The sequence below is a fragment of the Cnephaeus nilssonii genome (assembly GCF_951640355.1).
Source record: "Cnephaeus nilssonii genome assembly, chromosome: 2".
Classification (NCBI taxonomy): Eukaryota; Metazoa; Chordata; class Mammalia; order Chiroptera; family Vespertilionidae; genus Cnephaeus; species Cnephaeus nilssonii.
In genome coordinates, this window is record NC_137073.1 from 32,315,295 (window position 1) to 32,459,473 (window position 144,179).

Below are 144,179 nucleotides of genomic sequence, written 5' to 3' on the forward strand. Positions count from 1 at the left end.
ACAGCGAAACAACCAGAACAACTGTTCAACCAGTCATTATGAGGCACACTGACCACCTCTCGGTCCCTCCCCATAGCCAGCAGGCTCCGATTGCCCGATGATGAACAGAGAACCAGGGGTTGGTGGTGGGGGACTCGGGCGGTGCCAGGCCAAGGCCCCCCCCCTGCTGGTCACCCCACACACAGAGGGCAACCCACGGCGGGGGTGGGGTCAGCGAGTGGGTGGGAACAGCTGACCTCTCGGTCCCTCCACCCCCAGCCTGCAGGCTCCAATGGCCCGATGGCGAACAGGGAACTGGGAGTGGGTGGCGGTGGGGGGCGGAGCCAGCTGCCAGCAACCGGGGAAGATGACCCTGATCGAAGGCCAGGCCTAGGGATTGTACCTGTGCATGAATTTTGTGCACCGGGCCTCTAGTTCATCTATAAAAATGGAAGGAAATTTCGACACATACTACAATGTGGATGAATCTTGAAGACATTATGCTAAATGCAAAAAGTCAGATACAAAAGGAAAAATGTTGCATAATTCCTCTTGTATGAAATATCTAGAAAAGGCAGATTCATAGACACAGAACGTAGATAAGAGGCTACCAGGGGCTGGGGAGGAAGAATGGAGAGTGAGTGTTTAATGGTACAGTTTCTGTGTGGGATGATAAAACATTCCGCAACTAGAGAGTGGTGATGGCTGTACCACATTGTGAATGTAACTAATGCCACTGGATTATACAATTAAAAATGGTTAATATGGAAAATTTTGTTATGTATATTTTGCCACAATAAAATAAAAATTCCGAAAAAACAAAATGAATCAGGGATTGATGGATGGATAACATTGACAATTGAAGAGTCTGACTATTTAAAAAAAAAAAATAGACCAGAGTGGAGAAGAGTTCATTCATTCCAGAGCATAAGAGAGGGCTTCTAGGAGGAGGTGATAACAGAATGTGCTGTCAAAGGCATTGGTGAAGGTCATTTCTGGAGCAGGAATAGCTCATGAAAGGTTGGCCTCTTACAGTTCCTGGTTGTGAGATATATATATGACCTGTTGAACCCTAGGCAGCACCTGTTACCCTCACAAAGGCTCTCAGGGTCCCATGCACATCCCCCGGGGAGTCCACTCTCCACTCTCACCACCCACTGCGAATCTGCAAGAACCCGCTCAGCTCCTCCTCCATGAAGCCTCCCCACTTGCCCAGCCAGCACTGACTCTCCCTGCTCTGAATTCTGTTGTACTCCCAAGCTGTTCCACACATCCTAAGAACTTAATTACACACTACTTTGTATTATTTCCTAATTCAGGGTCCCTAAAGTCATTGGTGGTTTACTAATTCCCTGAAATGCCCTGTGAACAAGCGTTTCCATCACCAGATGACTTGGAGAAATGTGGCAATCATTCCCTCTTGAATAGCCCAGTGTACAGGAGCTTAGTAAAGACTCTGAGAAGCAAAGCAATGTTTAGCTTTGCCCAGTGTGATTTGCAAAATTATTTGCCCACATGACTTTCTTTTATTAACACTGATTAATATCTTGCTGGACTCTTGCTCCTTGGGACCTAAGCAAGGAATTCTGCCTTGAGAGATTCACACACCAAAACCTTGTCTTCCGGAGAAGAATGTAGGCTCGTGGAGGGTAGCATCTGCATTTGCAATTCCTCCTCTCCCATCCCCTCCCAGTGCCAAGCACAGCACCTCACGGTGCATCCTTGAAGGATCCTGTTGCCTTGACAACCAACACTGAGTTGCTATTTTCAGGTCTTTCTCTCCATCTTTGGAGCCCCAGGAAAGCAGCAAATGCCATAAGGCATTAGTCTGAGTGTGCAGCCCTTTCGGCAAAGTGGCGTTAATAATGTTCAGCGTATCTCATCAGCCGGGGCTCCCCAAGACAGGCAGGACCTGAGGCTGCCGGATGTCACCGTAGCCTCAAGAGCCCGCTGCTAAGAGTAACGCCCCATTCTCTTTTATTTTTCCAGCTAATTTGGAAGGTGGGAAGTGGTGCTGCATTGTTTACAGCCTCATTCTTGGAGGTAATATGAGCCCTCCAGTGAGTAACTCCGATCTCTGTCACACCATCTGTTTTGTCATCGTCAACAGCTCCACTGTGCTTGAGGAGCGCTTTATGGGGACACAGAGGCCCAAGAGTGTTCTTTGTGCCTCTAATTATAAGGAGAACACCATCTCCACCTGGTCCCAGGGCAGGAGGCACAGACAGGCTTCCTCCCTCTTCGACTAAGTGCCAGTGGCAGCTCCCCACCTGGGCCCGCAGCTGCCTGTCCTCAGTGCTGTGTGAGCCCAGGGACTCTGCGTGGGATGGAGAAAAGCCTAAAGCTCTTCCTAATAGCACCAATCTGCCCACAGAGCTCAAAGACACAGGCCTAGTGTGAGTGACGGATGCATCTATGGCCAGTTGACTGGAAATGGTCAAATAGCCGCAGATAAGCCATGCTTGTGATGAACTTTTATCCATGGCCTCCCCGGTGTCCAGCACACTGTTCGTGTCATGGTATGTGTTTGCTCCAGTTATCTCGGGCTTCCTAACAAATTGTCCCAAGACTCAGTGGCTCCAACAGCAATCACTAACTTTGCCCACAAATCTTCAGTTTGGGCAGGCCTGGGAGGGGCGGCTCATCTCTGCCCCATGGGTGTAAGCGGGGGGCTCACCAGGGCTGGAGGGCCCAGTTCCACAATGACCCACTCGCTTGGCTGGCACATTGGAGCTTGCTGGGGCTTCCATCTGAAGGCCTTGCCTCCTTTCCACATGGTCTTGCTTTCCTTTCCGTGGGGCTGCTTGGGCTTCCGTACAGCATGGTGGCTTGGGGTGACTCCAGTGTTCCAAGAACAAGGAATGAAAGCTGCCCATCTCTTAAGAGCTGGGCCCAGAAACTGGCACAGCATCACTCCATTATCCTATTGTTCAAGCAGTCGTTGAGCCCTCCCAGATGTAAGGGGAGGTGCCACAGGCTCTATCTCTCAGTGGGAAGAGTTTCAAAGACTACTTAATCTATTACAGTGCTGGACACTCTACGGTGATTTATGGGGAAAACCCCACTTTAAGCCATGTGAGCTGGTCCAAAGAAGAGCCGTGCTGTTTGTCCTCAGCACCAGTCCCCATCTGGAGTGTTTAGCTAAACTGTTCCATGGTATTGCTGCCTCAGCATCCGTTTCATTTAGCCAAGCAGCCTGCAGGGGCCCAAACAGACATTGCCCCTCAGAGAGAAGCCCACAGAGTTACCAGCAAGTTACTAATATGACTCCCCTGTGATAAACAGTGCCTCCATCTTCCAGGGCCTGCCCCTACTGTGCCCCATACATAAGACCCTCATGGAGCTTATCACAACCCCACTCTTTTTGGTCTGAACTGACCAATCTAGACTTAGCCTGGGAACCCCAGGAACTCCACCCACAGACCCTAATAAAGGCATGTGCAGCCCCTACTTCTCTCTGCACCCTGCCTTACCTCCCCGCGTGGCCTTCAAGGAATGCTACGTACCTCTTCCAGGACCTGTGAGAAAGCTGCTCTGTTTTGATTCCCTCCGGTCTTTTATTGAAAATGGGCTCACTGTCACACACCCGGGGCTCTACTTCACAAGTGTTAATGTAACAAAGTCATAACTCCATCTCAGAAGAAAGGAGGATGGTCCTTTATGAAGAACCCACACTGGGCCGTTCACCAGGAATGAGTCTTTCAGAATATCATGTCCCTTGTTTCTCATAATGACTCTGGCAGGAGAGACTTGCTCCCTCATTTTACAGGTGAGAAGAATGAGCTCAGAAAAAAAAATCAGAAGTATCCTAGGTTACACATAGTGGAGTCAGGATTTGAACCCAGGTTTGCTGGGCTCCCAGGGCTCTGTTTGTCCTGTCTTGGCCGGGAGGGCATAAGTCTCTCATGACCTAGAGCATCTTTTGGTTCATCTTGGAGCTGTCTACCCAGGATCCCTAAGGGCCCTAGTGAGAGATGGTTTGGTCCACAGTGCTGGTGATGTCAGGGCTACTCTTTGGCCTTTCTTCTACCTTCATCTGGCCATTCATTTTTTTTTCGAGATGCCTGCTGCCGATTTGCAGGTGAAGGTAGGGATGCATTCCACTGCTGGCCTCCTGGCTCCCAGCAGGAATTTTATGCCCTTGTACTCCACTTCCTCCCCCATGGCCTTCAGGGTCCTCACTTAGCCCTTCAGCCCTAGTTCTTGGACTAGAGCCCTGTTGAACTCCAGCCTTCCTGGCTAGAACCCTAAGATGTTGCCCAGCTCCTCCAGTGTCCTTCTAGGTGGGATCATTGATGCACACTGTTCATATTCTCAGAACCCAGCTGGGGACCTTACACAAGTGAACTAAGTGCTGGTAAACCCCACAGTGATGCCTGGAGGCCTGGCATGCCCCCTGATGCTTGAAGGCTTCCACCTTTAAGAGTCACTGCCAGTTTGCAACTGTCCCTGCGATCTCCACATCTGCCCCAACCACACCTGACTTCCCTCTACCACACCTCTGCCACTGCGGCTGTGTGCAAGATCCTGCATCTCTTCTGTAAAGTCTGGCTAATGTTCCCAGTCCCCAACCACTGAATCTGACTACCCAGCCTAGAGTTGTCATGCCTCAGGGATGGAAAATGGTGGGAAGGGTGTGAGGAGTAGCACGTCAGAATTGTCGGAGCATTTCTAAGCTGCAAACCTCAACCTCCAGTGCCCACCCCACTGGATGACCTACCACAGAGTCCCAGTAGCCATCGCATACCACCCATCATTTTTTCCTCTCTTGGGTTTTCACCCTTTCTCTCTTTATGGCTTATTCTTGATGTATAGAAATGCTTAGTCTCTCCCATCCTACAGCCCCTCCCTCAATTGCATATTCTCCTATACATTTTTCCTTCTGGGACAAAACTTTTGGAAGCATTGAACTTGCAGACACTTAGTAAGGGTGGTGGAGCAGCTGGTAGACAACTACGCTAAAAAACTATATTGTATTATCCTATCTAATAAAAGAGAAAGATGCATATTGACAGTACCTCCACTATACCCACAAGCCATGCCCACCAGCCAATCAGGAGTGGGTATGCAAATTAACACAACCAAGGTGGTGGCGGCCACGGAGCTGGAGCAAGCAGGAGGCTTGGGTTGCCCCCAGTGATGGAGGAAGCCAAGCTTCCCCCACCCTGGCCTGCCCTGGCCTCCTCTCAAGGCTACAAAGTTTCAATTATAGAAGATAAATAAATCCCAGATACCTGCTTCCAGCCTATGCTTGGGTCTCCGGGGGGCATTGCCAGCCTGCAAACCACCACAGACCCCTTGCCCAGGCCGCCCCATGCCCCAAAGGAACCCCCACCCTGATCTGGGACACACTTCAGGGCAAACCAGCCAGCCCCCACCAGTGCACCAGGCCTCTATCCTATCTAATAAAAGAGTAATATGCAAATTGTCTGTCACTCCAACACACAAGGTGGCTGCCCCATGTGGACACAAGATGGCTGCCACAAGATGGCCAGAAGGGGAGGGCAGTTGGGAGGGACTAGGCCTGCAAGGGAGGGCAGTTGTGGGCGATCAGGCTGGCAGAAGAGAACAGTTAGGGGTGACCAGGTCATCAGGGGAGGGCAGTTAGGGGCAATAGGGCTGGCAGGGGAGTGGTTAGGGGGTGATCAGGCTGGCGGGCAGAAGCGGTTAGGGGCAATCAGGAAGGCAGGCAGACGAGCAGTTGGGAGCCAGCAATCCTGGATTGTGAGAGGAATGTCCTACTGCCCGTTTAGGCCCGATCCTACTGATCCTACCGGGATCGGGCCTAAACAGGCAGTCAGACATCCCTCGAGGGGTCCCAGATTGCAGAGGGTGCAGGCTGGGCTGAGGGACACCACCACCCCCCGTGCACGAATTTTGTGCACCAGGCCTCTAGTAAAGTATACTTTACAGAAGTCCTATATTCCAGTTGCATTGAACTTCTCTCCATTCCCTCACTTGTCCAGAGAGGTGGTTTTAGTTAAGACAAATGAACAAAACTCAATACATTTCTTTATTCTCACAATATTCTTTTTATGATGGTGTCAAAAACTATAAAATAGTTATAAATACACTTAGAAAGAAAGGTACATGACACACATGAAGAAAACAATAAATGTTTATTAAAATACATTAAACAAATTCTTAAATTGGAAAAATATGACATGTTCAGTGTTCCCAAAAGTTAATATATTACTGTAATACAGTTCTGCATAGAATCCTGACAAGAGGTTATGTGGTGTGTGTGTGTGTGTGTGTGTGTGTGTGTGTGTGTGTGTGTGTGTGTGTGTTAGATTCTGGAATTGTATAAGTGTCTTAAAGAATAATCAATCAATTTAATTTTGACCAAGGGATGGATAAATCAGTGGAATATAGCAGAGAATCCAGAATTAGATGCCTTTGTATATGAAAAGTTAATTTATGACAAGAACGGCAGTTTAATTCAAAGAGAAATGAATGGGTTATTTATAAAATGTACTAGCAAATTTGTTATCAATCTGAAAAAAAAAGTGGAAACAGATACCCCATATTATCTCCTATTAAAAAAAGAACTTCCAGACATAGTAAAAACATAACATAAAAAATAAAACCTAAAGCTTTGCAAGAAAATCTAGGTGACTACATGTAAAATCAGAGAGTCAAAGTAAATCTCCTAATACTAGAAACCCACAACTACAAGATAAAGGCATATGTATTTAAGTATTAAAAATTTAAACTTCAGTGTACAAAAGAACCATAAACAAAGTCAAGAGACAAATAATCAATCTGGAAAAGGTATTTTATTGCAGATGCTAGACAAAGGTTAATATCCATGATATAGAAAGAACTCTTGGGAACTTAAAAGAAAAGATAAACACCACCACTATATAAAAATGGAGCCAACCAGATATTCATAGACAATTCACAGAAGAGCAAGCCTACATGGCTGATAAATGCATGAGAACATGTTTGATTCACTGCTATTCAGAGAAATGCACATTAAAGTCGTAATGAGATATCGCTTTACACTTGTCAGAGTGGGAAATACTGGGAACACAGCTATAGCATCTATTGGGAGCAGGGAAAGACTCTCGTCAAATGTGAGACATTTTTGCCTTTGGGAAAGCAATCTGGTAACATTTACCACAAAATTAAAAACCAGATATCCTATGACAAGATTCCCACTCTTTACCACCATAAATAAAAGCAACAGGTCTCCCTCGCCTGCCCTCCCACTGCAGCCTTCTTTGTATGGCAAAGATCTAGAATCAGAATGAATGGTCATAAATGGAAGAAGATCTGAACAAATGGTGGTCCATCACACCCTGGACTAGAGTGCAGCCTTTAAAAGAGAAGGTCATACCAGATGGTTTAGAGCAGTGTTTATCAAGCAATTTTTCAGGATCACCTGCCCCATGAGTTTTAATACTGCAGATTACTGTACATCTGTTTATGTGGTCAAACAGAATTGAGCTTTATAGGGCCATGGACCATTTTAATACCTAAGATTTTGTTAATCTCCTAAGAATCAATTTTTGTTCCTTGGGGTTGATATCACACCTGTTAAAATGCATGATTTAGAGGGATACCCACAAGGTCCTGTAGAGTAATGCAGAAGAGCATTTATTTTAAAAAAACATACACACACCATTATTTGTAAAATAAACAGTGACCTGAAAACTATATGTTTGTGTGTAAACGTCTATACAGCATTAGATAAATAGAAACAGGGAAGAATGCATTAGTAACATGGGCATGTGGGAGGGGTACAGTGGTGGGGGTGGCAGTGAGGTGGGGAAGAGCTGATATGATTGGATGGAGGAAGAAAAGGGTGATATATGCAAGAAAGGGGAAGCAGGAAAAGAGTGTAGAGATTTTTTAAGCATATGAATGATTGAAACTATGTATTATGCAAAATTATGTATATACTAGAGGCCCATTGCAGGAAGATTCCTGCAATAGGACTTCCTGCGGTGGTCTGCTTCCCTCCCTTCTCCCCCGCCCCGCTTGCTTGCTTCTCCGCAGCTTCGCTCCCTTCTGCAGTGCTTGGCTTCCTTCTATGCTGTCTTCAGTCTTCACTGTGTGCCTAGATAAGCAAATTAACCGCCATCTTGGTTGGGTTAATTTGCATACTCACTCCTGATTGGCTGGTGGGCGTGGCTGGTGGGCATAGCGGAGGTACAGTCAATTTGCATGTTTCTCTTTTATTAGATAGGATGTGACTATACAAATAAAGACTGTAAATAAAAAAGTAATTATTTTTAAAATTGTGAGGACTCATTTAACAGCCTTGAACATTCCTTTAGAGAAATCCCACTGGTGGCTAGCCTAACGTCACCGCCAATCCAGCTACATCCATGTCTCTCTGTCTTCCAAATAGGCTGATCCTTTCAGAAGTCTGTGCCTATGTACACCCTGTTTCCTCTGCCTCACATGCTACTTTGGGTTGAATAGTGGCCCTGAGAAATTCATGTTGAAGTCCTAACTCCCAGTACCTCAGAATGTGACTTTATTTGGAAACTAGTGGCCCAATGCACGAAATTCATGCAAGAATAGGCCTTCCTTCCCCTGGCTGCTGGCACTGGCTTCCCTCTGGCATCCGGAACCCAGGCTTCTCTCACAGCCCCAGCTTCATCTGGAAGGTCATTCAGAATGACATCCAGTCTAATTAGCATATTATTATTATAGATAGGATATTTACAGAGATGATCAAGTCAAAATAAAGTCTTAGAGTGAGTCCCAATCCAATATGATTGGTGTGCTTATGAAAGGGGAAAGTTGGGTGCAGAGACAGACATGAATTGAGGGAAGCTGATGTGGAGATACACAGAGAATGCCATGTGAAGATTAGAGTTACACTTAACCACAAACCAAGGAACCACTGAACGCTAGGAGTGAGGCCTAGAGCAGATCCTTCCAAATAGCCTTCATAGAAAGCACGACCTTGAGTACACACTTGATCTCCGATTTCTAGCCTCCAGAACTGTGAAAAAATTAGTTTCTGCTCTTTAAGCCTCTCAGTTCGTGGTATTTTGTTAAGAGAGTCCTAGGAAACTGATACCCTTTCCTCTTATCTGGATGGTGAATGCCTATGTATCCTACAAGATCTATGTAAAATTTCATCCCTCTGCAAAGACTCCTTTTCTGTGTCCCAGTACTATTTTGTGCATGCCATCCTATAATACTGTGCACCTACTTTTGCATACTCTATAGCCTAGCACAGTGCTTCTGAGCACAAAGCAGTGGTTCACCAATATTTACTAAATAAACAGACAATATCCAAAATTAAGCTTTCGGCTCTGTCACCTCAAAGCAGGAAATGAGAGCGCTCTCCTCAGACAGTAATTCTTCTGTCTTGGCAGCGCTCCTCAGTTCTAACAAGTTGACTTAATAATGAAAATGTCTTTAATGGGGGCAATATAGCAAAAAGTAATTGGCTCCCTCATAGAAATCTAGAACTTTAAAAGTAATTAATGGAAAGGCCAAATTGTCCTTCAGAGCAAGAGTGTGGGAGCAACTAACCTGTGGGAAAGGACTCCAGGAGGTGTCACCTGAGCAAACCACATCATGGTCAGTGTTCCCCTTAATCTACACAGAGATGCCATCAATCTGGGCTGGCAGATGCCACTTTGCTCTGGAAAAGGGAGCTCTTTTTTTAATGAGCAAAAATTTCTATCACCACTTTGGGCTCATATTTGGCACTTGAAGGAAGAGGAGGAGCTCCTCTTTCTGAGTCAGTGAACATCACACAAGTGCCTGACTATTCAAGACTCTCAGGATCTTGGGATTCTGGCATCCTTCTGTCACTTTGGAGGTCCTGGCGTCCCACACAACTGCAGGATGGTTTCTGGCCTCTCACTGGCTCGGATCCACACAGAGGGCCAGTCCCCTCTGGGTTTAATGCAACCCTTCCCCCTGCTTATAAAAAAGCCACTGTTAATTGGGGATCAGTTATCACATGCTGCAGAGCAGCAGATGGCATCTATATTTAGAGGCCCTTCAGAGGAAGGATTAATGCCATTAATGAGAAAATGAAAGTGGAGTGTTCTAAATGAATTCTTAAAAAAAAAAAAATCAGTTTGTCCCCTGTTATGGACTGAGTTGTGTCCTTCTCCAAAATTCATTATGTTTAAATCTTGACTCCCAGGACCTCAGAACGTGACTGTCGTCGAAGATAGGGGTTTAAAGAGGTAATTAAGTTAAAACAAGGTCATTAGGGTGCACCTTAATCCAATAGCACAGGTGTCCTTATAAAAAGAGATTAGGACACAGACACACGAAGGGACGACCATATGAAGACCCAGGGAGAAGACAGCCATCTGCAAGCCAAGGGGGGAGACCTCAGAAGGAACCAACCCTGCCAACACCCTGATCTCAGACTTCCAGCCTCCAGAACAATGAGAAGATAAACTTCTGTTGTTCAAGCTGCCCAGGCTGTGGTACTTTGTTACGGCAGCCCTGGCAATCTAACACCTCCTCACTACTCATAGGACACAGCACCATCTCCTTAGCTTGGCATATATTGCCCTTGCTACTCAGGCGCCACCTACCCTATCGGGCCCCTTCCCAGGCTCTGCTTGCTCCAGGCATGTGACCCTTCTCTCCATTACCCCAAACATGCCATGACCTTTTATGCCATGGGCCTTAGCACATGAACCTCTCTTGGTGGAGATCACTCTCCTCACCATCATCACTCTCCTCTTCAAAAGTCCTGTTCACCTTCCAAACTCAACTCAACAAAGACCTCCTCAGAAAGACCACCCCAACTACTCCTCCTTCCTCCTCCCCCACACACACACCAAAGTCAAAGCTCCCTGAAGGGCCAGACTGTGTCTTCCTCAACTTTGAATTCCCACACATAAGCATCACTCAGTCAGTGTCTGTGGAGTTGGGGAACTCAGTCATTAAGGCCATGTCCTATGAAGAGGCCATGTCCTTCAGAAAGGAGTCTGCAAGTGACCAGCCTATCTTTGCTGCCTGAAATGGCCACATGGATGTGACAGACACAGATAACTAGGACAACTGATGTAATGACAGAAGCCACATAGAAGCAAAGAAAAAGTGTGGGGCTCAGAATTAAGAATTCTGAGTTCTAGTCCAATTCCTGGCACTAACTTGCCACATGGCATTAACCGTGACCTACCCTCACTCTCAGTCTGAAGTTGGATCAACTCATCTCTAGCTCTGAAAAAAATCCTAGGAGATTGTGATTGTACAGCCATGGACAAAACAAAATAAAAGGCCTTTTACCTTTCCACTTCCTCACTTACTCAGGAATTGATTTATTGTGCATTTATTGAGCACCTGTAACTTACCAGGACAGTTAGAAGTTTCCAGGGAACAACATGATTGAGCAGGAGCTTGCAGGAGACTTAGAAATGAGAAAATAACATTTCCTAAGAAATTGACTTTCCCAACTTCAAAGAATCTTTCCAACTCTGAAAATATTATGTTTTGCAATTTCAGACAGTACTTCTCTTAAGCATGAAGAATGAGAGAAGGAATAAGGCCCAGTGGTGGGAACACAGCAGACAAAGGTCAGAGGGGAAGAGCAAAGAGCCCATTGTGGAGCATGAAAGCCACGTTCTAGAAGAGTGAGATACCCGTGGGAGTGGGGAAGAGGACACACTTCAGTTTTGGATGCACTTTGAAGGGGGTTAAATATTAACCTGAGGAGTCTTTACCGGATTCAGTGGGCAACCCGTGAGTGTTTCTGAGCAGAGGAGTGAGCCAAGCAGTTGTGTGTGTTAGAGAAGAACCTATTGAAAGATGCTTGGAAGTGAGGTGGAGAAGGAAGTGGGGCAGGAAGCAGTTTGGAGACCAAGGAAATGACTCAGAAGACAATGATGAGGTCCAGGGCCCGGAGGGAGGGAGGGGAATAGGTGCACTCAGGATTGCTCAGGTCTCAGAGCCCACGGCTTCCTCCTGTCGCTGTCCACGTCTGAATGGCGGGCCGGGCCCAGCAGGACTGCAGATCATTTCACAGATCCCAAATCCCCAGGAGCTTTAAATTCAATCATCAGTTGAAATGCCTCTCTTCTCATCCCCCAATCTATTGCCACCATCGTGCGCACGCAGACACACACACACACACACACACACACACACAGAGAGAGAGAGAGAGTTTTTGTCTTTTCACAGGAAGGCAGAGAGTTGTGTAGCCTATTATTTAGTTTAGAGAAGATCTATGGGGTTTAAATTGGAGGCTTCAGACAAATTGCTTTTGAAATTGAAAGGGGGTGAAGTAGCCAGATGTATCATCAATTTAGGAAGATAACTAGAGTTTTCAGTGGCTACCCTGGCCTGTTTATCCCACTGTTACTTAAAATAAAAGGCCACAAGCTGAGTGACTCTAAATTTCTCAATCTGGGCCTTTGACAGGACACTGAAGGATCCATCTGCAGAATTCTTTATTTTTCATTAAGACCCAGGCCTTTTGTTTCCCAATGAATGAAAAAGATGTGTCTGAATAGCAAACTGAGCCTCATTCTCTTCCTCCCTCTCAGCAGAGTCCATTTGGAAAACAGGCCAGTTAATTCAGAGGGAAGGGAAGTACAGGGCCAGGGTTTCTGAGAACTGGGAGGAGACACGAGTTTCAGGATACAGCCCTGCCCTGCCTGAACATGGAGAAGAGAGCATCTGTGAGCCTGTGAACGCCCTGGGCTCAGGGGACCTTGAGCAAAGAACAGCCTGTTAATGTCTTCTATCTGCAAGAGCATCTTGGGAACTGCGACAGGTTACAAATGTGCTACTGCTGTTATGCATATAATCATGACACCGTTTATCAAGAATAGAACTCCCCTGGGTGATAGGACCCTAATTTTACCCAGAAACTGAAATGAGAGTATTTCCCTCTCTGAAACACCGCCTTAAAGACCTGCTTCTATACAACATGAATTTAGGATCTCCCAATATGTTAGATGTCAGAGTCTGAGCTGTTGACTCAGACAGCACTGGGCTGGAATCCTGGCTCAGACACTTCGAGACTCCGTGATGTTGTTCCAGGGAAATAACCTTTCTGAGATTTGGGTTCCTCATTTGTAACTTGGAGTAATGATGGCACTTATATCCTCCCACAGTTGCTTTTGGAACTAAATGAGACGATGCATGTTAAAAAAAAAAATGGTAAATTGTTGAATATAGCCCCCAGCATGGAGCAAGTGCTCAATAAATCATAGCTATTACAATCATCACTGTTTTCTTTTATTAAATTTAGGAAAAGCCAACTCGGAATCTCATCCTAGTCTCTAAAAAACTACGGCTACTCCTGCTCTCAGGTCTGTTTAAATATATTCCACGTGAAAGGCAGCCTGGCTATGGGGGAGGGAGGCCTGAGGTATGGGGAAGGGGAGACTTCACAGATGGCCCATCAGGAACTTCACAGAGTGTCACATCCAGAGGTACCTGCCAGCTCAGCCAGGGATGAATCTTCGATGAGGACCAGATGCTACTAATTGGCGAGGTATCCTGTGGCTGCCACCCAAAGAAGAGAACAAATTCTTTGTCACCACATGGTTGTTTTTTCCTTCCAAATGGAATGCGTTCACTCTTTCAAATAGTCACACCAGCTTCAGTCTCCAAAAGCCCAGGTCAACATTTAAGAAATTCTTCAGGATGATGCTGGAGCATTTATTTTATCACTTCTGATTCTCTGCTGGACAAGCAACCCTCCATCCATCTGATCTTTGGGAGGACCATTGGTGATACCCTCTGGATGAGACTTCAACTTAGTGTCTCAATGTAGAACTGAGAAGCTCCCTGCTTCTTCTCTCTGCTCACTCCTCCTGTCCAATCAATCCTCACCACATCTCTCTCCCTTCCAAACTGTCGACTCTTTCAAAGACAGGGACTGGCCTTGTTGCCCTCTACTGGGAGCTCCCAGAGCCTAGCAAGGGCCTGCCACATGGTAGAACTTTGCTCAACAAGTACATAAATATGATCTGGACCCCAATTACATTTTCAGCATTTCCTGCCTCCTCAACACCCATACCTCAAATTCACACCATCTGCTCCTGTCTCATCAAATTATTATCCATCTCTTGAATACATCATGCACTCCCACACATCCATGCCTTCCTACACACTTGTCTTTCTGTCGTCAGCCCTCTGCATGGAATGGGCCAAACCCCATAAAAGGAGAATATTATAGAGCAGGGGTCATCAAAAATATGGCCTGTGACTCTAGCCCACTACCTGTTTTTGTCAATAACAATTAATTAGAATACATCCATGCCTGTTTGCTTTCATGTTGTCTGTGATACTCTGTGCTACAGCGCCAGAGTGAAGTAGTTACTCAAGATGATGTGTGACCTGTCAAGTCCTAAATATCCACTTCTTGGCCCTTTTGCAGAAAAAGTTGCTAACCCTCATTTTAGAGGCAAAAGCGTGGTCTGCAGAGTGAGACAGACTTCCATCTGAATCCCTGTTCTGCCAGGATTCATTAAATAATGGTGGGAAATTTTCTGAACCCCTTGGAATTATGGTTATTTCTCTATAAAAAGAAGATAATAAAATGTATTTTATGGAGTGCTTATAAAGACAGAATAAAATAATATGTGAAAAAAGGTATATATGCCCAACAAATATTTCCCCCTCTCCCTTTTTCTCTTTCCTCTATGTATAAGTCAGCTCAAGCTGCATAACAAAGTGCCACCAACTGAGAAGCTTAAACATGTGGATTTATTTCTCTCAGTCTGGAGGCTGGAAGTCCAAAATCAAGTCACCAGCATGGTCAGGTGAGGACACTTTTCCTGGTTCATAGACAGCTGACTTCTCAATGTGTCCTCACAGGGTGGAGTGAGAAATCTCTGGGAAAGGCATTAATCCCATCCATAGGGCTCCACCCTTCTGACCTAATCACCCCCCACCAAAGGCCCCACATCCTAATACCATCAGCTCAGGCATTAGGCATTCTATAGTGTGGGAGAAACCTAGATCCCAAAGGAGGCAGAGAGATGCCCTGGAGAACAGTGAGACCCATATCAGACTATATCAGGAGCAGAAATGTACTTATTCAGCTTGAGCCATTGAGATTTTTCAGGGTTCATTTGTTACTGCAGCAAAGTTTAACCTCTCCTATCTCAGTGCATCCTTATCACAGCCAAAACAGACCCAAAAACTTAGCTAAATTCCACTTTCTAAGTACTCTATTCTTTGAACATACGTATTGGCAAATCATAGTGGGCACATGGGTCATACCAAAAGTTGGCAATCCAACAAAATGAGAAAGATAGCAAATATCTATACAGACAGCAAAATGGCATACCTGTCACAAGGGAGTGACAAAAGTACCGTTAGCAGCCTTCTGGCAGTGGTGTGAACTAGATAGATCAAAAAATCAACCATTGCAAAATAACTAAAAATGCTGGATTTTTTCAAATGTCTTCCTACATACACTGCCTGGTAGTCTGAAAAGTAAGAAAATGCTTGAAATTCAAAAACTGAAATGGGAGCAGAAATCCAGGGGTATAGCAGAATGCTGAGTCCAGCAGCTATCAAGTCTGTGGTCACGTTCAATCCCCCTGAAATTGCACTTAGTGGCCACACAGGGGAAAGAAGACAATCAGGATCTGCACCAGGTTGGGAAGGTACACTCCTGTACAATGCCAGGCTCCATGGGGGCTAGACTTTCAATGAGATAAGAACTCTCCCCTTGCAGAAGATGAAGAGGTAAGCTTCCTTGCTTAGAAGGAAGGTTGTGAGGGTGGGAGGTATTCTTTCTCAACCTCCATTGAAAACTCCCAGTCCCAATTGTATACTCACAGAGGTTTGAGAACTGAATTTATTCTATTTGGTTTTTATAAGCCCAATTTGAGAATTTAGTTTAAAGTGGTCCTGAATTGGTAGTGCCTCCAAGTAAAAGGCCAATGTCCCCAAGGAAACTGATGCAAATGTTCATTCTCTGAACATACCCTCAAAGAGCTATCATACCTATGTATTTCAATAAATAAGTTTACAACAAAAGTCACAAAACTTATGAACAAATATGAGACTCAACAGCAAAAATTATAGGATCAGAGCCACAGTGAGAGCTTTGCTATACATACAGAATGTCCTATAAGAATGTCACACCCTGTACATGGTCCCAGGGGACAGTGAGGAGGCCCAGTCCAAGAACTGAGTGTGAGGGTTGAAAAGGAAGTGCTCACAAATTGCCCAGAGGTCTGGAGTGATGTCCCTAGTAGTAGTATGGGGTGGAAAAAAAGAAAGGGATTGGAGGGTCACAGCAGTGTCTGGAGGAATGACCCCATAGCAAAGGAGGCAGAGTTCAAACACAGGATCACAGAACACACAAAGCTGGTCAGGGAGGCCAACATCTGCCCTCAACCCTTGTCATGGGTCTGGTCCCCAGCTGTGTGAGCTTCTCCAACTGGCACTGGTCTGGCCCATCCTCCTCTGTGTCAACAAAATAGGGGGATATGGAAATGCAGCCCATGAGCAACATGATGAAAATTAATGAACACTGACAAGCTCAGTGTCTTGGTCATCTCAGGCTGCCATAGCAAAATAACTAAGACTAGATGGCTTATAAACAATAAAAATTTCTTTCTCACAGCTCTGGAGGCTGGAAGTTCAAGATCAAGACCAGGTTCTGGTAAGATCTCTTTTCCAGATTGCGGACAGCTGACTTCTTATTCCTCACATGGTGGCATGAGGACAAGAGAGATTTTTGGGGTCCCTTTCATGAGGGTACTAGTCCATTTCCTGACAGCTCCACCCTCAGGATCTTATTACCTCCCAAAGTCCCCACTTCCAAATATCATCGCATTGAGGCTTATGATGTCAACATACGAATTTGGGGGAGATGCAAAAATTCAGTCCAGAACACTACTTTATTTGACTTTGAGTAAAATGTAAACTCAGAACTGTGACAGAAATAAAGTTAGTGAAGGATGAAAAAGAATTAGCCAAACTCTGTCAAGATAAAAAGGCAGAGGGAAGAGACAAAGATATCTGAGTTCAGAAGACGCTAAGATCGAGAGTAAATAGCCAGCTTCACAAAATTACCCCTTTCAGTTTCAATCTTTTATACTTTAATCTTCTCCAGCCATGGACACGGCTCTTACCATGAAGCCAAGGGCTCAGACAGCACAAGGATAATGAAGGTGAAATATTATTATATTTAATACTATAATGTCATTAATGCAACTGCAGCCAGAGATCAAGGAGTTTTCAAATTAATTATTTTTGTTCCAACACACACCATGAAATGGGCTTTCTAAATCAGAATGACACCTCCCAACCTTTCCTTTATTAAGATAATTCTATTTTATTTCTTGGCTCTTTGCAGCCTAGGCAAGTTTTATAAATATTTAAGAGAAAAATTAGGCGGGAAAATGCTGGATAATGCATGAATAGCAACCAGTTGACTGAGATAGAGGTGCCCTGAAAACTCACTTTAGAATCTCCCTGCCTTTAGTACACAAATTCTGCAAATCTATACTGTCCTTCCCCTTTGGGGAAAGATTAGCAGTCCCTGTAAGTACACTGAGAGCTTGGATAGTCTTCTTGATTTGCATTTTCCATTTTAATGCAAGTGTAAGGAGGGAAAGTCACTGCTTGAAATATGCTCATTAATTCCCCCCTGAATTGAGTCTTTATGGTCAGCAGTAAAAATTAGGTAAAATATTGATAACTTGCCTAGTAATGGTCTCTCCAGGGTGGGCCTCTAATTGCTCGAATGACTGATCAATGACTGAAACCACTTTCACCCCTTGTTTTGGTCTCCAAAGAAATTTAAGTGTGCACAAAGACCATGCGCCTTGGAAATATTGGAGGATCTTGTCACTCGTCCACACAGAGCAGGCAGGGGGATGCGTCCACTATGAAGGTGACAGCCCCCTTTGTGGCTGGCAGAGCAGTTTGCAGGATCATCAGCATTACCCCCTCCCCTCCACCTCTCACCCCTGCACTGAGGCACTTCTGCTCTCCCGTGCAGGCAGGCAGCTTCTTCAAAGGAAACGCTTTCTGTGAAATGCCTCCAGTTGGTGTGTCACCATTGACTAATTGCCAGGATAATCGCTTCTAACCATTTACCTTCTGAAAGCATCACTCTTGACTTGATCACTTAATTCTCAAAATGCCTTCAACTGACGGGAAAGTGTGCTATTTTACTTGCAAAGCTGATTGCAAATTATTTTCTGATTGCAGGTTTATTTTGTTTGTGACAAAATGTTTCCTGCTAATTGCTAACATAATCTTGTAGGAACTGGCAGTTGAACACCTAATTTATTAACCCACTGTAGTTTCTCCCTAATCCCTGCTTTCGTCCTTTTATTTATTTTAAACACCTATTTACAGGATCATTAATCCTCATCAATATTGTCTGGAGTCCTTGAACTACCAGAGCTGTTTCTGCAAAGAAAACCATACCGTCAATGAAAGTCAACACCCAACAATCCGCCTTGCTCACCGAGCTTTCCTTCTGGGGGCTGACCTTGAAAAGAAAAGTCCCCTCAGTTTGATGGGTGACGGATGATGGAAAGCAATAGAAGTGAATCTTGTTGATCAATAAAGAACTGTTTGTTCTTCTTTTGCCTCCAGCCAGCCAGAAAATTTATGGTTGCCAGAGTCTTTTTTTTTTTTTTATGGCGACAGGTAGACAGAGCAGTAAGACTCTTGCAACAATATCCATAGCTAGATAGCATGCTTTAAAGATATTTTGACCTCATATTAAGCAGACGTAAAATTAGTACAGACTCATCAGACCAAGAAACACTGGTCACAGAAGTGACCTGGTACAACACACTTATTTTACATGTGAGGAAATTGAGGCCCAGGGCAGTTTGAGCTATTTGATGGGAAATCCTGTGTTAATTAGGACTGAGTTGAAATTGACGAAGGGAAGCCCACTGCAGCTCAGTCAAGTTTAGCTTCCATCCTCACAATTTCCTCTGGGCTATTTTGCATTTGAGATGGAAGGAACATGCTGCACAGAAATGTTCATTTTCCTAGAGTCATTTGCACAATTTCCTGAACACTCACCATGGAGATTGTTTTATTTCTTTAAATGCTGCTGAAGGTTAAAGGACATCACATCTGAACCCAAAGACCTATCTTGGAGACTGCCTTTTATGGAAATATCTTGACAAATGTCAATCTATGCCAAGCACCAGAGAACCTTCTCAACACTGTCTGCCCCAGCCCCCACCAGCCAGGCAGAGAGAAAGAGCTCAGATGTTTGGTTGAATAAACGAGCCTACAATTTCTCTGGGTTTTGTTAGGAAGCAGTAATTCTCAAGAAAGGACTTTTATCTGACTCTAATTTTCCCAGCTTTGCTTGGCCAAAGTTCATGTCAAATTGACCTTAATTCGTTCACCTTCTTGGATATGCTTCAAGCTCAGGTGTATTAACTCTCCCTTTCTGGTGGGTTCCCATGTTCATTTCAAACCTGTTTTCTGGGTCTGGCAGGGAAATGCCTATAATTACCCTTAATGTACTCCTGGAGTAAAGATATGCACGTTGAGAGCCAAAATAGAAGGTTAACTACAAATTGTGCGGTAATGCAATTACCTCCCAATTATCCCTTTCAACACCAAGGGAATGAATAGGAGACATAAGCCCGATTCTGCAGTAGAGCCTCTGGATATTGGAGATGGGATGGAGGTAGGGAGGGGCAGAAGGAGAGAGAGAAATAAGTAAAGCTGCTGTGGGTAGTGAATGCCAGGGAATTGTGGTGACACCTAACTGGAGTTTCTCCTATTGGTATTAGATTTCTTTCAAATTCTTCTGTTTGGTGTACCCTGCAGAGGTGGTTTGGGTTGGCTGACTATCCCATATCTATGTGATTAAGCCTCTCTACTCAGCAATAGTCTAGGGCAAAAGTCTCTGTATAGGAGGGTGCATTCCCCCAGAAATATATATTGGGGGGTTAGCTAAGACTTCTTAAACGAACAGTTCATCAGACATTGGCCAGTCATTAATTCTTGGCTGGGATGAATAGGGTACATATCCTGTCCAGGTTGGGCTAAACCATGAAACAGGGGAGACCTGTAAGGGGTGTTCAGTCAAAGCAACCTCATTTTAAAGCCAAGAGGAAGGATCCCAGTACAGAGAGAGATGGGGGAAAGCAGTTCAGAACTCAGCCCATCCAGAGAACACTAACATTCCTCTTTTGCTGAACATGATACAGCATCTGCATCCCATTGATGTCACCTGTGAGATCAATTAGTCTTTTTATTAACAAGGACTTTCATATGGGCAGCTGCAGCAAGCAAACCAATATTCAACACATATCTTTAACTTCTTAAATTTCCTCTTGTTTTTTCAATCCAGTTCAGAGAGATCATTTTCATTCTAATTATATCTTCTGTGATCATATTGGCTGCTATGGTTCCCTACTGCTTTCTAATAAGCCATCCCAAAACTTAGTGGCTTCAACAGCAACTTATCGTTGTTCCTCATGGTTCTGCAGATGAACCAGGATCAAGTGAGTGAGTCTCTCTCAGAGCGTCCCATGTGGAGGCAACTGAGAGTGCAGTCATCTGAAAGCTCACCTAAATGCAAAGTCTAAGGTGGTTTGGTCATGCACCTGGCAGTTAATGCTGACTGCCACATAGGAGCATAGTGGGGGCTGTTGACCTAGGCACCTATGTGTGGCCACTCCATTTAGCTTGGGCTTATTGCAGCCTGGCAACATGTTTTGAGAGAGAATGTCCCAGGGACAAACATTCCCAAAGACCCAGGCAAAAACCACAAGGTTCCTGATGACCTATCCTCAGAAATTCTATAACATTGTTTCACCACATGCTATTTTTCAAATGAGTCACCAAGGCCAGCCCAGATTTAAGAGGAGGAGAAGTGGGCTCTAGCTCTTAATGCAAGAATCACCACTTACTTATAGAGAGCAAAAGAATCGATGGTGGCCATCTTCAGAGACTGCCTATCACATCAGCAAGAACTCAAGTTTATGTCATCTGAAAATCTCTATATATAAAACCTTAATATGCAAATAGACCAAATGGCAGAACAACTGAACAACTGGTCGCTATGATGTGCGCTGACCATCAGGAGGCACGCACGGAACATGGTGGGTGTTGGCAGCAGGTGGCAGAGCACGGAACATGGTGGGTATCGGCCACAGTGGGATGGTGGAGCAGGTGAGCATGAGTGCCAGACCAAGGCAGGGCACCTGTCGCTGTCATCAGGTAGAGCCTCTGGTGGTTACTGAAAAGTCTTTGCTCCCGTGCACCCTGGTCCCACCAAGTGCTTGCACCTGCTGCTAGTGCCAGCCCCACCCACACCTGCTGCTGGTGCCAGAGTCTCTGCTCACACCCACTGCCAGTCCCAATTGCTTGGCACCATCAATGGGTGCAAGCAGGGCTGGTGCTATTAGTGTGTGGGAGCAGTGGTGGTGGGAGCAGGGATGCTGGGAGACAGGGGACTGCAGCAGGAAGGGCCGGGCAGGGGCACAGAGGATGGGCCAAGAACCACCCCTGTGCCCACCACAGCCTTGCAGTCTACAGTTCCTTTCAAGGTGCACGAATTTGTGCACTGGGCCCCTAGTCTGATATAAACCTCTTTTTCATTCAGTGCTGTCACTGAGAAAAAAAAATCGTGAACAAGGGAATCCTCCTTGTAGGCCAAGGTTTCTCAAGTTAATTTTAATCTTGTATTAATGGAATTAGGTTCACCTTTGAGTCACAGAGTAACCCTGGCTTTAACACAATAGCAATTGATTACTTGCGTAAAATCTTTCCAATGGGGAAATGCCCTGGGCAGGTTTTTATAGGCTCTGTCTGTCCCACAGAGTCCTCAAGGACCCTGGACCCTCTACTTCAACATTTGGCCATCCCTGGGTCATGACCCTCATTTTCTAGGTCCAAGCAGCAGAATAGAAGTAGGGATGAAGAAAAGAGGGAGCCAAGGACTAAGCTTCTCTTAAACTAAGCTCCTAGAATCTGCTATATGACACTTCTGCTCACATCCCATTGGCCAGAACCTACTCACATGGTCAGACCCAGCTACCAAGGAGAGCCAGGAAACCAAACCTTTATTCTGGGCCATTATTTCTCCTGTTAAAAATCCAAGTAGAATCCAGGAGTTTAGATGCTAAAGGAAGTATGATTGGCTATAAGAGATTCCACTATAGCCTCTCTCATTACCCTTTGGGTAAAATCATCCCCTTTTGCGCAATCATGGAATTCACACACTTGCTCTTCCCTCCAAGATGCTGAGACAGCCCCTGAAGGGAGCCACTCCCTCTTCCTTAAGAATCTCTGCTCTTCCTGTGTCTTGAGCCAAGATGTTTTGGTGGAACTTTACTATCTATAGTTTTTATTAAGGAAGTAATAAGCATTTTGTGTTTTCAGTCATAAAAATGATATTATAATATTTAATGTACTTGTTCAAATATTCCTCCTCTCTCAGATATTCTCAATAATTTGACTGCTGTTCCAAATACACACAATTTTCTGATTGAGAATCATTCTTTCAGGCCAAATCGAGCAATAGACTTCATGCTGGGTGCCAACTCAGATTGGAAGTGGTTCCCTGGAGAACTGCTAGGCTGAAAGTCATACCTTGGATTCATGTGTAATATCCAGTTTGTCTCACTGGAAGGGTCTCCCTATTGAACCCCAATTAAAAGGTCTCGGATATAACATTTACCTCCCACTGTCAACTTCTCCCCTGTCTCCTATCAACCCATGTTTATCAAGTCCCATTGCCATTATGCATCAGACTTTTGACCACTTTTTTAGGAGGTCAGCCCCACAACCCAGTCAATTTCCCAGTTTCTACCCTACCTGATCTCCAAGCTTCCTCCTCTTCATCTGCTCCTGAGAAGCTGAGGTCCCAGCATGCCTCTCATCTCAATGCATCTCAATAGCCAAGAGTGATGGCATCTAAGGCTAGGTAGATAATAATAATTAAAACAGAAATCTTGAAAAGCAAGTTATTTGTGGTTAAGACTTCTCAACTCCCATCGGAGAGAGAGCTGACAATGGATGGAAGCAGGATGATTTCTCAAGATCAGCAATTGACAAATGGGAAATGAATGCAAACTGGAGCCAAATAAGAGTCTTGGAAAATTACATCCATTGTCAGGGGCCAGACAGGAGACAAAGCTGCCACTGAGGAGCCAGATGAGTGCCAGACAGAATAGGAGGTAGGAGTGAAGGTGGAAACAAAGAAGAGAGTCCAGGACGACCGAAATGAGCAGGACTGGGTGTCCAAAATGTCACCATAACCTGGCACAGAACACCTGACAAGGGGGACAATCAGCCTGGCAGGGTTAAGAGAAGCACTGCAATCAGAAGAGAAACTACTCGGCTGGGGGTCTAAAGGTGAAAGAGAGGAGAAGGGCTTACTCCAAGCAGGCCTTGACTAACTTTGAAGAGACTAGAGAGCCGCAGCCACTTCACATGGAAAGCTGCCCAGGCTCCATCGAGCGCTTCCCAAGTACAGCCCTGGGAAGTGACGGCTGTGGCTGTAACAAAGCCAGCTGTGCCCCAGATAAGCCTTTTGTAAGGCCAGTTGCTCCATTTTGTTTCACATAATTTATTGCTCAGTACCTATCGATAATATGATTGTCGGCCCAGCAGACATTTTCCATTTTAATAGTTCGCATGAGATACCACATTATTGATCCTACACCACTAAATAAAAAACTCATTTGTTAGGGAGCACAGAATGGCTTTTAATGGACACAGCCGAAAACCTGCTACTAGTTAGGGAAGAAAAATAACCATCCTGCCGTACGGATATCTGGATGTGGCATCAAAATGCTCCATTTTAGGGATTAGTGGGGCTCTCAGAAAACAGGGGTGCCTTCTCCAAATGTCCAAAGGCTGACATTCTCATTGATCATAAGAAAAGCTGCCATTGACTATGTATCTACTATGCGCCAAGCCTTTTGATTATCTGTACCTTATGTAGTCCTCACAGCAATCCTGCGAATGCATGAACTGCTACACTAACAGGATGCTCTGGGAAGCTAGGCACACAATATACCAGCAAATGGGGCAAGTCATCACGGGGGTCTGTTCCTCACTTAGCAGAAGTCTGATGGTAGCTGCTCCCAGGCTGGCACCGCTGCTCACTGATTTTAAGTCTTGAGCGTCCTCTCGACTTTTCCCACAGGGTCACAAGAGAGCTGCCAAACAAGCAACCAGCAATGCCTGTCACTTTCGGATGAGGACATCGGAGGGACCATGAGTGACTTAACTGACTCAATCCATATTCCATGACTAAAAAGGAACAGAGAAGACAGAATCTTTATCTGCATGGTTTCAAGATGAGTTTTCTTGCCATGCACAGCACCATTGCTTTAGCAAATACACCATATTATGGGCTGAATTGTGTCCCGACCACCAAAATTCACATGTTGAGGTCCTAACTCTCAGTACCTCAGATGAAACTGTAATTGGAGATAACTCTTCAAAGAGGTAATTAAGTTAAAATGAGGTCGTTAGGATGGGCTCTTAGCCCATCTGACTGATATCCTTATAAGAAAAGAAGATCAGTACACAGGCACACACAGAGGGAAGACCAGGCGTGAACACGAGGAAAAGATGGCTGTCTACAAGCCAAGGAGAGAGACCTTAGAAAGAACCATCCCTGTTGACTCCTTGACCTTGGACTTCAAGCCTCCAGAATTGTGAGAAACAAATTTTCTGCTTATCTGCTTAATCACTTCTCTCTTCAGGAATTTCCCTCTCCCAATGAATTTGTGAGTTTTTTCTTCAGTCACTAATTAATATTTAACAGTGTTAATTGAGGTATAATCTATATATATAAAAGGCTAAGCAACCAGCCGACCGGCCAGTAGCTATGATACTCACTGACCACCAGGGGGCAGATGCTCAATGCAGGAGCTGCCGAGGGACAGCAACTTTGCAGAGTGCCCTCTCACACTCCGGGACCCCTCCGGAGATGTCAGACTGCCAGTTTTGGCCTGATCTCCGCAGGCCAGACTAAGGGATCCCCACCTACTGGAGGGACCCCACTCACTCTGCAGACACCCTTTGAGCCAAGGCACCGCCCCAGGTGCGGCCAGCCAGGGAGGGACCTCGGGAGCTTGGCTCCAGGGTGTGTCCAGCCCATCTCACCAAGTCCCGGCCTCACCAGCCACCTTCTCATTAATTTCCTTTCAATGTGAATCTGTGCACCAGTCCTCTAGTCCTATATAATAAAAGTGTAATATGCAAATCAACCCAATGACGAAACAGTGGATGACCATCTGGACGACTATCCGGATGACCATCCAGGACCACGCTATGACACCCACTGGTGCCAGGCGGGTGTGATGCAATTGGTCAGGGGCCCGGCCATCGCCCCATGATCGCCTGCAGAGGGAGGCCCAGGCCACCGACCAGCGGGCTGCAGCGGGTGGGCAGGGCCCCCCTTTGCAAGGGAAACCTGGGTCCCAGGTGCCGGAGGGAAGCCGGTGCTGGCAGCTGGGGGAAGGAAGGCCTACTCTTGCACGAATTTTGTGCATCGGGCCTCTAGTTTATATATAATGAGGTGCACCTATTAAAATTGTACAATTTGATCAGTTTTGACATGGATACACTTGTGAAACCGTCACCGCCTTCAACAAAATGAACATATCATCAACCCCAAAAGTTTCTTTGTGCCCTTTTGTTATCCTTCCTTCCTGCCCGCCTCCCCACCCTAAGATAGACAACCATTGACCATAGAGTTTACTAGCCGAATCATCCAATAAAGTGTTTTGTTTTGTTTTTGTCTGACTTCTTTCACTTGACATACTTATTTTGAAATTCATCCATGTTGTTGCCTGTGTCAATAGTTCACTCCTTTTTATTGTTGGTTAGCATTTCATTGTATGGATATAGCACAGTTTGTTTGCCCATTCACCTGTGGGTGAACACTCAGGTTGTTTCTAGTTTTTGCCTATTATAAGTGAAACTACATGAACATTCATGTACAAGTCGTTACATGAAAAAATGTTTTTTCTTCTCTTCAATAAATATCTGGAAATGAACTATCTAGATTATATTGTAGGTATGTGTCTAACTTTTGAAGAAACTATCAAACTATTTTCCAAACTGACTGTATCATTTTACATTCTCACCAGCCAGGTATGACAATGAGTTCTCTGATTCTTCCTCAATGCTTTGTCAGTCTTTAATTCTTTTAGCCATTCGAATAGGTGTGTCTCATTGTTACTTTAATTTGCATTTCCTTAATGATGAATGACATTGAGCATTTTTCATGTGCTTGTTTCCCATCCATACATCTTCTTTGGTCAAGTGTCTAATCTGGACACAAGTCCATTATCAAATATATTTTCTCCAGTCTGTGGCTTATCTTTTCATTCTCTTAACAGTGTTTTTGAAAGACCAGAAGTTTTTGACGTTGATGAACTTCAATTTAGGAATATTTTTTCTTTTACAAATTATACTTATAATTTGGTATCTAAAAACTCTTTGCATAATCCAAGGTCAAATATGACCCAAGTAAGTCCTCCCTCCCTTCATTGCCCTTCACTACCTGACAAGCCTGAGAGCATCTTCCCAAAATCCAGGCATGAGACAGCCTTTTGAGTTTAGATGGGAACACGGTGTTGGTGTCCCACTCCTTACTCTTCAATGATGTTTTTTCTCACCCAAGGACACAGGCAGCATTAGGAGTAGACAACCAATACAGGTGAGTCAAGAAAGGCTTTCTGAGAAAATGTCTGTTTTTCTCCCCTATTACTGTCTAGGGCAATGGTCGGCAAACTCATTAGTCAACAGAGCCAAATATCAACAGTACAACAATTGAAATCTCTTTTGAGAGCCCAATTTTTTAAACTTAAACTTCTTCTAATGCCACTTCTTCAAAATAGACTCGCCCAGGCCGTGGTATTTTGTGGAAGAGCCACACTCAAGGGGCCAAAGAGCCTCATGTGGCTCGCGAGCCGCAGTTTGCCGACCATGGGTCTAGGGTCCAGCCGCATAGGCTCTATCTCACCCTGCACACACCCTTGAGTTGCTCTCACTCTGAACTTTGCTTCTCTTCCTCTGGGTTCTTATTTAGGGAAAAGCAGTATGAGTTTATGAAAACTAGAGTGATAGGGAAGATATATGTGTGCCTGTTTAGGCATTTGTATATATTATTATTAATAATCATAAAAATAATAGTAATAATATAGATAATACAATTGTAATAAGATAATCTAAGGAATACTGCAGAGTATTAGGTCATTTACATACTTCATCTCACATGATTTTTTTCTAATACTTTTATGCTTTCATATTTTACTAATAGGCCTTTGATCCAGTTGGAATGTAACTCGTTGTAGATATACTTTTTTTTTCTTTTTTCCAGATGGCCCAACCCAGTTTATGGGTTGATCGGTGATTAGTTCCCACTGATTTGAAATCCCTCCTTCACCATTTACTAAATCCTTTCATGTATTTGGATCTACTTCAGAAATTTTTATCCTGTTCTATTGATCTGCCTAACTATCCATATGTAAGCATCTTACTGTTTTTTATTACCAAGGCTTTATAAAGTTTTAATATCTGCCTACTCTCCCCAACACTCTTCATTTTCAAAAGTTTTCAGTATAGTCATTATTATTTAAACTTCCATTTGAACTTTAATATCATCTCACCTATTTCCCAAATGGGAATCATTTAAAAAATACTATATATTTCCATACTCTATGCCACACCTACTAAAAAGGAATCTGTGTTTTTAACAAATGACCCAGGCACCAGTCAGCCGACCAGCATATGGGAACCAAAGCTCGGGAGAGTTGATGCTCAAAACAGCCAAGTGGCATTGCAACTAACCAGGGCACAGCCTGAGAGGTACATGTGCAGTCTGATCGCTACAGAAACAAGGGGTCTCTGGCCACCGGTGACTCAATGCATTTACACTTGATAAATTAATAGACAAAAGAATGAACACAGAGAACTTGCACTTCTAACGGAAAGGGCCTTTAGAAAGATGTGTGGGAGGCTCCTGCCAATTCAGACCCCACTACAAGAGAGCCCCGCCAAGCAGAGAGGAATGGGAGAAGAGGTGCCTTCCCCGAAGGGACCAGCAGTCAAGAGAAGGAACCCCAAGAGGTGGACAGTGACACACAAATGACACACAAGCCTAGAGATAACACCACTGGTCTTGCATGTGCCCAAGTCACTGAGGCAGATGCCACAGCTTCAGATTCGGGTGGAAGTGAAGGAAGAGTTAAAGGAGCAGTGAAGAGTGAAAAGTCCCTGCAAGGCCTAACCAATGACAGCCAGGACTGGTCTCCAGGAGAAGGAAGTCAGGGGCAGAGGTGTCAGTCCTTCTAGGACAAGTGGCTCCTGCTGCTGGGAAGGAAGCATTCACCCAGCAGTGCACTCAGGGCTGCTCCACGCAGCTGGTTTGGGGAAGGCTACTCAGCATAAGGGAGATCTCTCTCTCTCTCTCTTTCTCTCTCTCTCTCTCTCTCTCTCTCTCTCTCTCTCTCTGTCTTCATGTTTCTGCCTCTGCTTATAAAGATAATAAAATTCCTGCCCAACTTCTTATCTGCACTAAACAATGCAATATTCAAGGGAGCACACCTGCTCCTCTCCTGTTATTAGCTCCTCCCCACTGAAAGGTCTAATCATCTAAAAGCAGACTTTCTGGAGGAAGGTGTCAGCACGGACATCTAGGCAGGAGAGGCCCAGAGCCCCAAGACTCTTCAGGCAGCAGGAAAGGATTAGAATGGACCACCTGAGGCATGCTATGTCCGAGAATGTGTTTGCATTGCTTTGTATCCATTTTTGTACCAGCCGAGCAGGCAGGCACTTGGCCAGAGTCACCAAAGTGTGTGTAGGTGGAAGGTGGCCAAAACAGTACAGAAACCGCTCTGAGCCTCTCTGGCAAAGGCAAGACAAGCTTCTTGCACCTCATAAAATCTTCACGCCACAAAAATGGAATCAGCAGCAGCTGCACATCTGCACGGGGGCTGTGGGCATAGGAAGCTCAAGCCACCCGCCGGGAGCTCCTGCTTTAGATAACTATCTCTATAAGTTCACATGGCCTTGACCATTACAGAAATAGCACTCCCTCTAACTGTGTCTGTTGGCATCTTTCCATCCATCGTGTCACTGCCCCACTGTGACAAGGATATAGTGACAGAGGGCCCACTATCTCACCTTGTTCCCTCTCACATGTAGCTCATTCACAGACATAGAGGGCAGGTCCTGGATTCCTCCCCGCTGGAGGCATGAGTCATTTGTACTAGCCAGGCCTTGGTTCATCTGGGCAATAAGCTTTCAAGAGTAGCGACCGTTCCATGGAACCCTCTAATGGGCTGAAGGCTATTGCAGTCTTGAACAGTTGTTCTCAAAGTATGATACCCACAGCATCAGCATCTATATCACCTGGGAACCCGAAAAATGCAGATTCTCAAATCCCACCCAGAACAACTAAATCAGAAACTGTGGGGGTGGGGTTTGCCAATTAGTAGTTTTAACAAGTCCTCCAGGTGATGCTGATGCTCATTCAAGTTTGAGAACCACTGGTCTGCATATCAGGGGAGAAACCTACCCCTAAGTTCCCCTCAAGGCTTCAGAAAAAAATCCTTTTCCCCAGGGGCTGAGTTTAATGAAGACACAGGACAGATCCGCCCTTTGCAGGCTAGGAAGGTCCCCAGTGGCAAGGGCCACTCTGCCTTGTGCACAGCCTTCCCACCACAGCCTAACGTAGGACTCAGAGCCAGGGGACCCTGCCCGTGGTTGGAGAATCATTATTATTCAAATCAGAGAGTGAGGAGCAGAGTCCTGGGCTCCCACCAGCCTATGAGAACCTCTCTCAGCACTTCCTGGAATTGACCCGCAGACACACATCACTTATTCTGGCACTAAGGTCAGAGGAGCAAAGTCAGAAGTCACAATGGGCCACCAACACTCATCCCTTCCTGCAGTCTGGACCTCCAACTTCCTGACCATCAGGAGAGCTAAGCGGTCTCCAGGGAGCGGGAGTATCACCCACCAGCCTTCAGTCTATACTTCTGCATCTGGAGAAAATTAAATGAAAAGGACCAGAGGCTGCTTAGAAAGAGGAGAGATATACAGAATTTCATAGTTTATCCAGACACTGTCAGAGAAAGCCTTTACTGACTGCTCACTAGGTGTGAGCACTGAGCCTCCCACATTCTCTCCTAGTGTCCCCACAACAGCTTCACAACCCTGTGGGCATCAGTACCATTATCCTCATTGTACAGATAAAGGAACTGAGGCATTGAAAGATTAAAGGCTTTGTCCAAAGTCACACAATTAGGAAATGTTGAAACCAAGATTGAAATTGCAGTGTGTCTGACAGCAAGGCCTGCAACCCTCATGGCCCCCTAGAATAAAAGGAGTTAAGTATATGTTTATATATTTGAGTGAGTGTGTGTATATGTGGGGAGCAGGTTCTAGATCCCAGTTCTTCACAAATAACCTTTATGGGCCACCAAAGGTTATGGTTGCCTCTTTGTAATCTTGAGGTAAACACTTCCCAGGGAGTAATCAGTGAGACATTACTACCCCTGATCAGCCATGCAAATGGGGCCGATTCAGACTAAGGAGACCAGGTGACCAGCCCCAGGGTGAGAGACCAGCAGGGTCTGGGCCTATCTGGGTGGGACAGGCAAGCAGCCCTGACATGCAGAACATACACAGCACAGGGACAAGCCCTGGCAAAGGAGGTGGGAGGACACCCACCTCCTTTATTAAGTCTTTTTTTTTTAATATATTTTATTGATTTTTTTACAGAGAGGAAGGGAGAGAGATAGAGAGTTAGAAACATCGATGAGAGAGAAACATCGATCAGCTGCCTCCTGCACACCCCCTACTGGGGATGTGCCCGCAACCAAGGTACATGCCCTTGACCGGAATCGAACCTGGGACCTTTCAGTCCGCAGGCCGACGCTCTATCCACTGAGCCAAACCGGTTTCGGCTTTATTAAGTCTTTTAAAGTACAATTACATTTAGCATGTAACTAGAGACGAAAGTGCTGCCCCTCCATGAGATTCTGGGCTCTTGTCGGTGATAAAATGTTCCACTTGTGAGGAATTATCTAAATATTCAGCACTGTGCATGCATGACTGACTCAGCACTGTAATCAGAATCACGGGAACACGAAATTTTGGCATGGAATGAACCTTAGAGGCCATATTGTTCCATACCTTGATTTTTACAGATGAGGAAGCAGAGGTCTAGAGAGATCCTGTTATTTTTCCCAAGGTCTCTGGGCAAGGAGCCCAATCCCCTGATTCCTGGTCTTCTATCATTTTAGAGAACAGGGCAGGGGGAGCGGCGACCTGGCTGGATCATAGTTTTATCCGTGCAATCATCTTACAATGGAATGCAAACCCTGGTTGCCAAGTTGATGTCCAGCTATGATTCCATTCTCAGGATTTATCAAACACTGCAAAGGACGGAATCATATAACCATGGAACCATGTAATGCTTAATTTTTACAAAACATGTATTGGTGAAACCAATAATGCTTAAATTATTCAAAATCTTAGCTAACACTGGAGTATGTAGTAATATATAAACAGTTTATATGCCTTCTCATTTCACAATAACCTACTAGTATGTCTTCATAGTTTAATAAATTGTTCCTTCCTATTTCTCTGTATTTCTATTCTTGCAACTTACAGTTCATATGTATTACATAGAATGCTAGTTGACATTCAGGAGACATACCCATGACCAAAAAAAGAATAGGAAAAAGAAAACTGGTCATTTCTCAATGTTTCTTAACTCATATATGCACAAAATTTTCATTGGAGGGGTTCTACATATGCTTAAAAATAGAAATGTCAACTTAAGTTCATCAAGACAGGAATGTTGATTTATTTCAATATATGTGCAACAATTCTGCCTTAAAAGGTACCAGCCCAGGGTGAGAGACCAGCAGGGTCTGGGCCTATCTGGGTGAGACACTGTATTCTTAAAATAAGAATACACTGTGTCTTAATACCTTAATATCTCTGTTTGCTCATCTGTAACATGGGTTAGTAATATGGTACCTACTTCATAGGGTTATTGTGAGGATTAAAAGACTTAGAGCAGTGCCTGGAACTGGTAAAACTTCAGAATTGTGGCCATTTCTCTCTGCCCATCTAAACAAATTGGTAGGATTCCCTCCTGCACTCCAGATTCCTTAGGGTAGTTGTTTTCAAATTTTATTGGCCAGTACCCTCAATAAAAACACACACTTTTCATCACAACTCAGTACACTCCAAGATTTGTACATTTGTATGGCACAAATAAATGTTTCACAAACAAAACTTAACCCCACTATGTGTCATGAATTCTGACATGTTCCTTTTGGGTCCATTTCATTTTTCACACAATGAAATAAGCTGGTGAAGGCCCTGGCATCCAAATGCAACATCTCTTCTATTTCCCACCTGGTGCAACCAACAACCAGCAGAAGCTGTGCAAGGCTGTTCCTTCGGGTGGGCTGGATAAACTGAAAAGAGAGAACTGGAAAATGGGGGCCATTACCTGCCATCACAGACTTCTGCCTTCGTGTGTCAGCATTCAGAAGCGTATGATCATCGAGGCCTTTAAGGACGCTGACAAGCTTTAATTTGTCAACCTTCGTGTATTAACGCCGGGGAGCACCTAATTGCCCTGTCCTCCTATTCGTGACGCATAACTGTGGCGAGTTGGCGCTGGCTCATCACGCCAATGAGGTTTCATTGACAGCTTCTCTTGTCCACACAGAATCAAATCCGCAGAAGCTGTCATTCGATTTGACAAACTGACAAGACAGCGCTGTCAATCTCCCCGATGGGCGAGGAACCGCCGTGACTGGCAAAATCTAAGGGTCACTACGAATGCGATCGCTCCTGTCTGTGTTCCGCGGCTGACAGCTAATGAAGCATTCCTCCCGTGCTTCAGAGCCTACGCATCTTTCCCCTCGGCTGGCCTGAGCAACGCATAAAGGGGACTGACACGCGTATGTGTTTCACTTGGGATATGTCAGGCCCTGACTAGGCTTTTGAAGACGTGGCCAGCGTGGTCACCCCTCATCCTTGCCTCTGGCTCCCAGGCCACTCGATGAGATTGTGAGCTCCCCTGATTCACAGACACCTGGGATGTTAGACCTGAGGGGTCTTAGGCCTCCAACCAAGCTCCACAAAGGGGAGGCAACACCCACGGACACTCATGAGTAGAGAGACCTGAGGGGGGCCAGATGTACTAATTAATAATCATGGGCGTGAGTCTCACAGTTACACTGCCGTCAGTCATTCTCAACCCTGGCTGCACACTAGAATCCTCTAGGAGTTTTAAAAAATATATATCCATGCCTGGGTCCAACCCCAGAGATCCTGATTCTATTGGTCTGGGGCAGAGGCTGGCATTTAATATTTTTGTAATAGTTCCCAGGGGATTGAGTTGCACAGCCAGGGTTTAGAGGCCCCTGGAGCCTGGCTGCTTGGGTTCAAATCCAGTGTGGAACCCACAAAGAAAGAGTCATGTGATGTGAACCCCGAGAAGGAATTCATCTGCTGAGGTGGACTCCCCATGGTCAACCGAGGGCCCAAATTTTATGAATCAGAAGAGCTTAGTGGCCATTTGCTGACAGAGGCCCCTCACGTTCTCTGCATACTGGGAAGAACCTCAGAGTGAATCCTCGGCTTCCTGAACTGTGCCCTGCTCATTTACACCATCTGAGTCCACCACTGCAGGGAAACCCTGCTTTTGATTGGTAGATCTGCCCCATCCAATCAGAGCTACACAAATTGTATCCTCCTTTGCACATATTCCAACCAATCAGAACAGCACAACTTGGATACCTCATTTAATAGGGTGAACCTAATTGAGAATCTGGGCAACAACTTTCAGTATAAAAGTGGCCTCCCCTTCATCTAAGTCAGTGGTCGGCAAACTCATTAGTCAACAGAGCCAAATATCAACAGTACAACAATTGAAATTTCTTTCGAGAGCCAAATTTTTTAAACTTAAACTTCTTCTAATGCCACTTCTTCAAAATAGACTCGCCCAGGCCGTGGTATTTTGTGCAAGAGCCACACTCAAGGAGCCAAAGAGCCGCATGTGGCTCTCGAGCCACAGTTTGCCGACCACGGATCTAGGTGGAACACAATTTAGTTTACTACCTGAATCTGTGTCTCCGGGGCTGCAGCACCTTTTTGATTTAAAAAAATGCTTTATATTATTTATCACAGTCTAAAATTAATTTTGGTTTATATCAGGGACCACCATTTACTAGCTATTGGACAAGTTACTTAATTTTTCTGAGCCTCAGTTTCCTCATCTGTAAAAATGGAGTGATGTTAATAATATTTACCTCAGCCGAAACCGGTTTGGCTCAGTGGATGGAGCGTCGGCCTGCGGACTGAGGGGTCCCAGGTTCGATTCCGGTTGGGGGCATGTGCCTTGGTTGCGGGCACATCTGTGCAGGAGGCAGCTGATCGATGTTTCTCTCACGTCGATGTTTCTGACTCTCTATCTCTCTCCCTTCCTCTCTGTAAAAAACAAATAAAATATATTTAAAAATAATAATAATAATATTTACCTCATAGGATTATTTCAAGGCTTAAATGAGTTAGTAGATATAAGGCCCTTAGTGCATTGCCTGATAGTGTGCATGATCCATAGATGTTAGATATTCCTATTATTTAAGATGTTAAAAAATGAAATTCAACTGAGTAAATTTGAAGATTAATTCGCTTTATTAAACAATTCATGAATCTACAGCACCCCATCTAACAACTAGAAGGCCACTCTGAGGAGTTGTTCAAAATTGAAGAATTTTGTACAAAGAAGGGAGCTATTAGTGAAAGAACGTAAAGGAATATTTCGGGACCAGGGCATCTTTTCTTTGAGGGAAGAGGAAGAGGAGGGCTTTTATTATATAGATTCCCCCTCTTTTTATGAGGAATAAAGAGGGTCCCGGTGACAGATTACCTTACTGGTGCTTGACCAGAAAATTCCATACTGGTTGATAAAGATTATGTTTTTGGGAGAGGTTGAAATTGCAATTAGATCAGGTATTAAATCTAGGTTTGGTATCATGGGCTTTTAACATGAGATGCCATTTTGGGCCTGTGTTTTTGTTTGTTTGGTTGTTTGTTTGTTTGTTTGTTTGTTTTTAAAAAAATACTTCCTATTTAAAAAAAAAAGGCTCAAAGAGGAGACTTGACTAAATCGTGCAACACTGAGCTTCTTTTCAGGGTCTTTTTACTAATGTGGGATGTAAGAGAGAAAAAGTAAAGGGTAACTCTAATGGTTTTGGCCTAGATAACTGGAAGAATGTTTTCTTCTGCTTCATTTGTCTTGTTCAATCCTTGCAATATTCCCATTGTACAGATAAAAACACTGAGGCTCTGAGAGGTTAAATAACTCACACAAGATCAGATCTTAGGGAGCAGCCAACCCAACGACCTAACTCCAATATGTCTGTCTTCAAAGTCCGTGCTTTCTTCCTACTCTCTCATACTGCGTTCCCACATGGATCTGAGTCCGGTCTTAAAGAAGGTGATGAATATGGATAAGAGGTGATGAAAGAAAGGGCACTCTGGCTGGATGGGAGTCATGGACATAAAACTGGTCTAGGTCCTTTGTGCCTTAAGGGTCCGTGATTTTGTGGAAGAGATAATGCTATTCAAGGGTGACAAGCAGGCTGGCCTCGCTAGAGTAAAGGAGCCGCAAGCAGAGAGGAGCGTGAGCCCAGCTGGAGAACACATTGATGAAAGGGCCCGATGCCACAGACCGCAGCGTCTGGCTGTTGTGTTCTAGGGAAATGAATGTGTATTTCTGTGGAAGATTCTTATTAAATTCTTTTTAAATGTGTTATGCTAAATCATGCAAACTGCCAAAAAAAAAATGCTGTATGAGAAATTTTATAGTACGAATGATCCATTTTCTTTAACAAAAGTTATAAGAAAAACAAAAAGAAGGTAGGAGAAACTGCAAATTAAAATACAAATGTATTGGGTGTTCTTTGATTGGACCCTGATTCAAACAAACTAAAGTGAGTGCATGCAAATACACACACATTTGAAAAATAATCTTGGCAATGCGGTTGTGGGTTCAATCTCCGGTCGGGCGTGTACCAGAGGCTTCTTATAATTAGCAGTGGCTTTCAGACTGCCTGACTGAATCCAAGGGGCTTCTTTGGAGTCCTGCCCAGGGCCACATTGGTGGCAGAGATACAACTGAATGGTGGGACTGCTTTAACCAGAATGAATAACTCAGCTCTTTTGACTCTCCTGGGCAGATGTGAGCCCAGGGAAAATGTTTCACTGGAAAGAACCTTGAAAATCCCTGGTTTATGGGTTTCCTGGTCAGAAAGCTGCCCCTGCTCTTTCACAGGATCATGTTTGCCATTACGGACTTTGCTGAAAGTAGCAGAAAGCCTGCTTTTCCATGAGCTGAACACAGACACCCGCCAACTACAATTCAGCTGAAATCCCTGATTTAAGTCACACAGAGCACGTGAGAGTAGCACTGTCTGGTGGCCTTACTAAAAAGGACACTGGAGCAGATCGACTTTATTGCAATAGGTCTCATCACTAACAAATGGCAGTCTTATATCTGCATGGTGAATCTGATGATTACAAATTGTTTCAACTGTTTATTGGGCCAGTGAGAAAGGCATAATTTATAGCTAAGAGCTGCGACCATATTTGTGGGTCCTTATAGGGAAAAGAGGTCCTGAAAGCATCTCTCGACACGGAAAGACGAGACCTGCTAAGGGAATTGAAAATGGGAGAACGTGAATAGGTCCTTCCAGGTTTGGCCTCTCACTTAAGGGACCAGACGATGGGGTGAGGAAATTCTGTTGGTTGTGAAGAGCTGCCCTAGATAAATGCTTGTCACTCACCAGCGATGTGGCTAAGGGCTGTCGACCTGAGATCTAGAAAGGGAATTCTGGCAGAATGCAGGCAGGAGATGAAGGAAATGAAAGAATATATAGAACCTATCAGCTAGCAAGCATGATCTGGGGAAAAAAAATCTCCTTGCTCAAGGATATATATATATGTGTGTGTAATATATATATATGAAATTTAAAATTGGGTCTATAAAAAGACTGTATAATATGCACATGAAAACTTCGCCCTAGGTGTGCAGAGGAAGAATTTACCTGGGAAATCAACTGACTACAGGAAACAGAAGAAATGTTTAGAATGCATCTGTTTTGTGTCCTTAGGTGTGTGTTTTTTAATTTAGAAAGAAACTTCTTAAAGCAACTTTTGAATGACAAAACAAAAACTCAGAAATGGATACTCAGATAAAAAAAAAGAAACTGGCAGAGATAAGAAGAGTGTAAGGAAGCTAAAAACAATAACAATTAAAATCCACCATGTAGCCCTGGCTGATTTGGCTCAGTGGATTGAGCATGGGCCTGTGGACTGAAGGGTCCCGGCTTCGATTCCAGTCAAGGGCACAGGCCTAGGTTGCGGGCTCCATCCCCAGTGTGGGGCATGCAAGAGGCAGCCAATCAATGATTCTCTCTCATCGTTGATGTTTCAATCTCTCTCTCCCTCTCCCTTCCTCTCTGAAATTAATTTTTTTAAATGTTTTTTAATCCACTGTGTAGGCATTAACAAGCAAAAACAAAAAAGTTGAAAATAGACTGGTGGTAGAGATGATTAAACTAGGTAAACTCAGTAGATTGAAGGGGGTGAGAAGAAGTACAAAGACATAAATATAATAAGAGAAAAGATAATACACATGTAGGCTAGAAATCCAACATCTAATCTCTAGATTAGCAGTATTCTTAAAGAAGAAACCAGAATACCGGGCAGGGGGAAGCCAAAAATCAATGCGTTAGTGGAAGACAACTTTCCTGCTCTTGAAAAAAACATCTGAGCATGCAAATCAAAAGGGCCCACTTTTACCCTAACCGGTTTGGCTCAGTGGATAGAGCGTCGGTCTGAGGACTGAAGGGTCCCAGGTTCTATTCCTGCCAAGGGCACATACCCGGGTTGTGGGCTCGATCCCCAGTGTGGGGCGGGCAGGAGGCAGCTGATCAATGATTCTCTCTCATCATTGATGTTTCTATCTCTCTCTCCCTCTCCCTTCCTCTCTGAAATTAAAAAAAAAAAGGACCCACTTTTAAGTAAAGTTATGAAAAAAGACAAATTACATATATTTTAGTGACATTTTTTAATATCAAGGTTAGAGGGAAAATGCCACAAAACTAAGTAAAAAATAAAATATAATGTCAGGTCACTTAATAAAAGAACCAAAATTCAGCTGACCACCTCCCCCACTAATTTACACAAAAGTAAATATAGAAAAAAAATAATGTCTGTAGAGTGTCGAGAGGGAATTCTGTGACCCAAGAATTCTTTGGCTAGCCCAGGTGCTGTTCATGTGCCAACACAAAGAAAGGTAGTCTGAGATAGGTAACACCACAGAAAATTCTGTTACTGATGCACTCCTCCTGAAAACCTTAACTAAACTTATGATTCCTAAACCTAGAAGATGAATCAAAGTAAGGATTCAAGCCCTTGTTGGGTGTCTCAGGTGGTTAGAGTGTCATCCAGTACATCACAAAAGGTTGTGGGTTCGGTCCCTGGTCCGGGTGTGTACCAGAGGCAGCCAATCGGTGTTTTTCTCTCACATGTATGTTTCTCTCTCTCTCTTTCTCTCCCTTCCTCTCTCTCTAAAATCAATAAACATATCATCAGATGAGAATTTTTAAAAAGTAAGGACTCAAGCTCTGAAAAGTCATAAAATGAGGCATTGCCACCATTAGCCAGAGATTGCCTAAATAATTGACATAAAATGGTAATTAAATGAATGTCCAGTTCTACGGGGACTCCTGAAACACAGATTATGGGTTGTAAAAATGAATAAACACACGTGTCCTCAGTGTACTCCAGATGACATCCACATAGCCTAGGAAGTTGAGCCGGGAGAACTAAAACAGATCATTAATTCCTCATTTCAATAAGGAGAGGCAAAAGTTCCCGTATCATTCTTGCATTTATTTAGTGGAGGAAATGTATAAGCAAAGATGTTTTTGAAAAGTGTAAAGTTAACCACTTATTAAAATTGAATATTGGCTGCATACAATCAACTATCACAAGAGAAAATGAAAGCAAAGAAACATGGTCCATAACACAAAGTCATGAAATGTGAATGAGTCTAGGCATGAAGTGATGTGATAAAAGTGAATCCAAGCATGTTAGTTATGATAACAAGCAAAAATGGGTTCAGTTTTCCAATGAAGAAAGTGCAACTCCAGATTAACTGGCATTATACTGAAGGCCCCAAGTGCTTAAAAAAATACACATCGACAACCTTCCAATATACCACCTTTTCTTTTTTTGTTGTTTTTTATTTAGTTTGTGTTTTAATTACAATTGACATACATGACTATATTAGTTTCAGGTACACACCCCAATGATTAGACATTATAATACTTACTAAGTGACCACCCCAATAAATCTCACCCCATCTGACACCATACATAGTTAATAGAATAGTATTGACTATATTCCCCCTGCTGTACTTTACATCCCCATGACTATTCTGCAACAACCAATTTGTACTTCTTAATCCCTTCACCTTTTCCACCCAGCCCCACAACTTCCCTCCCATCTGGCAACCATCAGAGTGTTTTCTTTATCCATGAGCCTGTTTCTGCTCTGCTTGTTTTGTTTTTTAGATTCAATCTTGATAGATATGTACTTACTAGAGGCACGGTGCACAAAATTCGTGCATGGTGGGAGGGGGTGTCCCTCAGCCCAGCCTGAACCCTCTCCAATCTGAGACCCCTAGAGGGATGTCTGACTGCCCGTTTAGGCCCGATCATAAAAAATTAAACAGGAGCCACTTGTATGCAATGCACACAAATAAAATGTATTTTAAATACCCTGTAATTTTCTGGTCAATTGGTCTTTATGGCTACTGAGCTTTTTGCTGCTCTCCAACCCTCCAGCTCCTTTTCCAGTGCCCAACAGCATGAAGGTAGGTGAGTTCACATTCCAGAATTTTCAACAAACCTAGCACACAGCTCTTAAACTATACTCATTTTCAGGTTATGAGGATCCATAGGGCTCTTCCTCCTGAAGTCTGGAAATTGGAAGAAATATTCTAATTTCTTGATTTTACTTATTCATGCCTTGGGGTAAAATAATCGAGCAACTAAGAGGCAGTAGAGAGACACAGCATGATCTCTCTTTCTCCAAATTTATCTTGAGCTAATAGAACCACTGAGTTGCCCCTTGTCGGTCTGCTGGTCTCCCAGTGTGCAAACCTAGCACACAGCTCTTAAAACTATACCTCACTCAGGCTTAACTTCCTAAGAAAAAATTCTAAATATTTCAGTTCAGAAGTTGAAAAAAAAAAATGAAAGCATTAAGAGGATAAATGGTTGCTGTCCTTGGAATACTATGTCATCGGTGGGACTCCTGGCATCAAAAAGTGAGAAAATGCAGACAAAACACCAGGTGGTGTGCAAACACACTTGTCAAATTCACAGCCAGAAAAAGCTATTTCTGCAGCTTATCTGTCCCAAGTGGATTGCATGCTAGCAGAGACATGGAGAGTTTACAATTTTCATTGTTACATTTGAAAAGAGGAGGAACATGAGGAAAATAAAATGAAGAGAGGGAAGTGGAATGTCAGGGCTGGAAAAGTTGCTGAGAGATTTAGTTCGACTCCTCCTTTCACAGATGAGGAGGCTGAAACCCGAATAAATAACTTGACTCACCTCAAGTCCTTTAAAAAAAAAAAAAAAGGAACTCAGCCCTGGCTGGGTACTCATTGGTTAGAGCATCGTCCCAATACACCAAGGTTCCAGGTTCAATCCTGGGTCAGGGTACATACAAGAATCAACCAATGAATGCATAAATAAGTAGAATAACAAATCTCTCTCTCTCTCACTTTATCTCTCTCTCTCTCCCCCCCTCCTCTCTCTTTAAAATCAATAAAAATAAGTTTTAAAAACGCACATGGATACGATTAATAACAGACTCAGGGAGGGAAAGGGAAATGGGGAAATTGACCGAAGCCCAATCTCAGGGGTGGTCTCTCACCAGCTACAGTGTGGACCACAGTGGTCAGGGGTGAAGCAAACAGAGGGGCCAAGGTTTATTCCAGAACCCATCTCTCCCATAATCTGCCAATAACGTAGTCTCTTACCTGTTTTGATTTTTCTTCCAGTTACTGTTGCTACATGACAACCACTCCAAAATGTGGAGGCTTAAAACAACAACAATTATTTATTTTGCTGGTGGACCTGCAATTTGGGCAGGACTCAGTGGGGACTTTACATGGCAAAGAGAACTTGCCAATATTACTTAAGGGCAAGGATCTGAAAATGGAGTGATTACCCTGGATTATCTGGTGGGCCGGATCTAATCGCATGAATCCTTAAAAGTAGAGAACCTTTCTCAGGTAAGGCCAGAGAAAGATACATAGCTGTGGAAGAATGGTCGGAGAGAGGCAGCAGTGCTGGCTTTGGAGGGAGGGGGCCATGAACCGAGGAATGTGGGTGGCCTCTAAAAAATGAAAAAGGCAGAAAACAGATTCTCCCCTGAAGCCTTCCAGGAAGAAACTCAGCACTTCCCACACCTTGATTTTAGCCCAGTGAGACCCAAGTCAGATTTCTAATCTACAGAACTATAAAATAATAACCTTTATTGTTTTTAGCCACTAAATGCATAGTAATCTGTTACAACAACAGTAGAAAATTAAAACAGACCTCAAGAAGGTTTTCTGTATCTATTGATATTTACCATATTAGAACTTATACTCTGAATATTTAAAATTTTTATTTAAAATCCTATATAATAAAGAGGTAATATGCAAATTGACCATCACTCCAACACACAAGATGGCCGCCCCCATGTGGTCAAAGATGGCTGCCCCCATGTGGACACAAGATGGCCACCACAAGATGGCCGGCAGGGGAGGGCAGTTGTGGGTGATCAGGCCAGCAGAGGAGGGCAGTTGTGAGGGACCAGGCCTAAAAGGGAGGGCATTTGGGGGTGATCAGGCCTACAGGGGAGGGCAGTTGGGGGCAACCAGGCCTGCAGGGGAGGATAGTTAGGGGTGACCAGGCCGGCAGGGGAGGGCAGTTTGGCGCAATCGGGCCAGCAGGGGAGCAGCTAGGAGTCCATCAGGCTGGCAGGGGAGTGGTTAGGTGGTGATCAGGCTGGCAGGCAGAAGCGGTTAGGGGCAATCAGGCAGGCAGGTAGGTGAGCGGTTAGGAGCCAGCAGTCCTGGATTGTGAAAGGGATGTCTGACTGCCCGTTTAGGCCCAATCCCACCAGGATCCCTTGAGGGGTACCAGATTGGAGAGGATGCAGGCTGGGCTGAGGGACAACCCCACCCCACCCCACCCCCCCCACCCCACCCCCACCCCCCGTACATGAATTTCATGCACCGGGCCTCTAGTAAGAATAATAAAACAATTATGTATTAACATTAAAAACCTATTCTCATGAAAAACACTTTTATTTTCCAAAAAAAAATGTAGTGAGAACAGTGGCATTGTTTTACATTTTTATAAATCTCTGTATTGCCTGGCTTCCTGGAAGAAAGCTGGATTCTCATACCTGCTTCTGCATTCAGCCTGGAGATGTGTTTTTGGTTGACCCAGGTAAAGAAAATCTAGCTTCACACAAGCATGAGGTTGGAAAAGGGAGGGCATTTCAATAGCCTTTGCACATAATTGTGCATATTCTTGAATGCTACACCAAAATGTAGCAAGAGGTGATTTTTAAAAGGTTACATACAATGTGGGATCTGAAACATGTGAATGACGTTCTCAGATGCTGTTACTTTAAAACCCACTGACTTATCTTGCACTTTGAATGGATCCTTTATTGGAACAGAGTTTGTAACTTGGTCATTTGGAAGATACATGGTAGCTCACTGAGTTAGGCAGGTCTTCCAAACGTTGGCACACCTTATAAAACTAGACGGTATCAAAAAATCATATCCGTTCATGTCCCCTCCAATCTCATCAGCCAAGTCCAACCTGCAGTATTGGGAAGCTGGCAAGCTCAGAGCTTCTCAAAATTCGAACAGCCAATTAAAACCTTGAATTGTATCATTAGTAACAAATCCTGTGAGTTGTTTTCCTTGAAGAGACACCCTCACTTTGATCATTTTTTTAGGAAGCCTGTGCCATGGCTTCTCTGCCGATCGTTCTTTCACGCAGAAACGCTCCTCCATGAAAAAGAGGCGCCCGTTCAGCTTACGGCCCGAACACTCGCACAGGCGCTGTTTTCTCCGGCGACCCTGCGCTTCAGTGTGCTTACCGCCCGTTTGCTCACTCTGAACAGTATAAGGAAGTGTAATCCATGGTCGAGAGTTAAGAAAATCAACAATTTTTACTGCTTCATCAAGCACATTTTTAAGTGACACTGGCTTTTTCTTTTTTTTAACCGTGAGTGCATGGGTAAAAAAAGAAATGTGATGAGACCAGTGGTTTGATCCCACTGCCCAGGCACCATTGCTTTTACACCATCAGTGCAAATGGCAACTCGGTGACAAGGGCAAATGATTAGTAGCAATATGGTGAAAATTGTTTTGCCCTCGTGGATGTCCTAAAAACATCTCAGGCACCCTCTGGGTCCTGTGGGCCACACTTTTGAGAACCTCTAATCTAGCACACAATTTGCATTCTAAGGATGAAGCAACTGGGGCCCAGGGACGGAATGCCCGACTCCAGGCTTCAGCATTTTCTCGCCGCCTGTCGCAGGTTTGGTTTTGCAGGAAGCAGACCCTGAGATGGAGCTTAGCGTACAGGATATATTTAAGTAGGGCTCCCCTCCACCGCTGTGAAGGGCAAGGAAGGAAGCATCAGGGTCTGGGGAGAAGCTTGGCTGTAATCAGGCCCATCCAGCTGACCATCTGAAGCTGGAATGACCTTTTAGAATTGCCTTGGGTAGGACAGAGGTGGTTTGACCCTTATGTTCCCATATTGATGGGTCACGGGAGTGGGGGAGGGGGGGTCTCCTGGAGGGTGTGGCTGGCCCCAGGGGCTCTGCACAGCAGGGCAGTCCATGAACAGGCCGGCAGCTCCCTATGCAGCTGAGCAACAAGGTCTTCATCGAAAGGGATTGCCACAATGTGACCACAAGCAAGTAAATTCCCTTCTCCGAGCCTTGATTTCCTCCTCAATAAGTTCTTTCCCAGGGAAGCTTAAGGTTAAATAAGCTGTCACCGGAAAGTCTTACATGGGACTCATTATCTGCGGATTCCGGCTTCCCCGCATTCCTCACGGTCACACCGTGGGACTGTGACCGAGCAGGTCCTCAGAACCAGGTCCCCTGCCTGCCAGTCACTTTCCCTCTCTATTTTGCCTTTGCCCTGAGCACAATGCCCTAGCTAATCAGACTGGGGGAAAGCGCTGTGTGCGCCAGAGAGGCTTACTGTTCAGGGCTTCTCGCTGAAAGTTTCTTTGCACTGAAAATACTCTGCCCTGGAAATCGACAGGCTCCGACTTGTGAACAGATCCACAGACACAGAGGCTTAAGGATTTCATTTGACTCCACTTCAAAGCCATCTCCTACTTCCAAGGTGTCCCCCGGTTCCCTGGGACTTGGATAAATATTCTATTTGCTTGCACAAAAGCCTCTGAGAATGACTTATTACTCGACACAATAGGTGACTTAATCTGTAGGTCATGGTTAAGTGGCTGCACCACTTGGCAACACAAGACAGACTGCATAATCTCCCAGGAGGCTCGAATCAGACAAGAGGCTGAGGGTGGCGGTGCCCAGCGCCAGGTTGCACTCTCGGCCTCCTGGTGTCAAGTGAACATGGCCGTTTCCAGTCCTCAGTGCCCGGCTCACACCATCAATTCATCTGGCGCAGCCACCGGGTCAGCCTTCTAAGAGACTCCCAGGAGGTCGTTCCACCTCTGAAGCTTTCTGCGTCGCTCTCCAGCCCGCTGCCTGGAGCTCCAACTCCTGCCCCTTTCTCGAGCCCCCCCCCCCCCCCCCATTGCCCTCTAACCTCTAACATACACTCTGCTCCAAAGAAGCTAGCTCGGGACTCCTTCTGTTCAAATGCTATGCACCATATCACTTGAGACTTAATTATGCACCATCTTAGATGTTCGCCTTTGCTTCATGTTATGATCAATTCAGAGCAATTCACTGGAGTGGTACAGTGTTCCAAGGTCTGATCTGAACAGGTGACCCAAAGATGAACCCCTCTGACCTAAAGGGGCTGAGGTTGGAGCCCCACACACAGCAGCCATGCTCCAAAACAGGCTATCACTCTCTTCCTGGCCCCAAGAGGCCCCAAGAGGCAGTGAATGATCCCAGCTCTGGAGCCCAGCCAATCCAGGTTACCTCTGGGCCCTTTCCCCTGACAGCCTCAAACTACTCACTTTCAGCTGGCCTTACACATGGCTGAACTCCTCCCAGTTCAGCACAAAAAGCAGCACCTCCTCTACTTGTGAAAACTTGTAGCTGAACACAGAGGTAAATAATAAATACTGTGTGCCAAGCTCTATGCTGAGTGCATTGAATTGATTAACACACATAATCTTTTTAATTCTCTAAAGTAGGTACACCTATTATCCCCATTTTATAGATGAAGAAACTGAGCTGGGGGGAAGTAATGACTAGCCCAAGATCACACAATCCGTATATAGAAGAGCCCAGAGTTGAACTCAGGTGGGTCTTGCTAGTATTCCAGAAACCGAGCTCTCAATGTTAATTATTATTATACTTAGAATAGCAGCTAATGTTTGTAAGCATAACGTATATGAGCACTGTGCCAAGTGTATTACCTGGATTGTCTAATTAATCCCATAAAACCCTATGAGATTCCCATTTTACAGATGAGAAGGTGAGTTTTAGAGATGAACTTGTATAGGACCTCAAGGCTAAGTGGGCCAGAGGCAAAGTTTCATTCATATGCTATCAGACTGTCACCTCAGCTATCCAGAAATCAGATGCTTACTTACATAGCTGCTCCTCTAGTAGACTCACCCATGACTCAGGGGAAGACCATGACCAGTGGCAGGGTCTGAACTGGCTCCCAGTCTTGTCCACTCACCTCTGTGTTCATAGGAAACGACTGCCTTGCTCTGATGAGGGTCTGTCCCTGTAACTGGTGAGCCATCTGGCCACAAAGGCCCAGACAAAGCCCAAGGACAGCGTCCACAAAGACCTGTGCTATAGGCTGAATGTGTGTGGGCCCCAAAAAGGAAGATGCTAAGATCCGAATGCCCGATGTAAAGGGGTTAGGAGGTGGGGCCTTTGGGAAGGTCTTGGGTCATGAGGGTGGAGCCTTCACGAATGGGATCGGAGCTCTTATGAAAGAGGCCGGCAGAGCTCCCTAGTCCCTTCTGCGTGTGAGGATGCAATGAGAAGTCTGGGACCTGGAAGATCGCTCTCACCAGACCATGCAGGCACCCTGACCTTGGACGTCCAGCTCCAGAGCTGTGAGATACAGATTTCTGTTACTAGCCACACAGCCTGTGGTGTTTTGTTATAGCAGTTGGATTCAGACACCCTGGCTGGGAATTTGCAGCCTCCACCTCCCAGGCCCCTCAGGGCAAGAAGCTAGGGCACCGGACTCCCGTCATGAAAAAATAGGCTTGAAGTTCCTCCCCAAAGAAGTTCTGTTTTCAGAGGCTGAGAGACCTTGGGCAAACCCCTTCCCTCTTTGGCCTCCTTTTCCTCTGTCCCTGAAATGACGATTAAACAAGAATGTACACACAGGGCTTGTCCTTTCTAGAAGTTTGGCAAATGGTAGTCATAATTATTCACAATCGTTATTGACTCTGTGCCAGACTGCCTGGACGATTCCTTCCGTTTCCTCTGGGAACCAGGGACTGATATTGGGGAGGACCTAGCTGGATCCAGTCCCTTCCATCAAGACACCTCCTCCACCCTAACCGGTTTGGCTCAAGGGTCCCAGGTTCGACTTCGGTCAAGGGCATGTACCTTGGTTGCAGGCACATACCCAGTAGGGAGTGTGCAGGAGGCAGCTGATCGATGTTTCTAACTCTCTATCCCTCTCCCTTCCTCTCAGTAAAAAAAAAAATCAATAAAATATATTTTTTAAAAAGAAAAAGACACCTCCTCCATACCGCCCTCTTCATCACGGCACCTTCAGACGGGATTTCCATTTAGAAAGAGCACCCGGGGCCTCCTCCTTCCCCACCCTCGTCCCCGGGGCAGGCTTTGAGGCTCTCCTCGGGACGTCATCAATGTGCTGAGGCAGGCAGAGACAAACGTTCTGTTACAGTTTCCCTGCGTACCTCATTCATCCCAATGCAGAGCTAATACGATATTTTAAAAGTTAATATGGTAACATGTATCTCAATTAGCTTGCCGCAGCCCCTCTCAAGCAGAGGCTGCGCGGACTGGGTGAAAGCAGGCTGGGGCTCCATGCTGAGGGATGGACTACGCAAACAGTGTGGGGGCAGATAGTCTAGGAGGCAGGCAGGGGCAAGAAGGAAGCCCAGGTCTGGCAGGAAGTGCTGATGAGAGCTGCTCGAAAACTTCCCCACGTGGAAGACCCCTGGGCTTCCTTACATTAACAATGTGGCCTCAAGGTCCCTCCCTCCTTAGGAGAAATGCACTTGTCAGCAAGTTACTCTATGGCCAGTATTTCTCAAGATGGCATGCGAATACCAGAAACCTTCCAACAGGGCAGAGAACGCAGCAATGCGCACTCAGGGTCCATGGTGGCTTTGGGGTGGGTTTCTGGTGTTGCACCAGGAAGGTAAAAAGGGGGCAGATTGCTTTGAGAGGAGGGGGCATGAAGGGTATTTCTCCTCTTGAAATGCACACACATATTACTGCCTTTTTTTCTCCATAATCACGTACTCCAAGCAAAGCCTCATTACTTTAAAAAAAGCTGGAGCATCCTAACAATAGTCCATAATTACCTCACAAATGGTTCTGTAGAGTAATTATGTCATTAGTCCAAGTGCCTCTACTTCAAAGATTTCTCTCTCTCGATGCCATCCATCTGGGTTAGGGAATGCGAGGGAGCTCCCAGGGACCTGAGTGACAGGGACTCAGGCTGTACGCATGGGATTTAGAGAGGCCCTTCTTAGTGTGCCCGTTGTCAAACCAACCATTCCTGCAGGTGACACCTCCCGCAGGAAGGCAGGACACTCAGGCAGTTTCCGAGGAAAAGAGATTAACCATCAGCATTAGGGGAAATATGGGCTCGGGCAGCTGCCTCTAAGATTTCTGGTCACACTAGATAGACACAGCGCCCTCTGAGCCTTCTTTCGCTTTACTCATCAGTTTGGAGTGACGGGCTGTGGCCCGGTGAAGGTCACCCCACCCACAGTTAATATAACCCAGTGGGAAAACCTGTGGCTCCCCTAAATCCTGATGACAAGCCAGGAAAGGCACAGACCCCTGTTTGGAGCCCCTACTCCATGTCAGCTCATGTGTTTGGCACTTCACCCATATTATCCGCGCTGTGTTTGTTAACCCCGTTTTACAGATGAGAAACTGAGGCTCAAAGAAATGAAGTCGCTGTCCAACATCACACATTGGTGAACTGCAGCGCCAAGAAGAACACACAGATCTGTTGGGCCCCAAAAAGGGCGTTCCTCCCTTTGCAATTCTGCATGTCACATGGCCTCAAGAGCACCGTTGGTCCTGGGTTTGAGGTGTCATTTACTGTCAGCTGGAGGTTGGCCGAGTGGCAGCTTCACTTCCCTGAGCTTCAGTTTTCTCGTCTGATGATACTGTGGGAGTCAAGGAACAGGTCAGTGTTGATATAAGGAAGAGTGGGATGAAGCAAAATGCGAAAGTGAAGGAAACATCGATTGTTATCATTTCCGTGTGTGTACCTGAAGTGGAACCTCAGGCTCTAAGCTGGGAAAAGCAGCACCCAGGCTCTGGCCAGTTCCAAATGGACATGTAAACCTTCTCATAACCACGATCATAACAACATTCATGACAGGTACCATTTGGCAAATGCTTACAAGGGCGTAGGCACTGGGTAAAGTGTTTGCATCCATTTATAGTTTTTTTCTGGCTAATATGCCAGTAATAGAGACCACTTCTGGTGGTGGCTGGGGAAGGCCCGGCTTATGATGGATGTAGCAAACCCATAGGACTTGGGGGACTCCACTCTGGGAGGAGCTTTCAATCCCCCATCCTTAGGTGCCTGACCCCAAGTACCCGACCATAGACATGCAGTAAACATTCATTGAAAGTAAAATAAACTCTTCAAAGGTTTTACTAAAATTAATATAATCCTCCCAGGCGCCCCCACCACCACCACCAATTACTGGTCCTTTTATTATAGACTAGAGGCCCGGTGCATGAAAATTCATGCAACGGAGGAGGGGATCCCTCAGCCCACCTGCCCCATCTCACAGTCCGGAAGCCCTCAGGGGAGGGAGGCGATCCAGCGATCAGGGGAAGGCGACACCCCCATCTCCCCTCTGCTGCTGCCACTGCTGGCAACGCAAGCCTTGGCTGGCCCTGGTTACCTGTGCCTCGGGCGGCCTTGGGCGGCTGGGCAGCCGCCATCCGAGGCTTGCCTGTGCCTCGGGCCAGCCCTGGGTGGCTGGGGGCTGAGAGGACTGGGGGGACTCTGGAGGCAGGTGCGCCTGGGGGCGGGCCTGGCCTTGCCGAGCGCCTGCCGCCCCGAAGGGGCTGAGGGGACTGGGCGCCGCCATCTTGTGGCTGTGGGCGTTGCCATCTTTGAGGGCGGGGCAGTAATTAGCATATTCCCTCCTTATTAGCTGTGGGTGTCATCATTTTGTGACAGCATGAAGGTCAATTAGCATATTCCCTCTTTATTAGATAGGATGAAGAAACTAAAGGTAGATAACTTGTAGACAGCACAGTAAATGAATGGCAAAACTGGAATTTGAACCCAAGACCACCAGAGGTCAGATGTATCAGCTATTTAGTGCCGCATAACAAATTGTCCAAAGTTTATTAGCTTAAAACAATATTTGTCATTTCAGTTTCTGTAGGTTAAGAATCCAGGCTAATTCCTCTGGCTGAAGGTCTCTCAGAAGATGGTGGCTAAGCTGTTGGTTGGGGGAGAATTTGCTTCCAAGCTCACCCCATGGTTGTTGGCAGGAATCAGTTCCTCAAAAGCTGTTGGGAGAAGACCTGGCTCTTAGCTCAGAGGCCACCTGCAGTTCCTTGCCACAGGGGCCTCTCCATGGCATAGCTTACAATGTGACAGCTGGCTTCATCAGAGAGAATGGGAGAGAGAGGCAGAAATCAGTCTTTTTGTAACTATATTCATCTGCTAGGGCTACCATAACAAATGCCACAGGCTGGGGGCTTACCCAGCAGAAATGTATTGCCTCACAGCTCCGGAGGCTGGAAGGCCACGATCAAGGTGGCGGCAGGTTGGTTCCTCCTGAGGACTATGAAGGACAGTCGGTTCCCTGCCTCTCCCCTAGCTTCTGGTGGTGTGCCAGCAATCTTTGGCTTTCCTCAACTCAATGCATCACCCCTATCTGCCTTCACCTTGGCATTCTCCCTGTGTGTGTCTCTGTGTTTGTATTTCCCATTTTTATAAGGACACTACTCATGTTGGAGTAGAGCCCAATCTAATGACCTCATCTTGACTTGATTACATGTGCAAAGACCCTATTTTCAAATACAGTCCCATTCTGCAGTACCAGGGGTTAAGACTTTAACGTATCTTTTGGAGGGAGGACACAATTCAACCCATAACAGTAACCTAATCTCAGAGGTGACATTCCATCATTTTTTCATAACCAATTTTCTAGAAGTGAGTCAACAGGTCCAGACCATATCTAGGAGGCAGGGATGGCACATGGGCATGGGTGTCAGGAAGTAGCAAGCATTGGAGCCATTGTAGAAGTTGTCTCTCCCACACGTCTTTGCAAACACTGCTTGAAAGAGTAGTCTACTATCTATCCTACTTCTATAATTGTTTGTACATTGATTTCTCTCCCCGCCCCCAGGCTGTGGGCTTCTTGGTAGCAGGGACTGTGTCAGATTCCTCAGTAGAACAATCCTAGCACCTAACACTGGAGCTGCCAAATGACGTGATAGGGGCTCAGTCAGTATTTGTTGAATAAGTGAATAAATAAGTGAATGAGTGAGAAACAGATAATATTTCTCTCTGTCAAAAGTAGCAATTAGTTCTAAACTCTGTGTCAGGAGAGCACCACAATAGGCCATTGCCATTGTGTCTGGGATTAAACAGATTCCCCTCCAGCAAGCCCAATCTTAATTATTGATCAGAAAACCAAACACTTTTTATTTAAGGGGGAAAAGGCAGCATCTTCTGCCTACAAAGAATTCATGGGGCTAGTTAGCTGTCTGATGAGTAATTTTCCCTGCCGTGTAATAAGACCCACAAGTTACATCTGTTTCAATCACTTTGATCAGAACTTAGAAACAACTTCAAACATGCTGCCTAATGCAGCATCTACCTGACAGGTGCCTGGGGAGCAATTATATTATCTTGTTCCATCCTCAGGAGCAATTAATGAGAGACAACATGACTGGCAGCCTTAGCTGTGACTTTGAAAGTGTGTGGGGGCAGGGGCAGATCAGAGCAAACAGGCTCCACAGAGAAGCGGTGGGATGGCGTGCACAGGGCCCATGTGGAGCTCTTGACTAGGAGGAGAAATGAGAGCCAAGGCCAGAGCTTTGGGACCTCATCCAACAGCAGGCCAGGTTCTCAGAACTAGAATCAGGCAATCGGGTCTTCTCTTACCATTCACGGGAAAGCCAGCGGATTGATGCTAGAGAGCCAATTTGTCAAAATAAAATAATTGTCGACAGAGCATAGGTGGGAAAGGGTGTCTGCATTTTCCTGGGTGTGGACTGGGACTCTGGAGGCCTGTGTTTGCATCCTGTCCCTGTCCCTTGCTAGCTCTATGATCTAGAGAGATCTGCTTGAGCCTCAGTCTGTCCAACTGTAAAATGGGGATAACAGTCCTCAGAGTAAAGTGTCATGGACATTTGTTTATTATATAGTCTGTGAAAGAGCCCAGCACAGCACCCAGTTCATCAGTGGCTCTCAGAACACATTTGGTCAGTCAGCTTCCTGTTGCACTTGTCAAGCTGAACCTCAAGAAGTTTGACAATGATTGCTAAAAAAGAAAATTTTTTGGCTGAGTGACTAGGGAGAAATCAGTGTGTCTGTTCTGTACAGCTGTGTCATTAACTCTTACTTTGGTGACTTTTCGAGCTATGTCCTTTTGTCACATGTGTATGTGCATGTGTGTGTGTGTCCCTGAGAGTGTGGGTGTATATATGCAAATGTGTGCATATGTGTGTGTGCATGCACACTCACGCCTGCACATATGCCTTCAGCAATTATTTGTGCTGGCCAAAACTTTGATAAAGTCCTAATAGCAGGGCAATTGATAGTCAATTTCTAAGGGTTCCATTCCGCCCACCACATGGAAATCGTGGACTAAGAGCTCATGTGGTCTAGTTTCAACCACCACTCATGGGGGAATATAGTACAATGTTGATGGGCCCAGACTCTGTTTCTGAAGTGCCTGAGTTCAAATCCCTGCTCTGCACGCTCCCTGTGTGACCTACCCTCTGTGCCTTAGCTTCCACGCCTGCAAATGAGAGAGAGTAAAAGCCCACCTCGTAGGGTTGTCGTGAAGATTAAATGAATTAGATTTAGTCACAGCCCACAGGGGCATCTCCTGGTCCTAAGGTGGCCGAGTTCTGTTTTGCTTGGATGGCTCTGGGAGGTAGAGCACCCTATCCTTACAGTGCACATTCGGGAACAGCAATTTCATCCAACACCCAGCGCACAGGTAATGCAGGCTTGGCAGGTGAAAACAAATTAATGAGTGAATGCAAAGAATTGCACCTGCTGTAATGGAGCCCATTGAGAAAGAGAACAACCGTCTATAGTATAGACTGTATACTGTATGTTAAACCTTTTAATAGACGGATGCTGTCCAAGTATTGGTAAGGAGGAAACTACTGGCAACCGATCCCTCTATGAATTGTTTGCATGTTCTCGTGCTGAGCAGAGCTGGACAGTTTAAAGAGCGAGGAAAAGGGCTGTCCTAGGCAGCCCACTGGAAGCCTGACCACAAACTGGCTTTCCCATCACTGCCGAGACATGTCTACATACAACAGGGCACCCGCATGACCCAAAGCCCTGGGGCAGCCATTCCCTTCCGGCCAGCCCCAGTGCAAAACTCTGAAAGGTCTCCTTCCTCATCTTGTCAAAATCCCCCTCCTGCATGACTGGAAGCTGTCAGTGTGATCTATAACCCCCAGGCAGGCCTGGAATATGAGCTAAATTGCCTGAGTCACTAGCGATGATAGAGTCATTCTGCAGGAAATTGGAAATCAATTCTTGTCATCACTGTACAGAAAACCTTTATCAAGAGTTCCAGCTCACCATGTAATGCAACCGAGAAGGACTTAAAGGCCAATACGGCAACAATGAGAGACAGGGCCGTGTGTGTGTGTGTGTGTGTGTGTGTGTGTGTGTGTGTCCACAAACATATCAACATCCAAAGACAGTGCCAGAGCCCTTCAGGCGGCAGAAGACCTTGCTTCCAGCGGATGGAGATGTTGCATCCTAGGAAGGCTGAGGACTAAGCTGTGCATCCACTGCACAGTCAACTTGACAATGAGACGCTTTCCCGGGAGCCTGCTGCACGCCTCTCTCTACAGAACACCTCTGTCTGCGCCGGGTTAGTGCAAAACAGAGAATAGCACAGTCTTGTGCCACTTAATGGCAGGGATACGTCTGAGAAATGCATTGTTATGCACTTTTGTTCTGTGAACATCACAAAGTGCACCTACACACACCTAAATGGTACAGCCTACTACACATGTACGCTGTACGGTATAGCCTATGGCTCCTAGGCTACAAGCCTGTAGACTACATGTTACTATACTGAATAGTATAGGCAACTGTAACACAATGGTAAGTATTTGTGAATCTACACATAGGAACGGTGCAGTAAAAATACAGTATAAAAGATAAAAATGGTACTTGTATTGGGCACTTATCAAGAATGGAGCTTGCAGGACCGGAAGCTGCTCTGGGTGAGTGAGTGGTGAGTGAATGTGAAGGCCTAGGACATTGCTGTACACTGCTGTAGACTTTACAAACACCGTCCACTTAGGCTACACTAAACTTATAAAACAACATCATAAATCATGCGCTTGCAAGAGAAAATGATGTAATCTAGAGATACGGTAAACACGAGATATATGAGGCTGCTGCTGCTGGTGTAACATAGCGTACTGTGTTTTACAGCAATTTTTTTTATAAGTAGAAAGCATACACTCTTAAATAATGATAGAAATGGTATAGTAAATACATAAACCAGTAACATAGTGGCTTATTATCATTATCAACTATTGTGCACTGTACATAATTACAGGTGCTATACTTTTATACAGCTGGCAGTGCAGTAGGTTTGTTTATACCAGCATCTCCACAAAAACATGAGTTATATGTTGCACTATAACATTACAATGGCTATGAGGTCACTAAGCGATAGGAATTTTTCAGCTCTATTATCTTACGGGACCATACTATATAAGGTGCAACATTCGCTGAAAGCTCATTTGGAGCACATGACTGTAACAATGATGCTCTCCCTTCACAGGACACTGGGACACCCTCAAGGCATCCTCAGGTATATCCCAAGAGGCAGCACAAAGGATTTACATTTGTTTTTGATCTTTGATGGGTTTGGCTTCCATTGTTTGATTGTTTTGTATTTTGAGAGACCACAAGGCCATAAAAGTTACCCAAAAGATCTGAGTTCCGGTTCTGAACCATATATATATATATATATATATATATATATATATATATATATATTCACATATATAACAAGTGCTGAATTTCTCCGAATCTCATTTTGCTAAAATACAGAAAGTAGCACACACAGAATTGTGATGAGCAAAGTAAATGTGTGTGCATGAAGAAATGCCCTGCAAATGCACAATGATATATAACGATTGGTTACTAATTTTGGTGGAGCCACTTACCCATTAGGCAAACGGGTAAACTGAGCCCTACAGAAGGGAAATGACTTGCCTAAAACTAGTTCATGTGAAAATAAGGGGAATAACCAACATTCATTTCAGATTATAAGACACTTATCCATAACGGGTTTTGCAATAAGTTTCTAAAAAGTCACTCTCCTCCTTTTAAGGAAGCAGTTTGAAGAGCATTAGGGAAGAGCTCACAATGGGGGTTAGGGGGCTTTGGTTGTCTTCTCCACTGGCTCTCACTCCTGGTTTGCAGAGACCTCTAGGTACCCCAAACCTCATGCTTCCTATTGGTTCTAATAAGCTCCCCCGTGAGAATCATTCTACGGAATTCTGAGTCTTATGGACCCACACTATCAAGTCCCTCTCAATGATCACTAACAGGCACACACATGTTGAAAAGGGGCATTGGGTGGCTGCTCCTATGTCATGCTTATCAGTCTTCCCCTCCCACAGCTTGGCTCAAGTGCCCACCTCCTCCAGGAAGCCTCCCTGGCTGCACCTCAATGATCTCTCAAAATCACTGCCTTGCCTGTAACATTTTTATTTGGCACCTATTTCCAGCTCCCTCACCCCCATTTTTTTTTTTAAATATGAAAATCTTGACTGCAAGTCTCTTAAGGGAGGAGACCACATGTGTATCCTTGAGTGCCCAGGCACTGTGCTATGGATTTGGGGGCCACCAAGAGATGCCCAAGAAATCTTGGATGAGGAGAGGATGATGGGAATGACGTGTTTCCATTCCTCACTGGACTCAGACAGTTGTAGGTGGAGTGGAGAGGCCAGAGCTAAAAAGTCACATATTTGGAAGATTTCATGATATGACTTCAGGACATCACCCCAAAAGCTGGGACCCCATGGCACAATGCTGGGGTCTCAGCAACATAGCTGCCAGAAAAAGAGAACCAAAGCCACCAGCCATATGCTGACCAGCGCTGGGAGGGTTAGCCAGGACCCAGCAGAGAGACCCAGGGTTGTGGTGAGCTGAACTGTGGCTCAGGAGTGCGCAGAGAACCACGGAGCCCGTCCAGAGAGCAGGACCCAGCAGAGGAAGGCCCAGCAGCAAGTAGCGCTCAAATCAGGAGGTCACCCCTTCCCTATCGCTAGCATCAGGCCGCAGCCCATGGTTCAGGGAAGCCCAAGGGAGAGAGAGGGCTGGTGTAAAAAAAGGTCAGACTCTATTTTCGATGTTTAACTGCTGACAGCTTCCAAGTCCCACCACTCCTCCTTCCCCTTCTACCCACCCCCCCAATCTGAGCAACATGGTAAGAAAGCCCAGGCCCTCCCTGCTTTGGTGTAGGTGCAAAGATCAAACCACATGTGCTTGGGAATTGGCACTTTCCCCACCCACCCACTGACCACCTGCTGTGGACTAAATTGTGTCCCCCCTAAAATTCATTTGTTAAAGCCCTAACCCCAGCCTGAGGTATTAGGAGGTGGGACCTTGGCGAGGTGATTAGGTCATGAGGGCAGAACTCTCATGAAGGGGATTAGTGCCCTACAGAAGAGCCTCCAGGGGGATCCCCAGCCCCTTCTGCCAGGTGAGGTTATGGCAAGAAGACCACCCTCGATAAACCAGGGAGCAGGCCCTCAGCAGACACTGAATCTTCCATCGCCTCAGTCTTGGACTTCCCAGCCTCCAGAACTAGGAGAACAAATTTCTGTTGTTCAAGCCACCTGGTTTATGCTATTCTGTTTTGGCTGCCTGAGCTGACGAAGACATCCCCATAAGACCCACGCCAATCACCTCTCCCTCTTCTCCCTTCCCTTCTCACAGCAGTTCAGAATCTCCCCCGCTCTCTCCAGGAAATATTATGTGAGCAATAAAACCCTTTTATGCTCTTAGTGCACCAGCAGGCTCAATATCAGAGCAAAATTTGGGGAGGGGGGTCCATCCCACCGTTGTGGGGTGAGCACAATCGCTAGCAAGCCTCAGGGAGGACGTTCTGCTCTCCGCAAGCTGGGGCTTGGGGCAGGGAAACTGGAAGTCAAGTCAGAGTTCTAGCTGAGCTGACATGGAAAATGTGAAAAACTGTGGGAAACTCTGGGTTCCCACAAAACCAGCGTCAGACCCCACCGTCTGGTCCTCTGGGGCTGACTCTGGCAACTGCAGAGCTGAGCCCACAGGAGAGGCACGTGAGCTGCCACCAGGATGGACCGAGGACAGCAGGTGCCGATTCGGTACAACAGGCTTATGTAAAGAAACTCTCTCTCTATGGAAACCCTTGGCTCTGCCCCCGCCGTGCCCTCCAGTAACCTTTGGGGCCAAGCATTCAAGATGTAAGCTGAGCAGAAACTGTAGGCTGGCTATTCCCAGCCCTGAGTTTCAGACTGTCGTCTTTTTTTAGAGATTAAAAAAAAAGGCGGGGGGGCTAAAATATTCCATCTTTATTCTCCTTTCTAGCTAGGGGTGACATTGTAACATAGTTTTGGACAAGGAAATATAAACAGAAATTTTCTAAGGAAATGAGATCCTCCAGGTAAAAAAAAATAAAGCCCAGCGAAGAGAAATCCCTTTGTCTCCTCCTTCTTCTTTCTGCCTGGAATACGGGTGCAAAGCAATGAAGTGCAGCAGCCACATTGTGCCCAGGAGAACGGAGGGGACATGCTAAGGATGATGGATCCGAACAACAGAAGGACCTGAACCAGCCCTGGATCGCTCTCCTATGAACTTCTGGTTACGTGGGGGAAATAAACTCTTGCTTGGTTAAGCCACTACAGTTGATTTTCTCTTACTCACAGGTAAACTGCGAGTAAAAAATAAAATATTAAATATTAAAAACACTGGCACATCAGCAAAGCTAGAAGAGAAACCCATTGATGGCTGACCGAGAATAGTCTTTAGCCTCCGGCAGACCTGAATCTGTGCCTCCTCCCTGGCTTCCTACAAGCTGGGTGGACTTGGACAAGTTATTTATCTCTCTAGCACTTCGTTTCTCCTTCTGAAAACTGAATATGATAACAGCACCCACTTCAAAGAGAGGACGCCAGACTTACATGCAAAGCCTTAGCCCAGGGCCTGGCCCAGAGTAAGTCCACAAAAAATATGGATTATTTTTGCTAAACTGCTTGTTTCAACAGGTCAATGCTCCATTTTCCTCAAAGTAACAATTACAGTAGTTCCCCACCTCACCAACCACCCCCGCCCACTCTCCTTATCCATGGTTTCACTTTTCACAGTTTCAGTTTCCGAGGTCAACCGAAGTCCAAAAACATTAAATGGAAAATTCCAGAAATAAACAATTCATACGTTTTCAATTGCATGCCACTCTGAGTAGCCTGATAAAATCTGGCACCATCCTTCCCTGTCCTGCCCAGGATGGAAATCATCACTCTGTCCCGCCCCTCCATGCTGTAGAGGCTCCCGCCCGTGAGTCACTGAGTAGCCTCTCCATTACCAGACCCACTGCCTCAGTATCACAGTGCTGGGTTCCCCCGGATTTTCCTTAAGAATGGTCCCAACGCACAAGAGTAGGATGGCAGCAATTCAGAGATGCCAAGGAGAAGCCGTAAAGTGCTTCCTTTAAGGGAGAAGGTGAAAGTTCTTGACACAATAAGGAAAGAAAATAAATCCTATGCTGAGGTTACTGAGATCTATGGTAGGAACAGATCTTCGTTCCGTGAAATTGTGAAGAAGGAAAAAGGAATCCGTGCTAGTTTTGCTGTTGCACCTCAAACTGCAAAAGTTAAGGCCACCATGCATGGCAAGTGCTTCGTTAAGATGGAAAAGGCATTAAGTTTGTGGGTGGAAGACACGAACAGAAGATGTGTTCTGGTTGGCGGCACTGTGTTACGCCAGAAAGCACTGAGCCTGTACAAAGACTTGAGCAAGGGATCCTCTGAAAGGAGTGACCCCAAGCCATTTACTGCAAGTAAGGGGTGGTTACACAGATTCAGGAGTAGGTTTGGACTGAGAAATGTAGGAACTACGGCAGAGGCTGTGCCTGCTGTTGAAGAAGCTGCTGCCACATTTCCCGCAGAGGTGAAGTGGGTTAAGGAGGAAGGTATGTATGTACAGGAAAAACCTGGTATATGCAGGGTTTGATACTATCTGCAGTTTCAGGCATCCACTGGGGGAAGTAGGGGGTGGGGGGCGGCGGGTCCTGGAAACCGTATCCTCCACAGATAAGGGGGGACTATTGTATGGATAAACTCACAATACCTTTATCTTTTTTCTTACTTTTCAACTCTTTAGGGCCTTTTGTGCTGCTGCGATGTTCATATTCGAAGGCCAGTGGGTCACATAAATGAGTCTCTAAAGACTCACCTAGAGGGAGACTGGGATTGTCCGCTGTTACGTCTTCCTTAAAAATCAAGAGCAGAGACAGGCCTTTAAAAAGGCTTTAAACGTGTCCAAAGAGGAGTGTCAAGGTCAAGGCCCTGTGTTCTGAGGGCAGTGGACTGGACACGTGTTTCATTAAGGAATCAGAGAGAGAAATCTAGGGGGGCAAACATCAGAGACGTTGGAGAGTCCTTCCCCTGACCTTTCTCAATGAAATCTTTCTAACAGATGATTGACGCTTGCTTCCGTAATGAGCATTGACCGTCAAATACAAACCCACTGGGGACAGAGGATACATGAATCTCAGTTCTCGTTAAAGTGTAGATGACCGACACCAGGGTCTCTCTAGAAGCAGTGGAGGAAGAGAGAAAACGCAAGTGCAGAAAGAGGCGGCCAACTGTCCAGTGACACACTTGGCAATGTTCACAGCTTCCCCAGGAGTTGGTGTTCAATGTTGGTCCAGTCATAATCCCTGATAATATACATCCTGTTCCTGTAGGGTTTTCAAGGTCTTAGCCTCACATCTTCCTCCCCACCCAGAGAGCACCAGCCAATTGGGAGCCAAAATAGCCAGAACTCCTGCAGGGCAAGTGCCTAGTCACCTCAAAACACAGGGCACCATGGAGCCTCCCGCCTCCTCCCTGGAGACTGGGATCATCCCAATAAGGATCCCCATGGATGTGCTGTGGGCTGCAGACCCCGCATGGAAGGCTGCCCACCGCTGGCTGCATGATGAAGTCCACTGGGGCCTCTGGCTCCCTCAGGCAGCTGGGGCTGGAGCAGAGAGCACTCTGCCAAGCTCTCCTGGACTCGCTGGTAACCCTCAGCCCATGGCATCCAAGCACTGAGCCATCAGACAGGCTTCTCCTCTCCGGTGGGAAGGAGTAAAAACAGATCCTCTCTCTGAGGCAGGATTGCGGGTGTGTGCCCACGCACACACAATTGAAATATGACCTCATTTGATCTTCTCACGGTCTGGGCAAATATTATCATCCCAATTCACGGGTGATCAGACTGAGGCTCCGCCCATTTAAATAACTTGGCCAGCCTCCATCCAACTGGTAAACGCAGCCCCAGGCGCTCCGCACGTCCCTTCTCGGCCTCTCTGGGTAATTGCCCGAAATAACTCCCATGTGCTCCCCGCAGAGGATCGGGAGGCCACCTTGCCCCTCAAGGGCAGCAGGGAGGTTTTACATTTTAATTTTTTTTAAGTGCGGAGATGTTTTCAATAGTTCCTGCCTCTGTGAGCGTCCTCTGGATGAAAAAGAATCTGGCTGGCGAGCCTGCCCCGCAGATGGCCGCAGCTAAATGCCTAACAGCTTGGGGCCTGCATCTGATTGCCAGGCATGAGGAAAAACAAAGGGATCCTTGCGCTGTGAAGAGGCCTGCCGGCTGCAGCACATTCTTTTATGCGGGGATTCAAGATGTGCGCGGGGCCCACTTTCAATAATTTTTAGTGTGTTGTTCCCTAGGATCTTTGAAGTTGCTCTTATGGAGAAAACATTTTCTTAGGTTATTGGCTTTTTAAAGAAGCAAAATATGGGAGCCTTATGATCTTAACGCTCACAGCTCATAAATACTCGTGCAGAAGCGGTAGCCAGGCCCCCGGAGGACTATTCCCTGTTCTCCAGGAGGAATAAAAGCACCTCACAGCGTGACCCAGCTTCACCGCCCCTTTGTCGGGGAGGTGGGGGGAGGTGTACACTGCATTCCAGCCCGGCCTCCAGGTCTCTGCTGGAGACAAGGAGGAAGCCGCTTTGCCTGGGCAGTAAGGTCTGGATGCATCTGAGAATGGAGGCAGCCCACTGACTTTCCTCTTAACATGTCTCCCCAACCAGCCTCTCCTTTTTTTGAAATACCTCCTTGTACCCAATTGCACAATTTTTTTAAAATACCATGTCTGACCCAGCATTCGCTTTTTAGGAACCTCTCCCTGGCCCATTGTATCAACCCAAAACTCTGACCCCAAGCCTGCACACCCTATTTGCCCACCCACTGTGGCAGCTTGGTGAGGGTCCCACCTCACCTGGTCTATGGCCCTTTGCCTAAGATGCCTCCTTCGCCTGTCATGCCCTCCTGCCCCAGGCCTTCGAGGGCCTCTTCCACTGTTGTGTTTATGAAAAGGGTGCCTTTGGCTTGGCAGTCAGGCAGACCTGAGTCCTGCCATTTAAGAATGGCTCACACCGAAGTGAGTAGGAGAATTAAAACCAATCGGATGACACATTGGCACAGAGGAGGTGTTCGTCCACAGCTGGGTGAAGACACCCAAGTGCTTCCAACCACTTGTGTGGAGAGACGCAAAGGGTTAAACTATGTGTGCATTTTGGGGCTCTATCTTTTAGTAAAGATACTCAAATGCGCATACTACAAGTATTTAAGATTCTTAAACAACCCTTTCCCCCAAGCAACCTGACCTGACTCACCTGACATCTCTCCGACACTCCCCTTCCTTTCTTCCTAGTTGTATATCCTCCATGGATGCCCTAAACCAGACCAGTTTGGCAGCAGGGTGCACAGGACTGAGGCCATGCTGATCAGAGGAGCAAGCGATGTAAGGGTGTGGGAGGGAGTCAGAGCAGACCCCAGGCTCAGGAGCACCTTCATAGAGGCTGGTCCCAGTGGTGGAGCAGCCCAGGAGTGAGGATCCAAAAGATCATCAGGCCCTAGCTCGTTTGGCTTAGTGGATAGAACGTTGCCCCACGGACTAAAGGGTTCTGGGTTCAATTCCAGTCAAAGGCACATGCCCAGCTTGTGGGCTCAATCCCCATAGGGGGCGTGCAGGAGGCAGATGATCAATGATTCTCTCACATCATTGATGTTTCTATCTCTCTCTCCCTCTTCCTTTCTCTCTGAAATCAATAAAAATATATGTTTTAAAAAAATCATCAGAAAGTCTGGCAGATTCCCATCTGGCAGGATGGTAGAGCCCAGGATGATCCCTGCTTTGGAAAATAAATAAATGAATGAATGAACAAAGAAACAGTGCCAGATTTAGGATCCTGCAGATCAGAGTAGCTGCTTCCTGCATCTGAACAACACTGAGATATGTTCAACCTACCCACTAGCACCCTGGTACATTGAAATGTGAAGGCCAAGTTCCTCAGTGACCTTCTCCACATAATGCATGCTGGAGATGGTCTCACATAGGTCTGTGGGGTCTTGGGAGGGCTGCAGGGTGAGAGGGAAAGCCATGAAGGTCATCCTGAAGAGAAGCTAGGAAGCCAGGAGGTTGACAGTCCATGTAACCAGCTCTGTGGGGTAGGGTGCACTCAGACTCCATGGGGTGAGGCAGGGGTCAGCATCCAGAGGATGTATAATGCAGGTTTAGCAGGGAGCTGATGTTCAAAAAAAATCCAAATTGGCATAGCATGTAGAGAAACCTAACTCCAACCACCCCATTAGCAGAGAAGGTGCCTTCAATTTATTGTGTAAATCAGTTTAGCAGATGGTAGTAGCAATAAGATTTGTTTTTTGTTTGTTTGGTTGCTTGGTTTTGGGAGAGGGGTGTTTAATGTTTCCTCTGGCAACAGAATATATCCTACTTTCAAAGACACATCCAGATGGGACAAATCTCATCCCCATCTTCCGGAGCAGTCATGACACTAGGGTCTGTATTCCATTGCCTTGTATAGTGATTGGTTGGTAAAGGGTCATGTGACCTGAGCTGAACCAATGGGAGTCATCCTTGAGACTTTAACTAGAGCTGTAGTTTGGAAGAGGGAGGGATTGCTTTCTTTTCACTGGGACTCCCAGCTTCAAGAAGTATGTATAGATCTACAGCTGTTGGAAGCCATTCTTACCAGCACATGGGGAGAGCCTGCCTGGGAATGAAACTCCCCAGAGGAAAATAACCAGGAAAAGAAAAGGGAGAGAGACTTCTGATGATTGCTAGACCCAACCATAACTGAAGACCATATTGCTTCCCTTGTACTTCCCTGGGACATGACAGTAACTATCTTTTTTCTTTTAATTTGGGTTTCTGATACTTAAAACTAAAATCATTCTGACTTACACACCTGGCTCATTGGCCCAGGGCCAGGCTGAGCTTCATTCTCCAGGTATCTTGTCTTCATTCCAGGATGCTAAGCAGGACTGGGGCAAGCAGGAGGACAGCACTACACAGACGCACCAGCTCCACAAAAGCAGGGCACCAGCCAGGTTACACCCTGTAGACACCATGAAGAAGAACCAGAATTTGGCATCAGGTCCACTGTATTCAGGTCTCCATCCATCCGTTTACCAACCGTGTGACCTGGTTGGTTACTTAATCACTCTAGACCTTCATTTTCCCATCTAAAAAAATGGTATCAATAACATCTACCTTGTAGGCTTTTCTGTGATGTTTTAATGACATCAGGAATGTAAAGGACTTGATCTTGTGTCTGACTCACAGCGGGAGTTTGATAAATGGCAGCAATTCGATGTCACTGTGGTATATCTGTCCTTGCATGTTCAGCACTGGGAAGAGGAACAGCATAATTTACTGAAATGTGTACGTCAGACCCTCAAAATAGCATTGCCACCAATGGTTTCAATTTCCTATGTCTCTCTCTCTTTTTTTTTTTTTTTTAACAAGAGCTGCTAAACACCAACCGAATTGCCCAAAGGGATAGCAACAGAAGAGAAAAATCACAGTGCTGTAGCCCCTGGGTGATGACAACTAGACCAGGGGTGGCATCCAGAGCTGCCTCCTCTTTGGGGGTAGAGAAGTGAGCATGAGGGGCCTGCGTCTTCCCTGAAGAGCCCTTGCTCTCTGCAAGTGGCACCTGTGAAGTCTGCGTCTCAGCCCCTTTCCCTCCTGACTTAGACCCAGAGACAGACACCCAAGTGGAGTAGAGGCGCCCGCAGGGAGCTGGGAATCTGGAAACCGAGTTCTAGTCTGGGTGCTACGATGCTCCATCCATTTGTCTTGGCCATTAACATCCCTTTCAGGAAACCCCCCTTCGACTGGATGGGTAAACTGAGGGCTGGCCAAGTGTAGTCGACTGTGACAGGGATGCCCTGGACCAGAAACCCTAAGTTCAAACTCCACTCTCATTCGCTAGACCCCAGACAGATCCCAAAGCCTGCAATCTGCTTTGCTAATGTATGAACAAAACCAAAGGCCAGCCGGGACGCCATGGCTCAGTGGTCACAGTTTGATTCCCAGTCAGGGCACATGCCCGTGTTGTGGCCTCTATCCTCCCAGTGTGGGACATGCAGGAAGCAGCCAATCAATTATTCTCTCTTATCATTGATGTTTCTATCTCTCTCTTTCCCTCTCCCTTCCTCTCTGAAATCAATAAAAATATATATTATAAAAATGAATTTAAAAAATAAAGGCTAGCCCCAGGCTCCAGGGACCCAGAATAAATCCATGTCTTTTCTTCAGCTCCAGCCTGGCTGTGAAGCCGACATCAGCAAAGGCGCTCTGGAAGGCACCGGGGGCTGAGTCCAGAGATCAGGGTCCAAGCATCAGCTCAACTGCTTGTTAGGCCTCAGTTGTCTTGTAAAAAAGGAGGGCGGAAGAAAGAGTTCCATTACTGTGCTTGTATAACCAATCACCCTAAAACTCAGTGGTGTGAACACCCATTTGTTACGGTCACAGATTCTGTGGGTCAGGAATTAGGACGGAGCATAAAGCAAGACGCCTATCTCTGCCCTGTGGTGACCTAGGCCTCAGCTGGAAGGTTCCAGTGGCTGGGGCTCCTCCAGCAGTTTTCTGTCTCTCTGCACAGAGGAGAGAGAGAGAGAGAGAGAGAGAGAGAGAGAGAGAGAGAGAGAGAGAGAGAGATCTCACCAGGGGAAGCTTTCCTGCCTTGGATGAGCTGGCCTCAGAAGTCACACTGCATCGCTTTTGCCATTCTGTCGACTGGGCAATTACGAAGTCTGTCAGCTCCAAGGCGAGGGCACATAGGCCCTACCCGTCGATGGAGGACTGTCGATGTCACATCACAAGACCGTGAGGATGGGATGCACATTAATGTGACCATCCTGGAAAAAGCAATCTGAGCCATAACATCTTCCTTAAAGAGGTGACCCCAGATGAAAGGCCACGATGGCTGTGAAAGCTCGTGGAGAGTGCTGCACGTGTGTTCTTGCTCTCCGCAAACACTGCCGAGCGCCTGCTGGGTCCTCACCACCACGGATGCCCTCCAATCCCTCCTGCTGGGAGCCGGTTCTCATTCAAGGGGGAAGGTGCGAGACAGGTGGGCAGACAGGGATAACATGAGTGAAAGCTCTTTGCAAACCATCAAGGGCTAATATTTTGGTGGCAGCAGTAATGACGGCAAAAATCCTGGAGACATGAGAAGACACTTGAAAATGCTTCTTTTTTCTTTTCTCTCTTGAAGAGCTGCCCTGTCTTCTTTCTCCAAATTCAAGATTCAATCCTTCAATCAGTCAATCATTTATTTTCCTGACAACCATGTATGAGTGTCTATTGCGTGCCAGGTATTATGGCAAACTGAACAATGAACAAGACCTGGTCTGAAATTCACACTTTAGGTAACTGACACAAAATGGGCACAGGAGGAGGAAAGCGGGAGACCCCCCCCCCCCACACTGCCACAGCACCCCCGTCTCCCTCTGCCAGTTTCCACAGTGGACTTGGCTCTGAAAAACCAACGCTGACTGCCTGGGGCTGCTGAGAAAGCCCTAGAACACCCTGGAAAGCCCTGGTAAGCAGAGCGCTCAGCCTCCCCCGGGAAGGATGCCAGCACCCAGCAGCTTGGCGGTCACTCCTTTTTGGCCCTGCTCCTGGCCCTGCCTTCCTCCAGGCTTGGCCTCCGTGGTGAAGAGCCCACATCTGCCTCCAGTTCCTGTCTCCCCACCATTTGAGGGTTAACTGTCTGATGTTCCCTGCAGGGTTTAAGTGCAGCTGCTGTTGCCATTGGGAAATTGCTTTTTCCATTTGCTGGGCTGGCTCTTGGAAACGACCACAGTGCCATCCTCTGGTGGAAGTCTGGATTCCACGCACTACAATCTTCCTCTGTGGCTGGAGGAGGCTTTTAAATGACTCCTGGGGCTCCTTCTGAAGGACACCCTGCTCAGTGTGGGACCTCACTACCCTCATGTAGCAACATCCTGGAAGGAGAACTCAACAGTTTGCACTGAAGCTTTCTACCCAGAAAAAAGAAGAAGAAGAAATTAACAGGTAGTTACCCGTGTGTAGAATACATATTTGTGTCTGCTATTTTCTCAATATTTAATTTCATTATTGTGTTAAAATATGAGAGATATGAGTTTCTAGATTCATTTATTCATTTTCTAGATTCATTTATTCATTTTCTAGATTCATTCATTTGTTCACTCAACACATATTTTATAGTGTCAGGAACTGATCTAGGTGCTAAGAATACAAAATACACAAAATTCCTGAGTTCATGGAGCTTGCTTTCTGATAGAGGAGACAGACAATAAATAAAATATTTAAGTAAATACATAGTATATTAGAAACTGTTAAAAAAACAATAACAACTAGAGCAACAAAAGATGATAAGGAGTGCTGGTGGTGAAGTCATTACAAATGGGGGTGCTGAGAAGGCCTGAAGGTGAAGATGGTGAGGAAATAAGCCACTGGCTAAGGCCTTGAGGTGAGAGTGTGCCTGCCAAGTCTGAGGACATTGAGCAACCAATATGGCAGGAAGAGAGCAAGTGAAGAAGAGACTAGACCGAGAAGCAGAAAGAGAAGAAATTGAAGGCCAGGTGCGGGCTTTAGCTTTTCCTCTGATGAAAAAGGGGCCCTTGCAGGGTTTGAGGACATGGTCTGACTTATATGTGAACCTCTGAGCACACTCTGGCTGCTTTACTGAGGACAGAAGGAAGGGGGACAATAGTAGAAACAGGTGGAGTAGTTAGGGGGCTACTGCAATAATCTGAGCAAAGGAAGAACGTGGATTAGACCAGGGTGGGAGCAGTGCGAGCATGAGGAGTAGCTGGGGTATATCATGACAGTTGAGTTAAGTGTTGAAATTGCTAGGAGAATTGGCATGGTGTGAAAGGAGAAAGAGAGTAGCTAAGCAGGATGCCAAGGTGTTTAGACAGCAGCTGCAGGGCGTTAGCCAGGGACTGATCAAGTTCTCCCTTCCAAGAATTCGAAATAAGAAATAGAACCTTTTGACAGTCAGTGGCAGGTGCTGGAATAGGAAGGTGGTCAAATAGAGAGAAAAGAGGATGGGACGCCATGTTGGGCCACAGGCAAGGGAAGTACACAGAAGATGGATGAGAAAGAGGAATGGGCCAGATGTGCAAAAATGAGCCGAAATGAGAGGGTTCCCCTCAAACTCAGGGCCGCTGTGTCACACAGCTTTAGGGATTAGCATGCACATCACAGGACATAGTGCCTCTGGAGTTGTGCCGTGCACAGCTTGTGCAACTGAGCATGGGAGCCCCATCCCCGGCTGGATGTCATCCCTTTGGCCAGTTGTCCATGGAATTGCCTATTGCATCTTCACCGAGCTAGCACAGCGGGCGTTTGTTCCTTTCCAGCAAAAAAGTTTTAACTAAAAACAGACTCAGGAGGCAAAGACCATTATGTAGGCCCCCACGCCCTTGACTAACTGACTGGCTCTGAGACCATCAGTTTCTCTGTGTTGCACAACTCCAAGGAGCATTATTCCCCTAGGGACACAGGACCTCGCTGTTTGAGGACCTGAAAAGCAAGTGCACATTGTGTGTGCTGTTGCGAAGACTGGCCATTACCTTCTTTCATGGACACCAGGGTCCCGGCCCCTTCTGCATGTTGTAGTATGTTGGCACTATAGACCTATAAGGATGAGACTGTGAAAGACAGTGTCCTGCCCTAGCTGGTTTGGCTCAGTGGTTGGAGTGTCGGCCCTGCGGACCAAGGGGTTGCAGGTTCAATTCCCAGTCAAGGGCACATACCTGTTTGCAATATCCCTGCCATGGTCAGGCATGTGTGGGAGGCAAACAATCGATGTGTCTCCCTCACATCGATGTTTCTCCCTTCTCTCTCTCTCTCTCTCTCTCTCTCTCTCTCTCTCTCTCTCTCTCTCTCCCTCTCCCCTCCCCTCCCCTCCCCTCCCTCCCTCCCTTCCACTCTCTCTATGAGTGGAAGAAAATATCTCAATGGAGAAAATATCCTCAGGTGAGGATTAACAACAACACCAAAAAAGACAGTGTTCTAAGGGTCTCATCAGACAGCGGGGAAGCTGGTTGGGTAAGGGGCCGAGTCCCCCCACCCCAGGTCAGGGACTTGGAGTCAGTGCTGAGTGGCTAGTGGGTCCCATACCTGGGATTACCTAAACGCTGTGTGCACTATCCATCCCTGTTAAGCAAACTCACCTGTATACATCTCACCATCATTCCTCTGCCCCCCCCCCCCCACCGCAGTCTTCGCCAGGGAGAGGCAGTGTGACACAGAAGAAAAGCCATTGCCAGACTGTCATCCACAACGAGCACTTAAGCAGAGAGAGGCCGCTGGTCGAGGATATTTGAAAATCATTTCCCTCCTCTCATCTTCTTTCTTCTCCAGCTGCCTAGAGTCTGAGGTCCCTCGCATTTAAATCTTCAATTTATCTATGTTGCAGCTCATGAAAAGGAATTTTTTAACAGCATCTTAATATTTATTCACATTCCACGTACCATCTACATTTTGGATAAAGTACATTTCCCCAGAGATCCCCCCATTTATTCTAAACGCATCGGAAAGCCCACTGCTTGCATGCTCGATGGTTTTCTGAATATCAGAGCGTCCTCCTCTCCAGGCTGCCACTGATACATCCCATAACTTAATGCTGTTTTTCATAAATGGAAAGATCAGACCGTGATTCAAACGCTGTGGCATGTGGCATTTGTTTGATGGAGGTAACATTTTCCACAACAAGATACATTTCTGTTTCCTAGGGTTATTATTAAAAACAGAAATTGAGCTGTGTGGTGATGGAATCAAACCACAGCCCATACACTGTGTGGATTCTAAAAACAAAAGAAGCGATGGATACTCTCAAAGACAGCGCGAGTGTCGCCTGGCACTCTGGTACATGAGTCTCCAGCAGCGGTTCTGAGGGGTCCCCGACCAGCCGCAGCAGCATCGCCTGGGGCTGGTGGCAAAGAAACGTTCTCGAGCCCACTCCACACCTACTGAGTCAGAAACCCTGAGATCTGTGCTTTCACCAGCCCTCCGAGTGATCCGATGAATGCTCAAGATTGAGGACCAAAGAGTCCTAAACATTAGAACTCTTTAAAAAGTAGCAGCAAATGATTAAGGAAGACGTATCTAATTGGGAGTTTAAAAACACAGAGTCACCATCTCTGAAGAGAGGTGATACCCCTAAGCAGGGGTACCAGGCAGCAGGAAATCCTAACCGTGTTGTGTTTCAGGAGGAGCTTTCATTACAACATCAGTGAAGGTTCCAGTGTCCCGGAAGTGGGGTTGGGGGCGAATAAGCAGTACTCCCTGCCTACAAGGGCACCCAGTTTTGTGGGAGAGGGACCGAGAACCCTGAGGGTAATTAGATGTCATAGTGTTGACTCAGAAATGTGGATCAACTGTGGAGCAAACACAGAGGGAAGCCTCACTCTGGCTGGGGCAATAAAAGAAGTATCCACGGGGAGGAAACCTTGAACTCGGCCTTGGCAGAGCAGGAGTTGTCAAGGAAGCTGTGAGAGTTACCTGCGGGGCAAGAAGAACTGCACGTGTAGAAAGGACCCCTGACAGCCCGGGGAGCACTGAGAAATATGTAGGTTTGGTTGCTTTAAAATTATGCTCTAGGCCCAGCAAAAGGTGCCATTTTTTGTGGAGAGGTGTGTCAGGGGGTCCAGAATCCTGTCCCAGCTGTAACCCTGTTGCTTTTTACCCAGGAAGGATTTTAAAGAGTCACCTCCTCATCAGATGCTTGACTTTTCTTTTATAATATTCCTGCTGGTCATACGCCAACACCAGGATAGCCACTAGCACTTCTTCACTCAGAAGGCCAGATCCAGGCTGAGCAGGGCCCCTCACAGAGGAAACAGCAGCACAAGCATGAGGGAAAGAATGCAAATCAGGGGCCATAGGGTCAACATGCTATACTGTCAGAAAGTCTTCCTTGCACACCCACCATCCACTGGCTGATCAGCTTTGAGTCAGTTATGTAACGTCTCTCTGCCTCAGTTTCTTCATCTGTAAAATGTGCATAGTAATAATCCTTAATTTATATGGTCATTATGCATAAAGTACATAGAAGAGTGCCTGCAAATAGCAAACACTACACATGTGTTAGCTATTATCACCATCACCATTATCATAACCAATATCTTCATTATTAATATCATCATCAATATCACCACTAACCTCACCATCATCACCACTACTCCCCTCACCATCATTATCGCCACCATTATCATCATCACCAAAATTGTGTCACCTTTGCTTAATCCCAGAGCCTGATGATTGAAGTTGGGAACACCAGGCTAATGGCATGATAATAGCTGATCACAGTGAACTGATAAATATAACTAAATATATTTTCTTTACCTCAATCCAATTTCATTTCTTATTGGAAGCTGGACTGCCCTCTACAACATCTCTACAAAGCAGTTGCCAGCCCATGTTTTAATTCCTCCCATGGTAGGGAGCTGACTTCATTCCCAAGAAGCTCATCTAACTGCCAGATCCAGCAATTTGACTCTAGGGCTTTAATATTTCTGCAAATCCAAGAATAGCAATGCTATCCCACTGTGGAATTACTTCTGTTGGTTAGAATAAAATTAGAAAATAGGCCATTATTTGTGCTACCTCCTTCTTTTCTTATGCCCAGGGCAAATTTTTTGCTGCTCCTCTCATTGAGAAGTGGAGTTTAATTCCCTGCCCCTTGGATCTGGGCTGGCCGTAGTGACTTGCTGGATCTGTAAAATATAACACAAGTGGCTTCCACCCAGTGCATCCACCCAGCCGATGCCACCTGAAGCAGACCTAGCCATCTCCATCGCGTCCTATTCAAATTTCAAATCCATGAACAAAATAAATAATTATCATTGTGTTAAGCTTTTAAATTTGGAGGTGATCTGTTAAATTGCAACAAATAACTGGAACGTCCTGAAATAGCTGAAACATCTTATCTCTTATCTTCGAATTACCCTTAAACTTCTTCTGTACAAAACATGTAAGGGAGCCATCACAGCTCATCTGAGTTCGCACTACAAATTAAATATAATCCTAGTGCTGGTTAGAGGGTTTTTCCTTACGATGAGGCACAAGCTAGCTCTCCTTAACTTCATTCATCCATTCAACAAACACTTAAAAGCACCCACAATCAGGTGCTATGCTGGAGATTGTGGAAGACAAAGATGCACCAGCCACTCACTGTCTCAAGGACTTCGGAACCTTCCTGAATGAGGCAATGCATCACAGAAGAGGAGCAGTACACAGCTGTAAGGAAACTTGGAGAAACATGTTCTGTCTGGTGGGGAAGACAGTGAACTGACTGCAGAGGGATGGAAAGGATTCCCCAGCTGGAGAAGAGGAGGAGGGTGATGGGGTAGAGGGACTGGGGGTCCATGAAAGGATATGGCACTTTCAGGGATCAGTTAGGAGGCTGAAGTGGTGGGGAGCAAAGGGCATGAAGCAAAGAACAGAGAGACAAGGCTAGGAAACTAGGTTGGGGTCAGATCGAGAAGGACTTCGTAAACTGAGAGTTTGGATTTTACCTCAAGCACAAGAGAGAGCTACAGAGGGGTTTTAAGCCAGGGCACAGCAGAAGCAGATTTGCATTCCTGAAAGAGGAGTCTGGCTGTAGGATAGGATCAAATTAAAAGAGGCCAACCTAGGACTCCTTCCTATAGCTGGTCAGGAGATGAGGGGTACCGACATAGGGCAGTGGAGACTTCAGAAAGTTTACAAGACCCAGTTGGAGATCAATTGGATAGAGCAGAGAAATCAGTCAAGGATGATCCCAGATTTCTGGTTCGGGAGGTGCCATTCCACCAACTACCAATGACAGCAGGAGCAGGCGCGAGGATAGGGCAGACAAAAGTCCCCTTTGATTCTTGGGACATCCCACACCCTGATTCTAGTTCACATGTTCAAGGACAGGCATAACGTCCCAAGCTTGTTGCTTGGGCATTTGCTTGAGTCTCTTTGTTCCCGTGATCCTCTTGTTTTTTCATTTCCAATAGGATTAGAGCACACATCTGACTATAGGGAGAGCCTGTTCTAAAGTCCACGCCAAGAAAAAACGGGTACTGTTAAGGTTTTTAATATCTTTTTAGTTGCTGCCTTTTTCAAGGATTATAACATCAGCACATGGTGTTGAAAATACATAAAAGTACACCCATAGCCCAGTTTCTCAGAGACAGTATTAACATTGGGGGATATTCCCTTTCAATGTTTTTCTGTTCATACAGATTTGCTTTATCTGGTTAACACTGCTGTGTGAGCATTTTTCTAGGCCTCTCACACTAACCTAGAAAATATGCTTTTTAAATGGCTGAACAGAGTCCAACATGGGTGTACCTAAATGAAGTGAACTTCCACAATTGGACATTTCAGCTGTTTTCCTACATGTGTGTGTCTGTGCTTTGCTTTGTTTTTTGTTTTGCTCATATGAAAACCTTATGTCAAGCATGTGTGTGTCTAAATCTTAGCTATTCTTTTCTAATTATTTCTTTCAGAAAAATTATTGGAATGGGCCAAGAATTGACAGATTTGAGCATGTTGACGGGTTTTGGGTACTTATAACAAAGTTTCTCTCAAAATATAAAAGCATGGTTTTGTCGGGTTCTTTTTTTACCCTTCCCCATTCGGCTGTGGAGGAAAACACGTAGCCGCACTTTTTGGAGCCTGAAGTTTCTGGAAGACATTTACTGACTCTTTCTCGGTGGAAATTTGAACCGCTGTCCTCCTCCCAGGATGGCCCTGCCCTGTGATTTACAACCGGCCCGAGCCGGCTCGGTTGCCACAGCGCTGTCATCGCAGGCTGTCGGTCAACCAAATGGAATAAAAGCTCCAGGGTTATTTGGCCTCTGAGCAAACACAGGGGAACAGTGGCTGGTCTCTTCTGCTTCCAAAGGAACATGCTGCTTTAATAACACTCAAGAATGCTTTTCAGGAGTCCTGCTCCCCAGAACTTTCCTGTCAGGCCCGGGGCCTCTTTCCTGAAATGTAACGGCCAGCCAGCCAAGTCCCTGGCCACCTCCACTGCCAGGCCCCCAAGCCCCGTGCAAGGACGGTGGGGCATGCTAATTGGCTGGTATCCAAGGAGCATGAACAGTGAGCGTGCCTTGGACCAGACCGGGGAGGTCCACAGTCCAAGGGCTGGACAAACTCCAGCTGGCTGTGTGCAAACCAGGCCCCTCCGGTCCTTTCTACAATATGCATGGAGTGTCCTCCTCGAAACCAGACTCGCTGCTTACCGGGGACCAGGGAGGAAAGATGTAGGATGATTTTAATCCCAAGCAAGTGCAAATCACTGCAGAAAAGTTGAGTCCAGACCCAGAGAGGAGGGCTCTGTCCCATGGGCTCAGCCAGCAGGGGAAGGAGCTGAATGAGGAGGGATCGCATTCTGCTTCCTTCCCTGTGTGCATGGACAAGACTTGCAGAAAGCAAGACTTTGAGTCTGTAGGATGTTAGGAAGATGTGATAATTGTCAAGGAGAGAGATGTTGAAGGCCCAACCACAGATATCAAGGGGGCAGAACTGATGAAACTTGATGACTGTGGGGTATTCAAGTGGGGAAAGTTTACTAGTATAGACTCCAATTTCCTCAACTAACAATGACAATAATAGTTCCTGCTGCAAAGAGACTTTGTGGGTCAAATTAAATGACACATGAAAACTGCTTATGCCCAGCCGGCTTGCCTCAGTAGTTGAGCGTCGACCTATGAACCAGGGGGTCACGGTTCGATTCCCAGTCAGAGCACATGCCAGGGTTGGGAGCTCCATCCCCAGTAGGGGGTGTGCAAGAGACAGCTGATAGATGGTTCTCTCTCATCATTCACATTTCTATCTCTCTTCCTCTCCCTTCCTCTCTGAAATCAGTAAAAATAATTTTTTAAATGCTTACTACAGTGTCCTGCTTAGTCAAACTCATTAAAGATTAAGTACTAAAATAAGTAAGACATAACAATGTCATTATTTTATAAGCCTGCAGGTCATGGCCAAACATACAGAGTCAGGAATCAGCATGTAGATGGCTGGACAAGCCATAGGAATGGACAGGACCCCCAAGGCGGACCTGCAGTGAGGAGACAGAGGAACAGGATGCAAATGTGGGGAGCACTGATGCAAAAGACCTGCTCGGGGGGGATTTGTGGAAAAGGAGAGTGAGAAAGAGCAGCTCAAGCCAAGCAGGAAAAGCATTTGGAGACGGAGAAGGTGCCCAGTGTGGCTCTAATAAGACCAAGATGGACTGGGATTCATTGGCTTTGGCCACAAAGAAGTCACCAGGCAACATGTTTTCAGTGGTGATGGTGAGATTGCAGTGAATGGAGAGAATAAGAGTGTGAAGGGAGATGTTCAACACCTCATTACACATCACAGAGAAAAGGGGCATAATCTAAGTGCCCAACAATGGGGGACCAGGTTTGTCATGGTACAACTATTCTGTACTTTTCTTCATAGCATTACACGACCATCATTATAAAACAATTGTTTTGTAGCAGAAAAGGGAGGAGGATTAACAGTGAACAAAGGAAGCAAAAGACACAGGTGTGGAAGTAACACAGAATACATTTCTTAAAAGCTTACAATGATATAAAAAAAAAAACACAGGCAAATAGAAAATGACTACGTTATATCTTTTCTTAAGAGATTTGTTAACACTAGAGAGTTCAAAAAGAACAACAGAGCTGACTCAGGGTTTGGCAAATAGGATGGAAAACAAGTAAGAGGAGAATGTGATCCAAAACATTAAATGGTGTAGAATGCAGCTTCGTGACTGTATCAAGGCCAATGGACAAACCTAGGAAATGCAAATGCTCATGAGGACGCTATACTATAAGCGTATGCACTTCCCGACTAGCCGGGAAACTCCATGAGGACGGGGCCTCACTGTCCTGTTTTCTTGGGGAAATGTGGTATCTAAACTAGAACTGTAAGCATTAAAAAATGTGCACAGAGAGGAAAGGGCATAAAAATGTTGAGAATGTATTAGGGTCTGGGATTGTGAATGTGGAGGGTTTTTTTAATTTCCCTAATTTTCTATACTGGGTTTATACTACTTTTATAATGCAAAACAGGAAGGAAGGAAGGAAGGAAGGAAGGAAGGAAGGAAGGAAGGAAGGAAGGAAGGAAGGAAGGAAGGAAGGGAGGGAGGGAGGGAGGGAGGGAGGGAGGGAGGGAGGGAGGGAGGGAGGGAGGGGAAGGGGAAAGAGAAAGGAAGGGAAGAGAAGAGAAGGAAGGGAGGGAGAAACAAGGTAGAGAAGGAGAGGAGAGAGGAGAGGATGGGGAGGGGAGGGGAGGGGAAAGAGGATAAAACTAGCAAGTGGACCTCGGAGCCAGATGACTTGGCTTAGACCTCAACCATGCTACCCACTAGCTGTGTGACCTTGAGTGAGCTCCTTAACCACTCTGAGCCTCAGTTTTGTCTATAAAATGGAGATAAAATGGATCCACAAAGAAACCCAGCAAAATTGTGTTTGTTCATTCTTTCCCAACTGTGGGCTCCTGGCCCCCAGTCCATGCCATTAACACATTGATGTGGGATTTGAGTGGTGCTGAACTCATCCTCAAGTTCGTAAAACAGATTAGAGACCTTCTTTTTTGTGAAAATATCAGGGGGGGGGGGGGCGGGGGCATTTCCAAAGCTCCTAGAGCCTTGCTTAGCTTCCTCAGCTGTGACCCAAAGGACCTGCCTTATTTACATAGGACTGCCCTGTGGAACAATAAAAGCTGGGACAATATGGGTCCCTAAGAGCAGAAATTTACTAGCGGAGGCGTGTAATCCTCCTCCCACCCAGCTCATGTCCAGCTGTGACCTCCGGATTCTGTACACATTGGCAAACAAGGAGCAGGTTCTCCCTCCCAACATTCCACAGCATCGTTTTCACTGCTAGAAAGCTTAAGAAATCCTGGCAGAGCCGTCTCAGTTTTTTCTGGCCACCACATGAAGAAAAACAGAAATGGGTCATTTGTCAAGGTCCAAAACAGCCCAGGAGGAAATCTCATGGGGTGATTCCCCTGTGACACTCATAATATCAGAAGTCACCTCTATGACCTTAGGAAGTAGTGGATATACAAGCCCCACAACCCACATGTTCTTAAGACCCTTAAAAAGGAGTGGACCCAGGCAGGTCTCCATCCCTGGACTCAATCCTGAATGCCTCTCCTCCACTCTCACACTTGACCCCACCATCTCCAGCTACCTCCCCTTTCCTCCTTCTTGTCTTCCTGCTATGACACATGGGTTACACTCCCCAAACCCTTGGCTTCTCTCAGTAAGGTCTTTGCTCTTGGGAGCCTGGGAACAGGCAAAGCCGATCCCATTAAGGCTCCTTGTCCTTGCAGGGCATGGAAATCCCACCACCACCACCACCAGCAATCCCTTTGGCCGGGTCTCTCCTGAGCTCTCCCCTGAGCACCCACTCAGTACCCCTCTGACATTTTCTCCAGGTCTTCCTTGAGACTCCACTCCTATTGTACAGTGACCCACCATCACGGCCAGCAACCTTGTTTCTGACACTGAATTTACAGTGGGACTGTCCATCATATCCTCCCACCTCAGCATCCTGAGCCACTCAGGTGTCCAAGATATGGACTCTGTCCATGGACTCTCTCTCTCAGATGCCTTGGTCCAGGCCTCAGCTGGGAGTTAGCAGTTGGTAATCTCCCTTATGTCCCATTTGGCTTTATTTTTAAAACTAGCTTCTCATCTGACCTTGTTCCCCTTGAAGGTGTTTATAAAAATAATCCAGAAAACAAGGTGCAGAAAACTTCATATATGAGACCACGCCATGCCCTCTGGTCTTTAAATTAATGTTTTCAAAACACTTTGACATCCATGTGGTCACTAAATCTTCAAAATCTCCCTATGAGGTGAGCATCATCCCTGTTTTGGGGGTGGGGAACCAGAAAGTCATGGAGGTGAAGGGCATTGCCCAAAGGCACAGAGCTAGTATACGGCAAAGTTGGCATCAAGAGCTAAGTTTTCAGGTCCAAAGCCAGTGTTTCTCTTGCATAGCACACTCTCCTTCTGCAGAGACAGGGACTGAGCCCCGGGCTGACTCCAAGACTAAGGTCCCGACTCAGTGTCATTAGTCATGACCTCATGGCAGTGACAGTTCAGGGCCTCAGAACCTGAGAGGACACAGTGTGGGCAAACACTGTCAGTACAAGGAGGTTGAGAGAGGCTAAATGGAGAAGGGGGTAGATGGTCAACTTCAGAACAGGGCAGGGTCCCATATGGTGCCCATCTCCCACTCTGTCCCCGCTGTACACTCACAGATGGCCTCACTCTGCACCAGCCACCCCTCTTTATTGCCTCCATAGGGCACTGACTGCCTGCCCTCCTGGACATTCCTCCCCATCCTGACTTCTTGCCTTGATGAAGTGACTCAGGTTGAGGCCCGACTGTAAGAAAATGGTTCCAAGACCCTCCTCCTCCTTCTGCTTGTGCTGTGCATGGGGACTCCAAAAGATACCATCTTAGCCTGGATCCCCTCAAAAGAAGAGCCTGAGACAAGGCGTTTAGTGCAGGGAGTTTATTTGGGAGGTAATCCAGGGATCAAGAAAAAAGACAGTAGGAAAAGCACGATCAGAAGGCAGAGAAACCTGATAAAATTAAGTAGCAAGGTCACCACTGTACAAAGTATAGCAGTTACTATGTGATCCGCTGTCTCTTAGAGAGCTCAGAGATGAAACTCATCACACCACGCTTTTCAGCACAGCCAAGAACAGTCTGTGCTCATAGACAGGTTCTATCCCACTCAACCTCGGAGAAACATTCAGAACTCCCTCCGATTTATACTTCAGAAGGACAAGGGACTGCAGCATTTATCACAACTCCCCACCCCTATTTGCCGTATAAAATAACTTAATCAAGAGAATGACATCCCATTATTTTGCCACTTGCTGTTGGTTAGAAGCAAGTTGTAGGTTTCACCTGCACTCCAGAGAGGGTATTATATAAGGGTGTAACACACTAGCGGTCACCCCAGGGTGTGTCTGCCACACTAGATCAATGGTTCTGACCCTGGCTGCAGATTAGAGTCACTGGGAAGTGTTTTCCAAAAATTAGTGCCTGGGCCATCCTGCAGAGATCTTGATTTAATTGTCCTAGCAAGGGGCTGGGCATCAGCATTTTTTAAAAGTCCCTGGGTGATTCTAGTGTGCAGCTGGGGTTGATAACTACTGGTCTGGGATGTGGGAGAAGAAATGAGAGTTCAAAAAAAAAAAAAAAAAAGTTGTCTCAGCCCAACCTACAAGTCTCAGCCCTGACCTTCTCAGGTCAAAAGCAATTTCCATTTTTCATCCCCAGCAAAATTAGCCACCACAACTTCTCGTTGCACAGTCTTTGTCTTTGCCTAGGAGCTGGCTAGGCTCCTGATCCTCACCTATGTCCCTCCCGTCTTTTTCCTCTTGCCCACACCTTTACTTAGTTGTACACCATTCTGGCTCCATACTCTTCTTATACCATTATACTCATCCCTCTCATTTTCTTCCCCTTTCACCTCCTGTATCCATCAGGGTTCTATTGGAGAATCAGAACTACCAAGAGATGTGTAGAATAAAGAAGTTGTTACAGGAAGTTGATTTGACCTTGTTTCCGTATCTGGGGCCAGGAGCCTTGCAGTCCACAGGGCAGGTGGTCGGGAAAGGAAGATGGATCTGAAGTAAGGAAGAACAAAGACAACTTGCAACCTGTGCGTTTGGACTGGAACTCACACTGGTCTCTCGTTGCCGCTGAGTCTCCACCTTCGATGATGGGGCTGATCTGCCGGAGAAACTAGTGCCCTTTCTTCCAGCGCCAAATAAACACAGAGCCCAGGAATCAGAGGAGCCAAAACCAATTAGTAAAGCCAGTGGCCAGCACACATGAGCTGTAAATGGGCCCAGGGCCTGCTCCATCCCACCTGCCAAATAAATAAAGAATGTGGCTGCTGTTCCATGTCCACCTTCCAAATATAATGTATGATGTCCCTTGTGGCCTGGGCTAACCCAGAACTAAGCAGGGAAGGGGATTTAAGAAACGTACTAGTAGTTCCAGCTTAGCTAAGCTGACATGGCACAGACCCAAAATACTTCCCCTCTTTCTCTCCTTCTTACTTCTTTTCTTTTCTCATTGTCTTCTACAGATTCTAACGGCATTTTCAGTCATGATAATTTACTCCTATGTAAATCTAAATATTGAATTTGAACCTATGGGTTTTCAACTTTGTGCTCTTACCATTGGGGGTGGGGAGCTATCTGGTAAAGGTAGTGGAGGAATGCCCAGAGCGGAAGCCAAATCTTTACCTTTGCACCCAGGCCAACAGTGTTACAGGGGCCCACACTGACCTAGCCCTGTTAGCTGCCTCCCTGGGCCTTCTAGGGTCATGGCCAGAATACTCTCTGTCTCTCACTAAGGGTTTCTAGGCCCATGCAGAAAGAGTTTTCATTGGGTCCTGCAAGACTGAGATGGTCTCTGTCCAGGGGCTTGCTGATATCTGCCACTGCGGTATTTCTTTATGCTGACACCTTTTGCTAGGGAAGTCCAGGCTGGCACCCACTGCTCTCGACAACACCCATCTCTGAAAAAGCTGTAAACGATATTCACAATGAGCATCAGACCTTGAAAACATACCTGGCACTTAAGTTACAAAAGAGGAAACTGAGGCTCTGGAAAGTCAAATCATTTGTCCCTGATCACTCAGCCAGGAAGCAATAGATTCATGTTTCCAATTCAAGTGTCCTAACTCCCAGCCAGGGACAAGCTATTCTGTGAAATAAAGACTCAGAAAATAACGGGGTTTGGTCCCCAAGGGGCGGGCCAAGCCAGGCAGCCTCCTTCAGATCTAGGGCTGGCGTTTCTTTGAAGTGGGGGTAACACCTCGGGGAATAAAAGTCTGTCTGCTCAGAAGGGATCATGTGGAATTTGGGGCCCTGTTGTAGACTAGACTGGCCTCTTCGCTCAAGCAGTTAACATGTGTTCTGGTCTCCCTTAGAGGTCTCTGAGATGAAACGCCGGCCGCCACACTTCCCAGCGCAGCGGAAAACAGTCTGCAGGGGCCTATCTGGAGCAAATCAGTCTCACTGGAGTGAAAAATAGCAGATGTCAGAGTTCGCCAGCAGCCCCGGGAAACCCGAGCCCTGCTGCCCTCGGCTCTGCCCTCACAAATCATCCTCTGAGCAAATCTCTCACTCACACGAGGCAGCTTCTTGGCTCCTGGCTTCCCTTCCGCTCTGGAGGCCCAGCTGTGGCTGCCAAACAGGTTCACAAGCTGAAAAGGAAACCTAGAATCTCCTGAGGGGGGCATCATCCAGGAGGTTTCCTGGCTCCAAGTCAAAGACTCATAGACCAGTAGGACATTCAAGCTCAAATGGGCCATAGGGGGCCTCTGGTCCAACTCCACCCAAATATCTTCTGTAACAGCCAGCAATGACTGGATAGAAAGGAAGGAAGGATGGATGAATGGATGGATGGATAGATGGATGGATGGATGGATGGATGGATGGATGGATGGATGGATAAACAAAGGGAAAGAGGTAGGGTGAGAATGAGACAGAGGTAAACAGAGATAAGCAGAAGGCAGGAAAAGAGGAACAGAAAAAGGAAGGGATGGAGGAACAATCAGGGCACTCACCTTTTTGTCTTTGACCCACCAGGAGTTGTAGCAATTCCTAAGTGACCTCCACTGCAGCTCTTCTTACCTCGTCTCCAAGGCCAACGGTGTTACATGGGCCTGCCTTGACCTATCCCCACAAGTCACCTGCCTGAGCCACCAGTGTCAGGGCCCAGGACCCTTCACTACTGCTCGCTATATTTAGGGATTGCTTTGGCAAAGCAATGCCCAGAAGGGTGCTCCTTGTGTGTTTACTTTGTCTTTGGAACTTGCCAGAGTTTGCTTTCCAAATATACCTGCTCTTCCTCACTTCCCCAGACAAATGATGCCAACTTGACCATGTCCATCGAGGCCAGGCCCCTCTGAGGTTTTCCTCCCAGTCACCACCACCATCCCAGAGCATGGCTTACCAGAAGGTGCTTACTCCTGGTGCAGGACAGAGTAGCAGCCCAGCATTGGGGATAGATCCATGGGATCCCACCCTGATTCTCTTACTCAGCAGCAGGCTGATTTAGCGGAATCGTGTGACCAGACCTGTAAATGGGAGTCATTATGCCCAGTGGTGTTGGGAGGATGAAATGAGAGTAAACATTTAGTACAAAATGGCATGATAAATGGAGACACTTTTAGGAAAGCACCCAGCATGAGGGCCCAGCAGAGCAGATTCATGGCAGCCATGAGCATTATGGGCTATACTGCCAAAGCGTGTGGCCTCCATGACCACAACCACATCTGGGATACAGCAAACCCTTCCTGATGGATTGGCTGTTGGCTGATTCACTGTTTTCTCCAGCATGCCCCAGCAAAGGAAAGGAAGAACTGGTTTTGATTTCTTTGCTGCAAAAAAGACCAAATTTGCAAAGCCCATGGACTATAGATTTCTCCAAAAGAACACAGTTTGGGTCTCATGTCCAGATTCCGGCAGATCATTATGTACACGCCCGCCCTCCACTTCCTGTAACTATTAAGCACAACTCTGAAAGCGGGATGTGGGGCATTAGCATTTGTGCATGCGATGTGGATGGCCATGCCAGCTGTGCTGGCGTGGGGGACGGGGCAGGGGGACTCCATCAAAATTGTATCCGGGGATGGGGAGGTGGGGGGGAGTAGTTTGTGCCCATCAGGATTTAGGTATTCCATCTTTAATCTGGAACTTTAAGGAAGAGGGGGAAAGACTTAATTGAGAAGAACTAAGAGAATATCAAGTGTGAATGGTAGGCAATTCCTTTCAACCAACATCCGTTGAGCACCTACCGTGTACCAGTCTCCATGGCATCCTAAAGTAATCCACAGTCTAGGAGCACACACAGATTATGTCTCTCTCTGGTCAGTTCTGAAAAGGGGGGCTAGAAAATGAAAAGAAGGGAGGGACACTCAGCACAGCCTAGGATGCAGGTTCCTAAAGAAGTCACCTGGGCTGATATGAAACCACCAGGTAACCCACAAGACACACAGGTGCAATTAAGTACCAAGCACTTCCCCATCAGGAACAGCCAAGTCTCCCAGCCAAAGTCTCTGTGTGGATTCTGGTCCCCACATCTTCTTTCCAGCATCTTCCCCTTGGGCTCCATGGACCACCAGGACCAGCACTTTCTTCAGGCAATCACCTTTCCGGAAGCTGGGTGGGCTCCCGAGAATCCCTCATTCCCTTGGGCCCACTGTCTAACATGTAAGGGTTTCCGTGCGACCTGCTGCGGCTGCCCCTCAGGAACACGTCTGTTTCTGCCTCCGCATGTTCACATCCGTGCTTGCTTCGCGCTGCTGAATGGGAAGTTGTCCCTGGTCAGGAAGCCCAGCATTCCTCTTCCACTTCTGCACTTGGTTTGAGGACCCCACGTTATCTGTGCTGATGAGCTCCATGTCCCTAGGTTCCAAGAACTTGGCAACCTTAGATTCTACTTCTCAACGCTACACTCTTTCTCTGGCCACCTGCCTTAAAGCGTAAATCTCAGAAAGACTCCACCCAGACCTCAATAGGGGCCTGCCTCATGGCACCTGCTTATAGACCCCTCCCGTTACACAACTAGTTGCTACCTAGGCTGTTTTGGCCCATAGTCGGTCCTGGGCTCATCCTGGCCATCACGTCTCTCTGATTCCCTCACCTCTGAGGTCTTCAGCAGGTTGGCCCTGGAGAAATTTTATCTCAATTGCCTTTCCTTGCTCATTTCCTGCAGAAACACTCTTACTAGTCCCTCTGCTGCCTCAGGCATATGAAGACTCTCACTCCTCCATTCCCCTTGTCTTGCAACAAGAGCTGAACTCTCTGATATGCCACTGGGGACAGCACCATAGACGCGAACACCCCAGATGTTCTGCAACCTTTCCAGCTTGCTCCCGACCTGTTCATGGCTACCACTGGTCAGTTCCGGGCAGGTCAAGCTGCAGTGAGATGCATGGGCCAATGGGGGTGGCAGTGGCTCCGTCATGAGGAGTGGAAGGAGGCAGGGGATTAACTTATTCAACAGCCATTTATTGAGAGCCTTCTCTGCACCAGGGGCCTAGATGCTGGATTCCCAGTAAACAGGACAGACGGACTGCCATTGGAAATGTTTTATCTGAACAGAGGGAAACAAACAAGTCAATAAATAAATATATCATTTCAAATCACAGCAAGGGCTATGAAGAATAAATGAATAGCAGACTCGAAAGTGATGGGGCAGGGGTAGCGGTGTTGAAGCCTGAGCGGTGAGAAGGAGGAAACTGAGCAAAGATCTGAGGGCAGACGTTTCCTGGGGGAGGAAACGGCACGTGCAAAGGCCCTGGGTAGGGTGTGGGCGGGGAGACAAAGTTAGTGTGTAGCGGAAACAGAAATAAGGCCAGAAAACAGCAGCTAGAGAAGAATGGCAGGGAGCAGTGGAGAAGGGGCTGGGCAGGAAGATAAGGCGGCTGGAGCGAGGTTTGTGGGAGGACTCCTGTTCGCTCCTGAGGAGGGGCTGGAATTGTGTCCGCAATGTTTGAGCCTGGGGCTGCTTCAGCTTCTGAGACTGATCCCTCCCGGCAGGCGTGATCCCTGCAGTGGGACGGCCTGCATGGCTTCTCGAGGCCTCGAGGGCTCAGGAGCAGTCTGTCCTGCAGTTGCAGGTCTGTCTGCTCAGCCACCCGGGGGCCAGCCTAGCCAGATAAGACTGATGACTCCCTGAATTGCCTCTCCCAGGAGCCAGATGATTCTCAGCACTGGCCCCACACAAAAACCAACAGCTTCCGGGGCTGGGCATGGTGTCACAGGCTCTGGGAGTGGAGTTCGCTCCACATGTCCCAGGCAAGATGGAAGGAGAGGGGCTCAGGGAGACCTTCCCCAAACACCTGCGCCTCAGCCGGCCTGCTTCTGACTCCGGAGGAACACTCCCCCGTTCCCATCCTCAGGAGAATTCTCACCTTATTTTCCCTTATTAATTGTCTTGTTTCCAATTACACATCTAATATTCATCCACCGGAGAGCATTTGAAACATTCAGAGAATATAGCAAAGAAGACAGCAGCTAGGCGCAAACCGAATACCAAAAGAAGCCACTAACCTTCGGCACAGGGGTCTCAGAGTGTGGGCCCCAGCCCGGCAGCCTCAGCATGGCCTGTGGCTTGTGGGAAATGCAGACTCTTGGGCCCACGTCTGTCCTAGCAACGCAGGGACCCTGGGGTGATGCCCAATCCTCGGGGGGATTCTGAGGCACACTCAGTTTGAGAACCACTGCTTCAGAATACTTCCTGTCTTTCATCTGGGCTTGTACCTAGTCAAGTTCACTCTGTGGCTATGCTGCATGTGTTGATTATTTTCCCCAGCATACATCAAGAGATTCTCCCAGGTCATTATAAACTATTCGAAAACTTTCCATGAGTGTCCTTCCTGACGTCTGTGTAACAACATGCCTCATGGTTCTGCCATCACTGACTTAACCAGAACTCTTTTCTAAGCACCTCTGGGGAGTTTTAGAAGTCCTATCTATCCAACTGGATCCTCAAAGTTAGGCTGATATAGAACAAAAGTGGGAAGGCGCAGCTGCGGCCCCTGCTGAGACACATCTGGATTTGGTACAGAGGAATCCTGACTGCTACCAACACAGGTCCAGGTGGGTCAGGAGAGAGTGTGCTGACCAGGAGCTAGTAGATGTGAGCTCCAGGCCAGACTCTGTGGCCTTGAACAAGCTCCATGCCCTTTTGGACACAGTTGACCACTGAAAGGCTTGACCTCCACATCACTGAGGTCTCCTGAAGATCTCTTGCTATGGGTTCTGGACACTTCCAGTTGGCTATCCCCCCAAGGTGGTCCCGCAGCTCTCAGCATCCTGGGAAGCACAGCTGTCGCCAGCGACAAGGCTGTCTGGTTCTTCTCTCATGGTTCTCTTCAATCTACCCCTGCTCTCCTGCCCACCTGCCACTTGCTCTGATCACCTGTCAACAAAAAGAGGGGTCTAGTTCTGGCCAGTTCCACCCTCTGGCCCCCTCCTGCTGTCCAGCTGGGACCCCACCTGTCATCTCACCTGCCCTGCCAACCACCTCCTAATGCAGTGGTTCTCAACCTTTCTAAGACCATCAGAAAACACAGATATTTACATTACGATTCATAACAGTAGCAAAATTACAGTTATGAAGTAGCAACGAAAATAATTTTATGGTTGGGGGTCACCACAACATGAGGAACTGTATTAAAGGGTCACGGCATTAGAAAGGCTGAGAACCACTGTCCTAACGCATGTCACAGCCTCTGCTTCTTTACTGCTTACTCATTCCCGGGCCCTGCAGCCAGCCTTGTTGTGTTGGGTGGCATTCTGGGAGGTGTGGGAGTGGTCCAGGTGAGAAAGGCAGGGATGGTGGGAACTGAGGAAAGGGTAAGGGACGTTCTATCAGAAACCACTGAGTACCACTGAGACGGGGCTCATGAGAGAGAGGAGCCCAGCGTGACTGCCAGGTTTGTTTTCTTCACTATCAGTGCCATTTTTCAAGAGTACACAGGAGGGTTACTGGGCTCTAGGGAGGCAGAAAGAACATTAATTTGACCTTGCTGCAAGCATCTGCCTCTTCTCTGACCCGTCCCTCGGGCCTTCTCTGTTTCCCCAACCGCCAATTCCAGGCCTCCTCGCCCCCACTCCCAGCCCCATTTCCAGGGGTGGCCTAGCTGACAGCCCGCACTCTGTGAGGGTCTGGCTGCCAATGGTTTCACGTGCTCCTGCTCCATTTCCAGAGCTTCACAGAGGCCAAAAAGGCCTCAAGCGCCCCAGTTTTCGGGGGTGGGGACAGCTGGAGGCAGGGAAGGGGCCAAGACTTAATGTAGCAGAGATGTCTGACCCAGGCAGCTCAGCCGCAGCAGCCACCCCAGGTTCCTCCACTGGAATCTCATCACACAGAGGTGGGCTTCGGGGTCTCCTGGATGTGCAGAGGAAGGTGTGAGGGTGGTCCCCTCACTGTGAGGTTCATCAGAATCACCTGGAGGGCTGTGTCACACGGATCACTGGGCACCCCCACCCAAGTCTTTCTGACTCAGTAGGTCTGGAGTGCAGCCTGAGAATTTGCATCTCTAAGGAATTCAGCTGCTGCTGCTGCTCCCAGCACTTGAGAATTGTGAGAGGAGTGGGGGGGAAGGTAAAGGCCTGAGGGGGGAGATCTCAACAATTTCAGGGAGAATGAATTCCACCTGGTTCATTGCTCGCTCCCCAGGGCCAGACACATAGTAAGTGTCCAATGAAGATTTCTTGCGTGGACAACCCTAAGTCAGAAAATAAAGGCCCAAGAGCCCAACCCAAACCTCCCTTTGGGGTGGGAGAAGGCAGCTCTGAAGCAGAGGGCTGCTTCCTCTGTCGTTTTCACTCCTGAGCTCCAGGCAATGGGGTTCAGCTCATACAATCTCAGCAGGGCACCCACCCCTCCCTCCCCCCCTCCCCTGGGCTGTGAGCTGCCTCATTGACATGCAGCCCGCACAGTTGCAGAGCTCACTTCTGGATCACTGAGAAATGGGTCCGATTTGAAAATGTCAAGATCTCGTTAGCAATTCCAATGGCCACAGCGGTAATTACGCCTTTTCATGTTCCAGTGTGTTACACCGCATCAAAACTGACACAAACGCCTGGTTTTATAATATCACAGCCTGGAAATAAATGTCCAAAATGATATGAAAATGTACTAGGAAGAGATTAATAACCGTTCTTCCAGGAGGAAAGATAGCCCTTTTCAACCAGTATATTACATATTTTTCCTCTTAAGAAAGCCTCTCTGATAGCATCTCTCCTTGAGGGGAACTGAATTATATTATCACTCCCAGGCAGTAATCAGTTCTGTCAGCTGCAGGGCTGAGCTGCTGCAGGCAGGAGGGCGGTGGGGAAGGGTGTCAGGGGGAGGCAGTTCCAAGGGGTGGACCCTGGAAGGGACACTCCCCACCCCAACCCACCACCAGCCCAGTTTTTCTTCCTCGAATAGATAGAACCTGGATCCGCTGATCTATGAGCATCTCATTGCAAAGCAGGAAGGCTGCAGAGGGGCAAAGTGGCATCTGTTTACCTAGAAAACCCTGTCTGGCCACCTGGGAGAGCATCCCTCTCCAGTCCCAGCAAGGAGCTGGGAGATGCTGGCCCAAGGATGGGTCTATAGCCACCATTTCCTGAGCCCCCTGCCTTGAAGGTCCATCCAGGTAAGGCAGAAGGGAGGTCTGCCACATGCCAAGGATGAGCTGGGCGCTTCATATGCATTTCCTCATTTAATTCTCTCAACACCCCTAGGAGGTTGGCATCATTGCCCCCATTTTGTTGATAAGAAAACTGAGGCACAGTGAGACAGGCACTTTCCTCAGCCCACACGGGTCCAAGAGTTGCAGCGTCTGGAATATAAGCAGATCCCTCTGACTTGGAAGGCCTCTCTCTTCCAGGACTCTGTGTCACTTTCAAGGCAGCAAATGCTAACAGCCACACAGGGACCCAGACAGGGAGCGGATGTCTGAATGAGGGGCGGTAAACTGCAAGGAGGCATCACAGCCGGTTACCTTAGCCCCTGAACTTCACAGGTGCCCCACTGCCCCCATGACCAAAGGCTATGTAAAGAGGAGGATAAGCTTGACAACGTTTGGTCAAGTTCTTAGAGCCCAGGTGACAGGGAGATACCAGACAGCTTGGAATCCCAGTTGCAAAATGTATGTGGAGAGGATACCCAAGATTAAGTGTTTAAGTGGTTATCTTGGTGGGGACCTTCACTCTCTCCCGAGGCCCGGGGAGCCAAGATGAGCCAGGCAGACCTGGGTGACATCCTATGCCCTGTCTTCATGCTCTGTGACCTCAGACAAAGGTCTCCCAGCCTCTCCCAGGGAGAGACACCTTCCCCACCCCAGACTCAGAGGAGGTGAGAGGCACTAGGGGTGCTGACAAGCTCCAGGCGCTCGGCCACATGCTCTCTGCAGACCTGGGACACGGGGAGATGCGGGAACCAGCACTGAACAGAGCGTCATGTCTAAAGCAAACCAGCCTTTTTCAAAAGATGGGAATCGACAAAATTAATGAGGCCGATTACTGCCAGCTGCTTAGAGGAACTTGAAGGCTTTTGATGTCAGTACATTTATGATGACAGAGTAATTAGAGCCAATTAAGAAAAAAACGAAGCTGAGAACCGTGTAGTCGGCTCATACTGGCTGAGTCTCAAGGGGCCTCAGACCCTCTCTGGAGTCCCCAGAAGTGCTCTCTGGGGAGCACCTGCAGCCAGGGCGCCCTCTGGCCTCTAGGAACACAGGATCAACTGACCAAGGACAGAAGGCAAGGAGGAGAAGGAGGTCCAGTTTAATTCAAAATCAAGACTGTCTTGTCTAGGTAAGAACCAGTAACCATTCTAAAGAATTTCTCTTGCAACCCGGTGTGCAGGGTCATACCCACTTAAACAGAGGCAGCGTGAGTGTAGCCCCATGACAAGCAGCTTTTCTAATGGGCGGGTGGACAAAACCATCACCATTCCTTCACTCAGCTTCCATCGCTCATGGGAGGCACAGATTTGCAAGGAGGCCAGCTGGGACTGGGCAGAGTTGATGGTCTGGAACAGAACGAGGATGGCTCTTCTTACTCCAAAATTTAAGACGGAGGAAAGCAGATGGATTTACAGCTCAGGGTGGCTCATGACTCTCGGTTCATCTGCCACCCTCTTCCCTGATCTTCCCAGGTTGTTGGAGAAAGGCATCCCTTGGCCTTATTCACAGGCTAACACAGGAAACACTGACCTCCGATTAGGAGAGCCCTGCAGGGTTCCCAGACGCCCCTCCCACCATCAGCTTCCCGATCCCTGAACCTTGATACCAGGAATCGAACCCTTTACCCCAACCGGAGAAATCCAGCCTAAAATGCAAACTCCCCCAGGCATGGGGCATGAGAACCAGAATTCTTACTCAAAGGTGAATGGCTGCTCTCTCTCATTCAAAGGTAAGTGGCTGCTACCTTTCATTCAGCCAAGATGCTGTATACTAGCCCCGTGTCCTGCCATGGTTCTCATCTCCCTGGCCCTACTCCCCACGGCAGGCCCAGGTGAGCCAGGGGCAGGGCAGAGTTCTTACAGGGCTGAAAATGGGGCAGAGTTTCATCAAAGTTGAAATAAAAACCAAGAAGAAACTCTGAAGCCCATTTTTGAAAGACCCACCCCACCAGATGGAAGTAATATGGGCCTCACAACCATTTAGTTACGGTCGCCTTTGTGCTCAGAGATCTTTAACGCAAGAGCAGAGTGGAAAATAAACACAAGCTCGTAAACGGAGAAGTCAGATTCTCCTCCAACAGGCTGAGGAAATCAAAGCACATGTGCTAATCCCACTGCTTGCCCTGACCAGCTGCTTCCACGGCGGGTCTCTCTGCCTCTCTGGGCCAATTCACGCATCTGTAAAGTAACAGAGCGGTACCATGTGATTCCTCAGGTCCATCCACCTCTGCGAGTCTAAGGTACTGCACTGAGCTCTGATTCTTAAGTATTTTTGCTAAAGTGCAATCACGGGGGCGGGGGGGGGGGGAGGAAAAACCCTACGAGAACCAATGGATATGTTTCTTGGCTAAAAAGAACCATTTTTTCTGGAAAATGAACTACATCCCTGATGTGAGCATTAAATCAAGCCGCATCCTGAAAGCACATGTTCAGGGCCGCAAGAGACATGCGAGTCCAATTAAAATATTTAAGCTGGTTTTCTTTCTTCAGAGAATCGCAAAGTCTAACTACATACACATGTCTGGCATTTTCCGGGGATTGTGATGAGATTTTTGCATGAGTTGTTTGGCGTTTGAATTTTATTGGATCAATACCAGGTGTGGGTCATATAACGAAAAAAACTTGGGGGGGGTGGGAATCTGATGTGTTAGTCTCTCATTACGGTTTCTATGCCTTGCTTTTATTTCTTAGACTCTAAGCACACGGGGCTTGTTCTATAGTTTCCTTCAGTCTAATGCTCTGTTATCTCAAGTGCCCTTGTTCTCATGATCAGAGTTAGAGATCATTATTGGATATCGAGGTTGATGCTTTATCTCCATGATGCCACGGCAGGCAACCAGGAATGCCATTGGGTGAGGAGCTGCTGGGCTCTCCAGAAGAACTCATGAAGAGGACCAGTATGAGGTTGAGACTTCATTCATGTTGATGATGGAGAGTATTCTTCTATTTCTGAGGCGTGTCCTGAGTAGGAAGACCAAATTAGTGTATAAGAGAGTTAAAGACGCCTAGATAGTATGCCAGGAAACTAGTTCATCGGTAGCAGGAGTATATCTGTTAAGGGACAGTCTGAGCTGCTATAACAAAGAGACCCAAAACACAATGGCCTCACCAGATTGGAATCACATTTATTTCTCACTTAATCCAAAGAAGCCATCCCAGGGCTAGGAGGGCAGCTCGACCATCCTTGACATGCAGCTTCCCTCTCTGGGTCCAAAGTGGCTACTTCAGCCCCTGCCATTGCATCTGCCTCTTAGCCAGTGGGGAGGAGGAAGGAGAATGGCCAGTGCATGCCCATTTCTCTTAAGATTATATAATGAAGCCTGCTAACTATCCACCAAGATCTATGGTCCCTTCTTTGGGGACACTACATGTGCCATCCTGTTTGTAATTGGGTATGGCCATAGGATAAAATTCTCTCAGATGGAGTGTAAACAGAAGTGAAGGATTAGAAAAGAGGATCTTATGGGCCACGTACAGAAATGGCACACATTAATTCTGCCTCATTTCATTGGCTGGAGCTCAGTCACATGCTCTGCAAGGGAGGTTGGAAATAAGGTTCAGAGAGCTTAAGGAATTTTCCCAAAGCAGAACCATGATACAGACAAAGGCTCCTCTCCACGGCCCTTGCACTTTCCTCCACGCCAGGATGTCCCTGGATTCTTTCTAAGCAAAGCACCCTCCCTGCCCCATTGAAGGTGCTGGTTTACCCCTTCATGTTGACTCACACTCTGTAACTGCTCAGTGGGGACTGAGGCCAATGTCGATAACATAAAGATATCCTTAGAAGATATTTGCTCTCCCGATGAAGGCAGGAGAGTGGTCCAGGAAGGGGTCCAGGGCTTTCTGATTCACTGCCTGAAGGGAATGCAGGTCAAGAATCCTACAGGAGACTATGAACTGGGCTCATCATGACAAAAACCTGGAAGGAAAGAGGTCAGAGGTGAGGTGTGTGTGCAACAGCAGGGGTGAGGATGTGGGGTTATACAACCTCTCTCATCCACAGATACCCAAAATAACTTCTTCTTGTCTCAACCCCAGTCCACACATACTAAGACGTGCCACAAAGTCTCCTGCCAGGCGCTGGGGCTATGGTGGTGCAACTCCAAGGAGATCGTGCTGAGCTTCTGACTGAATGGATGGGCTGCCCCCCTGATTATGGGAGACATGTGCTTTATTTTGGCATTGCTATGAGTTTGTGAGCCAAAATAGTCCTGTATGAGAAAGCATGAAATGGGATCATTCGCTCATTTCTTTTGTTATGAGGCAGAATAGCATAGACTCCAGAGACAGACCAAGTTTAAAACTCAGCTCCACAATTTACCAGATGTGTGCCCTTGGGCAAACCAATTAACCTCATTGGGCCTTAGTTTTCTCACCTGTAAAATGGGTAATAGTCTCTACTGGTTCCAGGAGACACTTAGAAAATCCTGCATCTCAGGCTTGGTGGCTTTTGGCAGTTACCTTCTGAGAAGGTAGGACCTTAAGAACATCTTCAACGTTCCCCATCATGGTACCCAAAGCCTGGAAGTTTTGCTCCAGAACATCATTTATCCTTGTTACGCTGAGGGAAGGAAATTAAATCATAAAATATTTTGCATAATTCCTCTATCTTGCTCTTTAGCTTGAAAAATTTGCATGCTTACTATGTTGCTATTAGAAAACAAATGAAATTTTCCTTCTAGGGTCCCAAATGAGCAAGAAAAAGCTGTGATTGGGTGCCACCACTGCCAGTCACCTCAGATCTCAAGGCTCACCCCCAGGAAGGCCAGGTTATGCCAACAGAGCTTGCCCATAGACAAAAATCTCTTTTTTCTCATCCCCCTCCACTATTCAGACTTTGGGAAAGGGCTAATGAATCAGGAGGAATATTATCTCATTTCATAATATCTTGAATAGAGAAATAAAAAGGGACTTTGTTTTAAATCCCTTTGGTGGCATGTCTACATCTTAGTTCAGAGTCTTTTGCTTGCTCTGTTACAAAAAGAATGAAGACACTAATTAGGCCTGACAAAGCAGTAGGGTTGCCCCTGACCTCAGAAGCCAGAAGCCACCCAGGTGCTGTTGTAAGGTCCACAATGTGCTTGGAAGAGGCCTTGTCAGTCAGGTACTTGATGAAGAATAGCAAGTATGTTATTTGTTAAGTGCAATTGAGTGCTGACTGGGTACCCAGGGCCTCAGGTCTCAGGAGGTCACAGTCCAGATATTTCAAGGGGCACAGAATACTCCCCAAGGCCATGCCTCTGGTGAGAAGTGGGAACCAGTCAGGCAGAATGATGCCAGGAGAGAGGGCCCAGGCAGACTCAGAAGCAGTTGAGCACTTGAGGGAAGGCAGGTACTTCCAAAGAGCTGGAGCGAAGAGAGTCAGAGGAAGTGAGAAGTGGGGATGACCTGAGATGAGATGCCCAAGCAATAAAGGAAAAAGAAGAGAAGATCTTCAAGAATAAGAATGAAGAGAAATATTGGTGAAAAGGGGACCTGGGATTGGGAGGAAAGAAGGAAGATGAAAGAATAACAGAACTGGAGATGTTTTCTTCCAAGCACCATTGGAAGAGGCCAAGGAATTCCCTCCAAGCTGACATGAAGTGAGGACAAAGGGAGCTTGGCAGTGGGTCCTACTCCGTCCCACTGGGCTCAGAATATAGCAGCAACAGCAATAAAGACATCCCTTCTCACAAATATAAGAAGTCCAGGAGTTAACATTGCTAGATTTGTTGCAGTGGTTCAACCACGTCATCAAAAACACAGACTTCTTCTGTCTTCATGCTTTGTCATCCCCAGGATGTTATAGACTTTCTGTCCTTGAGAAAACATTTCCAGTTCTGCTACTCCTGGTCACAAAAGGGCTGCTGAAGCACCACATAACCACATTCAAGGCAGAGAGATGAGAATGGGTAGGAAAGGAGCCTCGTTCCTGTAGCGTCCTCTTGTATTAGAGAAGAATATCTTTCCCAGAAGTCCCCAGCAACTTGGCTCATGTCTCATTAGTCAGATAAGCTCATGGCCATCCCTGGACCAATCCAGCTCCCCTTCCAATGCAATTCTAAAACGACGACTGATAAAGACAAAGTGAATTACCATGACTGATCTAGGGAACTCAAGGTTCATTCTCTGGGTCTAGGGCAGGTTTACCTTCCCTGGGCACATTGCTGCCTGCCAGAAAGTGGAACAAAACTGGGACCTGTTATCCCAGAAGGAGAGGGTAGGAATGGTTGTTGAGTGGGCCATGTCCTGGCACAGGTTGTTTTTGCCTGGAACGAATACCCCAACATCTTGGGCAATGAGGGGACTAGAAGAGCCATTCCCAGGGAACCAGAAAGTGGCCCCCTCAGTGACAGAGGGTCAGAGCTGGAATGGGACTTGCCCAGGGTTATTAATCTAAAGCCTGGCAGAGAATTCCCAGCCAGCTCAACCTCCCAGGAATATATTTGTGTTTTAGGGATTTTCAATTTTTTTAATTGTAGTAAAATCTACATAACATAAAATTTACCACCTTGAACATTTCCAACCATAGTGTTAAGTATATTTATATTGTTGGGCAACTGATCTCCATAACTCTTTTCATCTTGCAAAACTAAAACCCCATCCCCATTAAATAACTCCACATTCTCTCCTCCCTGGCAACCACCATTCTACTTTCTGTTTCTATGAGTTTGACTGTGCTACATCCTTCATACTGGTGGACTCATACTTACAGTATCTGTCCTGTTGTGACTGGCTTCTTTCACTTAGCATAATGTCCTCAAGGTCCATCCATGGCATAGCATATTGCAGAATTCCCTCTCTTTTTAAGGCTGAACAGTAGTCCATTATATGGATAGACCTCGTTTTGTTAATTCATCTATCCATGAACACTTGGGTTACTTCTTCCTTTTGGCTACACCACGCTGCAGAGGCCAGAGCACAGGTTGAGGACAGACATCTGTGGTTCTTGGTCCTCATCCAGCCAGCTCTCCGCTGCCCACACAGAACCAGGGAGAGAGACACATTCTGAAGACAATGTTATCTCCTGCCCTAGAAGTGGAACTGGTCCCTGGCACAGCCAGACCCCTCAAAACGTACTGTTGTGTTGACCAGCTGACAGTAATGTCTGAAATACTACCACGCACATTTCAGGTGTGGTGGCTCTTTACACTGAGGCCAGCCATTCGTGCCCTAGTGTGTTCCTAAAGCCAAAACCCTCCTCCCCGAGAAGGTTATCCTGCAGTGGGCCCTTAACGTAATGTTTTTATTTCTCATGCCACTTTCCATGTAGCATGCTCCCTTCTGAATGAACACCCAGTAGGCACACAGGAGTCACTTGTGATTCAGTAAAGAAGAAAGGACCAAGCTGGGAGAACAGCAGAACACAAACAAAAGGCCTTTGCCATCATCTCCCCCAGCCAGTTAAGCCTTACAAGTCTTATAGCTTCGGAAAGAGGAATCTTTAACCCAATTATGTCAAACCCCACTGGATACATTTGATCCGGGAAAAATAGCATCTCTGGCAATCATAAAGAATATTAAGGTATTAGCAGTCGTCATTTTAGAATTGCATTGGAAGGGGAGCTGGAAATAATTGCACATCAGTTGCTCAAAAATCAGCAGTAAAAGAAATTTACATTAGTGTATAAATTACCCTCTCAGCAATATAAATTAGGATTTTATACCTCCTAATGACAACAGTACAGGCCCTGGCTGTGCTAAGCAGAGATTTGTTAGAGGAAGGAGCGGCGGTGCTCTGGATCCAGCAGGCACCTGGGCCTCAGTGCTGAGCTGGGGAGCAGAAGTGATTGGAATCTGACTGGCACCCGCCTGGAAGCCGGCGCTGCTAGAAGAGAAGCCCGTGCTGCTAGAAGAGAAGCCAGCGCTGCTGGAAGATTCTCCAGTCAGCAGAGCACCAGGGAGGCATGCGAACTCAGAGCAGGCTCTGCAGAGAACAAAAGTCATTTGCCTCCCTTTCCCTGAACAGCGTCTGAAGCTCCTCCCCACTCCTGCCTTGGAAACAGAGGCTCTGGATTTACCTGGATGTTATCAACACTTTCGTTAAGAACATTTGGTGGCTTGAGCGCCAGCTCTTCAGCTTTGCGGCAGGGCAGCCCAAGCCCAAGTTTAGAATCAGGGACCGAGTGTGCTGAAAGGGTCAGCAGAAAACACCTAGAAACCCCTTAGAATTCTAAAATGATGAGGCCAACGCCCAGGGCAGGGAGCGGGAGTGGAGGGGGTGAAGTGGGAAGATTGGGGGCTCTTCCTGTAGCAGGTGGCAGAAGCCAAAGGCAATGTCATTTCACAGGGCAGGTGGCTGGAGCATGAAAGACTGCTCCTGCCTTCAGGGATAGAGGGCCCATGAGGTCATACTCTACCCATCTACCCATCTATCTGTCTGTCTGTCTGTCCATCTATCTTTCAGGTCTGTATGCCTCTTGTGCTGCCATCTTTCTCTCTTACTATATAGACTGACTTTTTCCATTCAGTCAAGGAAGATGATTGCCAAACAAAAGAAAAACAAAACACACATGCAAACAGATCTGTTTCTTCTCAGTCTGAGGGAGGGACTCTGATTGGCTCTTCTTGGTTACATGCCCCACCCCCTGGATCAATCAGTGTTGAAAGGAGATGGTTATTGCAGTTGGCTCGGCGTGGGTCCCATGTTCACCTATCATTTGAGTGAATGGTCATAGTGGCCATGATGGATTTACATCCCACCAAACCCACAGAGAAAGGGAGAATAGCTGTTCTCCCAGAGGAAATAGGGGTGCCAGGCCCTCTAAGCAAGTGGTGTGTCCAAAGGGCCCAAAGAAACCAGTGATGGAGCCGGAATTGGATCTCTCCTCTCCCCGTGGTCCTGCTCACTTTCTCCAGGCAGCGTGCCCAGGGAGGGTGGGGAGGTTTGGAGAGGGACTGAGCTAGGGAAGAGGCAGCCTCGGCACGATCTGTCGCTTAAACATTTAGAGACAACAGCCTGTCTACTAGTCTGTAGGAGAGAGAAGATAGAGCACAGTGGCCACAAAATACAGCCAGGCTCCAGCAGGCCTGGACATCTATGATTCTAAGCAGCTCCCCAAGCAATCTCAGTGAACAGCCGGTGTCAGAGGCTCTGGGTTAAGAGGCGGGGGTCTCCAGAATGATCCTTTTCAAACTGCACACAGGGTCGGGGCCACATCACACAAGCAGGACTTGTACTGTGTGCTGTGTGTTTCCGGTGAGATCCGTAGTAGTAACAGGTTAGAGTCAAGTCCCAGAATCACTGACCCTTCCAGCCTCCCCCAGGAAGAGGATACTTGGTGGGAAACCCATTTCAGAGCTCTGAGATGAAAAAGGACTCGGCCAAGGTCATGCCAAGGTCGTGGCTGAGATGGGACTAGAACCCACATCTCCAGACTCGCTCCCCTGCCTTTCCAGCCACCCATCCACAAAAGAGAGATGGCAGCAAAGTGGTATCTTCTGGCCCATTGCCACAACCTCATTTTTCTCCCAATTTAAACTGCAGCTTCCCTGCCCCTTCCCTGTGGGACCCCAGGGAATCTGAAAGACTCCATGAATCAGGGAATCAGGGCCAGTAAAAAATATCTGGAATCATGACTGCTTATTTCTGCCATGTTGGGGTCTTACATGTCCAATTGGACCAGAAACCCTTTGAGAAACCCAGGGCAATGGTGAGATTATGGGGAAATGTGCCCCGGAAAGCAAGAAGCAGCAAGTTGGTGCCTGCCTTGCTGTGTTGTGTGAGAGCATCCTAATTACTGAGGATTCTGGAGCCTCAGTCTCCTCCTCTGCAAAATGGGGATCCTGGCACCTCCCTTCCAGGGCAGAGGTAAGGAGTGAGGAGATGACCTGGGCAAGGACCTAGGCCTGAACCCAGGGTAGCCTCTGGCTTCCTGCCTCTCTTGGAGACCAAGGCCAACTCTTGCCCTCTCTGTGTAGCCCACGGGTGCGAGCCAGGCCCTGACTGACTGGTTGATTAATTAATGTGGAGACCAGATCTCCATGAGGATGTTTTCTGATGATAAAAAAAAATCCCTGGAGAATGAAATGTTATGTGTCATTTGTCAACAAAGCCCAGCACTTTTCAGTGAAATAAGCATCTGATTCTGGAAAAACTTAATTAAAACTGCTGTTGGCACTCAAGTGATTTACACCATTATTCCCAGCCTTTGCCTGGTGACTCCCTGGGGAGACACCAATTATCTGCTGGGGATGTTGTGAAATTCTCAAAATACTCCTCTAAACAACATGAATCTTTAATTCATTTTAACTTTAAAAATATCAGATCATGCAGCAGCTTTTCCAGAAAAAAAGAAAAAAAAAAAAAAAACTCCAAAGTTTGGAGCCAAGTGAAACCTAAAAGAAATGGAAGGCTCTTGCAAACAGTCCCAGAAGGCCCGGAGCCAAGCTCCAGTGCTCCATGTTTCAGAAAGCACTGAAGACACACTGTGTGCTGGTCACTGGGAAAACCTCAAGCCCACTCTTCCCCTTGAACTCGAGAGGAAATGGCCTTTGTAACCAGAGCTGGTTGGGCTCTTGGTTTCTCTGCCCCCAGCAGCAAAGCCTGGATTACCAGCTTCATGCATGAGCCCAGAACTGGCAAATGCCCCCAGATCAGCAGCTCATCCCTCTGCAGCCTCTACCCTCCAGCGTCTCAGCCCCTCCCATCCTTGTTGTTTCCACAGTTCTCCTGCTTTTAAAGTTAGTTTTTGTATTTTCTTTCTAACTTTTCTCATTGTTATTAGCAAGGCTGTTGACCAGCCACATATTATCCCATCCTTCCCAGAAGTGCAGGCTCAAAATTACATATTTGTGGCCATGAAATACAGCCCTGAGTTTATATGAAATAAATTCGTTCATGCCTTCGTTCAACAAACATTTATTATGTGACAGTTAATGTCTCTGGGCCCATCACTTTGTGGGAAAGGGGACGCCTCCCCCTCAGAAAGTGAACATTGAGCCCCAAGTTGTTACAAAAGGCTGAGCCTCCACCCTTCCCGGCTGCTGTAGAACCAGCTGTCCTACCTGCCTGCACTCTTTGGGTAGCATTTTACCCTTTTTTACCCCATTTCTTCTCTAATCTGCCTTCAAGGCTCTTTGTAACCTGGATAAACAAAGTGTTGTATAAGAATGGTTAACACCTGGCAATATATCAGCTTCCCATTTCTGTACCCATGACAGTCATCACTAATCAATCACGGGATCTTCCTTCTGAACTAAGATATGGCTTCAGAATCACATTCAGTGCCCGGGCTCCAATAAGCCACTACCAATCGATCACAGAAAACAAGCAAGAATAAACATGCTTGCCAGCCCTGGGAGAAAGCAATAGTCCTTAGCCCTCTCCACACCTGCCCAGACTCCACACCTGCTCCTGGCTCCTGGTGCCTGGTAGTTGAGCTTTTCAGTCCCTGGCTTAGACCTCATCTGCTCTGACCTTCCACAAGCTTCCTCCCACAGCTGCAGATGACTCTGGGTTGCAAACCTTCAACTCGCTTCAATCACTTACTGCTATGCCCGGTAGGTGTGGCTCAGAGGTTGAACTTCGACCTATGAACCAGAAGGTCATGTTTCGATTCCTGGTCAGAGCACATGCCCAGGTTTGGGGCTCAATCCCCAACAGAGATGTGCAGAAGATTGCCAATCAATGACTCTCTCTCATCATTGATGTTTCTATCTCTCTCCCTCTCCTTCCTCTCTGAAATGAATAAAAATATTTTTAATTTAAAAATCACTTATTGCTAGTCTTAGTCCAGGTTCACCCTCCCTTGGTGACACTCCCCTTCCTGTCCTCCTAGCCAGGCTCAGCTTCTTACCCTTTATCCTGAGCCCCACCATCCTCTTCCCAACAATCTGGGTACCACTCAACTCCTGCACTACCCTGTGCATCATAAAGTGCTTCAGACTGGCTGCGTTTGAACCATGGATCAGGAGGCCTGACTTCTAGGCCCAGCTCCGCCACTAGCTGTGAGCCCTCAGAGGACTATTCTCCCTTTCCATGCCCGCTTGTCTTCTGTAGAAGCTGAAGGGTTTGAACTACATTCAGGATGGCAAGTACCTGGCAGGCATGCTGCCCCTTCCTATTCTAGAGCTCCTGGCAAATGTCATCAGTCCATCACGAGACTCTCTCCCACTAAGTTCAGACCCACTCACCAGGAAACCGCTCGAAACAACTAGAGTAGGACCACAGATAAAGTTTGTTTGCATCCTGTTGGTCCCACGGCACCTCTTTAAAACCAACCTCCTCTAGTCCCTTTAAACTCTCAGCTCTAGCCATTCCCATGTGTGGGAGGCGGAATAATGGCCCCACGAAGATGTTTAAGTCCTAATCCCCAGAGCCTGTGACTGTGTCACCTTAAATGGCCAAAGGGACATTGCAGGTGTGATTCAGTTAAGGATCCTGCCATTGGGGGATTGGCCTGGATATTGAGCCCAATGTAATCACGGGGTCGTAATAATCAGGAGGCAGGAAGATCAGAGTCAGAAAGAGAGACAATGTAAGGCAGAGCAGAGATGAGAAAGGAGAGAAAATGTTTCATGGCTGTGAAGATGGAAGATGAAACCATGAGACAAAGAATGTGGCCTCTAGAAGCTAGAAAAGGCAAAGAAATTTCAGGGATTCTCCCCGGAGCCTCCAGAAGGCGCGCAGCCCTGCCAATTAGACTTCTGACCTCCAGAACTCGAAGAGAACAAATCTGGGTTGTTTGTAGCCACCGGAAACTAGCCTGGCATCCCACCAGCAGCTCCCACCTCTAGATCTCTGTGCTACGTGCTCTGCCTTTCCTCCACCAGGCGCCCAGGGCATCTGTCTGAAGATACGTGTTCTCTCACCTGTTCCACAGGCGTCCGGGTGTGCGCTTTGCAGGGACCACCAGGAGACTGTAAATCCCACAAGGGAAGAGCTGTGCCTTGCATGCTCACATTTCCATGGTGCCCGGCAGCAGGAAGAACCCCACAGAGGTGGGCTTTGAACATGTCTGGGTTTGAGTCTTGGTTCTGCCCCTTATTAACTGTGTCACTTTGACCATTCTTCTTTCTTATCTGAAAAAGTGGGCAGAGGAACAGTACATGAAGGGATGCTGCCAGGGTTTAATGAAATGATATTCAGCAGTGGTCCCAAGGACCCATGCAGGACACCAGGAAATCTCATTTCCTGGCACACTGATTTGACCATGCATACCATGGGCCCAGCACAGCCTCACAGTCTCAGAGCCTCACCACTCCATCTGGTTGCTCTCTTTTGATTCTTAATCCTTATGACAACCCTGTAAACATCGGTAATCCTAGTTGACAGTTGTGAAAACCGAGAAAATAATTTATGACCTTGAATATACAGTAGGAGACTGTATAAGGTTACAACCTAAGAAACTAATACCAAATCGCCTGTGTTCAAATCTCAGCTTCAGTACTTGTTAGTTATATAACTTTGGGCAGATTTCTTAAATGCTCTGTGCCTCAGTTTCCCCTCTATAAAACAGGAACAATAATGCTGTCTACGGCATAGAGTTGTGAGAATTCAGTGACCAATGGCAGATAGGCAGTCCCCTTCCTTCACCTCTCTCTCCAACAATGGTTTTCAAAAAATGTTCTCCAAGTCTGTTGACTCTTACAGATTTCTTCCAGCCCTGAATCCTGGGGTTCTGCGTACATCCTGATTTGTCAATGCTCAGCCACAAACAGGTCCACTAACCCATTAAAGTTCACTCTGGAACTCAGCTGCAAGGAAGATGAGGCCTGAACCTTCTCTCGCTCCCCACCCGCCTCGAGCCCCAGATATTCTTCTTATCTGCGAGGCCACATACTCTCCACTGCTTAAAATGTCATCCTGGGCCCTCACCAATTTAGTTCAATGGATAGAGCGTCAGCCTGTGGACTGTAAGGGTCCCAGGTTCAATTCCAGGCAAGGGCACATGCTCAGGTTGCAGGCTGGATCCCAGTGTGGGATGTGCAGGAGGCAGCTGACCAATGATTCTCTCTCATCATTGATGTTTTCATCTCTCTATCCCTCTCCCTTCCTCTCTGAAATCAATAAAAATTTATTTTTTAATCGTTTTTTAAAATGTCATCTTGGAGTCTGACAGCCAGCTTCAGAGAGCCAACAGAATCTTCCTGGATGTGTAACAATGTGCCTTTGCCAAGGTTTCATATACCAGCCAAGGCCCATGAGCCAATTCCACTGGAGACTTCCTGCCACAGCTCTCAGCACTGACCTCGGAGAGCTCAAGCTACCACTGCTCCTTGCCTCGCTCCCCTGGGGCCTGGAATCACTGGAGACCAGAACAAGCTTCTCCCACAGTTGCCCCCTGTGACTTAGCGTGTGATGGATAGGTATAGAGACCCAGAGACACATGGAGAAGTAGTCACTCACTACAGGACCCAAAGTCCCAAGTGTGAAATCATGCAGCAGAGATCTGCACTAGATCTGTTCCTCCTTTATGTCACCACAGACACAGAACCTACAGTACACAAAAGCTCAATAAATGCTAAAGAGATGGATGGATGGATGGATGGATGGATGAATGGATGGATGGATGGATGGATGGATGGATGGATGGATAATTGGATGAATTGAGTTAATGAGTGAGTGAACAAATAAATGAGGGAATAGATGGAACTTCTCCTTCCAGACAATTTAAAAAATTTATCCTCAGATAAAAGGAGTTTGAGGCTTCAAAGACTGGTGTGTGAGATATTTGGGCTTGGAGGATGGAGTTGGGGTGTGCAAACCACAGCATGAAATCCATGCTGTCCCTAGGATGGTTAGAGCCCCAAGTCTGGCCCTGCCCAGCTGTTAATACCATGAGAGACCTCATGGATGCCACCCAGATCTTTAGAGAAACTTCCCTGAGTTTTCAGAAGCAGGGGACTCAAAGCCATGGCTTACTCAGAACCTTAAGCTGGCCCAGACGAGGGCTTCCCCATCCACCACAACAACTTGAAGAGCCGAGAACACTCTGTCTCCTGCTGGAAGAGATATTCTAGGACATGTCTCCAGCTCTGCTTTATCCCAGGCTCAGCCAGCTCTGTGGGATTAGGGGTAGGAATCCAGGAAGACTCATGTTAAATACCCTTCAAAGGACTCCAGTCACCCTTGAAAGAAAAGACGGGGAGCAAGATATACAGAAATGAAGAATTGCAGCTCTGGACTCAAACCTCTTTACTAGCTGTATAACCTTGGGAAAGTCACTAAATTGTGTCTTAGTGTTGCTGGTGGAAGTGGAGTTCTTGCATTGTCATAAGGAAAGCATTGCAGGAGACCCACAAGGGAGGGGGATGTCTGGTAATGAGATTTATTTGTAGCATCAGATGTGAAATCAAAGGAGTACCCCTCCTGGGTTCCCATCTCTGTCCCAGTGTCCCATCTCTGTCCATCCCGCCATGGAAAATTGGGGCCAGAAATAGGGCCAATGTCCAGATATCCTGTGCCACTAGTCCAGCATTAGCAGTCACAGTCCCCATCCAGGTAGCTTAGCGCTGTTCCTGAGTGGTTACTATGGAGAGACAATGTGCAAATGCACGGCTGAATCACCAAGCCAGAGAGAAAGGCTTTGTTCCCTGGGATTATATTATCTTGGGTTTGGGAAGAACCAGGAGCTTTTTCAAAATAACCAATCAATTTCCCTCTGATGGATCCACCCCCTAGCCAATTGGTCCCTTTCCCAGGATAGACTGACAGGCCTCTGTGGTCACCATCTTGGCTCCCACTGAGCATGTGCTCATCTCCCCCTTTAAGGTTCTATCCCTTCCCCGCAATGATCTGTGGGGAACAGACCAGAGGTTCCCTGGGGAGTGTGTGAAGCTGTAACTTCCTGGTGAAATAAGCAGGCTCATGCTCCCAGTTGATACACTTAATAATGTCTGATTCCCTCTACTTCCTTCCTTTATTAATATCTAGCTGCCTACACTAAAAGTAGTTTCCCTGACTACAGAATGAGTGCAATTCCCATCTCATGAGGCTATTTCAGGGATTAAATGGCACAGTGTTTGGAAAGTGCCACACAGAAGCCCCTGCACATAGTGGGTCTCCAATGGTGGCTGCAGTGACAGCGGTGTGATGTGAAGATGGTGACAGTATGGCTCCTGGTGGGGACAAGAAAGCCTGAACCCAAATCACCATGACGTAAGCAAAAATGTGATATGTGACTATGGCATAATGAAAAATAAATTTGATCTTTGTCCTTGGTTCCTGGCACAAGCCTTCAAAGATTCTTGGAATTTCTTGGGTGATAGGAATGTCTTTTACTATTTATAACAAGTCTCTTTAGACTCATGGCAGAGGGGCCTCTAAACAGCTGCAGGATGGGGACTGGGTTCCAGAAAAACTAATTTGGTTAAAGAGTTGAAACTGGAGAGAGACTGGAGATTGAGTTTCATCCTGTGGCCAATGGTTTCATCAATCATGCCTACATCATGAAAACTTGGTTTAAAACCCTGACACAATGAGGCTGAGGGAGCATCAGCATCCCCTGTGTTGGGAAGATGGCCCACCAGGAAAGGGCATGGAAGCTCTGTGCCCCTCCCACACCAGGCCCTACGTAGCTCTTCCATTTGGCTATTTCTGAGCTGTATCCTTTCTTATAAAACTTTAATCAAATATAGCACCTTCTTTAGTCCCGCGAGTCGTTCTAGCCAATTACCAAACCTAAGGGGAGCTTGTGGGAACCCATAACTGTGTAGTCACCCTGGCAGAAGTGTGGGTGGCTTGGGGAGACCCTAGACTTGCAGCTGACATCTGAGGTGGGGGCGGGGCGCAGTCTTATGGGTTGTGGGATCTGCCTAACTATGTCAGAATTGAATCGAATTCTAGGACACCCAGTTGGTTTTGCAGAGTTGGGTGTTTGAGCGGAGTGACATGAATGGGAAGCGGACAAGGAGCTTGGGGAGCGAGTCCAGAGGAGGGGAAGGGAAGAGAGCTCCTAGTTGAAGGTGTTCCAAGCCTGCTGCTCCTCTCCAGCCTCCGCCTGTCCCACCTAGGCTAAGTCCTGGGAGACAGAAAGACTAGATGAACATGAAGAAGAGACATGGCCAGGGCCAGGAATGATGGGAGAGGGAGTACCTCAGGCCCTGCTTGCCCATCCGAAGCTGAGGACATGTCCCCCTGCCTCATTTTCCTGCACCCTCCACAGCCACCCACTGTTCAATCTGCAGACAGGGATTCTGTAACAGAGGGGTGGGGCCCCGGACACATGAGGAGAGCCAGGCCCAGGAAGATAAATGCCCCAGGAGTGGCAGCTGTCCTCCCAGCAGCGTGACGAGGCTCAGGAAGAAGATCTATTCCAGGGAAGATCTGCTCCATGACAAATTTCCCCCCAGAGTAACACTCCCTTTAAGTGTTAATAGCAGAATCCATAAGAAAAAAGGTTCCTCTGAACAGAGCAGATTCCTCAGGGGCCACTTTGCTTCCTGCTGGGGAGTTACGACCCTCCGAGGAGGGCTGTCTTCCCATCAATTGCTGATTGCAGTGAGCAGAGGGCCTGAGTTTGACGGAGCAGGACACACATCTTTCAGCCAGGCAGGCAGGAAACAGGGAAAAGGTTGGGGGTGGGGGGGAATGGGAGGAGCCAGGACCCAAAATGGTGCAATGAAAAGTGGGGCTGGGAGACGTGGATTTAAAACCCTAACCTATTCTCTGCCGATTATGTGACCTTAAGCAAGTCAGCCCTTCTCTCGGCTTTGGTCCTCTCAGTTTCCAACTGGGGGTAACGCTATCCACGCCCAGAGTGGTTGGAGGACAAACTAAAGTGATGCATATTAAGATTCCTGGCCTAGAAGAGGTATTTTTTTTTTACTTTTTTTCTTTTTTTAAATATGTTTTCATTGATTTTTAGAGAGAGAAGGGAGGGAGATAGAAACATCAATGATGAGAGAGAATCATTGATTGACTGCCTCCTGCACACCCCCCACTGGGGATCGAGCCCGAGACCTGTGGTTCTTGGGTCAATACTCAACCACTGAGCAACACTGGCCGAGCCAGAAGAGGTGCTAACGCAGCATCCAGCTCAGTGCTGTTCCAACCAACCTCCCACATCATAAGCACCGGGAACTATTCTGAGAATACAGACGCCGGGGCCTCAGGATGGCAGGAAATCACTGTGCTGATGAGCTGGTCTGCTGAATCACGACACTGCTGAATGCTGATCAGAAATGGTGTGGGAGAGGCCTGGGGGGTGGGGGCAGGAAGGGAGGTCTCTCCGTACTGTTATTTACCTTTTGGTATTCTAGAACAATCACATCTTCTTTACATGGTTTTCTTAGTCATGCTGCCTAGCATAGCTGTCTCCATTCTCAAAATGCTTCCACCATATCCGCTGATCTGTGCAAATGTCCCGACTTGGCCCAAGCTGGAGCACATCAGCACATCAGGAGGTGGGAGAGGAGCTTGTTAAAACACAGAGCCCCGGGCCCCACCCCAGAGTGTCAGGTGCAGCAGGATTCACATATCTAGCAAGTCCCCAGGTGGTGCCCGTGTGCTGGTCCAGGAAGGCACTGATCCTCTGGACAAGGACTGCAGCATCCTCTGTGTCAGCTAAGCCCTGCTCAGAAAGCCCTTCTGCCAGAGTATCCCACCCTCCATCCATCTCCACGGCCTCTGTTTTTCCTATTCAAAGTCCGTTTGGGTTGAAATCCACATGTTCGGATGTGTGCCCCCAAATCTACTCTGCTCTTTTCTGGGTGGCTCTTCTTCTGGGGAGTACCTCTTGGGCCCCTCCTGTATCGGCCAGCTTTGGGTGAATAGAAGGCAGGGACTTAGATGCATGCGTTAGAGGGCTGTACAAATATGCCATTATTACCCCCAGGAGCAGAATAATAAGTACATCTAGGCAGGACTCCCTATGTGCCAGGCCCTTCTCTGTGCACTCTACACATATGAACTCCTGAATTCTCTTCAGCAAACCGTGAGGCAGAGACTTCTTAATTCCATTTCACTCATGAGAAGATGGAGGCACAGAGAAGCTAAGCAACTTGTCAAGTTCACACAGGTCAGAAGTGGCAAGACTAGGATTGGACCTCAGTCGGGCTCCAGAAACCAGTCAGCTTGGAAAGCAACAGACCCAAGGTTCCTCCTTGCTTAGTGATCTCAGACCCACGAACACACCACACATACAAGGTGTGAGGTTCCTTTTCCATCTCAACATCTACAGGGGAGTAGGCAGCAAAGCAGCGGCCTCTGATCTTCCCTCCATCGTTAGGTGACTGTGTGACCTTGAGACCAGGGTCACCACATGCAATGTGTAGGTTGTTTACTTGCCAACCCAGTGGGCAAGCAGGGGCTGAGATTCAGCTTGCCCTCTGCTCACCAACCCTTGCCCCGTGGCATGGGACTGTGTCTGCCTGGAGGTAAAGCCTTTCTCTAATTCTCACAGATGACTGAAACAATCCTACTTGAATCACCTCCTTTCTCCGGTCTGTTTTCCGCACCTGCAACTACACGGTGTTCAATTGAGATGACCTCCGGGCCCCTTAGAGCTAGGAAAGTCTCCGCCTCAACCATGAATCCTTACGTGGGCTCACCAAGGGGCCATTCCAAACCATCTTGGCCATGGGCTGCTGTTAAAAGCACTCAAGCTGGCTTTCTTGGACTAAATCCCCAATAATCTGCTCCCTCTCCCTCCTGAGAGCTCTGGCTGAAGCTGTGGACTTGGATCACACAACTTCCTCCTGGCCATTTCTTCCTGGCTTTCATTATGGTGCTCGTTGCCGCAGACGTGCACCAACGCAAAGCACACAAAAGCTCCCACTGGCACGGGAAACAGAAACATCTGCTGGCTTCCTTGGGCAGCTGGCTCTGGGTGTCCGGCGGCAGAGACGTTTGCACTGAATCAGCTCCCGCTCAGATCTGCACACAGCTCTGTGGGCAATAAACCTTCCAGACCGACGGCTGCATTGCAGTAGGAGAGCATTGGCTGGGCTTCAAAGGCCACTGTGGAAAGTGCAGGAAGAAATGACTTGGAGTGGGAACGCCCCAGGAAGCATTGTTGCCCTCCCTCCTCCGATCATTGCCAAGCATCTCCAGTTTCTAGCTAGCACAGCACAGCTTATTTTAGCCATTTCTTCTTTCCTTCTGTTCTTCCACAAACATTTACCCAGCACCTCCTCCATGCCAGCCACTGTGTCAGTCTACACATACCGCCCAGAACCCAGGTCCCGTCCTAGAGGGACCCGCACAGTAGTGGGAGAGAGAGCTGCATAATCCAATAGCTGCCATGCAACAGGAGGGTTGATGTCATTTAAGCAACCACCAAACAGTGCCATTGTTGAACACAGACCCCGGGAGGCTGGTTGGTGGATCAGGAAGAACATGGGTTATGGAATCCTCAAAACTGGTTTTAGACACCAGTCCACCATCACCATTTCTCAAAAGAAGATGCTAATAGGACCTCACACTTCCTGGGCCTTACTGGCTCATTGCAATCCCCTGCTTTTTCCATTACCCGTTGAGAACTATCAGGCCTAACTATCCTCGCCCCACAACCACTTTTCACCAAGTTTACCTGCAGAGTCCAGACAGAGTTCACCAGCCACTGAAAAGACTGCCTGTACTTCCCGCTGCGAGAGCAATGCGACACCTTAGAGCCTTTCCAAAGTTTGTGGCCAGCGATCCTGCCATTCCTCTTTGTCATCCTTGACCCCTGCCCAAACGCAAACCTCTCCCATTAGCCCCGCCCACCTAGGGCCCTTCTCCTAATGACCCATCATCAGGAGTCCTCATGACGACGAAAACTTGCTCTCCTCACCCCTCAGGGTGATCACAGAATGCTCCATTTAGAACTTGCCTTTGCTCTAATTGAGGGCCCAGGGTAGAGTTTTAATAACAGAGTGGCCAGTGGTATTGAATGACCCCAAGAGACCATAGAAGATAAGGAGAACTCAGAGGAGCTGGAATTAGTGGAACAGTCAAAAAAGCCAGATTGTGGTGGGTTGATTTGTGGGTGGGAGCTGAGATAAAGCAAGGAAGTTATAAACAGGGATTTTCAGAAGGTTTAAGGGAAGAGGAGACAGGGTGAGGGCTGGAGGGGATCAAAGGGCCAGCAGAGGACACAGATGGAGAGCCACCTTAGAGAGAACTCTGTGTCTTGAGGAATGTTCTCTCTAACCCATGATAATTTAGTCCATTAGTTCATAGACTGGCGTATGCTACACATCACTCCCTAAAGAGACCTTATGGACCTAGCCTAGCACACTCACTCTACAGGTGAGGAAACTCAAGCCCAAGTGGCCAAGTATCCTGCCAAGGTCATCCAGCACGTGAGAGGCAAAACCAAGGGATTCCCCTGTCTTCTCGTCCTCTGAACATGATTATGCTCCCTGTGCCATGCAAATAAAATAAATCATGTGTGTCTGGGGGTGTCATAAACATGGGAAAGTGTGCCAAGAGTCTGTTTATACAATGACTTGGGGGAGAATTCATCCTGGGAGAGGAATGATCTCAGGACAATGAGCTTGAGTCCTCAGAAGGAAGGCATAACTCAGAGTGTGCTCGGCAGCAGTGCCACACCCCGAGCTGGTCCCTCAAATTCACATCCGAGTCCTTTGAAGATAAAGAAGTTCTCAATAAACCCAAATGAGTTATTTCTGTAAAATTCTGCTATGACTTTGGAATGCAAGCCACACCTTGGGGAGGACAGTCTAGTTGAGGGTCATGCAGAAATTAGGGGGCTTTCTCCACTGCTGAGTCACATAGCATTTCACAATGGACACCCACTGCTCTGGGCCATGAGGGTATTTTGCTATGGCAGCCCTAGCAAATAGTAAGCTGGCCATGTTGCCTTTGAGTGGCTTTCTATTCCACGTCATAAATGAAAACAACTGTTCACAAAGGGCCTCTATTCCCTCCCCTTCTCTAGGTCCAGAATGGAAGCATTGATTTCCCTACTGGCATTTTCATGCTTGATGGTGTACAACAGGCTCAGCCTCTCTAAATATCTGGTCTGAGACAAGGAATGCTGGGACAGATACATGAAGGTCCCTCTAAAGTCTCTCTTCACTCCCATCCCACCCTAACCCACCATAGTCATGCATTTATCCAGCCAGACCCACCTATCTGCTCCACCTGCTGTAAGCTCCACCTGAACCAAGTAAACTAAAGTCCCAAACTTCCTTCTTCCCTTCTGCATCTCCTAAGCCTCTCTCTGTCACATTCTGAATTCCCTCAGGGAGTCTAAGTAGGAAGGATCAAGGGCGATTCAGCAGAAAATCTGCAAGGGGTTCTCTAAATGTTGATGAAGCCGTGGCTTATCCACACTGCTGAACTTTGATTTATCATCATGTCAATATCTGAGCAAGTGAAGGGCACCCTCATAAAGCATTACCGCAGCCTTTAAGTGGGGAGAAATCATTTCCCTTGTGATCTGCAGTCCAAGAGGAAATCCTCAGCAGGTTAAGAGCATTAATACAAAGTAAGGTCCTTTCATATCCTACTGAGCAAACCACTTCACAGCCATTAGCATGCCTGCATTTAGACCAGGAGTGGGGAACATCCAGCCCACGTTCCATATAATCATTTGGTCCATGCAAATAAAATAAATCATGTGTGTCTAGAGGTATTAGGGGTGGGTTACTTAAAGGTTTGACCAAATATAGCAGGCTAATTTTTAAGTTGATAATTTTGTACAGCCTGAGAATTATGTTAGAAATATCCAAATGGCAGTTGGCAGAGAAAAGGTCCCCCACCCCTGATTTAGACAAACTCCCTTCCATTCAAGGAAGTGGCTTTCAGCAGGTGGGTGGGAGAAATTGTGAGATGAACCACCCAGGCAGGTGGTCAGCTGGAAGCCTACAGCGATGCATTCCTTCAAGGTCATGCCCTTCCCAGGGAGCCCAGACTCAGTGACTAAGTAAGGCAGAGATATAAAGGCCCAGCCATATTGGCCCAACAAGGGGCAACTCTAAATGGCAATGCTTTCTCCGGAGTCCCCCCTGGAGTCATCACCATTCAACTTCTTATGCCCAAAGCTGCATCTCCCGGCTGCCTTGCACAGCTGTGATCCCTAATAAGCATCTTGCACCCCAAATTCCATCTCAGCATCTGCTCTTGTAGCATGAAACAGGTTGAGTGAGGATGCCATAAAGAAGCCGGGAGCCATGGCAGAGCCACCGCTGGCCCTAGTACAGGGGAGCTTGCAGGGGCCGTGAGCCGGCTCTGCCCTGGAGGAGTTACCATTCTGCCAAAACTTGCATGACACCAAGAAATGCAGGAAAGAAATGTGCAGTGCCGGGGAACTAGAGAGGAAGTCTGGGCCTCAGGTGCTGTGGGCCATCCCCCTCGGGTGTTGGGAATGAGAAGGAGGAAGGACACATTGGAATTGCAAGAAGAGGATCTGGTTGGGAGAGGAAGGAGGTGAACTCAGTTCTGACTATATTAATTCCGGTGGGATCTAGAGTGGAGGGGAGAGGGAGGAGTGAGAGTCCAGGAAGTGGGGGATGAAGGTATATGGAACTCTGAACAGCACTCTGTCTGGAGATCTGGGAGGCGTTTGTATTTTGATGATGCAATTGGGAGCATCAGAATACAGAAGCCAGCCCAGGGAGTCTACAGTGCAAGAAAAGGATGGGCATCAAGAGTAAGGACTAATTGGCTCCAACCATGGGGCTAAGGGAAAGAAATTCCTGTGGGTGGAGGTGGTCATCCAAGAGTTCCCCAAAGAGAGGGGTCTTGAGAGGAGCCTGGAAGGACAGGTAGTCAGAGGCCACATTTAAATCATAATGGAGAAGGTGTGGCCAAGAGGAGAGCATGGGAGTTCTGGAGATGGATGGTGGTGATGGTAGCACATTATGATTGTATTTAATACCACTGAACTCTACACTTAAAATGGTTACGATAGTAAATTTTATGTTTGTGAGTCTGTACTACAATTTAAAAATTGGTAAAAAAAAAAAAAAAAAAAAAAAAACAACAGTTGATAATACATGGCATGATACAATGAAGCAAACATAGGCAAAATGAGCTTTGTTACCTTTGATCAAGATGCTGGGAGGCTAAGGAAAACATTAGATATCATAGCATTTTTTAAAAATTATGAGTGGTCTCAATCTCCAAGCTGCAATTTCAACCCAGCTCTTCACTGTCTCAAAGACAAACTAAGAAATACAGAGCATTTCAAAATGGAGTTCAAGAATTATGGGAACAAATTGCCATTCTTAAGTTGATTCAACTTTTCCCAAGTCAAAGACATGAATGGGAATTCTGGAAAAAATCATTACGAAACCCCTAATTTCTGGCCTATCAGCTGCTCAGCAGGAAACGGGGATTGGCCTCTGTTCCTTTTGTGAGCTGCCTTTCATGGGAGACCTGGAAAACAATGGTAAGAATCTGAGATATTTGGCGCGAGTTAAAAATCTTAAGAAGCATTTTTCCTATAAAGACAATGTTGCAGGAAATGTTTCCTTCCTTCAAAACAGAAGTGCTAGCCAACAGTTATTGTTTAAGTGATCTTTTTGAAGGTGTTCCAGTTAAAAGAATAGGCACTGGACCATATTAAACAATGGATTTTTAATGTAAAAAAAATTAAAGGTGAGAATGAAAGACACAGGAGAGAAAAGGATATTCAGTGGTATCTGCCACTCATTGCTCTTCATCTATAAAATAAAGCCACAGATGCCTGCCTCCCTTGCAAACTGCTGTAAGGATTCAAAAGGATGTTAGGAAAACACTTGACACAGAGCCTCTCACTTGGTAGGTTCTGAACAAGTCATAACTATTTTTATGATGGAAGAAACCTTGCATTTTAATATGCAACACCCTATACAGTGGCTTCCTTTTATTTTTTTTAAATATATTTGTATTGATTTCAGAGAGGAAGGGAGAGGGAGAGAGAGAAAGAAACATCAATGATGAGAATCATTGATCGTCTGCCTCCTTCACGCCCCCACCTGGGCATCGAGCCCACAACCTGGGCATGTGCCCTTGACCAGAATCAAACCTGGGACCCTTCAGTCCACAGTCTGGTGCTCTATCCACTGAGCCAAACCAGCTAGGACATGGCTTCCTTTTAAAATCATTTTCCGGAAACAGAACTATTACTCGCCATATCAGAGGAAACCTTTTGGGCTGGTGACCTATCAAATGCACTTCAGAAGTTTGAAGGACCGTGATCTGATCTGTGATACATGCAAACAGATGTACTCAGCAATGGCAGCATGAAGGGACTGCTCCCAGGTGGCTGTCTTACAAACACCTCCCACTGCCCGCAGCCTGCAGAGGACACCTGCCGTCTCAGAAGGCAAGCTCGATGTTAGTCCGTGGTGTCGAAGGGCTTGAAGTGCCAAATGCCTCATTTTTTGTATTTCATTCTGTCCCCAAGATAACCTTGCTGAATAATTAACAACCCCTTCATTTTTACAGCTGAGGAAATTGAAGCTCAGAACCTTGCCCAAGGTCACACAGCAGTAAGTGGAGTGACCCGAATTTGAACTCACCTGTCTGAAGCTGGGGTCCTGAGTATTCTGCTCCATTGCACGGCCTTGCACCGTCTTTCCACTTGTCTTGAAATGACCTCACTGCTCTGCATCCCTTCTCTAACTTGCTTGCTTTGCTTCCCAGAAACACACTGACTGCCCAGGGAGGGAAATAAAGGAGAGAGGAGAGAGCAAAGGAGGGGAGGGAGCGGAGAGGAGGGAGGTCCAAGGGAGGGAGGAAGGGGAAGGAAGCAGAGAGGAGCGAAGAGGAATGCCCACCCAAGGCTAAGTTGTCCTCTGAAAAACACACCTGGATCCTGAGAACAGGCTTGGTTAGTTTGATTTGGGAGAAATCTGAGCATGCTTAGCTTTGTTCCGGCTCTGTTAGAAGATGCCAAGGCCAGGGCCCCAAGAAGGCTCTCTGCCCTCCTACTCTTGGTGAAGGGAGGGCGGCCACCACCACCTCGGGCTGCCGCCCAGATCATTCTGCCTGATTCACCTTGCCTGTCTCCTCCCTTACTCCCCGGAGGCCCCTTTGGCCCACAAATGTCTTTCTGGGAAATCTCATTTCGCACCCTGGCAGCACGCTCAATTCCTCCTGTCAGGTCCTGGAGGCAGCCCTATAAATAAGGCCCAAGTTCTTTATTGCTGGAGTCAGCAGAAGGCTTGCACACAGGATGTCCTCATCACAATACAGTCGTATTTTCATAAAACCTGTGCTTAGAGCTTTGTATGAGGAGGGACATGGCCGGGGAGTATAGAAAACAGGCCTCTCTTTGCAACTATGGCTCCTCTCCCTTTGGAAGGTCTCGGGTCAGCACAGTAGTCTGGAAATAAAAAAAAGAGTACAGTGACCTTATCCACCTTCAGACCGAGGGTACGACGCCTGATGATTCGCGGGGACTTCTCCGACAGGGCTCGCCTTGTCTCCTGGCGAGCCAGGCCCTGCAGCAGTGTTCTGGTTTAAGCTGGACCACTGACCCAGCCAAACTCATTCTCAATCCCCCACCTTCTCTGGCTCAGGACCATCTTCCCACCCACTTCCATGGATGTAGGCAAAGTACCAGGGAATTCTTCATCTATTCATCTAGTCAAGGTCTCAGGACAAGAGTCCAGTTCCCCGGTCTCTACTGTACGATAGAGCAGGACCTGGGCTGTGCAGGACAAGCAGAGCAGAAAGAGGGGCGGATGTGCAGGTGGTGGATGCCAGGGCAGGAGGGAGATGTGCGAGCTGGAGGCACGGGGTCCTCAAGATGAGAAGTCTGTGCAGGCATTGCTAGTGTTCACCAGTTCATCCAGTTCTCCCAGCAACAGGGGTAACCACACTTCTCAGTCCCCTGAAGTGAACCAGGGCCATATTCTAGGGCAGTGGTCGGCAAACTCATTAGTCAACAGAGCCAAATATCAACAGTACAATGATTGAAATTTCTTTTGAGAGCCGAATTTTTTTAAACTTAAACTTCTTCTAACGCCACTTCTTCAAAATAGACTCGCCCAAGCCGTGGTATTTTGTGGAAGAACCACACTCAAGGGGCCAAAGAGCCGCATGTGGCTCGCGAGCTACAGTTTGCCGACCACGGTTCTAGGGACCAACTTAGCCAATGAGTTTGCTTTCAGTTCAAAACATAGAAAAGTCACCCTAACTGGTTTGGCTCAGTGGATAGAGCATCGGCTCGTGGACTGAAGGGTCCCAGGTTGATTCTGGTCAAGGGCATGTACCTTGGTTGCAGGCTCCATCCCCCATAAAGGGTGTGCAGGAGGCAGCTGATCGATGATTCTCTCTCATCGATGTTTCTATCTCTCTATCCTCTCCCTTTCTCTCTCTAAAAAATCAATTAAAATATTTTTTAGAAAAGCCAGCACATGGTCCTACAGTTGTCTCCCTGCTCCCACTCCCATCATGGATTCTAAAGGAGCCTCATGTTAAGATGGAGCCATGAGATCAAAGGAACTTGGATCACTGAATCGCCACTTGGAGAAGAGTTGACTTGAAGGGCTGCACAAATCCTCAGTGAACTGACTGTGAGCAAAAACTGCATCTCTGGGGGTTAAGCTGGGGTTGTTCGATTTGGTTGCCACGGAACATAACCTAATCCTTCCTGTTTTGACTGATACTGTCTTTCCAGGTCTGTCCTAACCTCTCCTGTGAAGTGGGCAGCTGGGAGTCCAGCACCTGCCCCTGATAGAGAACTGGACCTGCCTGTGGATCACATCTTTAGAATCAGAGACTAAGACTGAACACGAGGAAAAGCCTTGGTCAAATAAGATCTCACTAAGCTTCCTTGAGAATCTGAGTGTACGCCTTAACTGACATCCTTCCCCAGGCTGGGTCCACCGTGGTGTCTGAGGTTAGATGTTGGTTGTGCAGCAGTTATATTACAAAGCAGCGGCCAGCCAACACTGGGATCTGGTCATCTTTTCTGCACTCTTCTCCGGATGAAGTACTCAGGGTCCTTGAATCAGGTCCCAGGGAGAAGCAGAGAGACCGCCCCCCCGCCCCCCACCCCACCTCGTGGGCACTAGGTGTGTGTCTCAAAGACTTTGTCACCTGTAACCTTCACAGAAGCCCTTTGAGTGGGGGCAGGGGGTTCCTTCTCATTTTAGAGAGGAAGAAACGGAGGCTCAGAAAGGCCGCTTGTCCCGGCTCACACGGGCTGGGAGTGGCAGAGCTGGCTTTGGAACTCAGTCTGTCAGGCCAACCTAAAAGGCACAGATGTCTTGACACGGGTGTTAACAGGCTCTCCGCGGCTCTGTTTCTTACCCAGTGTCATGGACAGTCTCGGGATCCTATGAATCAGGATAGCTCCTAGGCTCTCAGCCCTGCACATGGGCAGACTTTGGGTGGCCTCTCCTTCGGCGAGGTAAAGAAGCTTATGGTGCTAGGAATAAAAATCCCTGGAAGCAACCACCGCCTGCCTCCCAGCACAGGTGCGATTCTGAGAAGGTCTCCATCCTCTTTTCAACCCCGCTTGTGTATGAGAATAAGAGGAAGCACAGCAGGAAAATAAACGAGAGAGACTCCATATGAAGCATAAAGAAATAACAAAGGAAGATGAAGACAAGAAAAACATGGCAAGAAAGGATGCACAGGAAATCGGTCAACATCGTAGGGAAGGATTATTGTGCGGTGTTTGGTCTAGTTCGGCGATTTACCAAAAGGACATATTTGCCTGAGCAGATTGACAGTTTCCTTCCCTTCCACCAGTATTGCCTAATAAGTGTCAGCCCTGTCTGTCGTGAGTGAGAGGACATTTGCTAACTCAAGCTGGTTTGGATTCCAGCCCCGTGGACGGGGTCCAGCATGTCTGGACAGAGTCCATGGCCCTGGCTGCCAAGCTCCAGCAGGAGCGCGGGCTCCCGGGTTACATGGAGGGAGAAGCCCCCAGGGTCCGAGCGCAGCTGGAAAGGGGATTGATCTGGGGGCTTGGAATCAGAAGGAAACTGAGAAGGTCAGTGGGGGGAAAAAAGGAGACATATGTACTACTATTTGTAATACTTTAAACAATAAATTTTAAAAGAAGAAGAAGAAGGAAACTGAGCTGCAGTGTCTTCATTTGGGTCCCCTAGAGGCAGAGTCTGAAACTAGGATTGGAATGCAAGTAGCTTATTGAGGAGGTGATCTTGGGAAACTCTGGTAGGGGAGTGGGGAAGCAAGACGGGGAAGGAAAGGCAAATGAAATGATAAGGCGGAGTAAGCGAGCCGGTAGCAGGGTGGGTGACAGATTGGAATCCTGCGGGACCTCTGGGAGACGTAATCCTGTAGGACGACCTGAGGGGTGACGAAGCTGAGCCACGTTTCCCTGTGACTCCCACCTCCACTGGTGAGGGCTGCTGTAGGGGGGGTCAGGGGGTTCTCCAGCACTTCGGGCCTACGGGGCCTGATCAGAGAAAGCCTTCAGGCAATATCTCAATTGAAAATTGTTTTAATAAAAAAATAAGGAAGTCGGGGTGAGCACCAGGTTTGAAATGAGCAGCCATAACAGAGAAAATGCCACACGTCACCATCCAGAGGGCAATGGGACAGACGTCGGTTAGGATTGAGAGCTGGGAAGGGCGGGGCAGCACTGGGGCTGCTGTGTGGGGTGCTAGCTGTGTGCAGGCAAGGCAATCAGCATCTGTCCTTCTGGGGCTCCTACGGCTGCAAGCGGCAGGCCCCAGGCCCCAGCACTCCCCTGTACATCTAGTGATCGGAGAGGTCACTTGCACTAATAACTCAATGATACAGGAGGGTCCACAGAGCACAGGCCCTGGGGTTAAGGCTCAGATTTCCTCCCTGCCATTGACTTGTTGGGGGACATCAGGCAGGCCCCTTCTCCTGAAGCAGCCTCTGTCCCCAGATACATCAAATGAGAGGAATGAACCCTGCAGGAATCAGAGAGCCCCAGCCCAGGCCCGGCACACACGCCTCAGACAATGTACATGCCATCTCACACGCTGCCGATGGGAGTAAACACTGGTTCCACCGCTTTGCAAAACTGTCAGACAGTATCTATTACAACTAAAAACACTCCTACCCTATGACCCAGCACTCTACTCCCAGGTAGAGACCCAACAGACATGACCACGTGTGTCCACAAGAGAGCTATATACCAATTGTATTCGCCATAAGCAAATACGAGAAACAGCCAATGTCCATTCACAGGAAATGTGATATATTCATGCACAAGAATATGCTACCCACAGCCATGTGGGTGAATAACACGGAATAGTCATTATGCGTGTATTGAGATCTCACTTGTGTGTGAGGTTTTCAAGTCCAGGGACCAGGCATTATTCATCGCTATACCCAGCACCCTGTACAGAATAGGTGCCCACTAAACGGTTTTTTTGAATCAACTAATGTGTGTGTGTGTGTGCGTGTGTGTGTGTGTGTGTGTGTGTGTGTGTGTGTGCGCGTGCGCGCCTACATCCAAAGCTGCCTGATAATTAAGCAAGATGACTGCCAGCTGCCACCGTGGCCTGGGCCTGGGAAAGGGCCACAGCTGGTTACACATCCAGTAAGCCAACGTGAGGAGCGTTTAATAAGCTCGCCCCATCCCAGCCAGCCGTTGGCAGCTGGAGAGCCCTCATTAACCCCACACACCGTGGTGACTAAGGGGCCTCAGGGGTGCACTTCACCAGGGCAAGAAGGCTCCCTTGTTCCTTCACTTCTCCATTAAGTTCACGACTCTCTAAGCTCTAATTCACCCGGCAATCGCTAGAGGTTGATCCGGCTTGTAACAGATTTGTTCACGGATCAAAGTCATCTGACAGAGCATCTGGAGGCTGACCCGAGCACAGCATGCGGCTCCGAGTGTCTGCTCTCAGCCTGCATCCAGGCAGACGGGGGAGCAGAGAGGAAGCGCCTGCAGAAAGCCCGTTGACCCCGCTCGCCTCAGCACTGCCAGGGCATTGTGCTCGAACCTCTGCTGAAGCCCTTTTCACACCGTGTCCCACATCACAAAGTGACAGAAGCGAGATTTATTCACAGGTGAGCTTTCCTCCGCCTTCCCTGGCTCGCTGCCTCTCCCGCATCCTGCTAAAAATATCTCATTGTCATCGGGTTCTAGGATACTTGTGATGCCAAGCGAAAGAACCTACATTGATGTACGTGCTGAAAAGCTGTGAGAAGCCAGGTGCGGGAGCAGGACTCACACACTCCAGGACTGAGGAGCGGGGAGCTTGGACCTAGCAGGTTCCGGAGCTGCTGTGGCAAATGGAAATGGTGGGGGAGGTGGTTCACAAAGCATGAGTGCAGATTATAAATGGGGACCTCACTGGTGTTCTTCAAGACACCTCCATTGCCATTTCTTGTCATTACCACATAAGGGACTAGATTCTACCTAGAGCCTCAGTCATGTGAACCTCTGCTTCCGCTTTTACTAGATGGTTACTGGCCTCACTAACTCATTCTCACACTGGACAGTGAGTCTCCTTCCAATTAGGAACCAAGTCCCAGCTGCTTATCCCTGAAGGGGGGGTGGGGGCAGGTCAGGATGGGGTGGGTCCAGGGGCAGGGCCTGAGGCATGCCTGACAACTAGTCCCAAGTCTACCTGCTACGTTGGAGTCAGCAGGAGGACAAAAAGCCCACCTGGCCCCCTGGCAGAAGCCTACAGCCTCCTTGGGATTGTCAAATAGAAACAAACCCAGGTTTACTAGGGTCAGACTTAATTCCGAAGGATCAGTACGGGAAGGGCTATTGCAACAGGAGGGAAGGGAACTGTTGCAAAAGAGAACTCTCTGACCATAATAAGGTCTGCCAGCATCTCAAGAGTAGGGCAAAATGAGCTTTTCTTTTATAGGAAGGAATAAGCCGGGCTAGAAAGAATGTGTGTGGGGAGGTGGGATGAAAGAGTAGATCAGAGAATGTTGACCCTGAAGCCAGCCCACTCTCCCGGGGTGGGGGGAGGGGGTGTTGCCTGCTGCCAAAAATCAGGGGCCTGGGAGAAGGAGAGAGGCTTAACCAAAATTTGTTTCACAAGCATTTTGTTTGGATTGAGCAGTAGAGACAGCATTTCAGCTCATCATTTACGAGGCCAAAATGGAAATTTGGAGGGTCTGTGTCTGGCCTGGTCAGCCATCAGGAAGCGCAGGCCACAGCAGAGCCTGCTGGTCTGGCAGGGATGGCTGCGCTCAGGACAGGCCTCCAATCCAATGAGGGACGCCCCACGGTGTTTACAAACACAGATGGGCCCAGGCCTCACTTCACTCAGCCCAACCTTCCTTTCCAACACCCTTCCCAGGCCACGCTCCAGCCCTCCATCCTGCTAGCTGGTGACACACTCTGCCTCATTTCCTACCTTCTGGGTTTCCTTCCCCCTCCTATGACTCCTCGCAGAGGCCTTGATAGCTTCCTCCAACCCAAGGATGAGCCGCTGGGCCACTTGTCTCAAGTCTTTCCTGACAGAAGACCTATTCTTGCTGTCAAAGCTTTGCCAAAGCTCAATCACAAGCTGGTGGATTCTTGTAACTTGCACAGGGCCAAGCCTGGCGAGGCTTGCAGTCTGCTCTCTGTTGGTCTTTTGCATAAATAGCTGAGTCACTAATTTCTATCTCAAGATGTAAATAATTCAAATTTTCACATTTTAAATACCATGAAATACTGCTATTTTGCTCACAATTACCAGTATTTCACCTCATATACATTAGGATGGCTACTATCAAAACACACACACACACACACACACACACACACACACACACAGAAAAGAACATTGGAACCCTTGTGCCTGCCAGTGGAGATATAAAATGGTGCAGCCACTATGGAAAGCACTATGATGGTTCCTCAAAAAAATTAAAAATAGAATTACCATATGATCCAGCAATTCCACTTCTGGGTATATATCCAAATGAATTGAAGGCAAGATCTCAGAGATCCTTTCACACCCATGTTTGTAGTAGCATTATGCACAACTGACGAGAGGTGGAAGCAACCCAAGCACCCATCAGCCAGTGAGTGGATTAACAAAGTGTGATATGAGGGAAATCCTGTCACACACTACAACATGGATGAACCGTGAGGACATTATGCTAAGTGAAACAAGGCAGTCACAAAAAAGACAAACGCCATATGATTCCACTTCTATGAGGCATCTACTTTAGATAGTCAAGTTTGTGGAATCAAAAAAGTGGCATAATAGTTACCAGGGACTGGGGAAGGGGGAGAAATGGGTGTTGTTACTTAATGGGTATTGAGGTTTAGTTTTACAAGATAAAAAAGTTCTGGAAATCTGTTGCACAACAACAGAATTTATATAACCCTACTAAACTGTACACTTAAAAATCCTTAAGATAGTAATTTTATGTTATGTGTTTTTTGCCTCAATTTAAAACTTTTTAAAATGTTTTAGTTACCAGTATTTCATCACTGTAGAACAGCATAGTATACCAGAAGGCCAAAGCCCTGGAAACCAGCTGGGTGATCATTCTCTGAGATAGTGATGATGGTGCCTCAGGAGTGTTGCTGGTGTCTCCGGGGAGCAGTGCATCACCTGAGTCCTAGGGTGTAGACCATCTCCATCCTCCGGTATTTTGGCCCACATTCACCTATACAACAACCTTGTGCGGATTAGGAAAGGGCTTTCCTTCTCAGTAGATCCAACACTATCAACACATAGCCTGGTGAGAGAAGGAAACTTTATACAAAGACATGGGCACCCCTTCCTCCGTGTAGAAGCAGGCCTGTGGCATGATGCATGACTTGGCCAGCAAAATGGATACATGAATTCAGCCCCACCCACCCTCCTGCCAATTGCCTTCGTTCAGTACAGAAATCACATAACCAGATGTGGCAGGCCGACCCATGCCTTCCTCCAGCCAACACCTCCAGAGTCTGACCTGCCTCCCCAGGGCCTATCCACCCAACGAGTAATTTCCTGCTTGGCCTTTCTTGGGTCTCTGCTGCCCCTCACCTGGGCCTTGCTTGATTTCTGGCATTTCCTCCTGTTAAATCCTTTGGTTCAGTGTCTGGCCCCTTAGGAAATCCACTCCCACCCTGATCCCACCACCACCACTATCACCATTTAAAATTCTTCCACAGCTTGTAGTGTATGGAGGAAAAGAGGCAATCAAAGTATTTACATTTAAGCCTAAGGCACAGATGTTCAAGTCCATTTGCTTTCCCATCCAGGCCTTCTTGTCTTCGGGGCTTCTCCTCCTTGGGGAGCACCTGGGGGAGGATGAAATGGTTTCCCTCCTCCCGGCAGCCCTCCATCCACAGTCACCAGGCTTGTTGGGAAATGTCTCATTCCCCACACTTCACTTGGTACTTCTTATGCTGTACAAAGTGCTTATAGCAACAAAAATCGAGACCCATCTCCCAGCACAAAATGGAATAGAGTCATTTTGGCTGGAGTTATTGAGCCAATATAAAGCGCTCTACTCTGGCTGACCCCACAGGGGTCAGTCTGCTCTTTCAATTTCTTATCTCAGTGGAAACATCATTTTCATGGAGGAAAATAAACCTTTCCCATTTTTTTAAGAAAAGAAATAGAAAAAGAAATGACTTTGTGGCTCCCCACAAGTTGCTTACAGATCTTGCTTTTCCTCTCTGGCTCTTAAAGATTAAGCTAAAATTAGTCTGGTAGGAAATGCCACAGCCCTGTCATGTCTCATGAAAGGGAGCCACCTCCATGCTCCCGTGCTCCTGTCCTGCTCTCCCAGGAAAAGGATCAATGTCACCACCAAGGCTGGTGTGTCATCAGCGTTGGCAGGTACCACCGTGAGCACGGCAGAGAGGCGGCTGTCCCACTGACAGCATCAGCTGTTGTTTTGTGTGTTCCCAGTAGGATGTCACGTACAACAGAAGGAGACGGCGGGGAAGAGCCTCAACAAGCAAGGAGTGTCATGTGGAGAATTATCTGGAGCAGTCCCCCTGCCTCTCCTCTCCTGTATACAGCAGAGATGCCCACACCACCTTCACTAGCTCCCTCACACCACCTTCACTCGCTCCCTCAACATGCAAAAATGGGCATCTAGATCTGCCTCTGATTCACCTCATTTATTCATTCATTCATTCATTCATTCATTCAATGTTTATTGAGCCTTGCTGTTATGGCTTGAACTATGTGCTTCCCAAATTCATATATTGAAGCTCTAACCCCCAGAACCTCAGAATCTGACTATATTGGGAGATAGGGTCTTTAAAGAGGCAATTTAGTGAAAACAGGTCCTTAGCGTGGGCCCTACTCCACTCTGACTGGTGTCTTTCTAAGGGGAAATTTGGGCATACAGAGGTGGCACCAGGGATGTACACACAGAAGGAAGACCATGTAAGGACACAGCAAGAAGGCAGCTGTCTGCAAGCCAAGGAGAGAGACCTCAGGAGAAATCTACCTGCCATCACCTTGATCTCAGACTTTCAGCCCCCAGAATAGTAATAAAATTAATCTCTGTTGTTTAAGCCACTTTGTCTGTGGCAGCCTTGTCTATAGCAGCCCTAGCAACCTAATGCACCTACCGTGCCCCAGGCTCTGTGCTGAGTGCTGGGAAGGAGCCGTGATTCCCAATTCTGCCGTGGTTGATTGGATTCTGCTCCCAACTTCAGGCTCCATCCCTGCAGGGGTACGTGTGCCTGCACCACCGACAGGGGCTGGCCATGGGACTGGCTCTGCAGTGGGACGTGCCATCCCCAGTGGGAGCGTGGAGAGGTGCAGGTGCTCCCATTCACCTGGTGTTCTGGGCTGAACTGCAGCTCACTGTGATTCAAATGTTGGAGTCCTAGCTCCCAGTACCTCAAAATGTGACTGTGCTTGAAGACAGGACTTTAAAAGGTGAGTTAAAACAAGGTCATTAGGGTGGACTCTGGCCCAGTGGGACTGGTGTCCTCGTAAGAAGAGGAGATCTGATGACAGGCACACAGAGAGACCATGAGAAGACACAAGGAGAAAACGGCCATCTATAAACCAGAGACAAGTGTCAGAAGGAACCAACCCTGCCAACACCTTGATCTTAGACTTCTAGTCTCCAGTGCCCTGAGAAAGTAAATTTCTGTTGTGTAAGCCACCCAGTCTGCGGTACTTGGTTCTGGCAGCCCGAGCTGACTGCTACATTCTCCTTGAGGAGGGAGGCCTGGAATGAGAAAGCACATGGAGCTAAGTCTTGGGAGTCCAGCAGAGCCTCAGCTGACTCACAGCTCTCATGAAACCTGAGAGTTTGGGGATGTTTGTTACTCCTGCAAAGTCTGACTGATACAATCTCAAAGGCCTGCTCGTCCAGCATGCCCTCCTGTGCACCACCTCTCCCTCACCCCACCCAAAACTCTCCATTTCAGAGAGATGCTTGTTTCTTGCTAGGAGTCTAGAGCATCTATGGGAACACCCAAAATAGGGGGGGATCATGGCTCTTCTGCAAGCCCAGCCCCTTCCATACACAGGAAGCTATAGCAAGAACTTGGCTCCTCTCTCCCTCACCCACCTATCCTACAGGGGTACCAAGATGCCACCCACTGTGCCAATGTGAGCTCTGGCTCATACACACACGGCATTGAGCCAGGAGGGACCTTGTGGGTCATCCGGGTCTAACCAGCTCTTGTTATAGGTCCAGAGAGGAGAAGTGACTTGCCCAGAGGCACACAGCTGGTTAGTGGAACGCCAAAACACTACCCAGGGAGCATGAGCCACAGAAATACCTTTGATCGGATCAGAGTGTTAAATTTATGCCTACGGTGGGAAAAATCCACTTCTCTATCCAGCTGGAGCTTGCAAAGCCATGACCTTGGAAGTCAGCCAACCTAATGTGCCTGTAACATAAGGCAAGGACCAGGGAGAAGACACTGTCAGACAAGGGCTCTGCCTCGAGCTCCTGCGGCCTCTAATAGGAACAGACAAGCTGGTGTGCAGGGAAGGGTGCCGCTGAGCCGCTACCTGCCCATCTGTATCCAGTGAGACAGTGCTACGTGCACTCGCCACACGGGAACCGGCATCCTACCATTACAGAGTCATTTAAAGGCACCTTGTCAGCTCCCTCCCCTCACAGAGTGGAGACTCCCAACCTTTTATTATTTGGGGGAATAAAAGATGTGTAACTTGGCAAGTGTTTGTGACGTCCCTACTTTGGGCAGAGTTCTGCCCTCAAGGTGCTTGTAAGGATAAGGGTGTCCATGAGTCTCCAGAATATAAGGCAGATGGGTGATCAAGTGACACCTGTCATTAGGGCAGGAGGGAGTCTGCCTCTGGGACACGGGGCACTGGAGCGAGGCAGAAGCTGAGGGAACAAGAGGGAGGAACACGGGCGGGAGCCACGGCTGCCTGGCCCACCGTGGGCTGGCCTCGGATGTCTGTTCCCCAGTGAGCGGAAGCTGTGATTTATAGTGAGGGATATATATCTGGCCTTCATCCCCATTTCTGGCACAGAGCTCCTGAGACCTTGGGCTTCCCTGCGATGAGAGAATAAAGGTGTCTTGTATGTTAACGAGGTGACTTTGGAGCGCACCTAAGGACAAGGGCTGGTTGCCAATGGAGCCAGCCGTGTGATTGATTAGAGGGTTGGTCTGAAAATCACCCTCCAGGGAGAGGAGAAGGGCTGGAGGTGGAGTTCCACCAGCGATGGTCAGTGATTTAATCCGTCATGCCTGTGTGATGAAGCCTCTATAAAAATGCCAAAAGGACGGGGTAGGGGAGCAGCCAGATTGGTGAACACGTGGAGATCTGGGGAGAGGGGGTGCTCAGAGAAAGCGGGAAAGCTTTCCCTATGCCTTGCCCTATGCATCTCTTCCATCTGGCTGTTCCTGAGTTATAACCTTTTGTAATACACTGGCAATCTAGTAAATAAAATGTTTCTCTGAGTCCTGTGGGCCGTTCTAGCAAATTAATCAAACCCCAGGAGGGGGTGGTTGGAGTCCCAGTCTACAGCAAGTGATGGCCTGGATCTCTACTGGCATCTGAAGGGGGTGCGGGCAGTTTTGTGGGACTGAGGCCTTATCCTGTCCCATCTGACACTATCTCCAGGAAGACAGTGTCAGAATTGAGTTGAATTGCAGGGCACCCAGCTGGTGTCTGAGAATTGCTTGGGGTGAGGGGGAAAAAACAGCTCAGTTGGTTAGAGTCGTCCCAATACACCAAGGTTGAGGGTTCAATCCCTGCCAGGGCACAAGAATCAACCAATAAATGCATAAATAAATGGAATGACAAATTGATGTTTCTCTCCCTTCCCCTCTCTCTCTCTCTCTCTCTCTCTCTCTCTCTCTCTCTCTCTCTCATCAATAAAAAATTAAATTTAAATAAAAGAAAAAGATCCATTTAAAAATAAGTAAATGAATTTCTTTCCTGAAATTAGCCCAACTGAGACCTTGAAGGAATCATTTCAAAAGTGTCTTGGGTTCAGACTGAAGAGCGACATTTGCCAGCGAACTGCATCCTGAGAGGTAGAACAAGAGGAGAGCACACCCTGGGTTTGGCTAAATCTCAGGGTGACCCATCACCAAGCTGGAACTGTCTGGGGACACCCAGCCACCTTCCTTTGTCCCCTGGGCTGAGCCCCCACTGGCCACCACTTCTGGCCCGGCACCTTGCCTGAGGAGGCCCGGCTTGGCCTCTGCTGTTGAAGAAAAGGAACTGAACTACTGAAACGAATATGTTGCTTTCATCTGCACGTATGGCCCCCTGCCCTCCACACCCCATGCCCGCTAGGACCCCACAGGTTACTCGGGTCACTCCCAGGGACTAGTGCGGAGATCTTGAAACCAAGAGTCTAGGGGCCAGACCCGCCCGGGGGCTCGGTTAGGTGTTCTCACCGAGGCACCCGGTGATATTTCCTTCTTGCCTTGGCTGCGGGGACATTCAGAGCCAATTCGCAGGGCCCTCCCTGCTTCCCCCAGGCCCCCTCCCCACCCCTTAGTAACATTCTCTGACCTTATAGCAGGTGTCCCTGCATATTATAGTTTTCATTCTGGCCTCATCTTTCTCTTCCACTTTTATTTTCCTTGTATCCTGATTCATTCCTCTCTTTATTATTTTTTTAATATGTTGTTTTCGTCTTCTAAGCTGCCTCCAATATTTTTGGAATGTGATTTTACAAAAATCAGTAAATAAACAATACCTAATAACAGCCAGTATTCAATGAGACTTCATGAGGGATGATCCCGAACTTAAGCCCTTCTCATGAGGTAACTCTTTTCATCTTCATAGAGCTCATACAACTAACTTAACAGAAGACCTATGATCAGATCCATTTTATAGCTGAAGAAACTAGAGCATAGTGAGGATGCAGAATGTTTTAAAGTATATTTTTATTGATTTCAGAGAGGACAAGAGAGGGAGAGATAGAAACATCAATGATGAGAGAGAAGCATTGATCGGCTGCCTCCTGCACATCCCCTACTGGGGATCGAGCCCGCAACCCAGGCATGTGCCCCTGACCAGAATCAAACCTGGGACCTTTCAGTCGGCAGGCCGACGCTCTATCCACTGAGCCACACCAGCCAGGGTGAGGCTGCAGAATTTAACCAAGATCAGCCAGTGCCGGACAGTCCCTGGGCTCCCCCAAGGGCAGTCCGCTCCAAACCAGGCTGTCCACCACCGGCTGCACCGTCCACCCTCGAAGATGCTCAGAAGTCACAGCAGCTCCCGCCTTCCTGCCTCTGCCTCCGCTGTTTGTTGAGAGAACTTCTGAAAACCATCTCCAAGTCCTCAGAGCAGGTCGCTGGGAGGAGTAACTAATGAAAGTTTTCAGTTCACAAACGTCACATTAGCCATCGATGGAAATGTATGTGGGCAATTCGGACACCGAAAAACAGATTCACCCCGAGTGAGCCTATTAACAGGTGCTCCCAGGAGCACCTTGCACCTCAGGTCTTCAGAAAACAAATTTAGCTGCAAACTGTTCTCCACACCATCACGTCTGCATTATCCAAGCTGTACAAGTGGCCCGGCCTCTGGTGGGCTCCGCTCCCCAGTCCCATTGATGTGGAATGCCCCCCAGAGGCCGCCTGCCCTCCACACGCTGTGCCGCCGGGACCTCGCAGCCAGCAGGGCAGCCGCTGGACAAGGTCGGGGAGACTGGGGAAGAGCTGGGACCCAAGCCCGCCGCACTTCCTGAGCAAGGCGGCCACAGTCCTCTCCTCCACTCACACGAGGGCTCCTAAGCCCTTAAGAAAATGTCAAGTGCCTTCCAAGTGTCTGATTTCCAGGGCCAAGTTCAGTCTTTCCCTTCCATCCAGTTTGAAGTCCCCTGGAGACCTGATGCAAGTAACAGAATCTGCCCGGAGACAGTCCAGGGGACTCTAAGCTCATGAGAGCCCTGGGCTCCCCACGCCCTCCCAGGAAGCCCAGCTCCTCCATCTCACATGCACATGTGCCCGTGCACGTACATACACACGCACAGGGCATACATGCACACACGTGCATGCACATGCCACACGCTGCACACCATGCACACTCCACCTTCACACACACTTGCCCCTTTGACTCCCTCCCGGGAGCTGAACCACAAAGACTCTGCAAAGTACAAGAGATGAACTCGTCGGCCCAAGTTCACGGGAGGAGCTCAGCGCATGTGGAAATCAGATGGAGCCCTGGAGGACACACGGGGGAATTACGCCCGGATCACGTCTACACGGAACCAGACACCTCTCACTGGTCCCCGGGATCCTCGGCTGGAAGCAGATCAGAAAACGAGCCCTGCTGGCGAGGAGCGGTGCCCACGTGCTCAGTCCGCCCAGCTGCTGTGCAGATGTGAGCGGCAGACAAGCCACCCGACAAGCGGGCTCCTGCTCTCCGGTGCGGACTGGGACACGGGCCGGAGAGGCCCCGGGACTGAGGCCGAGCAGGAGGCCTCCGCTCTTTCCAGACCAACTGGCTCCTTTTACAGTTGAGGACACTGAGTCTCAGGAGTCCGTCGTCTGCTGTCTGCCGCTTGGCAGGCCAGTCTGGAGCCTCCCCAGCACCCAGGATCTCACAGCTCTGAGAACTTCCGGAAGCTTCTCTCAGTCTGGGGGACCCTTGGTTCCCTCCTCACCCTCCCCTTTCTTCCCAGCGTGTTCCAGCAGAGCCTGGCCGTTCACGGGAGCAGAGGAGACACCCTCTCTGAGAGAAACACCCAGGCCTGGGCAGTTTGCTCCCACCTCGGGCCTCAGTTTCCCATCTGTAAAATGGGAGGTTAAGCTCCCTTCCAGCCCTGCTGCTCCCTGGCCCTTTGTGCCCTCCCGCGCCCCCCCCCCCCCCCCCCCGGTTCCAGCAGGCGGTGATGCTCATGAAGGTTGCCCTCTGATGCCCTTATGTTCCCCTTTTCCAGGACTTGTTCCCTGTCAGTTCTCAAACTATCCTAGCTTCTCGGCCATGGAGAAAAGATCACTAGGGAAAACCGCTCACAAGGAAGTGGAAGAGCCGGAGCCTGCAGAAGGGAGTGCTGAACCCAACAGAGAGGCAGGAAATGGCCCGGCCCAGCCCTGACCCCCAGTCCGCGCCCTGTCCAGGCTGCCTCCATTGCTTCTGGGCGAATCCCCTCAGGGCTGGGATACCCCACATTCAGCTCGTCCCATCCCTGTCTCAGCCTCCATCCCATCCCATCCCATCGCTGTCTCAGCCTCCAGGACTGTGCTGAGCCTGCATTCCTGAATGTTCTCTCAAGGAAGAGAATGTCTCTTATGTGTCAACTCTCTGCCAAGCTCCGACCAATCCTTGGCGCCATCCCTGCCCTGGCAGGGACCCCTCCTGCAGGCCGTAGAGCACTCCCAGGGGACACCCTCTGTGCCTCAGCTCCTGCCCGGCTGCCCTGTTGCCATGTGGTATGAGACACCCCAGACCCAGACCCCCTCCAGGCCCTGCATGTGCCACCTGCAAGGGGGTAATTAATGCCCAGAGCAAACCTCTGCCCAATGGGAGACTGGGAGCAGAGGGCACATTCTTCTCCTTCATCTCCTGAAAGCAAAAGTGCACAGCCTCTGGGACAAGTGTCCCCTCCGCAGAGCCTGCCCACCCAGCCAGAGCAAACATCACCCATGCACCCCCATCAGAGGCCAGCTCTGCCCTCCTCCCCCTCCCTCCCTCACTCCCTCCCTCCTACCCTCCCTCCCCAACCTCCCTCACTCCCCATCCCTCCCTCACTCCCCAGTCCTCCTCCCCATCCCTCACTCACTCCCCATCCCTCACTCACTCCCTAGGACCTCACATCCTCTGAAGAGCCCTCTGCTTCCCCAGAGCCTCTCCTCCCACTCTATAACATCATCTGAATTTTATTTTCTTTGTAGCACCACTGCCATCTGAAATATGCGGGTTCCTCTATTGGTCTACTGGTTTAATGCCCATCTCCCCAGTCGGCTCCAAACTCCTTAAGAGCTAACCATGTGTCTGTCTTGTTTACTGCTGGGTCCCCACACCTAGAATGGTGCCTGGCACACAGTAGGCCCTCAATAAATGTGGGCTGAGTGCACAGTCAGACACGGTGCTATTGGCTGTTCTATCTGGCAGAGCAGGGTAGACAGATAGTAGGTCTTTCCAGAACAGACAGGAACAGACATCACCTCTAGTCCTGCCCTCCGGCTGGTCTCCTATGGGGGAAAGCAGGGAGACCTGGGAAACAGGAAGGGCCAGGCTCTCCAAAATCTCCCACCGGCTCCTAAACCCCGGAACCAGCAGCCTGAGCTGAGCCCCGCGTGGCACGGGCAGGCGGGCAGAGGGCTCTGGAGGGGCCATCCAGCCCTTGAGGAGGACATAGGCCCACAAACTGCTGCCCCTCCTTCCCCGTGCACAGCACCAGCCCGTGGCGTTGGTCACTGCTCTTGTGACCGTGGATGGACCAGAGAGACCTGAGCCTTCCAAAGCCCGGGTGCCCGCTGAGGCTGCGTGTGACTCGGGCCTCTGCAGCTCTGGGGTCCGGACGGTCACTGCGCCATAATGACCATGAACGGAGCCTTGGCGCCTGCCAGCCAGTGCCTCAGTCTGCCCCCAACTCCCGGTGATGGGCACCCACACAGGGGTGTGATGCCAGCTGCCCAGACTGCTGACTACAACGGGGCCAGGCCCAGAGCGAAGAGACTGCCCTGCTCTGGGTTCGCTGGCTGGGCAATGCCAGGCGTGTGCCTACCCCGCTGAGCAGAGCTGAGCCCTCACAGCTAACGCACCAGCGAAGCACCCAAGACCATGCTTTGTGGGGCCCCCCAGCTGCAGACAGGCCTGCAAACGTTTTCCATGAATCAAGAGAGACCCCTGGTGGCTGTCTCGAGCACTCCTGCGACTGGCTCAGGCTGCCTGTCCCCGTCCATCTCGGCCCTCTGGGCCCTTCATGCATGTGGTCCAGCCACCTCGGCCAGTGCACCCAGCCGGGGCCCCGCCCGCTCCCTGAGGCCAGCTGCCTTCCCTAGGATGTCAGGGGTCCTGCCAGGCAGGTGGGAAACTCAGCCCTGAAACCGCCCCCAAGGAGCCCCTCAAGCTGAAATGGTGGCCCTTGCCTGGGAAAGACTCTTACTAATAGAATAAGATAAATAAGATACTTTTCCTGGTAGGGACCCTCAGAAGCCCTGCCCTGGGCCAGGAGGCCCTGCACACCCCTCTACCCAGCCCTCCACCACCGTCCCTTCAAGGCACAGCTGGAGGGCCACCTCCCAGCAGCACACCCCCCCCCCCCAGTTCTCCTCCCCACAAAGGCACCTCCCTGCAGGGATCACACCTGCCCCCCAATCAGGGGACTCCAGGTGGGATGAGGGGCTTGGTTCCTCACCTCTGACTGGACTGGAACATTCTTACGTCCCCAGCACAGGCTGAGCCGGAATTAATGTGGGTGGTTCGTGGGTGTCTTTTCAGTGAATGAACGTCTTTAATGCATTGATGTGCGTGGTGAGTTCTGCAGAGGCTTTTTTCGATACCGGGTATTTTTTAATTGCGGCAAAATGCACATAACATAAAACTCGTCATCTTAACCATGTTTAAGTGGCCTTGAGTCCATTCAGGTTGTTGTGCAACCATCAGCACCATCCACCTCCAGAACTTTTTCATCTTCCCAAACAGACACTGTCTCCACCAAACACTAACTCCCCACCCCGCCCACCACCACCCCCTCTACGTTCTGTCTCTGTGAATGTGACTCCGGAAACTGTGAGCTAAGGATGGTAGGTGTTTTATGCTTATCTCCCCTTCTCTGATCCCTCCGCACAGACACACTCCACTCCCGGCACGGGCACTGCCGGCCCCTGGGGGGACACGGCGGGAAGCACTCTCTGGCCTCGCAGAGTCCAGGCCATGCGCTGGGGCTGGAGACCGTCCGTGGAGAAGGCAGTCGTGTCCTCTTGCAGTGGCCCCGGAACCAGCGGGACAAGCCAGACCAGTGGTGACACCTGTACAATGAGGTGCTGCTCTTCGAACGCATCCAGGAACTCTGAGGGAGATCAGAGAGGCTTCCCGGAGGAAGTTCCGTTGCAACTGAGACCTCCAGGGAGAGGAAGGGAGTTAGAGGGAAGTGTGAGAAAGGGGAAATGAGAAGCGTTGCTACTGCTGCTGCCTTAACAAACAGCTCTCAGTGCCGTGGGTTAGACAATGCAGTCTCGCCTCTTAGCGTTCTGGAGGTCAGAAGTCCCAAAGGCACGGTATCCCGGGCTCACTCCTTCTGCAGGCTCGAAAGGGGAGCTCATTTCTTCTGCTGTGCCAGCTTGTGAGGCTTCTAGAAACCTCCTGCATTCCTTGGCTCATGTCCCTTTCTCAATCTTCAAAGCCAACAGCATGGCATCTTCCTCTCTTCCTTTCTATCTCCCTCTTGCCCTCTTTCTCTCTCTCTAACTCCCTGCTTCCACCATCACCTCTCTTCCTCTGTCTCCAATCCTCCTGCCTCCTCCTTTCCTCCTTTCCTCCATCGGGCCCACCTGGGTAACCCAAGATGATATCTCCCCTGCGGGGCCCCACTGCAGTCACATCTGCACGCTCCCTCTGCCACACAAGCGCCCACACCCACAGGTTCTGGGGGTTTGGATGAGGGCATCTTGGGGGCCATGACTCTGCCTGCTACAGGAGGCACTGAGGCCAGAGGTCAAGACATCCTTCCTCAGAAGGAAAAGGAACTTCTGTGCACGGAACGCCTGTGGCCCTGGGAACGCGGCAGCCACTGTGGGCCTCCCATTCGCTGTTCATACTGCCGCGAGCTGAGCACACGACCTTAGCTGCCAGGTCATGTTTAATCCGCCCAGTGGCCCTTGGAGGTAAGCAGTGCGATGATCACCACCACCCCCTTCTCAGCAGGAGCCCCCAGAACACACCCAGGCAAGCCCTCAGCAGGTGGCCGAGGCGATGGCAATGCTGGCAGCAGGGCTGGTCACCTGTTACCGGTGCCCCAACCCCCTCGACACGTTATCCCCACAGACGCAGAGGGATGTGACCGTGCTGGCCACCAGTCCCACCCCCACCCTCACCCCTCATTCCCAGAGCCCAGCCCACCTCCAGCCTCCGGCCTCCGTGCCGCTGCTCCCGGCCCAGCAGCACCCGCCCCACTGACTCTGCACTGGAAACTCAACTAATCCCGGGACCTGCTGACAGAATCTCTGGGCCGGACCCGCGCTCCAGGCTGTATCAGGCTCTCCGAGCGCTTCCAACGCGGCTCGGTTGACAAGTGGCTTCCTCTTCAGGAGCTCAGCGGGCTCCTCAGGACTGCCCTCTGGTTTCTGTGCTTGACCACAGTCAGGGTTCCTCACGGGGCCTCCAAGAGACCCCTCAGCACCCACCCTATGCTCTGGCCTCAGATATTGGTGATGGTCACAGCCTCATGAACGGACTGAAATCCACCAGGTGTAAGCTGTAAAGGGGTGCGTTTATGGGAAGGGAATTTACCTCAAGTTTTTAGAAGTGAGGGGGGAAAAGATCTCACCAGAAGAAAGGACCCGAGGCTGAAAAGTACATCAAACCACTCTGCTGATGGCTGTGCTGTCCAGGGCCCTGCCAGCCGGCAGTCCCAGCTCTGGGGCCAGTGTCAGCCTCCTGAGCCACAGGGCTTCCCTGGGTTATTAGTAGGGGACCACTGCCACCTAGCGCTCACAAGGATGAACAGCAAGAAAGTGAGGAGGCCGTGGGAGAAGCCCGCCATCTGGGGGAAAGCCCAGGAGCGGGGCCCAGACAGCTCACACCGCCCAAAAGGCTCACACTTCCCTCCTGCCACAGTTACACGCCAGCAGGGTGCGGCGCTCACAGACAGCCACTCCCCACTCCTGGGCAGGTAAGTAAATAAAATTTGGTAAGATGTGAACCCACCCTCTTGTGATGGCACTGACAAAATGGGGACACTCTAGGCCCAGAGGGTCCCTGGACTGGCTGTGTGCCTGAGTCACTCCAAATCTCCTTTGATTCCAGGTCCCGATGAATTTCGGCTCAACTCTGCAGGTTTTCCTTGGCTACATCGAGGTTCAAGGGCATCTCACTGTGACCAGTTCTTCCCAGGCCTTTCCCTCGGGCCTTGCTGGTGCTGAGGCCCCTGGAGTTGGGGTCCCTGCATAAGTGCTTGCACTTCCGTGCTTAGTACCCGAGGCAGACACCAGGTCAGCCCAGGAACCTCTCCCTCACCTGCCCCGCATCTGCTCAGTCTCTCAAGTCCCTGCCTCCCAGAGGCGCAGTCTCGTGCGGATCTCTCTCAGGGTTCCAGCACCACCTGCTGCTCACTGGCCTCCGCCGGGAGCTGCCTTCCGTCCGTGGACACCACCGTCCGCCCAGAAGCCCGTGTCTGACCCTGCCCTGCGCTGCCTTGGGAACCTCAACACTGCCCGCAACACTGGCTTCCCAACCCCCGGGCTCACGGTGATCTGTTCATAGGAGGGAAGGATACACTAGAACCTCTACTTATATTTATTTTATGTCTCACTCCCAATTCATTACTTTTGGGGGTGTTTTATGTTGAGAAATATGTGTGTGTCACTTACAAATGACAGAGAGAGCGAGAGCGAGAGAGAGAGAGAGAGAGAGAGAGAGAGAGGGCACAAAGTGTTTTTACCCATAGGGATGCACAATCAGAAAAATCTATTGCTCTGGGAGGCGTTGCTCAGTGGTTAGAGCCTCAGGTTGTGCACCAGAGAGTTGTAGGTTTAATTCCCAATCAAGGGCACGTGCCTGAGTTGCAAGTCTGATCCCCAACCCACCCCAACCCCAGTCAGGACGAGTGTGGAAGGCAACCAATCAATGTGTCTCTATCACATTTCTCTCCCCTTCTTCCCCCTCTCTTCCACTCTCTCTAGGAATCAATGGGAAAAATATCCTCACTCCCTGAGTGAGGATTTTTTTTTTAAAGAAAAGAAAGAAAAATCTATTGATCACGGCCAGAGTGAAGGCCAGGTCCTCAGCCAGAGGGAGCTCCTCCCCACTGGACCCAAGCCCACTGGGCACCACTTTTGCCTCGTTTCTCTGCACCCCATCCTTGCTCTCTCTCAGTTCCCTCTTTCCCAGACTGTGCTGATCCTGCCTGGAATCGTGCCTGCCCTGGAAGATTAGCAAAACTCAGCACCTCGGTGATGCGCGGAGCGGTAGCACTCCCACCATCGGGAAAGCATCCGTTCACTCATCACCTTGTTTCCTCTCACAGCCTCGCCGCTACACTGCTCAGGAGTTATTGCCTCCACTTTTCAGATGAACGGCGTAGAAGAAAACATAAGCCCTGCGTTCCTGGCCATGGGTCTTAGCAGAGAGTTTTCACACTTAACACCAAAAGCAAAGGCAACAAAAGCAAACACAAACAAGGGGGACTATGCCAAACCAAAAGGCGTCCGCACTGCGAAGGAAACCATCGACAAACTAAAAAGGCAACCCAAGGACTGGGAGAAAATATTTGCAATTCATACATCTGATAAGGGGTTAATATCCAAAATATATAAAGACTCGTACAACTCAGTAAGAAAACAATCTGGTTTTTTAAATGAGCAGAGGATCTGAACAGACATTTAAGACCCCCCTTCTACAAAGCCTCGGTATGCAATTTAGATTCCGCCAATGAGACACCACTGGGTGAAACTTAGAAGACAGAAGGGAGGCAAAAGGAAGCTTCCGCAGCCTGACACACAGGCTCCCCAGATGGGTGGTGCGATGCCTGGACTCCAAGCAGCAAACTCTCCCGCAGCCTCCTGACCTGAGGTGGCAGCGGCTGCCGCGCCTCTGAGGGATCACGCTGCAGCGGGAGCCCCTAAATCTCATCCCTCCAGCCCTTCCAGCAACTCTGTAAGCACTTACTAGCCTGCATTAAATAAATGCCTTTCTGCCTGAAATGCCAAGAGTGTGGAGGTACCACTCAATCATACCGAGAATCTAGCCAAGAGAAAACTGGCTGTGCGGCCCTCAGCCTGAAAGAAATACTTGGGATGATGCTTGGACCAGGTATAAATGTGACTTTGGACTTGATGTTCTTTTCTGAGCAAATAGAATCCTCTAGAGCAGCGGTCGCCAACCTTTCAGGCCTCACGGACCACCAGTGGTCCATGCACCGCCGATGGGCGACCACTGCTCTAGAGCTCTTTGGGAAATGCGGGGCGAGGAAAGGAGGTGCATAGAAAAAAACTTTTAACTGTCCTTTCTTGGGAGAATCAACTGCTTCAAAAGGTTAAATATTTTCCTTAAGAGGGAAAGAGAAAAAACTAACCCTTGTCTGAAATACATGTATTAAGTGCTTACTAGTCATGCCATAAATATTTATCAAGTATCTACTATGTGCTAAGCATTGTACTAAGATAATCATAAAAATTATAAGGTGATAGGAATATAATAACCTGTTACTCGTTTTAGAATTTTTACTTCAGGGATTTTTAATATATGGCATAAATATGTACATAATGTTTTTCCAAATTGCTAATCAACTCTTCAATATATACTAAGTAATATTTTTCCCATCATCTGTGATGTCTGCTGTATCACATAGTATAGCCTATTAAATAATTGGCTCTAATTTGAGTTTAACTATTGAGTCTAATATGTTCAGTAACTTCCAATGCTCTTCTTTTCTTAAAATATTATTTTATAGTCTAGTGCTTTTGTTTATTGTATTAGTCAGCTTTTGCTAGATGGTGCTGCAATAACAAATAGGCCCCACATCTCAGTGGCTTACAACTGCAGAAGGCAGCGGTGGAGGCTACCGTGGCACTGTTCCGTGAGTCTCCTCAGTCCAAGACCCAGATTGAAGAAGCATTCCCCATCAGGACACGCTATGCTCACAGCAGAGGGAAAGGCCCAAGAGGGCTGTCTGGAACTCACGATGCCTCCTAAAGCTTCCACCAGGTTGTGGCGCTTCTCATCTGCTCACATGCCATTGGGCAAAGAGACCACGTGACCAGGCCCAACGTAGATAGATGAGGGGTGCATATTCCTCCCACAGAAATCTTGGCAAGTCACATGGCGATGAACAGGATGTATGGTTCCCTTCCAGAAAGGGGGGCTGCCCCTCTGGAAACAAAAACATAATCCATCACAGTCCTCCTTTCGATAAAAATTCAGTAAGAAAAAAAAATGCCTTTGGAGCTTTTAATTTATAGGGATATTAAATGTGTACACTAACTTGAAAATAATACACTTCTCATAGTCTTTAATCTCCCAACCAGAAACACATTTTTCTCCATTCATTCACGACTCATGGTTTTTTCATAATTTTTCTGCCTTCCTCACATTCCATGTGTGTGTGTATGTATGTATGTATGTATGTGCACTACATAAACACTGTCATTTTTTCCATTTACCTTAAAGAGGTAAATATAAAAATAGATATAATAGAACTAAAAAATTAAGAGTAATTATCACTTCTTTTATGACTTTACTTCCCAAGCTTTGGAGCAATAGAAGAAATGAGAGTCATCGGTGTAAAACACGTAGAAGGCCTGCAAGGAGAGCAATTAAAATTTAAAGGGAACTACTGGAGTCAATAATTGCTTCTAATACAGCCAAAAAGAGTGTTCATTTGCAAGTCTTAGAAAAGACTAATGTATGTTTGGCGGTGGGAAGCGCGTTGGAGAAAGGAACGTTGGGCAAAAGAAGAAACTCTAGTCACACAAAAGGGAATACCTATTTTTAAATGCTGCAGCCTCACGGGCAGTCAAAGAAATGCAAATTGAAACTACAATAAAGAGTCATTTAGATGTTTTACAATGAGCTCTGAACCATTTTCTTTGTAATAGTTGATGCTAGCGAGATTGCAGTAACAAAAGAACCTCCTGAACGTTGCTGGAACGAGGTAAATGAGAACTGCTGGAAACAACCCCTTTGCAAAACACTGGGACCATGCACAGGGAGAGCCCCAGAAATGCTCAGCCCTTCGGCCCCCTTCTAGCACCTTGACTTCAGGAGATGATTCAATCGGTGAGAAAAGGCTACTTTTAAATGCTCACTGCAGTTGTATTTGTAAAATCCGATTATTTTTTAAAAGGCAACATAGTATTGTAGTAAAGGGTGTGGTCTAAAAAAAGAAAAGAAAAGAATGGATTCCAATTCTGGTTGTGGCTTTTTCCCTTCTTTGTCACCCGATGGCCTCTGATCAGCCTCTCAGCCTCCACTTCTCCTCTGTAACCCATTGCAGTACCACAGGACCCTCACCTTTCAGGTTGTTGGAGGGACGGAGTGAAATTTATGTACACAACAGTTTTTGCAACTGGATATAAAAGACATTTTTATTATCTTTATCATCAAAGTAAAGACTTGGGAACAGCCCATACAGACAACAATAGGGAAAACGTTAAGTCGATTATGCTCCATCTACCCCACGGGGAAAGGTGCAGCCACCTGGGACTGTAATTATGAAGATAACCTGAAAGAACACTCCTGATTTTTTCAAGCAGAAAAACAAAATGCTGTTACAACAATGTAAAAACCAAGCACATGAACAAAAACCGGGGAGAAACATGGGGTGGGAGACGGCAGGCAATCTTTCTTTTATTTCTCTTACTATTGCTGAAAAGTTTTACTGAGCAACTACTTTATACCAACTTCTGCATCTACCTTGGTGAGGGTCAAATGCAGGCCCTCAGGAGCAGGGAGGCCCGTGGGGTAAAGTGAAGAGCTGGGGCCTCCACAGAAGGCAAGCAGAATGGTCAGAGCGAGGTCATGTGAGTGAACACTTTGCCGTGAGAGTTAGATGCCAGCAGAGGGCTTGGCACATAGTGGGTGCTCAATAAACATGTGTTGAACTGAATGGAACTGAACGGTAGTGATTGGGGGAGCCTCCTTCCCATGTCTGCACTCTCCCACTCCAGCCCAGGGTTGAGGATAAGCCATGGGCCCCCCCCAGGAAGCCCCCCCCCTTTCTCCCCGTGGCCCCTTTCACCACGGCTTAATCAAAACCAGAGCTCTGCTCCTGGCTCCTCGCTCTTGGCAAGGGTGCTGGGAAACAGCCCTGCCTGTCCCCTAAAGACCTCCGTCCAGGTCTTTGATATGTGAAAGATGAAAACTCCAGACCTGAAGAATACTGACAAAGGACATTTTCTGATTTGTAAAGTCACTTGTAAAAAGAAGAGAATCCTGCAAGGAAACAAGAAGCAGTCACAGTTGGGTTTGGATTTAATGAGCCACTTTTACCGAACAGAACAAAACGACACAGGAAGACTAAAATTCCAGGGAACGCAGCAGTCGCGTCGGCCTGTCGCCTCTGTCACTCACCCGCTGGGGAAGCTGAAGATGTACCCTTCCCCTCCCGCTCGTGCGAAGGGCCATTGTGATCAATAACCGCCTCTTCTTCTTCATGGTTTCAAGGGCCTCTTGGCAAGCCTGCTGGCAGTCCAACTGGCCAATCGATGGACACTGTCCAGCCCACTGTTGTGAACACAGCCACCCCACCACCACCACCCCTCATGGAAATGTTTGCCTGGGGATGGTGAAAGATGAGACAGAGGGCCGAAGACCAGGACACAGGCTTTATTAGAGGAGAAGGACCCCTGCCGGGCTGCCTCCCAAAGGAAGAGAGCACATGTGCAGGGGTGAACACGCCTTTTGAGGGGAGGAAAGGGAAGGGACGGGGCTTAGGGTACTCGGCACACGCTGATTGGTGGTTTCATATAAGGCACATGATTAGGCACTTAGGGACTTAGGAATTTAGGGCTTAGGGTATTTGGCAGGTGCTGATTGGTGGTTCAACGTACAGTCCATATAAGGTGCCTGGTTAGGTGCTCAGGAATGTCCAGGCCGCAGGTACAGTTTACGTCATACTCCATCCATCAGTTGGGGGAAGGGAGGATCTATCAGGTGGTCACTTTTTTCTAAAAACAAAATCCCTCCTGCACAGCTAGACCTGCAATAGGTCAGTCTTTCCCTGACTTTCTTCTTCATTTCATGCTAAAATAACATTTTCAAACACACATGAGCCAAGTAAGCAAGCGGTCCACTGGGAAGATGGGCCACCAGGGTCCCACTTCAGCCTTGGTGGCAGCCAAGACGTACTCCTCCACAGCTGGCGCTGTTCTTCCAGAGCCGTGTTCCTGCCTCTGCTACTGACAAACCCGCCCGCGTGCTCACAGCCAGCGGCGGGCCTCCGGGAGGCAGGGATATGCCAGTCTCGTTTTCTGTGATGTGCACATTTTCCTTAAAATATTTCCTGACTTTATTGCTTCCAGTATACATTTCCCAAAGCATTAGAACTCGGGGGCATTTTTTATGTATTTATTTATTTATTTATTTATTTATTTATTTATTTATTTATTTATTTTTGGTGTGCAGAGCGAAGGGGGGAATGTGTGGAATCAGGAAGACTGCTCAGATTTGGCGCAGAGGGTGGATAAGCCCAGTGTCCTTGGTCACATCTTGGGCACAAGGGACACCTGGGGCCGAAATGGCACCTGGAGCTAAGCCCATCCCCCATTTCTACATCAGGGAAGAGCCATTGGTTGGAAGAGTAAAGTAAGATCCATAGAACAGGACCAGGGAAACTCCTCCTTTGCTCTCTCCTGGGGTTTAAAATGATTTGATAGGGTGGAGATTCTCTTCCCCACAAGAACACAGCTGGGGGTGCCAGGAGACCCAGGAAAGGGGAGCAAAGAGAAGTTGGGACAGGTTCTGTTGGTGACTTCAACTAAAGGATTTGTTCCTTTAGTGTACTACCGCATAACAAAACAAACAACTTTTTCTTTTTCTCCTGAATCTGCAACTTGGGTCGGACGTGACCAGGGTAGCTTATCTCTGCTCTCCTCGGTGTCTGCTGGGGCAGCTCAAAGGCTGGGGCAGGAACCCTCTGAGGCTCACTCATGTGTGTGTGTGCTGGTTGCTGCTGGCCGTCAGCGGGGGCCTCGGCGGGGCCTGCACAGGGCCCCTCCACGGCTGCCTGGCCTCCTCACAGCATGGTGGACGGGTGGTAAGGGTGGCACCTGGAGAGAAGGCCGAGTGCAGGCTGTATTACCTTTTCTAATAGACCTCGTCTCTTGATGGGGAAGTGGCCAGGTTCTGGAAGAGCTTGGGTAGCTGGGAAGCTTGCTGAAGCCACATTTCAAGAAGACAACCTGCCACGGGGCCTTGAGGTTTCCGTTCTCGGCTCCTGGGGGAGGAGGAGTCTGGAGAGAGCCACAGCAGCAATGGCTCCACTGCCACGGGTGTGTCCACCACACGGAAGACGCCCGGCCATCAGGACCTGGCAACACGCTCGTCAGGGCACAGCGCAAGAGCCCATCACCCCTTCCAGATTCTAGTCCCTTCTGGCCATACCCAGCACTGCTCCTGCCTGTCTTCCCCCAGTGTCAGTCCCTCCCAACCAATCTCTCCTCCAGCCATTTTCCTCCTCTCCTTCCCAGCTTTGCCAGATGTGCCAGTTCAGCCCCTCCCCTCAGCACCACCTCTTTTCCCAGCCCCCAAGTGGCACAGTTTGGATTCACCCAAAGATATTGGGGGCCAAAGAGCAGGTGGGTGCTGCCCAGGAGACGTAGGCAAGGGCTCCAACTCTGTTGATAAAGCTTTGTTTCTTAAGCTGAGCACTGAGTACTGTGGTTGCTCACGTGTTATTTTACAGGTCACTTTGCATGTGTCTATAACAGTTTAGAATGAATATCTATTTTAAAGACTAGGAGCCTATTTGCAGGAGGATTCCCGCACACTGCTGCCGCTGCCGCCCGCCCCGCCATGCCCCGCCCGCGCTTTCCCTCTGGCAGCCACCTTGCTTTCCGCTTTTCCTCCCTCTTCCTTCTAAGTTGTCTTCAGTCTTCACGCCTCCCTCCCTCAGTGTATGCAAATTAACCACCATCTTTGTTGGGTGATTTGCATACTCGCCCTGATTGGTTGGTGGGCGTGGCTTTGGCTAGTGGGCGTGGCTTTGGCTGGTGGGCATGGCTTGGTCATAGCGAAGGTGCGGTCAATTTGCATATTACTCTTTTATTAGGTAGGATACTGGTGTGATATCCATCATTAAACCCAGAGACTGGGCACACCCCAGCCTTCTCTTCAGAGCCTCAGGTGGGACGTCTGCACATCCCTCCCTTTCACAGCTGCTGTCGCCTCTCCCACGGCCACAGCCTCCCACCCTGGTCACTGCTGCCCAATCCCGCCCTCACTGCCACGGCAGATGAAACCCAGAGCAATCAGCCAGATCAATTAGAATCTTTCCACCAGGCCCCTGAAATCAGAACCAAAGACCAGCAAGGTACTGTGCCCTGCTGACAAGGTAATGGGCGGTTGAGGAGGTGAGGATGGATTTCTCACCAAGACCAACCAGTCTACGGAAAGAGACAAGAACAAGGCAGATATTCAGAGAAGGGGATGCGACCAGTACTGCCCAGGTCCTGGTGCCAACCCCTTCCTGATACTGGAATGTTCCAGTTTTCTGGTGTAAGAGAGGCTTGGCCATTGCTCAGCTCCAGGGGAGACCACACACACGGTCTTCCCATGTAAATGTCATCCCATGAAGAAGATGCTGTTCACATGTCATGCAAACGGGATAGCGCCCCCTGGAGTTGTGCAATGGCAAAGTTCATAAGAGACCCTAGAGGTGTTGGATTTAACATTTAAGAGGATCGCTCCACTGGACAGAGGGTGGAAGCTGGCAATGTTGGGGGAACAGATAATGGGATTCTAATCCCCCCACAAACCCCTGACGTGAACTCAGGCAAGTCGCTCCCCTTCTCTGGTGCTCAGTCTCCCATCTGTCAAAAGAGGAGCTGCAGGGAATGACCCGAAAGTCCCTCCCAGCCCCGACCCTGGTGGCTGTGGTGGCTGTTTTGAGAGTGTGTGCTGGTAGCAACACGTGCACCCTTATCTCAGGAAAGAATCCATTTCGATTCCTCGTTAGGAAGCACGCTGGCCTCTGGTGGAAGGTGATGGTTTATGCTGACAGTCACCTCTGCGGCAGGACGCTGAGCCTCCTCCTCTGCACGTTTTTCCAACTCCTCCGCACTCATTTGTCCTGGGGAGACAGAATGAAACAGGGACCTCTAACATCAGCTTCACCAGGCTGATTTGTCAATCCCTACTGGCGTCAGCTGCCTTCTGTTTAGGGCTAGGCTTAGGGTTAGGATTAGCTTTTCAGTTACATTTAGGACTGAAGTTAAGTTTGAGGTTAAGGTTAAATACAGGCCTAGGCTAGGGTTAGGTTCGCGTTGTGTTAGGGCTAAGACTAGCACTCGGGTTAGGTGTAGGGTTATGATTAGAGTTAGGATTTGTTTTACTTATTCTTAGGGATACACTCAGGCTCTGTGACCTTGCCCCTACTTCTACCCATTTTCGCAGTTTTCTTTACACGCCTTTTCCTCTACCCAGTCTTTAAATGCCAATGTTCCCGGAGTCCCTTCTACCCTCCAGAAAATCGGCTTAGTGAACTGACTTTTCCTTTTAGGTGTTACTTACTTACTTAACATGAAGACCTCATGTTTATAACCCAATCAGTTTTAACACATGCAGATGCCCAGGAAGCTGTACCTCTATCAATACCTGGAACACTCCATCACCCCAGAAAGTTGCCTGTATTATTAATCCCCAAAGCAACCACTATTGATTGATTTTCCCCATTCTAGAATTTACCATAAATGAAATCATCCATCATGTAGTCTTTGGTGTAAAGCTTCTTTCAAATGGCATAATGTTTTTCAGGTTTATTCACGCTGTTGTGTTATACTGACTCCTTTAGTACAAGATTTGTATTCTGATTTCTTTTAGCATGAAGCACTTTATTGCTACCTGTCCCAAGCTTGTCACAAAAAGTGTACAGACCTCACCTGCCTACAGTGCTCACCCCGACCTCGATCCTCACGCAATGTGCTCTGCTGAGCAATCTTGAGTCTTCGATGACTCACCAATTGTTCCAACCACGGCTTGTGAGGAAAGACCAGATGTCAGTCCTTCTCCGTCAGCCTGTCCAAAGTGCACAAGAGGAACGGGGACAGAATGTGACAGAAGAAGGTGAGGGAAAGCCCTTCTCCGGGAGCAGGGGACCTGAGGGAGGTGGCTTGACATGACGGAGAGACTGATGGCTATGAAGTTGAGAAAAACGAGTTTTAGACCCAGCTTGGTCACTGGGCTTTGCGATTTTAGTCCAATCACTTCACCCTGCCTGATGCATAAGGCATGGGTAACACACTTGCCATGATAATAATAACTGCTATGCATATTAGCATAATCAGTGAATACAGACACTGGGGCGGTGGGGGATTGCCCAGGGTGGGAATGGCTGGGGCGGGGGGACCTCAATTGGGGGAAAAGGAGACATATGTAAAACTTTAGACAATAAAAAATAATAATAATAACTGCTATTTGGATAATAATAACTGGTATTTGCATATTGCCCCAGAGAACAAATGAGACTCAAATAATCGTAGGTACCTGATAAGAGTTAAATGAATAATCAAAATGCTTGTTGAAAGCCCCTGCCTGTGGCCTTCGGGGACCCAGCCAGGGCGCACTGTCACTCTCTCCTCAAGCCCCACAGAATGGCTCACCCACGGACCTTTCCTTATCGGTATAATCAAGCCAGGAGTGTTTTCCAAACACAGCCCCTCTCCAGGCCTGCCGCCTCGAATCTCCAGGCTGGGGCGACTAGTCTTAAGCTTCTCAAGTGATTCTGATCTTGGGATGACGCTGGCGTGGCTACTGCTCCT